The sequence below is a fragment of the Oncorhynchus tshawytscha genome, linkage group LG21 (genome assembly GCF_018296145.1).
Source record: "Oncorhynchus tshawytscha isolate Ot180627B linkage group LG21, Otsh_v2.0, whole genome shotgun sequence".
Lineage (NCBI taxonomy): Eukaryota > Metazoa > Chordata > Actinopteri > Salmoniformes > Salmonidae > Oncorhynchus > Oncorhynchus tshawytscha.
This window is the reverse complement of record NC_056449.1, coordinates 10,792,389-10,936,567: the sequence shown is the minus strand read 5'-3', so window position 1 is coordinate 10,936,567 and position 144,179 is coordinate 10,792,389. Positions and strand designations below refer to the sequence as shown.

General features: G+C 41.4%; 7 protein-coding genes and 2 pseudogenes across 14 annotated transcripts; 7 read left to right on the top strand and 2 right to left on the bottom strand.

Annotated features, from left to right (window-relative positions):
- Positions 1–4,349, bottom strand: part of LOC112220922 — a 25,397-nt pseudogene extending 21,048 nt beyond the window's left edge.
- A 34,681-nt stretch (positions 4,350–39,030) lies between these two features.
- On the top strand, positions 39,031–42,840 carry rap2c (RAP2C, member of RAS oncogene family). Of its 2 annotated transcripts, XR_002948950.2 has the most exons (4): positions 39,031–40,231; positions 40,625–40,943; positions 41,425–41,500; positions 41,700–42,840. XR_002948950.2 is itself a non-coding variant. In XM_024382898.2 (3 exons), the coding sequence occupies exons 1-2, from the start codon at positions 39,959–39,961 to the stop codon at positions 40,901–40,903; spliced, it is 552 nt and encodes a 183-aa protein (XP_024238666.1). In that variant the 5' UTR covers positions 39,032–39,958; the 3' UTR covers positions 40,904–40,943; positions 41,700–42,840. The 2 variants fall into 2 exon arrangements, 1 of the variants encoding a protein (XP_024238666.1); XM_024382898.2 differs by lacking the exon at positions 41,425–41,500 and having other exon boundaries at positions 39,032–40,231.
- Positions 42,841–44,730: 1,890 nt separating this feature from the next.
- Positions 44,731–47,505, top strand: LOC112220920 (annotated as a pseudogene).
- Positions 47,099–49,646, top strand: lg21hxorf65 (linkage group 21 CXorf65 homolog). 2 transcript variants are annotated; one of them, XM_024382896.2, is made up of 6 exons: positions 47,725–47,933; positions 48,042–48,128; positions 48,701–48,823; positions 48,955–49,023; positions 49,161–49,273; positions 49,484–49,646. In XM_024382896.2, exons 1-6 carry the CDS (start codon positions 47,828–47,830, stop codon positions 49,571–49,573), a joined length of 588 nt encoding a protein of 195 aa, XP_024238664.1. In that variant the 5' UTR covers positions 47,725–47,827; the 3' UTR covers positions 49,574–49,646. The 2 variants fall into 2 exon arrangements, with proteins under 2 accessions (XP_024238663.1, XP_024238664.1); XM_024382895.2 differs by having other exon boundaries at positions 47,099–48,128.
- Positions 49,647–56,078: 6,432 nt separating this feature from the next.
- Positions 56,079–73,020, top strand: LOC112220918 (sestrin-3). Its single transcript, XM_024382894.2, has 9 exons — positions 56,079–56,262; positions 67,547–67,747; positions 67,995–68,177; positions 68,842–69,087; positions 69,196–69,310; positions 69,651–69,775; positions 69,982–70,148; positions 70,392–70,536; positions 70,736–73,020. Exons 1-9 carry the CDS (start codon positions 56,197–56,199, stop codon positions 70,823–70,825), a joined length of 1,338 nt encoding a protein of 445 aa, XP_024238662.1. The 5' UTR covers positions 56,079–56,196; the 3' UTR covers positions 70,826–73,020.
- Positions 73,021–74,567: 1,547 nt separating this feature from the next.
- Positions 74,568–84,105, bottom strand: LOC112220917 (forkhead box protein O4). Of its 3 annotated transcripts, none has more exons than XM_024382892.2 (4): positions 83,535–84,105; positions 81,671–82,143; positions 79,995–81,445; positions 74,568–79,772 (listed from the first exon to the last, which is right to left on the bottom strand). In XM_024382892.2, exons 2-3 carry the CDS (start codon positions 82,100–82,102, stop codon positions 80,024–80,026), a joined length of 1,854 nt encoding a protein of 617 aa, XP_024238660.1. In that variant the 5' UTR covers positions 82,103–82,143; positions 83,535–84,105; the 3' UTR covers positions 74,568–79,772; positions 79,995–80,023. The 3 variants fall into 3 exon arrangements, with proteins under 3 accessions (XP_024238660.1, XP_024238661.1, XP_024238659.1); XM_024382893.2 differs by having other exon boundaries at positions 83,937–84,105; XM_024382891.2 differs by having other exon boundaries at positions 81,671–84,105.
- A 678-nt stretch (positions 84,106–84,783) lies between these two features.
- On the top strand, positions 84,784–96,135 carry LOC112220916 (sorting nexin-12). Of its 4 annotated transcripts, XM_024382887.2 has the most exons (7): positions 84,784–84,904; positions 85,038–85,319; positions 86,433–86,528; positions 86,656–86,780; positions 86,938–87,036; positions 91,467–91,477; positions 94,147–96,135. In XM_024382887.2, exons 2-6 carry the CDS (start codon positions 85,155–85,157, stop codon positions 91,474–91,476), a joined length of 495 nt encoding a protein of 164 aa, XP_024238655.2. In that variant the 5' UTR covers positions 84,784–84,904; positions 85,038–85,154; the 3' UTR covers position 91,477; positions 94,147–96,135. The 4 variants fall into 4 exon arrangements, with proteins under 4 accessions (XP_024238655.2, XP_024238654.2, XP_024238657.1 ...); XM_024382886.2 differs by having other exon boundaries at positions 84,809–85,319; positions 94,150–96,135; XM_024382889.2 differs by lacking the exon at positions 84,784–84,904 and having other exon boundaries at positions 84,933–85,319; positions 86,938–87,028.
- A 3,845-nt stretch (positions 96,136–99,980) lies between these two features.
- Positions 99,981–115,492, top strand: LOC112220914 (cationic amino acid transporter 3). Its single transcript, XM_024382885.1, has 12 exons — positions 99,981–100,122; positions 111,214–111,632; positions 112,053–112,214; positions 112,430–112,601; positions 112,848–112,966; positions 113,056–113,278; positions 113,616–113,755; positions 113,863–113,965; positions 114,042–114,277; positions 114,528–114,694; positions 114,957–115,065; positions 115,348–115,492. Exons 2-12 carry the CDS (start codon positions 111,266–111,268, stop codon positions 115,488–115,490), a joined length of 1,941 nt encoding a protein of 646 aa, XP_024238653.1. The 5' UTR covers positions 99,981–100,122; positions 111,214–111,265; the 3' UTR covers positions 115,491–115,492.
- Positions 115,493–119,474: 3,982 nt separating this feature from the next.
- Positions 119,475–127,419, top strand: ubl3b (ubiquitin-like 3b). Its single transcript, XM_024382884.2, has 5 exons — positions 119,475–120,358; positions 123,278–123,386; positions 123,736–123,822; positions 124,219–124,296; positions 124,506–127,419. Exons 1-5 carry the CDS (start codon positions 120,332–120,334, stop codon positions 124,556–124,558), a joined length of 354 nt encoding a protein of 117 aa, XP_024238652.1. The 5' UTR covers positions 119,475–120,331; the 3' UTR covers positions 124,559–127,419.
- The last annotated feature ends 16,760 nt before the right edge of the window (positions 127,420–144,179 follow it).

Genomic DNA, 144,179 nt, shown 5'->3' with positions numbered 1-144,179 from the left:
CACAGCTAACATAATCAAAATATTTCATGCATAGAATGTAAGGATTAGTTTCTCTGCCAGGAAAAGATTATGCCTATAGATGGTGTATTATTCATGTATGACACGTCGAGTCGAGAACGGAAGGTTTAAAAAATCCAGATGTAGTCATCTGTGTTCATTCTGTGTTCTTTCACTTTAAACTCAATTAAAGGCCCAGTGCAGTCAAACACGTGATTTTCTGTGTTTTATATATACTGAGTGTACAAAACATTAGGGACACCAAGTGGATTAACAAGGGACATAAATGGATCATAGCTTTCATCTGGATTCACCTGGTCAGTCTATATCATGGAAAGACCAGGTGTTTCTAATGTTTTGTACACTCAGTGTATATTTCCACACTACGAGGTTGGAATAATATTGTGAAATTGTGAAACTGATGATCGAGCCATTTTAGTGTAAGAGCTGTTTGAAAACACCACCTGCAATTCCAGTCTCTTCCAGTGGGATGGAGTTTTGGCATGCCTGGTGACATCAGTTAAGAGAGTTCCAAACCTCTATGCCAATAACAGCTAGTTTTCAGTTTTCCCCTTCCCACTCAGACATCTCCCAGACAGTCCTAGCAAAATTCTCGCTTGAGAAATTGTTCTTTGCTAAGAAGCTATTTATGTTTCTTGTTGACCATTTTAATTGAAGACAATCACAGTAAGGTCTTAGGCGTTACCCCAACAGGATTTGATATTGAGATTTTAAAAAAAGCTGCAATGGACCTTTATTGTATTTAACCTTTATCTCTAGGCAGTGGTTATACAAAGGGTGGGTCTAATCCTGGATGCTGATTGGTTAAAACCACGTTGAATAGGGGGATAATGTTAGCTAGAAACGAAGTTCACAATCTATGTTTGTCTATGCAACTTTACACAGTTTCTAGCTAGCTTGCTGACCTTTTCTAGCTAACTACGTAGGCAAAATCAACCGTCTGCTGCTTGACAGGGTAGTCCACAATGGATGGGAAACGAACCTTATCCACATGCATTTTATATTACTTAAATATTCAATTAATGGTCTCTAACATTGAGAAAGAGGGGAACCTGTGGGGCTTGGCTAGCAACCTCAGAAATAGAATGGATGACCAGATGTGTCGGGACTATATGCTCGTGGAAGGATGAAATAGTATGAATATGTTAATGAAAATAATGTTTTTCACGGAAATATCTAAATCATTATTTTAATGTGTTGGTAACCACTGTATAAAAAGTATAATGCCCTCAAAGCCATGGTTTATAGGATATATTGGTATGGTTTGCAACACTTGTGGCAATATATTCTATAATTCACAGTTTATCTGGTATTGTCACTTAATTATCCACTGGTTGTTAGAAAGGATTTGAGCTATCCAGAGCCTTGTATAGAAATAATTTTGCCAAAAAGCAATATAGCAATGTCATCAAGCTGAACAATCTTCAAACTGTATAGGGCCCTTCATATAAAAAATGTGGCCTATTCATAAAAGTGACTGACTTACATTTCTTCAGGCCAGATTTTAGCCAGTACTCTGCATCATTGTCCACACTGTAGGAAAGAGAAAATGTCATGACAATCATGGTAAGATCTCTGAGACCATAAGAGAAACAAACTCTCCACATATCAAACTGGTATCAAACCTTATCCATGGTGAACACTAAAAAAGTAATTATTTTCCTGCCTTAAACCTGAGTTTTTCCAGTTTGCAGTGTGTATCCTCCAGTTCAGCAGACAACGATTCCACACCTAAGTCTCCTGGGTGATTGTAGCTGAGGTCCAGCTCTACCAGATGTGAAGGGTTTGACCTCAGAGCTGATGCCAGTGAAGCACAACCTTCCTCTGTGACCCCACATGCCCCCGTTTGAAAATATTTCCCACACCCTGTGGGGACTCACCTTAGTGTCTCCAGTTTACAGTGTGGACTCCCCAGTCCAGCAGAGAGCAGCTTCACTCCGGAATCCTGCAGGTCATTGCTACTCAGGTCCAACTCTCTCAGGTGTGAGGAGTTCGAGCTGAGAGCTGAAGCCAATGCATCACAACATCTCTCTGTCAGGTTGCACCCATTTAGCCTAAAATATAATATATGTAAAACATATAAGGAGTTTTGCTCTTCTGTATGTTTTACTGTGGCAACTTATACAAGATCAGAAAACATTTACATTAACAAAACAAAGTTAGTGTCAAGGTTATAGTGACTATAGGCTAATAATAGTATACATTAAGAATAGTTGTAAATGTAAATGTTACTTCTAAATAGCCATATGTATGTTTTGTGTAACTTCCTTATTAATACATATAGCATACTTCAGTGAATATAATTCCTTTTTAAGCTGACATAAATAAAACCATGGCCAATAAAAGTATTTTTTGGTATAAGTCAGTTTTCTGTTTGACAAAAGAGGTAAAATCTTACAGCGCTGTTGTGGAGGCTTTGACCACTGGTAGCAATCTCAGGAGACCTTCCTCTGATCTAGAGTATTTCCTCAGGTCAAACACATCTAACTCCTCTTCTGAGGTCAGCAACACAAAGACCAGAGCTGACCACTGTGCAGATGAGAGTTCTTGTTTGGACATGCTTCCTGAACTCAGGTAAGCTTGGATCTCCTTAACTAGAGATTGATCATTTAGCTCGTTTAGACAGTGGAACAGATTGATGCATCTCTCTGGAGAGGGATTTTCCTTGATCTTCTCTTTAATGTACTCAACTGTTTCTTCATTGGTCTGTGAGCAGCTTCCTGTCTGTGTCAGTAGGCCTCGTAGGAGAGACTGATTGGACTCCATTGAGAGGACAAGAAGGAAGCGGAGGAACAGGTCCAGGTGTCCATTGTCACTCTGTAAGGCCTTGTCCACTGCATTCTTGTGCAGGATGGTTGCAGGTGTATCTGTACATATCTGAGGTTCTTTGGAGGTGGTTTGCTGTTTGTCCATAAGATTAACATTGTTATTGGTGAATGTGAGAAACACATACAATGCTGACAGAAAGTCCTGAATGCTCAGATCTACAAAGCAGTACACCTTCTTTTGGTACAACCCACACTCCTCTCTGAAGATCTGTGTACACACTCCTGAGTACACTGAAGCTTCTGTGACATCAATGCCACACTCTCTTAGGTATTCTTCATAGAAGATCAGATTGCCCTTTTCCAGTTGTTCATAGGCCAGCCTCCCCAGGTTCATAATGATCTCTTCATCAGATGTCTCAGTTTTCTCTGCATCCTTAGAATATTTCAGGTTTTTGATTAGCTTGTTGAAGACCATGAAGTGTGAGTACATTTGGGTCAGTGTCTTGGGCATCTCTCCACTTTGAGATTGACCAAGTATTCTCTCTAGAACAGTGGCTGAACTACAACTGAACACTGGTATGTGGCACATGATATAGAGGCTCCTTGATGACTTAATGTGTGAGATGATTTTGCTGGCCAGGTTCTGATCATTGATTCTCTTCCTGAAGTATTCCTCTTTCTGTGTGTTTTTGAACCCTCGTACCTCTGTCACCCTGTCAACACACTCAGGAGGGATGTTATTGGCAGCTGCAGGTCGGGAGGTTATCCACAGTTGTGCAGATGGGAGCAGATTCCCCTTGATGAGGTTTGTCAGCAACACATCCACTGAGGTTGACTCTGTGACATCACAGCAGTTGTTATTGTTTTGGAAGTCTAGAGGAAGTCGGCACTCATCCAGACCATCAAAAACAAACAGAACGTTGTACTTTTCCTAATCTGTTATTCCGGATTCTTTGGTTTCCATGAAAACGCGATGAAGAAGTTCCATCAAATTCCGTTTTTTCGACTTCATCAAATTTAGCTCCCTGAAAGGCAGTGAGAATATCAACTCGACATCCTGGTGTTCTTTTCCTTCAGCCCAATCTAGAATGAACTTCTGCACAGAGACTGTTTTTCCAATGCCAGCGACTCCCTTTGTCAGCACAGTTCTGATACCTTTTTCTTGTCCAGGTAAGGGTTGAAATATGTCATTACATTTGATTGGTGTCTCTTGTCTTGCTGATCTCCTGTATGCTGTCTCAATCTTTCTCACCTCATGTTCATTATTGATCTCTCCACTTCCACCCTCTGTGATGTAGAGCTCTGTATAGATCCTATTGAGAGGTGTCTGGTTTCCTTGTTTTGCTATTCCCTCAAATACACTCACACTTCTTCTTCAGGTTAGATTTGAGTTTATGTTGACACAGAGCAAGTTCACCCAAAACACCTGAAAATGCAAAATACACAAGTATATATATTAATGTACTGTACCTGGGATAAAATCAGGACTCATCTCTGAAAGAGTGTTGAATTTTGTTGACAATTTCTACTTGTTTTGGGAGCGACTGCAGTTCCTAAAAAGAGACGGCCTGCACCCAAACAGGAGAGGGGCTTGGATGCTGAGTGCTAACATGAAAAAGTAGATAAAAAGTGATGGGGTATCAATCCAATTGTCATACTTGAGCAAAAGTAAAGATACCTTAATAGAAAAGGACTCAAGTAAAAGTCACCCAGTAAAATACTACTTGAGTAAAAGTCTAAAAGTATTTGGTTGTAAATATACTTAAGTATCAAAAGTAAATGTAATTGCTAAAATGTACTTAAGTATCAAAAGTAAAAGTAAAATTATAAATAATTTCAAATTCCTTATATTAAGCAAACCAGACGGCACCATTTAATTATTGTTTACGTTTATGGAGAAAAGCAGGTGTGTTTAATGAGTCCGTCAGATCAAATCAAATCAAATCCAATTTTATTTGTCACATACACATGGTTAGCAGATGTTAATGCGAGTGTAGCGAAATTCTTGTGCTTCTAGTTCCGACAATGCAGTAATAACCAACAAGTAATCTAGCTAACAATTCCAAAACTACTACCTTATAGACACAAGTGTAAGGGGATAAAGAATATGTACATAAAGATATATGAATGAGTGATGGTACAGAGCGGCATAGGCAAGATACAGTAGATGGTATTGAGTACAGTATATACATATGAGATGAGTATGTAAACAAAGTGGCATAGTTAAAGTGGCTAGTGATACATGTATTATATAAAGATGCAGTAGATGATATAGAGTACAGTATATACGTATACATATGAGATGAATAATGTAGGGTATGTATTCAGAGGCAGTAGGGATGACCAGGGACGTTCTGTTGATAAGTGTGTGAATTGGACCATTTTCCTGTGCTGCTACGCATTCAAAATGTAACGAGTACTTTTGGGTGTCAGGGAAAAATGTATGGAGTAAAAAGTATTTTTTTTTTAAGGAATGTAGTGAAGTAAATTAAAAGTTGTCAGAAATATAAATAGTAAAGTAAAGTACCGATACCCCAAAAAACAACTTAAGTAGTACTTTAAAGTATGTTACTTAAGTACTTTACACCACTGCCTACTGAACATAGCATGTTTGTGTTAGAAACTCAGCTGATCTGAAATCCCAGCTGTGGCCTTGGACTGATTCATGTAAATGTCAGAAGTTTGATTTGGAAAATGTATCTTTTTGGAATTCTGGCTTCTCAAATTAAATTATTACTGAGACTTGGTTAAAAAAAGTATGTGCCAGACTCTGATATGTCTCTAACTGGATATAATGTTGATTTATTTGACAGAGACAGCAGAGGTGGGGGTGTCGCCATATTCATAAAGAACAACTTGAATGTTGCTGTGTGTATTACCACCTATGTCCACAAGCAATTGAACTTCTTAGGGGAAGGCCCCTTTTTTTTCTCAATCTCCACCTGAATGACGTGCCCAAAGTAAACTGCCTGTTGCTCAGGCCCTTGAAGCCAGGATATGCATATAATTGGTACCATTGGAAAGTAAACACTTTGAATTTTGTAGAAATGTTAAAATAATGTAGGAGAATATAACACAATAGATATGATAGGAGAAAATCCAAAGAAAAACCAACCAAAATTGTTTTTCTTTGAGAGACCATCCTCTTACAATAGCAAGTATAAGGTCATACTGAGAATTAGCTCCCTGGATGCAATTCCTATTGCTTCCACAGGGTGTCAGCAGTCTATGTTCAAGGTTTCAGGTTTCAAAAACGAATAAGAAATATCACTTTTAGTACAGGGACACAGTCTTGGAAATTTGTAAATAAGAATTTGTTCTTAAATGACTTGCCAGGTTAAACACATTTTTTTTTAAACGATGTTTCAGATAAGCATGCCCCATATAAGAGATTAAGGGTAAAATACAGATCTAACCCATGGTTCACTCATGAATTGTTTGAAATATTTCATGAAAGAAACTTAGCTTGGGCTAAGGCTAGATTTCCTGATTCAACCTCTGACTGGCAGTCCTTCAGACATTTGAGAAACAGATGTCCTTCTCTGGTTAGAAATGCCAAGTTGACATACTTCTTGAATTGTGTATATGAGAGTGGTGGAAATCCAGCTAAATTATGGTAATTGGTTAAATCTTTGGAAAAATAACTCCACCCCCTCATTGCCCCAGCAGGTTATGACAGCCTCTGGTCCCATAACAGACAAACAATACATTTGCGGTGCTTTTAAAAAACATTTTGCCTTAGCTGGCCATCTATTTGAAAGAATGGTTTCTGAAAATACTTCAAGTTCCACTTTAGGGATTCCTTTATTCAACTCTAAACAAATAGCAGAGAATAATGCACTTCCCGGTTCCTACTCTTTTAAAAAATTTGAACCATTTTATACACAAGTATTAAGTGCCTTGCAAAAAGAATATGTAAAAAAAATCCACAGGAGCTGAATCTTTTGTTCCAAAATGTGATTGTTACGCAACAGGACAGTTACCCGCACTGCCCTCAAACCAAGGCACACGGCCTGCTAATTATCAATAGGCTAAGTTTCAAATTCAAATGATTTTCTAACAAGTTTTATTTTCTGACAACAGTTTAAATTGAGGTGTCTTCCGCCTACTCGTTAATTAGCTTAAGAAGTAGCCCATTTCACTCTTGCGGAAAATTTATGTTTGAGGCTTTACTGAGCTACAAACTTCTCTCTTCAATGAGAGCCCAAGCCCTTGCCTAGTGTTTGCCCAGATCAAGTATGAAGAAATTGCGCATCTCTAGTCAGTGCAGACCTTCTGGCTGGCGCCCGCATTTCCTTCATAGGTGTTTGTCTTACAAATTGGACTCTGTACATGTGTGTGTTCCTATCAAAGTAAGTCGCTTATCTTCTGTATATCGTGTTGTCGTTTCTGCTGTAACACACCAAATCTATGTATGGATCATAATGTATTTACTGTTTTATTAACATGTTTTCAAGTACTGGTGACAAATCATGCATTCCGATTCTTGCATAGATTGTACTGGACACATATGATGTGTGTAAAATACTTGAATGTTGTACTGACTGTGATGCGCTAATGCTAAGCAATTTGCCAGCCAAGTGTGGCGCCATGTTTGTTGACATCATAAATTATATTCTGTTTGTCACGTAAGCGTCTGTCAGACCAAAGATGTTATAACAAGGGATAGTTCACTCGACTGACTTGGTGCTTTCAAGACAACTGTGGACTCATGACGTCAATTATATTAAGGACGGAAAGTCCGAGTTTTAGAAAGAGGTTCGAGTTCCCAAGTTGGAATTCCGAGTTGGATGATCGTTCAAAACTATTTTTCCCAGTCGGAGTTAGTTTTTTCCAGAGTTCCCAGTTGTTGTAAACTCCTCATCAGATTGTAACTTTCGTACCTCAGGGTTGCCAGCTCAGTGTATAAACTTCTCTTGTGTTTGCCCCCCATTTATTGATAAATCCCCCACCATAGTAATATTTCCTGCATCATATCCCCCCACAATACCTTCCCCCATTTCTACCCCCACGGACTTGAACCCCCACCCCACAAATGAAATGAACCCCTCACAAACCCCCTAAAATGGTTTCATCGCTGTTCAGCTTTAACATTACGGTTAGACAAGGAAGTAGGCCTGTATTTGATGTCATGATCTGTGAGGTGAAAACATTTGATTTGTTTTGTGATTTTGTCAAAAACGGTAAACGACTTGTCAAGTCATGTGCTCCGGTTCTTGTATACACTGTAACAAGTACATTGATTTGTATTATACTGAAAAGTGGCTAAACTAAGTTCATATTTTTCAGGCAATGAGCGCAGCCATCTTAGACTTTGTTTATTTGCGTCTTATAGTGAATGGCATTCTGGGATTAGAGAGTTTTCGCTTGTCAAATATTAAAAAATGCGGCTGCTATCATAAAGAATTTAGCTGTTGTTAGCTTAGCTGACACGCATTTATTTTCTAAACAACATTATATTAGTCTCTTGTGCTCACCAGAGATGTGGTACATTCTAAACTAATCTAGCTGTTAGGTCGCTTAATTATGTTTGTTTTTTGTCAGCGCAACCTGTTATGTTTAGACCTGAACATAGCACCATATCAGCAGCTACGCTTGTCTTAAATTATATATTAAATTGCTTAGATCATAGTAATCACTGTGCTGCTATATTTATAGACCTATCCAAGGCCTTTGGTACTGTTGACCATCCTCTACTCATTCAGAAGTTTTCTAAAATTGACCTCGACCAGGCTGACAAGGCTATGTTGGAGCTGCAATCTGATTTTGTTGCCTTGCAGAAAGTCCTTGTTGATTTAAAATTGCTACTTAATGCGGGAAAAACTAAATGTTTGCTGTTCTCGAATTCTCATAGAAATATTTCAGAAGGCTTACACATTTTTGGTTCTTTCATTGAGCAGATTCCCACCTATACAGTAAATATCTGCGCTTTTGGATTGATAATAATTTGCAGTTTAAAACCAGTACAGAGCTAGTTAAGGAGCTGGGATTTAAAGTGGGCTTCTTTTATAGAAATAGATCATGCCTCTCCCTGAACAGCATGAGGAAGATTGTACATTCAACTTTCCTGCCAGTTCTTGACTACAGTGACACCGTTTATCGGAGTGCAGTAGCCACTACTCTTAAACCTTTGGATGCCGTCTACCATAGCTCCCTTCACTTATCACAGGTGATAGTTTTAATAAGCATCCCTGTATCCTGTATCAATTCTGGAAATTGCCAAATGGACTAGACCATTTTTTGGTGGGTGGGCTGGTCAAAATTGACACACACAAAAATATATAATTTTTTACATAAAATAAAACAATAAAAATGGTGACATAACCGGCGACCCATGGGCCTGATAAAATTATATATTTTTTATTTTTGCGCAATTTCTCTGTTATACTTATCTATAATGATCCTTTGGCTAATCAGAAGTCAACGGCCACAGTCATCAGTTAGACAGCCAAGATCATGGATCGTACATTTTTTTAAAGGGTGCCTATAAACGTATAAAGAGCACATTCTACATTGTCACCTCAATCAAAACTTCATATGTTTGGACAGCTAAAACCATAATTTCGTCAAACAGTTAAGTGCATTATCCTCATGATTCCTGTAATGAAAGTGTCTGCCCTGTGGGCATAAAAGATTGTAAAGACTATCAGAGAACCCTTACTTTTCTCCACTGTGTCAGCGAGCTCCTGCTGGTCCATGTTCCTCAGAATTTGCAGTGTGATCTTCAGAGCCCCCTCTCTGGCACTGCTGTCCTGCCTCACTTCTTTGGCATCCACTAATTCTTCATCCTCCTGATTCTTAATGCATTCTGGAAGATCTGGACTCAAAATGTTCTTGAATCTCTTCAGTTCTCTCTTCACAAAAGTGATGATGTTGTCTTCAAGCGACTAAAACAAACAATAATTGTTTTATTATAACCAACACTAAGGGTGATATTTTCGCTATGCAAAACAAAACAGTGAGAAAAGTTGCCCAAAATTGCTAGAATGACTAAATAGAAAAGAGAAGACAATAACTGTTTTAAATATTGGGGCATTCCATTTGAATTTGTTAAAAAATATATAATTGTGATGTTTTGGATCTCCCTCAACTGAAATCCATAGAAAGGTCCTTTGGGGAAGGATGTTAGGCATACGTTTGAAATCAGCATCCAAAATTACCCAAAATAATTATCAAGAAAAAAATTCAAAGGACAAATGCTTTTTTCAAAACCAAATCTCTATGTTATAGAAGTGTCCAGATTATTATTTTATTTTTTAAATGAACCCCACCAGCAATATACTTCCTCAGGAGCATTCTGCAGTATGGGGGCATGGATAAAACATGAACGAACCCACTGGGCATAAACTGGCCATATCAACATCATTTGTTGATGTATTGGGACATGAAATCTATGTTCAAAATACATCAGATTTTTTTCAAAGTAATCAACCTGTTTTGAGGGTTATGTCTTCATGGTAACCAATTTTTAACATAGACTAATGTAACATTTGGTGAATTTGTACTGTTGGAACAAAATCAGATCTTCAATGTAATTTTCACTATAAGAAAACAACTCAAGTCTGGGCAGCACCTCCTACTGGAGAGTTGATCTATCTACAGCAATTCCTTTGGTCTCCCATCCAGGGTTTTGAACCAAGCCCCTTTGATATTTGTCACTGACTATAATCAATGTTCTATCCTGAGAATGATTGTTGAAAAATCTTTACTTAATAGATTCACTGTTGTTATCGAAGTCATTCCAAAGGGTAGGTTCAACAGAGCAAATTAAATGTAAACATACGTTAGCAAATATATATATCAGTAAAACTGTACCTATCAATAAATACATGTTTAACAATACACACAATCCAGAAAAATTAAGAAATATCAGCACAAGCAATGTCAGAGACCGGAATATAAATATATACTTTATACATATAATGTATATAAATATATATATACATATAATGGTGTGTAAAGACAGTACAGTGCCCTGCTGAATTATTGGAACCCTAGTTAAATATGAATAAAAAAGGCTGTTGTTTATCAGCTTGATATTACACTCAAAATATCATATGAACCTAAACTTTAATTGAGTCAAATTATTTTATTCAAAAAATGCATGTCACCTTCCAGGTGGTGCAGTGGTCTAAGGCTGTGCCACCAGAGATTCTGGGTTCGAGCCCAGTCTCTGCTGCAGCCGGCCGCGACCAGGAGGTCCATGGGGCGACACACAATTGGCTCAGCGTCGTCCGGGTTAGGGAGGGTTTGGCCGGCAGGGATATCCTTGTCTCATCGCACACTAGCGACTTCTGTGGCGGGCCGGGCGCAGTGCACGCTGACCAGGTCACCAGGTGTACAGTGTATCCTCTGACACATTGGTGCAGCTGGCTTCAGGGTTGAATGTGCGTTGTGTCAAGAAGCAGTGCGGCTAAGTTGGGTTTTGTTTTGGAGGACGCATGGCTCTCAACCTTCGCCTCTCCCGATTCCGTACGGGAGTTGCAGCGATGAGACAAAACTGTAACTACTACCAATTGGATACCACGAAAAGAACATGCATGTCACAATTATTGGCACCTCTGCCTTTAGTACTTTGTGCACCCTCCCTTTGCCAAGATAAAAGCTCTGAGTCGTCTCCTGTTTGATGAGGTGGGAGAATCCATAGGAAGGGATTTGAGACCATTCCTCCATACAGAAACTCTCCAGATCCTTCAGTCCTTGTTCCTCGCTTGTGAACTCTTCAGCTCACCCCACAGGTTTTCAATGGGGTTTAGGTCATAGTCCTGGGATGGACATTGCAAAAGCTTGATTCTATGGTCAGTGAACAATTTTAAGTGTAGATTTGGAGGTATTACTTTGGTACTTTGTCCTGCTGGAAGATCCAACAACGACCCAGTTTTAGCCTCCTTGTAGAGGCAGACAGGTTTTGGCCTAAACTCTCCTGGTTATTGATGGAGTCCATGATGCAATCTATCCTAACGATGTTCCCAAGGCCTTTGGAAGTTAAACAGCTCCACAACATCACAGATCCACCACCATACTTCACAGTGGGGATTAGGTTATTTTCAGCATGACCATGGGTCTTCTTACACCATACCCACCTATTGTTTTTTGCTAAAAAACTATATTTTAGTCCCATCAGACCATAGTACCTAGTTCCAATCCAAGTTCCAATGCCATTTAGCAAACTCCAGGTGCTTACATTTGTGGTTTGGTGACGGCAGAGTCTTTCTTATGGCTACCCTTCCAAATAACATGTTGGCATGGAGTTGGCATCTAATTGTAGTTTTGGAGACTTGGTGACCCCAAGATGTAACCAACTTCTGCAATCCTCCAACTATGATCCTTTGAGATTTTTTTGCCACTTGAACCATCTGTGCGTGGGGGAAAAAAACACTTGCCTCCTCTTCCAGGCAGGTTCTTCACAGCTCCAGTTGTTTACAATTTCTTAATAATTGCCCTAATAGTTGAGATGGGTAGTTACAGGCATGTAGCTATCTTTCTATAGCCATTGCCTGATTTGTGAAGGTCAACAACATTTTGTGTCTGCATTTGTGTGTTCTCTGACCTTTCCCATTTTAATGGATGATTAAGGGACTTTAGCCTGTGTGTCACCTCATAATACCACAGTGAAACAGGAAGTCTTTATAATCCGTGATTCTCTGGAGTCCCATATGTCTCGTGTCTGAGTACTGTCGTTTTGCCTCTTTGATGTCCTTACGGAGGTCGTAGCTGTTTGCACACTTCCAGTCACCTTGCGATGGTTAAATGAGGTGGTTCCAACTATGAGATTTGCATGAATACTGCCATCTATCCACAGTTTTTGGTTTGGATAAGTTCTAATCGTCACAGTGGGAACAACATCCTCTATCCACTTCCTGATGAACCCAGCCACTGAGTCAGTATCTACATCGATACTATTCTCAGAGGGGACCCGGAACATTAAAATGTGATTAAAACAATCTTGAAGCATCCTGTTTAAGTTTCTGCCTATAGGTGGGGAGGAGCAGAATGAAGGTATGATCTGATTTGCCAAAGGGAGGGCGAGGGAGGGCCTTGTAGCCATCCCAGAAGGGAGGGAAGCAATGATCCAGGGTCTGTGTTGTGAGTGTAGCATAGGAGGTATGTTGATAGAATTTCAGTAGTGTTTTCCTCAGATTTCCTTTATTAACACTATTGTTTAAATTCAGCCCAGGATTCAACTAAAAATAGATGATACATATAGGCCTAGGGTTTCAAGCTTTTGTTTATTCCAAATGGAATCTACAAGTTAATAATAAATATGTCAGATTCAAATCTCCATCTCAACCAAAGAATAGGCTTAAATCAAATCAAACTGTATTTATTTATTTTAAAGTTTGATTTGGTTTGATTTAGTCCTGTTCTTTAACTTAGAGTTTTGGTTGAAATGGAGATGTGAATCCAATATATAAATTATTCATTTGTAGACAAACTGGATTAAAAGCAAGACTCAGTGGCACAGATGGAGCTATCCAAGCAGAAGTAACAGCTCCTTCAAATGTTGATATTTGGTTTCGTTGACAACCAAACACAATTTAATATCACTTTTTGCAATACAATAAATTGTCTATTAACTTTTTCACAAATTATCAAATGATATGTTGGATTCACGTCTCCATCTCAACCAAAACAGAAAGTTAAAGAGATAAAAGAAAAGGATTAAGCCAGTGGAAATTGAGATGTGAATCCAACATATCAATTGTTAATTTGTAGACAAACTGGATTTAAAGCAAGACACAGTGCCACAGTTGGAGCTGTCCAAGCAGTAGATACATCTACTTTAAATGTTGATATTTGGTTGCGTTGTCAACCAAACACAATTCAATATAACTTTTGTAAGGCAATATAGAGCTTAATGTTAAGGATATCTTACAAACTAATGTAACAGTATTTATTCAACCTTAAAATTAGTAACACATCCATGTCCAAATTTTGAGGTTACTGTAACAATGAATGTCTTCTTATGTAATCATAGAAAGGGTGCATGTTCAGGGTCGCAGGTCTGTGGAAATCTTCACAATCGCTACAATAATCTGCACAAAATTTCAAACAGCAATGTTCTTTAATGTAATCTGAACAGCAATCCAGGTCATTTGGTTGTGCTATTAGATGAAGCGCAGTGATAATACATTAAGCTGTTGTATAAATAGACAAAATATCTGACGTATTCCTATTTGAACTTCGCTGGGCTTTTAAATGGTTGAAAGTGCAGTGATCACACATTTAGGTGAAAACTAAACTAAAAAACAGACATACATTTTCCATTGGAATTTGGTTGAGCTTTTAGGTGGTTGAAAGAACTGGGAATTCAACAAACTTTTGGCTGTCTTTTTGAGTGGAAAATAGGTTGGAATCTCATTGATCAACATATGTAGGAAATATTTACAAATTCTCCATGTGGAAATGGCATGGTTTGCCCAGTGGGAAGGCTACAAAAACAGTCAAAAACATCCTTTTAGAAACGGCAAACTCTCCGTATGTACGATCTTAATTTGATCACCCTGTAACACATCCGGGTGTGATTGGGAGTCCCATAGGGTGGCGCACAATTGGCCCAGCATTGTCCAAGCTTGGCCGGGGTAGGCCGTCATTGTAAATGAGAATTTGTTCTTAACTGACTTGCCTAGTTAAATAAAGGTTAAATACAAGTTTAAAAAAATATGTTAAACCCTAATTTTGACGTCATAGGAATTTAAAATGACAACATCTGTTCCATTTTTTTAAGGTATGTCTCCCTCCGTCCTCGACCTTTTCTAAATAAGTCCATTTTTAATTTACACACTGACGTTGTTTGCATTTCGATATCATAGAGTTTGTGTTATAAGCAGATTTACGTGGACATGTCATTTTTTTACCCCTGCCTTCACCCGACAGTTGTCTGCCATCTGGCAATGGCACATCAAAACCTAAACTATATCGAAACAAATTTCACACATAGGCCTATAATAGTAGAGACAAAGCCTAAAGACAATGTTACATTAACAATAGTCCGATGTTTGACAATATTATCGATTGTCCTGTGAATGAAGAGACTAATGAACAGTGCAGCATGTGTAATTGCATAGAATGGAACAGAGTTTACCAAAAAGCGACTGTTTCCAGTCCTCCTATAGAGGTTCATTAAGGTCACACGTTTTGATTTATATCACCTGGTGGTGGTCCAAACAGAGGATCCACTTCGGGAAAGTTGTATTCCTGGTCGTAATGTTGGTAAGTTGACGTTGCTCTTATATCCAATAGTTCTTCCTGGCTGTATGTAATAAGACTTAATATTTCCTGGGGTAACAGTGTAAGAAATAATACATTAAAAAAAATAAAAAATACTGCATAGTTTCCTAAGAATGCAAAGTGAGGCGACCATCTCTGTCGGCGCCATGATCTCATGGTGAGACTTTCCAGAGACTTGCATTGAGAGACTTACATCGAACTACTTCCCATAGACGGATCGAGTGGTTTCAACAGAGAGACGACAGAGAAAGACATCTACGCGTAAATGTATGTAGCATTTCTAATGCGAATGAGCAGTTGTTAGGGTGCTAAATATTCCTATTTACAGTAAGTGTTGTTTCCAAATGTACGTATGATAAGTCTTTGTCTCTCTCGCTCTTTATCTTTCCCCACACCTTTCCATTGTGTAACAAGCCATCATATCGGGTTAGTCCACTAGGGACTGTTTTCATCGCATTATGTTAGTAATCAATATCCTATACTGTGTGTGTGTGTGTATGTATTTCTGTGTGATTATTTTGTTAGTTAGTAAATAAACTTGTTTTTAACTTGTTTTTTGAACTAGATTCATCTAGATTAGATTCAGGTTAGGGTTTGTGCAGATTCATGAAGTCAACAACATTCAGAATGAGATTTATATGAGAAAATGATTAATTGATGACTGGTATGAAATCAATATGTTCTTGAGTTAATTCAGGAAAAGGTAACTCATTGAATAAACTCTTCCTGTGGTGCCCCAAATTCCTAATGAGTTCATTGTCACAAGATTAATTTAATAGAGTAATAATTCAATGTAGTAGGTAATTATTCGATGAATAGCATTCATTACATTAATGATAGTCACGTCACAACAACTCCCAACCAAGATTTAATATCAGAGATGACAGGAGTTGGAACCACCACAGTATGTGCAAAGAAAGAAGCCAACTCACCTTAAATATGAAGGACAGATCTGTTTGACTCTGATAACTGGGAATCTCTGACTTTACTCTCTCCTGTTGATATCTGGAAGAAAAACATTACATTCATTTTGACAAACTATGCCGGACACAAAGAGCCTGATACGTGCCAAAGAATTTCAATGAAACTAGGCGCAGGGAGATTGGAGTAAATTGAGCCAAAGGGTTAAGTTGGGCCACCCTTGTTTAAAGGAAACCACACACAAAATGAATAATTTCACCAAATACAGTGAGCTCCAAAAGTATTGGGACAGTGAGGATTTGTCGTTGTTGTTTTGGCTCTGTCCTCCTGCGCTTGGGATTTGAAATGATACAAAGACTATGAGGTTAATGTCCAGGCTGTCATCTTTAATTTGAGGGTGTAGTCATCCATATATGGTGAACCATTTTAAAATTACAGCACTTTTTGTACACAGTCCCACCATTTTAGGGGACCAAAAGTATTGGGCCAAATTCACTTATATGAGTGTTAAAATAGTCCTGAATTAACCTTGGATAATGACGAGTGAGAAAGTTATAGATGCACAAATATCACACCAGACATGCCAACCTCTCACCATTACAGTAACTTTCTCACTCATCATTATTCATGATTCATTAAGCATTATCTGTAATCCTGGTATCATCCACATTAATGTAGAAGTACTTAGAAACATATTCTTATTTACAATAAAATGGACTCCAAAATGACACAGTACATTATTTACCATTCATTTCTATTGGGTCGAAATAATCTCAAACACAACCAAAATAAACCGCAAAAGCATCCAACAAGCTTGTAGTCACAAGCTTGGTATAATCATTTTGTGCTCGGAATATGTGAACAAATACTCAACTTTTGAGTACTTTAATACACAGAAGTGAATTTGACTAAATACTTGTAGTCCCCTAAAATGGGGGGGGGGCTACGTACAGAAAGGGCTGTAATTTCTAAACGGTTCACCCGATATGGATGAAAATACCCTCAAATTAAAGCTGGCGGTCTGACAGAATAAAACACCAAGTCAAATTAATTTATTGTGTTAGAGGTTTCATAATGCTTGTATCCAAACCAGGGTTTCCCGAACTAGGGGTGGCAAGAGAAAATGTGTGGCTGGTTCATAGAACCGGGGTTACGTCAGTAACCTCTGGTTGCTGCTAGATGATGTTGTGATAAACTATAATCCATACTTTCAACCGTACTGATGGTCTGAAAGGCATAGAGTAAAGTAGAACAGGTTAAAGGGGCTTGTACTCTGCTCACACCAGCAAAGACTTAGGCGTCCAGTGTCGTAGCATGTAAAAACCCTATTGTTTTCTCAACGCCCTAGTAAATCTCCTGGGCAATTCCATGCCAGAAAGGCCCAGGCCAATTCTTACATATAAACTTCATTGGGAGGAAGGATGTCTGATAGGCTTTTGACATTTTTATCACAAACCATTTTAGGCCCTTTTTAGACCTATAACATGCCTCCTGTAAGACCCAATGATCCGTGAGCCGTACTTGATGGACAACATCTTGGTATCATTAACCTCCCTATTATGTGCTCTAAAATATGAAGTATGCCTACATTCTGAAATACAAAAATTCACATGAATTTATTCATGAAACAAAGTACCCATTTTGAGTTTGTTAATTTTTAGAGATGTCCTTTTACGACAAGTACATCACATTTCCAGAGTGGGTGCGCTGCTACTACTCAATTTTATGAGCACCACCAACACAGTGAATGGGAAAAGGGATTCAAATGTAACTCCCTGGTGATTGGCTAAGAGTGATTGGTCAATCAGTTGTAGAAAGACCAACCAATAGATTGTGAGTGTATGTTACACTGACCAATGGAGTTTGTAAACACCAAAATAACATAATAGGTTACATGAGTTACGTGGAACTGACCAATTGTTTTTAACTTCCAGACCAATTGATTGTGTGTGTCATGCATATATGCTTCTAATGGTTAAAACAATAGAGAATATTACAACCTGACATTGTAAACAGACAGACACAAAAAATAAATGAGAGAGAGTAACTTTCTAGAGGAAATAGTTGATAATTACTTCCTAATTCATACCATTAGCATAATATCAACAGCAACAATTTGTTCATGTTACGGATACAGGTATCCTGTGTCTGTGTGTGTGTATCCTGTGTACTTTTCTCTCCTTCTCCCCTCACAGGTGAAAATCATCACTCCCCAATCAATCATCAATCAGAAGACACACCTCCTCCTATTTCCTACCCTATCACAGTTCCTTTCCCTTGGTTTAAAAACCCCATCATTTGTTTGCTTTAGAGCTCAATCTCTCTGTAAATGCCATGTCTGTAGGTCTCTGTGTTTCACTCTCGCTTTGTGTCTTAACCTCTCTTTTGTTTGAGCACCTCCATCTCACTTTGTCATCCCCTGTGAGTATTGTTTTGGTTATGGTGTTTGTTTGTTGCTGGTGGGAAAAGGGGGAAACAAGACAAGTCACCCATGGGCATACACTACCCGAAGGTGAACTTTGTTAAACACACTAGTTAGAACTGGGCGGACCACCCACTGTATTTTTGGTTAGTTAGTTAGCTGTTGTTAAAGTAGGCTAGTCTAGCTTAGGGGTGTTTTTGTATATTTATTGTTTCTTTCCTTGGGTCCAGCTCAGCCCCTTTTCCTGCTTCCCCCCCATTACCGTGTGTTTATAAATAAACCTGGAGTTTGACGGTAGATTTCTGTTGTCGTGGTTATTTCATTCACACTTTTACTTTGTCACAATAATAATTTGCATGAGATGTTACGGGTCTCATTACCATCCCCCCCCTAGACTGTCGGGCCAAAAGGGATTCGTAACAGTTCAGATAACAAGTATTCACGTTGTGTGCTTTGTGATTCCATAGACAGTTAGGAGTCATAAATCATTTCCAAAGTTTAGATGTGGGGGGTGGGAAAGATGGAGGGTGGATTATAGGAGCTGTCAGACATTCTTACCTTTGAGCAGTTGGAAAGTCTAAATTGTAATGGAAAATCCATAGAATGATTGCTCTGCATGGACGTACAGGTGAGTCTGTTCTCTCCTGGTGGACTGGGCTTCAACACACATATATAACAGTAACTAAAAATACTTAGTTATTTCTAAACAAATTTGGAACACTACATGCTTGATTAAAAGGGGGGAATGTTACCCTGTTTCTGTCTATTTTCCCTTTCAATTTATTTTGAAAGTGGTTATATGGGGAGATACAGCATAAAAGTCATAGGTGGGGTGAGATTTGATCCCTTACCACTAGTGTTAGGGAGACCGTGAAACTACTGCTGCGCCACACTCATCTAATCTGCCTGGCGACACGACATTACTGCCAATCTCTGAGATTAAATATGATTTCCCTGTCAATCCTGACTGGTTGTATCACTGCCTGGTATGGCAACTGCTCAGCCTCCGACCACAAGGTACTACAGAGGGTAATGCGTACGGTCCAGTACATCACTGGGGCCAAGCTTCCTGCCATCCAGGACCTCTATACAAGGCTGTGTCAGAGGAAGGCCCTAAAAATTGTCAAACACTCCAGCCACCCTAGTCATAGACTGTTCTCTCTACTACCGCACGGCAAGCGGTACCGGAGTGCCAAGTCTAGGTCCAAGAGACTTCTAAACAGCTTCTACCCCCAAGCTATAAGACTCTTACACATCTAATCAAATTGCTACCCAGACCATTTGTCCCCTCCCCCCTCTCTTTTATTCCACTGCTACTCTCTATTATCTAAGCGTAGTCACTTTAATAACTCTACCTACATGTACACTACCGGTAAAAAGTTTTAGGACACCAACTCATTCAAGGGGCTTTCTTTATTTTGACTATGTTCTACATTGTAGAATAATAGTGAAGATATCAAAACTATGAAATAGCACATGGAATCATGTAGTAACCAAAAAGTGTTAAACAAAGCAAAATATATTTTATATTTGAGATTCTCCAAGCCACCCTTTGCTTTAATGTCAGCTTTGCACACTCTTGGCATTCTCTCAACCAGCTTCAACTGGAATGCGTTCTAACATTCTTGAAGGAGTTCCCACATGCTTAGCACTTGTTGGTGGCTTTTCCTTCACTCTGTGGTCCAACTCATCCCGAACCATCTCAAATTGGTTGAGGTCAGGGGATTGTGGAGGCCAGGTCATCTGATGCAGCACTCCATCACTCTCCTTCTTGGTAAATAGCCCTTACACAGCCTGGAGGTGTTTTGGATCATTGCCCTGTTGAAAAACAAATGATAGTACCACTAAGCCCAAACCAGATGGGATGGCGTATCCCTGCAGAATGCTGTGGTAACCATGCTGGTTAAGTGTGCCTTGAATTCTAAATAAATCAGTGTCACCAGCAAAACACCCCCACACCATCACACCTCCTCCTCCATGCTTTACGGTGGGAAATACACATGCAGATATCATCCGTTTACCCACACAAAGACATGGCGGTTGGAAATAAAAGTCTCCAATTGGGACTCCAGACCAAACGATACATTTCCACCGGTCTAATGTCCATTGCTCATGTTTCTTGGCCAAAGCAAGTCTCTTATTATTGGTGTCCATCAGTAGTGTTTTTTGTAGCAATTAGACCGTGAAGACCTGATTCATACAGTCTCCTCTGAACAGTTGATGTTGAGATGTGTCTGTTACTTGAACTCTGTGAAGCATTTATTTGGGCTGCAATTTCTGAGGCTGGTAATTCTAATGAACTTATCCTCTGCAGCAGAGGTAACTCTGGGTCTTCCATTCCTGTGGTGGTCCTCATGAGAGCCAGTTTCATCATAGCGCTTGATGTTTTTTGTGACTGCACTTGAAGAAACTTTCAAAGTTCTTAATTTTCCCTACCTCATGAAGCTGGTTGAGATAATGCCAAGAGTGTGCACATCTGTCATCAAGGCAAAGGCTACACCTTCATGTAAAATACATATGGTTTTATTTTCCTAGGCAAGTCAGTTTAGAACAAATTCTTATTTACAATGATGGGCTAGGAACAGTGGGTTAACTGCCTTCTTCAGGGGCAGAACAACAGATTTTTACCTTGTCAGCTCGGGGATATGATCTAGCACCTGTTCGGTTACTGGCCCAACGCTCTAACTGCTAGGCTTCCTGCTGCCATAATATATTACACCAATGCGATTTTAACGATCCAGGAAATTAATTTGTTTATTCTTTTCAGACACCTAAATAACTCCAAACCTAACAAGCTTAATTTCTATCCACCATGTAAAAATGTAGACACACACACACACACACACTTACTTGTGCTGTGTTTCTTCCCCTTTGTCCTCTGAACTGTCCATCTTGTTCCTCTGATGGGTGTAGAAGAGTGGTTGTTTTTCCAATGTACTAAACAATTCTCTAATTTGACGTAAATCACTGCTCCTAGCATTCTTTGGTTGAACTTGTTTAACCTGTTCAACAAGTGTGTCTGTACATATTAGAGTCAAGCGAGGTCACAACCCTTGTTTACTGGCTGCCTTTACTAGTTGGGGCGGTAAAGTTGAGCTCTGCTTGGCAGAGTTGGAAACTGCACTAGTGTTTCACAGTTTATACTTTGAGGACGGAAATAGAAAATGAGACAGTTAATACCAAATGTTGTAGCGATGCTTTTTATTTACCGCCAGTTAGGATTCCATGGCAAACAACATTTTCAATATGTTTTCATTCATCATGCCATCAGAAATATAAAGGAAATTGCTCACTTGACATTTTCTATCACTGTAAAGATAAATGTATACATCTGATACATCTACAAGAGCCTCACATGGAAGTCAAGGGCATTCCTCACCAATATAAACTCTGAGTTACACTTAAGTGTATGCCAGAGCCTGTCTTTGTGTCTGTGTTGTATTCTACCTGTAACCCCCACTTGTTTAAAAAAGAGAAGCATTTATACATGCTGATGGTCCTAACAACATCTGGTATTCAGCACTCCCCAGCAGTTGTCTTGCACAGGGAAACTGAAGACCCACGATACCACGTCCTAAACCCTGGGTAGATGGGCTCGGTGAATGTGTTGTGGAAAGTATGCAGGTGGGTCAGTGTGCCAGAGGAGACACTGTAGAAGGACAGAGTGCCGGCAGGCCAGTCCAGAAACACTCCTACTCTGTGAGAGCGAGAGGAGGGTGCAGGTACGGTAATGTTCTCCTTGTTGTGCCTGGTGTTGAAGTAGTCATCATAACAACTGAGACTCCAGGACATGTCATTATGTCCAATTCCACACTCATACCCTAATCCTCTCCTGCAGATTCCTTTATATGTCACTCCTATATGAATCTCTTGCCCAGTCCACTCTACCTCCCAGTAACAGCGCCCAGACAGGCCCTCTCTACACAGCACTTGTGACCATTTTTCAAATCTCTCTGGGTGATCAGAATACAACTGTTCCTCTTCCGCTCATCTCACTTTTCTGTTCCCCTCAAACAGAATGAGCTTTCTGTGAGCTGTGTTTGGGTCCAGTGTGAGTTCACAGGCATCTAATGAAGTAGAACAAGACCAGTTAACATTATTATGACAGGTAGCCGTTTAGCACCGCAAATCTCGCAATCAAGACTTACATTTCTTCAGTGTTGACTGTAACCCGCACTCTGCACCATGGTCCACACTGCTGGAAAAGTAGCATTATGAGTAGGATTATCACTGCTAGGGTTGCCAATGACCCCAACCATGCCTGCGTGTCTTCATTTCAGGAGCCATAATCACCTTATATATGTTCAAATTCTATTTTACACTATATAATGAGTGTAAAAATGATATTGTTTGCTTATTTTAAGAATATGAATTTGCATTTTATTTGACAGGGTCTTATAGCTTCCCCATGTGAAGTGTAACCAACTGCTCTTAATTTAAAAAGAAACATTATTTAGCTAGTTCAAAACATGCTCTATGGTAGATGCATTGCTAAATATAATGAAGAACAACTGTTTGAATGAAACAAAAACACCCTAGGTAAGTTTAAAAATTTTTAAAAAGCTTGAACTTGTTAAAAAAAAGTCCCTGTAAATGTTTCTCTTGCCCAATGTCATCTCCTTCATACTGTAGAAACCACATGACTTCTTGTCATTCCTTTTGTATGGTGTCATGTTTCATATCATGTATGCCTATGGTGTTGTGTTGGCATTTCATGATCAGGACATTCCTGATCATGTCAGCTCACTCTTTACTTAAGACATAAGACATACACCTTAAAAATGCATTATGATGTGGTCACAATGCATTAAGACTTCATAAGTATCTATAAAGTTCATATAATGTGTAAGTATTGTAGCAACCCTCGTAAATGTATCGGCCCTGTTTTTATGGACGTTCCATTATGTTGTTGTTGGCCATGCACTTGAGAGGGTTACTCAAGTATCACGGGTGCAGCCTGACTGTCATCTGCCAACTACAGGAATGGCAGAAATGTTTCTGTGTTCTTATGGTTGGTGGAGCTAGTTCAGTTTTATTGCAATGCATTGCTGTTGTTCTCTCTCTTATGTCCTGACGAGTTTGAGATGCTGTGCTGTTGACACTTACATTAAAAAGAGCTGTTTTTTTTGGTGTGGACTACAGTCAAACACTACACTGTGCATAACTAATAAACTGTTTAATTTGAGAATTCTACAAGAGGTTCTGGACCTTCTTTCACTCATGCATTTATGACTTAGTGCTGTCATTACAGTTATACTGAATCAAGGGCAGGCTATTATCAGTTATTTTGAACTGGTAAAAGAATTGCCACACCGAAAGACATGAGTTGACTTAACCTCCAAAGAAAATGACCGAAATGGCCTTAACTGCAGGATTCAGAGATATGGCATGTCTTGCTCTTTTATGCCAGTGGAAAAATGTCTCCACTTTGTGGTGACAAAGGTTTAATAGTCTTATCTTATTCTCCCCATTCCTCTGATCAAATTGATATATGATTCCCTCTCCAAAAAAGTAGCTTCACATCTTTGTGTTGTTGTATGGGATATATGCAATAGAATGTTCGCAGGCTGATTAAGGAATGTTGAGACAAGTTGGAATGTTCACATGCCCATTGAAAATGACTGTATTGGGCCTCCCAAGTGGCGCAGCGGTCTAAGGCATCATAACTAGACCTGGGTTCAATCCCAGGCTGTATCACAACCAGTCGTGATCGGGAGTCCCATAGGGTGGTGCACAATTGGCCCAGCATTGTTCGGGTTAGGGGAGGGTTTGGCCGGGTGGGCTTTACTTGCTCATTGTGCTCTAGCAACTCCCTGTGGTGGGCTAGGCACCTGCAGGCTGACCTTGATTGTCAGTTGAACAGTGTTTCCTCTGACACATTGGTGTGGCTGGCTTCCGGGTTAAGTGGGTGGGTGTTAAAAAGTGCAGTTTGGCGGGTCATGTTTTGTAGGACGCATGACTCAACCTTCGCCTCCTGACTCGTTGGGGAGTTGCAGCAATGAGACAAAATCAAAATTGAGGAGAAAAGGGGATGAAATACAACATACATTTTTAAAAATGACTGTATCAAACAACAATGGAATATTCTATTGGGTGGATCGCATCTTAAAAAACATGATATTTGGTTAATTTTGGCCATCAGATGAAATGATTTACTTAAACTGTCTTATCATTGAAACAACAATGTTAGAAATAACTAAATTATTGGCACCCTTGATAAAGGTCAGCAAACTGTAAAATATATAATACGGACTGTAAAATATATAATACAAATACTAAGCTATATAGTATGCATCAATGGGGTCAAGGGTGGCAGGTAGCCTAGTGTTTAGAGCATTGTGCCAGTAACTTAAGGGTTGCTAGATTGAATCCGCGAGCTGACAAGGTAAAAATCTGTTGTTCTGCCCCTGAACAAGGCAGTTAACCCACTGTTCCTAGGCCATTATTGTAAATAATAATTTGTTCTTAACTGACTTACCTGGTTAAATAAAGGTAAAATAAAAAAGGGGGGTGGGGATCAGCCCATCCTGTCACTGAGTAGCTTACAAGAAACCACCCTCTGTATCCCTATAACTACAGGACTTGCTAACAGACTAGTAGATCAAGTTTCTTTGCGATGTGGTCACGCCAGTTGAACAGAATGATCCACATCCCCTTGGAAACCAAACACCTATTGACGAGACCTATCCTACTCAGACAGGAACAATCATCTCAGAGGTGATCCTGTGGAATGCACTGTTTGCTCATTCAAGACTAACTGACTGAGTTCCCAATCCATCCTGGCAGGGATCAGAGGAAGAATTCACTGCCTGGTAGAGCTCTAATAGACTTTACTTTCCTGGACTGAGAGCTGTGAGCTACTATGGCTTGCTGGCCTATGCACTATTGTAAAGAGAGACAACCAAAATCTTTTTCCTGTGTCCATCCCAGCTCCATCCTAACAGAATCATGGTCATATTTACCTATGAGGACACCGTGATCCGGACCTTAGTAATTTAAAAAAATAATGTGTTGTTGTATATTTGTAGTATTTTTTGGGGTTTATACACTGAACAAAAATATGAACGCGACATGTAAAGTGCTGGTCCCATGTTTCATGAGCCTAAATAAAATATCCCAGAAACATTCCATACTCTCAAAAAGCATATTTCTCAAATAATGTTGTGCACAAATTTGTTCCTATCCCTGTTAGTGAGGTTTTTATCCTTTGTCAAGATAATCCATCCACCTGACAGGTGTGACATATCAAGAAACTGATTAAACAGCATGATCATTACACAGGTGCGCCTTGTGCTGGGGACAATAAAAGGCCACTCTAAAATGGTCAGTTTTGTCAAGCAACACAATGCCACAGATGTCTCAAGTTTTGACGGTGCATGCAGATGGCATGCTGACCAAAAACAGTTGAATGAATAGTGTTTTTGGTACACTTATGGAACAATGATGCTCATATTTTACAAGTAATATATATTTTTTATTTTTTATTTTACCTTTATTTAACCAGGTAGGCTACTTGAGAACAAGTTCTCATTTACAACTGCGACCTGGCCAAGATAAAGCATAGCAGTGTGAACAGACAACACAGAGTTACACATGGAGTAAACAATTAACAAGTCAATAACACAGTAGAAAAAAAAAGAAAAAAAAGAGAGTCTATATACATTGTGTGCAAAAGGCATGAGGAGGTAGGCGAATAATTACAATTTAGCAGATTAACACTGGAGTGATAAATGATCAGATGGTCATGTACAGGTAGAGATACTGGTGTGCAAAAGAGTAGAAAAGTAAATAAATATAAACAGTATGGGGATGAGGTAGGTAAATTGGGTGGGCTATTTACCGATATTGCAAACCTGTCTAAATTGGTTGTGTTCTCTGCATAACTAAACTCAGCAAAAAAAGAAGTGTCCCTTTTTCAGGACCCTGTCTTTCACAGATCATTCATAAAAATCCAAATAACTTCACAGATCTTCATTGTAAAGGGTTTAAACACTGTTTCCCATGCTTGTTCAATGAACCATAAACAATTAATGAACATGCACCTGTGGAACTGTCATTAAGAGACTAACAGCTTACGTATGGTAGGCAATTAAAGTCACAGTTATGAAAACTTAGGACACTAAAGAGGCCTTTAGACTGATTCTGAAAAACACCAAAAGAAAGACGCCCAGGGACCCTGCTCATCTGTGTGAACGTGCCTTAGGCATGCTGCAAGGAGGCATGAGGACTGCAGATGTGGCCAGGGCAATGAATTGCAATGTCTGTACTGTGAGAAGCTTAAGACAGCGCTACAGGGAGACAGGACGCACAGCTGATCACCCTCGCAGTGGCAGACCATGTGTAACAACACCTGCACAGGATCGGTACATCCGAACATCACACCTGCGGGACAGGTACAGAATGGCAACAACTGCCCGAGTTACACCAGAAACGTACAAACCCTCCATCAGTGCTCAGACTGTCCGCAATACCCTGAGAGAGGCTGGACTGAGGGCATGTAGGCATGTTGTAAGGCAGGTCCTCACCAGACATCACCGGCAACAACGTTGCCTATGAGCACAAACCCATTGTCGAAGGACCAGACAGAACTGGCAAAAAGTGCTCTTCACTGACGAGTCGCGGTTTTGTCTCACCATGGGTTATGGTCAGATTCGCATTTATCATCGAAGGAATGAGCGTTACACCGAGGCCTGTACTCTGGAGCGCGATTGATTTGGAGGTGGAGGGTCCGTCATGGTCTGGGGCGGTGTGTCACAGCTCATTGGACTGAGCTCATCGGACTGAGCTTGTTGTCATTGCAGGCAATCTCAACGCTGTGCATTACAGGGAAGACATCCTGCTCCCTCATGTGGTACCCTTCCTGCAGGTTCATCCTGACATAACCCTCCAGCATGACAATGCCACCATACTGCTCGTTCTGTGTGTGATTTCCTGCAAGACAAGAATGTCAGTGTTCTGCCATGGCCAGCGAAGATCCCGGATCTCAATCCCATTGAGTACGTCTGGGACCTGTTGGATCAGAGGGTGAGGGCTAGAGCCATTCCCCCCAGAAATGTCCAGGAACTTGCAGGTGCCTTGGTGGAAGAGTGGGGTAACATCTCAGCAATAACTGGCGAATCTGGTGCAGTCCATGGGAGGAGATACACTGCAGTACTTAATGCAGCTGGTGGCCACACCAGATACTGAATGTTACTTTTGATTTTGACACCCCCTTTGTTCAGGGACACATTCCATTTCTGTTAGTCACATGTCTGTGGAACTTGTTCAGTTTATGTCTCAGTTGTCGAATCTTGTTATGTTCATACAAATATTTACACATGTTAAGTTTGCTGAAAATAAACGCAGTTGACAGTGAGAGGACGTTTATTTTTTTGCTGAGTTCATGATACTTCTTTAGTTATCACTAGGAATATTCCACCTATTATTGAAAGAGTTGTGGCCATGTCAGCCCAATCTAATTTAAACCAATGGAACTGGTTGGCGGCCATATTGGAGAATACAATTTGTGTACCCTATGGTTAAATCAATAATAGTAATGCATTATTGTTTAGACTTCCCTAGCTTTATGAAAGTTTGGTGAACTCATTATGAAAGCATTTTATGAAATTACCTTTACCTCTGGGTGTAATGCATTCCTATGGGATTTCATATAGGGAGCAATGTAGTGGCTCATTTCATGTCACATTTTATAATATGTAGCTCAGTTGGTCGAGCATTGCAGGGTTGTGGGTTTGATTCCCACGGGGAACGAGTACGAAAATGAATGCACTCACTATTGTAAGTCGCTCTGGATAAGTGTCTGCTAAAATGTAAATAATGTTTACACAATTTATAGAATATTGCATATCTATTTTGATCAATAGACATCAGTGAATGCTCCTCAAACATGTAATTGTTTTAATGTAATACATTTGAAACTACTTCAAATGTATTACATTTTACCACTATTCCGGTAATATTTAGCTAAATAGATATAACTGACGTCCCATCATTTTGTGTTTTCCTCATTGTAACACACATTTTATTCCATTATTGGTCTTATTACACCAATTATTTATTCAGTTATGGCCATGCAAAATCAATGCAGTTCCTCCACATTGAAGTTAATGGATGCTAGGAATGAATATAGACAGAATCTATGATGACTCTGTATACTGTAGCAACAAACAAACAGAAACTCCCCCAATGGGTTTCCTAATTCTATGTGACATTTGGTGTAGGTATCATCTAGGGTACCATGAGATAATAGAGCACATCCTAATACTCACCATTCTGGCTCGATGTTCCCCAAAATGCATACATGTATGGCCTTTAACCCCCCCACCCCCCAAGGTGTGCCCATAGAGATGCCATTACCATTCAAATTTTTTCATACCTTCATTTGTGTTAGATTATGAAGTTAATAACATATCAAATTACCTTAGGTTTGAGAAGATTGTTTCCCTGATAATAGTACATTTCATTTCATACCATCAATCCTATTGGCCCAGCTAACAGCATAGGGGTCATAACATATAATGCAGTGATAAGCACATTTAGCTACCTTCAATACATGGATATCATACCAAAATGTAACGCACAGACATGGACCCTAATGACAATCATCATTAGACTTTGCCACCACAAAGTAGACAAATATGTGAAATTTAGACGAAGGACTATATGGAGTGTGGTGCCGTCTGTAGATTATGAAGTGTGTTGCTGTAATAATTCTGTCATGTTTTACTGTACATTGGCTTTGAGTTATCCTGTGTTAACCCCCTGTCCTAAACCTAAACTCTAACCTTAACAACTCAGAATAACATTGATGGTTAAGTTTAGGCATTATTTCAGATATGTTGGTTCAATTTAGGGATTAGGGTTAAATTTAGGCATTAATTGTGAGTGGTTAATGTTAGGGTTGAGGTTTAGGATAGGGTTTAAAACAGGAAAACTCAAATTACAAAACAAGTGCCTAGCCACACACACACAACCTCTCTCTCTCTCTCTCTCTCTCTTACTTGTGCAGTCTTTCACCCTCTCTGTCCTCTTCTAAACTCTCCATATTCTTCCTCTTATGAGTGTGGAACACTGATAAAAATGTGACTGTACGGAACAAATCTTTTATCAATGTGACATACTCTGCCTCCATCACCAAGTTGAACTTCATCCAGTTTGCATGACAATGATGGCTTACTGCAAACTGTGTATGAGTAACTACCTCTGTTTCAAATCAAATCAAATTTTATTGGTCACATGCGCCGAATACAACAGGTGTATAACTTAGCGTGAAATGCTTACTTACAAGCCCTTAACCAACAATGCAGTTCAAGAAATAGAGTTAACAAAGAGGAGGAAGCCCCCCTTGTTTATAAAGTATAAAAACAGGGGGGGGGGGCTTCCTCTGATGTCAGGAAGCTTGGCTCCAATGATGTACTGGGCCGTACGGACTACCTTCTATAAATCCTATTATTTATCCTGATACCAGTCACTTTCTCCTAATCCTTGCCTACATGTACAGATGAAGTCGGAAGTTTACATACACGTAGGTTGGAGTCATTCAAACTCATTTTTCAACCACTCCACAAATTTCTTGTTAACAAACTATAGTTTTCTACTTTGTGCATGACAAGTCATTTTTCCAACAATTGTTTACAGACAGATTATTTCACTAATAATTCACTGTATCACAATTCCAGTGGGTCAGAAGTTTACATACACTAAGTTGACTGTGCCTTTTAAACAGCTTGGACAATTCCAGAAAATTATGTCATGGCTTTAGAAGCTTCTGATAGGATAATTGACATAATTTAAGTCAATTGGAGGTGGACCTGTGGATGTATTTCAAGGCCTACCTTCAAACTCAGTGCCTCTTTGCTTGACATCATGGAAAAATCTAAAGAAATCAGCCAAGACCTCATTAAAAAAATTGTAGACCTCCACAAGTCTGGTATACCCTTGGGAGCAATTTCCAAATGCCTCAAGGTACCATGTTCATCTGTACAAACAATAGTACGCAAGTATAAACAGCACGGGAGCACGCAGCCATCATACCGCTCAGGAAGGAGACGTGTTCTGTCTCCTAGAGATGAACGTACTTTGGTGCAAAAAGTGCAAATCAATCCCAGAACAACAGCAAAGGACCTTGTGAAGATGCTGGAGGAAACAGATACAAAAGTATCTATATCCACAGTAAAACAAGTCCTATATCAACATAACCTGAAAGGCCGCTCAGCAAGGAAGAACCACTGCTCCAAAACCGCCATAAAAAAGCCAGACTACGGTTTGCAACTGCACATGGAGACAAAGATCATACTATTTGGAGAAATGTCCTCTGGTCTGATGAAACAAAAATAGAACTGTTTGGCCATAATGCCAATTGTTATGTTTTGAGGAAAAAGAGTGAGACTTGCAAGCCGAAGAACACCATCCCAACCGTGAAGCAAGGCATCATGTTGTGGGGGTGCTTTGCTGCAGGAGGGACTGGTGCACTTCACAAAATAGATGGCATCATGAGGGAGGAAGATTATGTGGATATACTGAAGCAACAACTCATTACATCAGTCATGAAGTTAAAGCTTGGTTGCAAATGGGTCTTCCAAATGGACAATGACCCCAAGCATTCTTCCAAAGTTGTGGCAAAATGGCTTAAGAACAACAAAGTCAAGGTATCGGAGTGGCCATAACAAAGCCCTGACCTCAATCCCATAGGAAATTTGTGGGCAGAACTGAAAAAGTGTGTGCGAGCAAGGAGGCCTACAAACCTGACTCAGTTACACCAGCTCTGTTAGGAGGAATGGGCCAAAATTCACCCAACTTATTATGGGAAGCTTGTGGAAGGCTACCCGGAACGTTTGACCCAAGTTAAACAATTTAAAGGCAATGCTACCAAATACTTATTGAGTGTATGTAAACTTCTGACCCACTGGGAATGTGATGAAAGAAATAAAAGCATAAATAAATGATTTTCTCTACTATTATTCTGACATTTCACGTTCTTAAAATAAAGTGGTGATCCGAACTGACCTAAGACAGGGAATTTTTACTAGGATAAATGTCAGGAATTGTGAAAAACTGAGTTTAAATGTATTTGGCTAAGGTGTATGTAAATTTCCGACTTCAACTGTAGTATTTTTCCACACTTAGTGATATCACCATTCCTCCAGTATTCAGTATAGACCAGCATAAGTGACACTCTGTGCACTGGAGGTGCTCCTATCAAATTACACTTCACAGGGTAAAACTTTGAGCGACAAATGCATTAACGGTAATCTGTAATTGAAAAGGAATATGAGAAGCGGATTTGACTGCACACATTGGTGCGGCAAAATTATTTTAGAACCCAGACCCCGTGTACGAGAACCTATTCTAATCCAACTCTGGCGAACCCCATTCCCGAACCTACCATTGTCACATCTCAAGTATTATCTCCATACCACGGCAGGTAGCCTAGTGGTTAGAGCATTTGGCCAGTAACTGAAAGGTTGCTGGCTCAAATCCCCGAGCTGACAAGGTCAAAATCTGTCATTCTGCCCCTGAACAAGGCAGTTAACCCACTGTTCCTAGGCTGTCATTGTAAATAAGAATTTTTTCTTAACTGATTTGCCTAGTTAAATAAAGGTGAAATAAAAAATAAATAAATAAATTGTCACATGAGATCCCTTCACTTGACGAGGTCCCAGTAAGACAGGTTATCCGGGAGAGTAGTAAGCCCTATGCCTCGTCAATCATCATAGTGAAAAATAAAAACATTTACAGTGCCTTGCGAAAGTATTCGGCCCCCTTGAACTTTGCGACCTTTTGCCACATTTCAGGCTTCAAACATAAAGATATAAAACTGTATTTTTTTTGTGAAGAATCAACAACAAGTGGGACACAATCATGAAGTGGAACGACATTTATTGGATATTTCAGACTTTTTTAACAAATCAAAAACTGAAAAGTTGGGCGTGCAAAATTATTCAGCCCCTTTACTTTCAGTGCAGCAAACTCTCTCCAGAAGTTCAGTGAGGATTGATCGAATGATCGAATGTTGACCAAAATGACTAATGATGATAAATACAATCCACCTGTGTGCAATCAAGTCTCCGTATAAATGCACCTGCACTGTGATAGTCTCAGAGGTCCGTTAAAAGCGCAGAGAGCATCATGAAGAACAAGGAACACACCAGGCAGGTCCGAGATACTGTTGTGAAGAAGTTTAAAGCCGGATTTGGATACAAAAAGATTTCCCAAGCTTTAAACATCCCAAGGAGCACTGTGCAAGCGATAATATTGAAATGGAAGGAGTATCAGACCACTGCAAATCTACCAAGACCTGGCCGTCCCTCTAAACTTTCAGCTCATACAAGGAGAATACTGATCAAAGATGCAGCCAAGAGGCCCATGATCACTCTGGATGAACTGCAGAGATCTACAACTGAGGTGGGAGACTCTGTCCATAGGACAACAATCAGTCATATATTGCACAAATCTGGCCTTTATGGAAGAGTGGCAAGAAGAAAGCCATTTCTTAAAGATATCCATAAAAAGTGTTGTTTAAAGTTTGCCACAAGCCACCTGGGAGACACACCAAACATGTGGAAGAAGGTGCTCTGGTCAGATGAAACCAAAATTGAACGTTTTGGCAACAATGCAAAACGTTATGTTTGCTGTAAAAGCAACACAGCTCATCACCCTGAACACACCATCCCCACTGTCAAACATGGTGGTGGCAGCATCATGGTTTGGGCCTGCTTTTCTTCAGCAGGGACAGGGAAGATGGTTAAAATTGATGGGAAGATGGATGGAGCCAAATTACAGGACCATTCTGGAAGAAAACCTGATGGAGTCTGCAAAAGACCTGAGACTGGGACGGAGATTTGTCTTCCAACAAGACAATGATCCAAAACATAAAGCAAAATCTACAATGGAATGGTTCAAAAATAAACATATCCAGGTGTTAGAATGGCCAAGTCAAAGTCCAGACCTGAATCCAATCGAGAATCTGTGGAAAGAACTGAAAACTGCTGTTCACAAATGCTCTCCATCCAACCTCACTGAGCTCGAGCTGTTTTGCAAGGAGGAATGGGAAAAAAATTCAGTCTCTCGATGTGCAAAACTGATAAGAGACATACCCCAAGCGACTTACAGCTGTAATCGCAGCAAAAGGTGGCGCTACAAAGTATTAACTTAAGGGGGCTGAATAATTTTGCATGCCCAATTTTTCAGTTTTTGATTTGTTAAAAAAGTTTGAAATATCCAATAAATGTCGTTCACTTCATGATTGTATCCCACTTGTTGTTGATTCTTCACAAAAAAATACAGTTTTATATCTTTATGTTTGAAGTCTGAAATGTGGCACAAGGTTGCAAAGTTCAAGGGGGCCGAATACTTTCGCAAGGCACTGTACCTGCACCTGAACTCGAAAACTAGGAAGAATGCATACTGCTTACCCCACATCGAGGAATTTCTTGATGCCCTCACAGGTGCACAATGTTTTTCCACCATACACTTAGCTATTCGTTATCACCAAGTCCCTATGGCAAAAAAAGTACAAGGCAAAGACCGCCTTCTGAACCTCATTTGGGCTCTTTGAGTTCAATCGTATGCCATTTGGGCTATGTTATGACCCAGGAATGTTTCAGCGCCTAATGGAGCGCATCTTTGGCAATCAGAGCCTACAGTCTGTCCTCCTGTACTTGAATGATGTACAGTGATATGAAAAAGTAGTTGCCCCCTTTCTAATTTTTTCCACTTTTGCATATTTTTGATAATGAATGTTATCAGATCTTCAACCAAAACCAAATATTAGATAAAGGGAACTTGAGTGAATAAATAACACACAAATTACATATTTAATTTATTTCATAAACAAAGTTATGCAACACCCATTGCCCTGTGTGAAAAAGCAACTGCTCCCTTACACTCAATAACTGGTTGTGTCACTGTTCGCTACAATGACTCCAAACAAACACTTCCTCTAGTTGTTGGAAAGTCTCTCACGTCGCTGTGGAGGACTTTTGGCCCACTCTTCCATGCAGAACTGCTTTAACTCAGAGACATTTGTGGGTTTTCAAACATGAACTGCTCGTTTCAAGTCCGGCCACAACATATACAGTGGGGCAAAAAAGTATTTAGTCAGCCACCTATTGTGCAAGTTCTCCCACTTAAAAAGATGAGAGAGGCCTGTAATTTTCATCATAGGTACACTTCAACTATGACAGACAAAATGAGAAAAAAAATCCAGAAAATCACATTGTTTTCACCAAGTTGTTTAGTTTGTCTGGGAGCAAGACATCGTGGTCCGCGACGGAGCGGGTTTTCCTTTTGTAGTCCGTGATTGACTGTAGACCCTGCCACATACCTCTCATGTCTGAGCCGTTGAACTGCGACTCTACTTTGTCTCTATATGAAAATGGTGTCACATATGAGACAAGCCCCTGATATTCTCACCTAACAACATCCAGCTGGAGGAAGGCTGTCACTCACTTATGTAAAAATGGGTGTGTCCTCGCCAGTTGATTCATACACAAATGTGCGTGTGCACACACACACACATTCACACGCACACACACACACATTCCGCTACACTCGCAATAACACCGGCTAACAATGTGGATGTGACAAATACAATTTGATTTGACACATGTATACATAAACACACATATACACACAAACACCAGGGATGGGGGGACCGTCAGAGACATGACATAATACAGTCCCCCAGAGAGAGAGAGAGAGAGAGAGAGAGAGGTGTTCAGGTTGGTTCAGGTTGGTTCTCCCCTAATATGCTTACTGTTGCCCTACTCACTATGGCCCTGTATCAAGACACACATGCACGTGCAAGCACACACGAACACACACACACACCGAGAAATGAAAAAAGAGAGAAAGGGAAGTGAAGTAAAGGAAAGAAGGAGTGAAAGGGTGATGGAGTGGAGAGGGCCAGAGGCTGAGGAGGATATCTCCCACAGTACACAGCTTAGGGTCTCTGTGGTTAATGGCTCCTGTGGGAGAGAGAGGGAATGAGGGAGCAAGGGGGAGAAAGACAGGGAGAACATAGAGAGAGAAACACATTAATGGTATGTTGCTCTTATCAAATACACAGCAATAATAAAGTCTACCTCAGAAGCAGCACTCCCCCAACTTACCTCTGGGGAATTACAGTGTGTGAGTGTGTGTATTTTAGCAAGGAGTAAAATGTTTGTTTAGGAACTGTTACTGCATTGCTGCTAACTGTATGTACGTGTAGGCCACTCAGCAAACTCAGCCGGTCATACCCATACCCCAGAGACAGAGGGGAAGAGAGAGAGAGAGAGAGAGAGAGAGAGAGAGAGAAAGAGAGAGAGAAAGAGAGAGGGGAGGGAAAGAGGGAGAGAGTATAAGAGACTCTGGGAGAGAACCTTCCTTGCCTTCTTAAATACACCTGCAGTGCAGACTGATTGACTATGCAAGCTCAGTCAGAGATGGAAAAACACAACATTTCACTAAGCAAAGTAGATGTGTGTGTGTTTGTGTGTGTGACCCAGCTGCTGTGTCAAGCTGCCCCTGCACTCCCCATGGAAATCTGAGGAGAGACATAGTTCAATTCCATCCATTTCCTTTCAAGTCTATTCAGAGAAATTAGGCAACTGAAATTCAATTAGTGAAGTTAATGTTTTTCATAGAAAATATACTGTATTTCTATTCGTTCCCTAAAGCAATAATATATACGTTTTAAATTAAAATGTCACTGTTAAAATGAGAAACCCACGCAGACTATATTGAATGAGCTGCATGTCCTTTTTACTCCTTACTTGCCACTACTCATCAGTCTCTCCATTTATCCTATCATAGGCAGGTCTCCCCATCTAGTGGTGAAACTGAACAGTAACGCAATACACGAAGGTTTTATAATTGCAAAAGAATACAATGCCAAAACAAGTCAATGGCGAATGGTAAGTAAATCCTAATAAAACACTGCTTTAGCAATATGTCTGAAACTCAAAACAAATGGCAGTACAGAGTAGAAAACACTATTTAGCCAAACATGTTATTAACGGCTACCAGCGCATTGCCTACCGGCATGCCTAAGAGCCTGTTTAAGCTTGATCCTAAAATGTTGTTGGAGGTTCCGTATGGAGGGTGTGACCCATTTGCGAAGCCTCCTGAGCACTGGCGATTTTAGCATGGAAATCCTGGTGGGCAAAAAAAATAAAGGTTGAATGCATGCCAGCAAAGCCAGTACACAACACAACACTAAATAGTATCCACAAACTGTTAGGGCCTACACCAAGCTATCCCAACAGCAGTCCCAACATCTTACCATTTCTACACCTGGTTATCAGTGGAGCCTTGTCTGGCAGCGAAACAGTTCATTCAGCCTCATTTAATGTCTTTAAAAAAAACATAGCTGATATGGCTGAATTGCTTGACAATTGAGATGTACAAACTATGGCATAAGGGATTCAAGGCAATCCGTGATTTTGATTAAGACATTAATGAGTGAGCTACTATTTGTTTAGCACTTTTGAAATGTACAGTGACAGAATTCAGAACATGGGCAGTTGTTACAGTGTTCTCCCTGTACAGCAAGTCAGACCGTAGGATAAATAAAAAGAGCATATAAGCCCTTACAATATTCAATGATTACATTTCTCTAAAACAGGTTATAGGCTACATGTGCACCACCAAGTCAGAACAGTAGGCAAAATTAAGAGGGGTAAATAGAACAAATTATTAGGGTAAGGCACATGTAAGGCACAGCTACATACACTTAGTATTATTTTCTTAGTTACAGTGTGCATATCTCCCTGGCATATAACATAATTTATGCAGCAGCATACAATACATTTTTGGACTCACCTTGTTGTGCTGTGCTCACTTGAACAGGAAGGTGGCATGGCGGGTTTGGTGGGCAAATTTTGTCATCTAAGTCTGGCACTCTCTGGATTTATGGTGCTTTCAAAACGACTGGGAACTAACAAGGTCAAATCATGATGGCGTCATTGATCTTCAGGTCGTAGCTCTAGAAAGAGGCCGGATTTACAATTCCGAGTTGGATGACCGTTCAAAACCTATTTTCCTAGTCAGAGCTTGTTTATTCCCAACTTCCCAGTTGTCTTGAACTCACTGAAGTCAAGTTTTTGCAGTTCCGAGTTAACAGTTGTTTTAAGTGTGGTACAAATCATGCTTCATTGACAGCATGGCCAATGTTGAATGTTTATCATTTTAAACTTGAAAAAGAGCCCCTTTATCCCAGATTTGGGACCACACAGGCACTGTCATTGATTCCTTCCAAACCACTCATTGTTGAATTTGCGATTTCTAACTTGCTGTGTAATGTTAATGTCCAATGGCCGATGAGCACCGATATATTTTATCTATCATTTCTCTTCATTATTTCTCTTCATGTGACAAGGATTAAAAAGGATTTGCCAGTAGATTGTCGACTTGATTCATGATGATGACTGCTAGCTAAGATTTTGGAAGTATGATGTTGACATGATCAGTCCAATCAAAGCTAATGTACATATAACGTAATTTGACGTCATTTTACCTGTGGCCAATAACCTTGGGCCTTCATGGATGGGCATTTCTAATGTAACTCTATGGCAGCATCCAAAGGGTTAGAATTTTCTAGGTCTACCCTTAGACTTGGTGGTGACGTAGTGTCCCCATGAGTGACAGAACACTGAGCAAATCACGGCACAACGCTCCGTATTTTCTGCTGGCTTGCCCCACCACCACATAAAGCACTGAGCTAGGCTGAAACACCTTCCTTTTGGAGCTGTCTTACTCAAGAAAACAAAAAAAGAGACAATTTTCGTATGCGGCTTTATTAACTCAATGTTTGTTTGTTTTTTACATTGTTTGCAAACTAATATGTGACACATATTAATGCCAAAATAACATTTAACTTTCTCTGTAACTTTCTCACTCATCACTATTCATGATTCATTCATGATTTTTCTTAATCATGGCATTATATGGTTTGATTTTGAAATTTTAGAAGCATCTTGTCTACTCACTTAGAAATAGAATTACTCAGGTCATCATTCACCATTCAATTCCTATTGGACAAAATATAACCCAAAATACATCCAAAACAAACTGCAAATACATCCAATGAGTTTTTAAAAGTCACATGCTTGATGTAGTCATTGTGTGCTTGGAACATGGGACCAAATACTACATTTTTGACTACTTCAGTACCCTATAACTATAAATGAAATTTGTCCAAATATGTATTACATCTTCAAATGGGGGGACTATCTCTATGAAGTGCTTTAATTTACAAATGGTAAATCAGATATATATGAACAAAAATTATCCACAAGAATATGAGGTTCAAAAAAGCTGGGGAAAAAACACAAATTCACATCAGTGCTTTTGCTTGGAATCTCCTATTTATCTTGCTATGGAAAAGCTGAAGCACACTTAAAACACACACAAAAATAGGACACATCAGACAAATGATTTCTTGCCTATAACAATCTATAACATAGTTTCTGTAAATAGCTCACTTAATGTTCACACTTCGATTATCAGTCATTATAAAGATGAATGTATTCATTTAATTACCATCCTCAGCTTGCAGCGAACTGAATCCTGTAAATTCCATTCTATGCAGCATATTTCTATGTGCAACGTTCTATACGTTGCGCCCAACTGTCCCGCCTGAAGTTATATTTGAACCAATGGGAATGACAATAAATCTTCAAGGTGACCAATTACATTGCAGATTTTTCACGATGGTCCTTCCTTGACATATGGCCTGCATTTTGGACAACCATGTAGCGATTCAATGTCCCTGCTGAGGACTTAAATATATTAGTATTTGCACCAGCAAATTTGGTGCTCGTCATTTGATTAGATTTTTGAAAGAAAATAAGAGCTGGTTACTTACTAGGTTCCACAGGACATTGCAGCCCAGTGGTGGTCGCGAGGATGAGACAGTACGGATACTAGGGAGAGGCCGTGAGGACGAAATTAAGGAAGGGAGCGGAGGTCTTTCCCTGTCTCGTACTAAACAGCAACCAAGCAGTGTACTGTGGACAGCATTGGAACTCCAACCCGAGGTTCCTAAACGCTATCTGGCTGCTGAAGTGCAGCTTACCCGTGATAAGGCCAGGGACCAGCCGTGGTGGAAGTGGCAGACGCTGGCATTGGGCTTTTGCGACACCGGTATGCTTTATGATGTGGTGTGAGCGAGCCACATTCACATGTAATCCAAAAATGGAGACAATACAAGCCATTATAATATTGTGCATCTTAACTAGCTAGCCAACAACTCCGGTAATGCACAGTTTTGGGGCAGATTACTGATAGAAGCAACAGCCCACATTCATGGCAAGGTAACGTAAGGTTTACTGTCTGAAGGATTTGTCATAAGAAGGCTCCTTATCGAGAGCGAGCATGGAGGGGCGTTGTGGATTTAGCCAACTTTGCTAGTTAGCTCTGCAATACTTCTGCTTTTAACTAGATTTGAAATTGTTTTAACTAAGCGCATACATGTTAACATTTTAACTGTGAGGTTGATTTGTGCGGGTTTACAGAGTTGTGTTGTCAAGGTTTACTTGATTAATGTTTTCACGGGCTATAGCAATCCAGCTAGCTAACGTTAGCTAAGTAACCCGGGTCAAACTCGTGCACCCTAATGAAGGAGTACAAAGTGGTTGTGCTGGGAAGCGGCGGCGTCGGCAAGTCCGCGCTGACTGTCCAGTTTGTCACGGGCACATTCATCGAGAAATATGACCCTACAATTGAGGACTTCTATCGGAAAGAGATCGAAGTGGACTCGTCGCCTTCGGTGCTGGAGATCCTTGACACGGCAGGGACAGAACAGTTCGCTTCCATGAGGGACCTGTACATCAAGAACGGCCAAGGTTTCATACTTGTCTACAGTCTCGTCAATCAACAGTCATTTCAGGTAAAGGGCCTTTATCTGGTGTTACCTGCCAACATGTCAAGGAGCCTGCAACCTCTTGATAGAGTTGTAGCCATGTTTTAAATGGGCCTACTGAGCAATGCCAATTGTATTCATATCATTCAGAGTGCATCATTCCTAAAAACCATTGTTGACAGCCTAATCTCTACAATATAAATCCATAAACCTCTCTTCTACCCCATTTCCATAAGTCTGTCCTCTACACACTGAAAGTTTAAGATCAACAGGTTAGAAGAGTGGCCAAAGGGCTGCTACTTAACCCATTGATATACATTGAAGAGCAAGGCAGCAATAACTGTTGCGCAAACATTTCCCCACAGTTCCTGAGAATATCCTTATATCCATCCCAAAATTCCTCCCCCCTTTGCTCCCCAGGACATCAGGCCGATGCGAGACCAGATTGTGCGGGTCAAGCGCTTTGAGAAGGTGCCACTGATCCTGGTGGGGAACAAGGTGGACCTGGAGTCTGAGAGAGAGGTGGCAGGTGCAGACGGTCGGGCCCTGGCCCAGGAGTGGGGCTGCCCCTTCATCGAGACCTCAGCCAAGAGCAAGACCATGGTGGACGAGCTGTTTGCTGAGATCGTCCGTCAGATGAACTATGCCACGCTGCCAGAGAAACAGGAGCAGTGCTGCACGGCCTGTGTGGTGCAGTGAGGAAGTAGGGGACACTGTCCCCTCTACACCTCTCTCCCAGGTAAGAGACTGAAGCACTACACTTTACCCTCCACACACACATAGTAGGACAAAGAAGTGTAAATGCACAATAGGCTTGTCACTGACAACGGGCAAGAATTCACAGGTTGTGAAAAGATGTATGGACATGGGTGGCAGAAGTGTAGAGTTCATAATGGGTGTACAAAAAATGTACTTGTGGAGGAAGGGAGATGAGAGGATCAGGGGTGGAACAAAATTACAGCTGTTAGATAAAGCAGACAGGGAAGGGGGTTTGCTTCTCAGATTGTTAAAACGGGCTAAACCAATGGTTATCATTAGATCAGATGAAGAATGTGGCGTGAAGAACCCAACTGTCTGAGCAGTGAGCACAAGGGCAGAAAAGAAGAGTAAGAGGCTGACAGTGTAAAGGCAGAGGGACTAGACTTATGAGCCAGAGAGAGGGTAGGTCCCAGACAAAGGAAAACACAGCATCCTGAATATAAATTGATGTTTCAAAACAGGAAGCAGATTTTCTGCACTGTGAGAACTACCCCCCTGCCTTCCCCACACAAACTGCAGACACACATACACATTGAGGTATTGGTCGTTTTTAACTGGGTTTCACAGTTTACATATTGATGAAATGCTAATTTCCTTAACTGTGTAAAGGTCTTAATTACACAAATATGAATGTCTTCATACTGTCTCAACACCTAGTGGTGTCTTTAGTCTTTCCTTTACTCTGTCAGTAAGTAAAATAGTACTTTTTTTGTTCTTCATCATCATTATTTGTCAGGATCTCTCCCAACTAGTTCCTGCTTTGATGACCCAGGAACCACTTCAGCTCGATCACACCTTTTGACCTCTCCAGCTGGCAGTGTTACCTACAGTACCAGAGAGCAGATTCTTGTCTGTCCATAATCCAATTCAAGGGAGTCTTGAGCCTGCCCAACCTTTGATATCTTGACTGTGGAACACATTCACCTGCAGACTCACTGGCCTTCATGGTGACCCGGCCCAGGGAAGACTCACTTTTCAATGTGTAGAGAATGACGGATTGTCTATGGATTTCTATTTTCTCATTTGGGGTTGGGGAGTGCTGGGGCAATGAGCAACGAACTGTTCAGGACCACAGCAAAGCTTTTTGAAGCTGCTCCGTCATTAGTTCCCCTGGTTTTACTTTTTACTTGTATCGATTTATTAAATCTGGTATCTAATTTTAAAGTAATAACGGACATGCAGGTTGAGGACTCGGGTCAGAATTTAATCAAACTGCGGTAAATGTATGATTGCTGTGGTTTTTAGGGCCTAAAACCAACTGTATGGTGGTTATAAAGCAGACCAACCTTCAACTTTCTATTTTTCGATGGGCATGGTCGAGCCAGGTCTCCAAGCATGAGACGTTCACGTTGAGCACTATGCATGTTTGTTTTCTGGTTACCGCTGTGTGGTTTGCTTTAAAGACAGGAGATACAGTTTCCTCTTAGTCATGCAAATGACTAATATGTTACATGGTTTGATCCAATTCTGACCCTAAACAATCTAACTTGCCCTGAACCACATGTCAAACACGATGTACTGAGGGCAGTGTCTGCAGGTTTTTATTCCACTCTTGTACTTTATTGATGAATTAAGGTCAATGATTATTAAGGAACTCCACTCAACTGGTTGCCTTGGTCTTAATTGAAAGGAAAAACCTGCACACACTAGGCCCTCCATGGAAGGAGTTTGACACCCCTGCCCTAAAATGATCTAACTTACATTGTTACTTTTGTTTTTGCTTTTCTCATAACCTATTTATTAAAATATCTAATTGCTTTGTTAGCCAATTATCAACTTTTTTTATATATATACTTGCTTTTGGGTTTGCTTTTGTGACTTTACAGTGTGTTGTTTTTGAAGATGAAAATTAACAGCCTTAAATGATTTCAGTCTTACATTGGTTTCTGTGTGGTTATTGTCTTACTTCCAACTTTTCAATGTAATTACTGCCATCATGTAGTACAAATCTGATACCAAGATTGAAGAACACTGGCCAGAGTGGTATCCTAAGGAGCAAGCTAGATCTACTCAGGGTTTTCTAAAGCTAACCAGCTTCAGTAAGCCTCACATTCCAGCTTCATCTGTACTAAGACAGTGGATATAACTCTAGCAGGCTCGTAACTGCATGTCGCACGTGGTTAGTCGAACGCCAAACTCTTCATTGAGACTGCTGAAACCTCAATGGATTGGGAAGTCTGACACATTTTCATTTGTGCTGAAATCAAAATGAAGGCAAAGTTATCTTGCAAATTCAGCAAGCGTATATGGAGATGACACAATCTTTGCGTCATCTCCTCTTAGTTCTGAAGGATTTGTTGCCGTAGAAATTTACCACGACTAAGGTACATTTGCATGACTGGTTACCTCGCTGAAGGATACCTCTCTGATCAAGTGGTCACACGTTTGGTGTCCTGAATCACTATTGGTAAGGACGTGCTCTTACATTTCTGGTTTAGACTGTTACATTATTACAGATGATGTGATATACTGTAGGACACCTACTCATTCAAGGGTTATTTTTTATTTCCTACGTTGTAGAATAATAGTGAAGACATCAACTGTGGAATCATGTAGTAACCAAAAAGTGTTAAACAAATCAAAAAAAGATTTTAGATTCTTCAACGTAGACACCCTTTGCCTTGACAGCTTTGTACACGCTTGGCATTCTCTCAACCAGCTTCACCTGGAATGCTTTTCCAACAATTATTCTACATTGTTGAAAATAGTAAAAATAAAAAACCCTTGAATGAGTAGGTGTGTCCAAACTTTTGACTGGTACTGTTTTGGGTTTTCAACTGGTACAAGGCTACCTTCAGAAGAGTCTTGTGAGGCTGGTGAGTGTCTTAGAGTAAGTAAGCCGAACTGTTCGGGCGGTACAGACAATTTCTTAAGATTGAATTTTAGGCTGTCTCGTTGTCTGAAAAACGCTGCTTAAACAGACTCATTTTAATTGGGGGATATTTACCATCCCTCCACATTGTAAATATGGCACTGGAATATGGCACTGGAACTGACCTTTTATATAGTATTGTAATGAAACAGGCAGGAAGCAGGCCTCGAACCCTCGACATTCTAGCCCGAAGTCCAGCGCGCCATCGGTGTGTCCCAAGAGCATGCTCAAGCATCAGAGTTGATATCCGTGCTTAAAAACCCAGGGTCGTTACAGTTTGTTATGCTTACTTACAGTACTTTCTCATGTTCTTATTTGTATTGTGTTTTTTGTTCTACGCTATGTTATTTTTAGTATTACTTTGTTCTTGGATTACTACATCGTTGGGTTTAGAGCTTTCAAGAAAGCCATTTCATTGTACTTGTGCACGTGACATTAAAATGTGAAACTTGGTTTAATATTCAGATTAAACCACTCAAGTGGCCTTAAGGTTGGGCCATTTTGGCTGAGACAGGCTACTTACTTTTACTTTGCTCAATATTCGTTTAGAATATGGTGTAGGACAGTTATGATTTTCTATCATGTAGAAAGAATAGTGGCAGCTCTCTATAATATACTGTATTTCTATCTACAATGTTATGTGTGTTACACACAGTAAGGCCAAGTACTGTCACACAATCAGCCACGAGGGGGCAGCGTTATCTTATTTGAAAGCAGATGTTCATCATAGTAGATTCTTCAGCATTTGAGGTGTCTAACCGATTTAAGTATTTTCACATCACTAGCGTAATTTTCTAAATTGTCAGAGGGATACTCCCACTTTTTCTACAGTATTTCAATAATACCACACTTCTTATTCGGCGGACAAAATGTCGAGGCTGCAGGTAAATCTCCAAATCTCCTTTAGGTGGCAGAGTGATGTATTATTGTGAGTAAATAAAAAAATGCGAACGTGACGTCAAGCTACTGACATGTAAACAAACAATCGATATATTTTGGTACAAGACTGTAACATTTGATAACATTAGTTACATGCGTAACCATGAAGAGGGTATTTGTTATTGTAGGAACAACGAGCTTTGATGACCTATTTGAACGTGTTACTTCCCCTGAAGCTGTTCAAGTGAGTATGATCTGTGAAAATGGCTACATAAGCTAGCCAGTTCAAATAGACGGTAAATGTTATTTAAGCAATAAGGCCCGAGGCGGTGTGGTATATGGCCAATATACTACAGCTAAGTGCTTCTCTAACGCACGACGCAACGTGGAGTGCCAGGATACAGCCCATAACCGTGGTATATTGGCCATATATCACAAACCCCTGAGGTGCCTTATTGCTATTATAAACTGGTTACCAAAGTAATTAGAGCAGTAAAAATAAATGTTTTGTCATACCCATGCTATATGGTTTGATATACTACGGCCAAGTACCCAATTGTCATAAATGAGTAAAAGTAAAGATACCTTTATAGAAAATGTGTTAAATATACTTAAATATCAAAAGTAAATGTAATTGCAAAAATATACTTAAGTTGTAAAAGTAGAAATCATTTCAAATTGCTTATATTAAGCAAACCAGATGGCATCATTTTATTTTATTTTATTTACAAATAGCCAGGGGCACACTTTCAGCACTCAGACATCATTTACAAATGAAGCATTTGTGTTTAGTGAGTTCAACCAGATCAGAGGTAGTAGGGATGACCAGGGATGGATGTTCTCTTGATAATTGCATGAATTTGACAATTTTCCTTTCCTGCTAAGCATTCGAAATGTAACAAGTCATTTTGGGTGTCAGGGAAAATGTATGTAGTAAAAAGTACATTATTTTCTTTAGGAATGTAGTGAAGTAAAAGTTGTCCAAAATATAAATAGTCAAGTAAAGTACAGATACCCTAAACAACTACTTAATTAGTGCTTTAAAGTATTTTTACTTAAATACTTTACACCACTGGCTCTAATGCTCTGACTAAACACAAATACACTCTACTCTGCACACGATACAGTTTAGGAAACAATTGTAATTTAACTTTAATATAAGCAGGAAATACTTGTTCAAATACAAAAAATACTTACTGTAAGCAGTTTAGGAAAGTTGCACCCAGTTGTATTTTGAGAAACACAGGAAATGTGGGATGGAATGGTCAGTGGAAATGCGAGTTCAACGTAAAGAGGATGTGTCTTAGCCAAGGTGGCGTGTGAAAACCGCCGGATGCAAGCAAGTGTATCTTTTTGTATTTTTAAAATGATTTCACGCTTATATGAAAGTTAAGCTCCAAAGGTTTGCAAAACTCTATCGCAAATTAGGAGTATTTCTGTTTAGACAGAGCTTTGGGATTAAACATAGCATCAGGTTTGTAGTTCACTTGGGAGCCAGCTGTGATCAGTAACATCCGCTGAGAACCCAAGGGAGGGCCGGTTGTAAACTAGGTATACCCGACTTGGGTTCATGGCCTCGAGCTAGCCAGCTGGCCTCAAAAACTAGACAAGGATAAGTTGTGTAGATGTGCCATACCCTTTCATTGTTCTATTTATAGTAACGTTTCCTTATCTTTCTTGAAGGTGTTGAAAGCCCGCGGCTATCAACATTTGGTCCTGCAGGTTGGACGAAGCTCCATCTTCCCAGATTCAGACAGCTGTCACAAGCTCATGTTAGAGGCCTTTAAATTCACGGATTCCACCGCTGAAGATGTCAAATGTGCCGACCTGGATATCAGCCATGCTGTTGTGTACAATGTCCGAAGAAATAAAAAAGCTAAACTACCAAACAATTTTGCTGGTCTTTTAATGTCGATAATTTATGATAATTTATAATAATGAAATGCCTCTTCTTGTATTCTCAGGGGAAGGTAGTTGTCTGGAGACCCTTGGTGCAGGCAAGCCACTGTTAGTGGTGTTCAATGCAAACTTATGGACATTCACCAGCTAGAGCTGACCAGACAGCTACACCAAGACCTACTGTACTTCACTGCCAGGTCAGTGTAAATCCTCATGTGCAACTTAATCATGAAGACTCACACTTTGTCAATCTAACATATTGTACATTTCTGCTAATGATGTCCCAGAGTTGTCAAACTGATTGAAATTCATTGGGTCAACTTATAAATCTCATTTTGTCTCAAATTTCACAGCAATCTCACTGAGACCTTGAGGACGATGGACCTTTCGGTTCTCTCACCCTTCTTACCTAGACAACCAAATCATTTTGCCAATTTCCTGGACAAGGCCCTTGGTGTTCAATGATTCCAGCGCAGGGAAATATCTGAGGTCGACTCTGTGTTCTTTTATGGTCTCTGGAGATGTTTGCACTCTGAAACTCTCCTCATCTTTGAGATGAACTGGTGGTGGGGTTGGACAGAGGGAAGCCTGGGCCCCATGTGCCCGGCTTCTAGGTTCTCCTATCAGCATGCAGAGCAAACGCCAGAATGCGACGTCAGTCTATGCAAGACTTTAAGATTAAGAGTCTGTTTAAAGGTCTGGCCATGTTCTATTTCATCTAGTTGAAGACAGGCTGATTAGGCATTAGATGCTGACTTTTTAATGGTGGAAGGGGTATGTTTTCAACTTGAAATGATAGGAAAGACACTCACGGATGTAGATACAGTGTATTGTAACTCTCATTTCTATGATTTGTTATGAACAGAACAACTTAAAAATATGTATAATTTGATGTGCTGTTTGGTGTGCTGTTCATATATGCTGTTGTCTCGATTATACTGTTGTTGTTGTCTGAAGTGTAATTAAGCTTCTCCTTCACTCCTCGTGACACTGGTCAGCACACTGTAATAAGGCTGGCATAGACGACAGTGGGGTTGCACTCTGACATGAAAACAAACACCACATCCTGTTCAGATGGAGATTAGCACAGATGGAGCTAGCAGCCTCCAAAATTATAGGATCAAAGTTGTGAAGCCAACAAGAGAAGAGAGCACTCCTGTGAAATCACAATTCATATTATGACTTCATAACCATGTATCCAATGATTCCAATCCATGGAATGTTTCTCAAAAAGCTTTCGTGACTTTAGGCTTCTCATTATCGCAAGGGACTCCGGTTCCTCATCTTCCTGTGTGATGTTCATCTGTATTAAACATGGAGGTAAGGCCAAAGTTATAAAATGCATTCCGCTAGTGTCACATTTGATGTTTGCAGTGTTAGAAACTGTATTTCACACAATTTCTTTATTCTCATCCTATCTCCTCACAGACAATGAGCAGTTTCTGGCCAACACCAACTGCCCTGTGGTTCTCCTGCTGCAGTACTTGAGAGCTAAGATGGGCCTGCCGGAGACAGGTGGGAGTTCAGGGGGGAAGGGTGGGATGGGGGCCTTAATGATGATGACAGCTTCCTGATTGAAATGCTGCTGTGCCGATCGTCTCTTACAGACTAGGGGGGTCTTGATTCTATCCTAAATGTAGTTTCACTGCTGTAACTAAAGCAGGGAATGTGGATGGAGAGCACTGATGTGAGAGTCAGGGATTTGGTTGGGGGGGGGCAGTGGCATGTGAGTGGGGGTTCACCGGTTGGTGTTAAATATTTCACACTGCTCAACTCGAAGGGTGTCTGCTTACACCTGCTGGGTCCTGCCACACTTACCACTGTGTTGCCGCTAAGCCCAGAACAAGCGCCATGCACTAATGAAGCTATCTATCATTATCACTCTCATTAGCACTGAGATTAATGGGGCTTGCTGATGAGTGGGTTTGACTACCGCAAGACTATCAGTAGTAAATCCTGCACTCTGGCTCTGCTCCTCATCAGCCATCTTTATGTTACGCTACATATTCAACCAGTTTTGTCTCTTTCTCTACGTACAGATAGATTTGTCTTAAATGTGTGTGTTTGTGTGTGTGCGCGTGTTTCAGAGCTGGTGGATCTGTGTGATGACCGTGGGGCTCTGAAGCTTCTCTTTCTGTCCCAGCAGCCTCAGGAGTGTGCCAGCCGACTACTTCCTCCCCGCTGCTCCCTCACATTCTGCATTGTTAATCGTGAGTTCTATACATAATAGAAGTAGAACCAATGGAGTGGACAAGGCCTCTATGAAACTATTCCTAGTTACCAAAAATAAGTTTCTATACATGGCTCTTCTTTGTTTTGAAGTTTATGTTTATCTTATCAGGAAACCCAAAGGATGGTGCCTATATTTCCATCACCCCCTTAGTGGCCAACCCAGACCCTGCATTTCTGGGTAACAATAAACTCTGCTTGTTAATTATGTGTGTGCATTCAGATAAAGTATTTCATGTGTGTCTTCTGGAGGATTGATTTGTTTAGCCATTCTCTTAGCGTGTGTACATATGTTGTTCCTGTTTGTATGTGTATCAGAGACTCTGCAGACTCAGACTGACAGCCTGGAGAGGGCTCGTCTCAGACAGCTCCGCTCTCAGGAGGACCGCAGAGCCACGGAGGCGCCCTCTCAGACCCAACCCACACAAACCGTGAGTATGTGTGCTGTGTGTGTGTGTGTGTGTGTGTGTGTGTGTGTGTGTGTGTGTGTGTGTGTGTGTGTGTGTGTGTGTGTGTGTGTGTGTGTGTGTGTGTGTGTGTGTGTGTGTGTGTGTGTGTGTGTGTGTGTGTGTGCACTCCACCAATTATTTGGACAAATAGAAGTATTAGAAGATTGCCAACTTTTGTACTGTGTCCCACAGGCTAAGGGCCGGGGCCGTGCGGTACATATGGACACCCCTGATGATGAACCCTCCAATCGCCGGACTGGAGGCAGGAGGAGCAGGAACTGAAAGAACCTGTCAATTTTACAATAATTGATGTGCATATAAAATTTGAAATGTAATAAAGTGGACACTGAATCTATCTAAGTCTACGCCAGCCAATGGTCATTAGTGTTGAATAATATGGTAGATCAAAATAGAAATATGACTATAGATCTAAATAGAAATCTGTTATACAATTGCTACGCTCCCATGTCTAATACGCTTTATGTTCTGAAAGGAAGAGAGTTTTAACATGGTCCCTTGAAGTTAAGCAATAGATGATGTCACCTTCTGCTTCTGTGATTGGTGGGTATGAATACCTGTTCCTTACCAAGCTTTACCAGTTGGGAAAATTGGATGGAAATGACTGAATTGAGATAAATATATTTAGAAAGGGTGCGAAATCGTGACTGAAGCTCTGACATCAGTGTTTATTTTCCAAGAGTATGAGTTATGTTATGTGTCTTTTAATCTTGCTTTGCTCAACAGGTGTTGAGGTGTTGTTGCAATAATTATGTGTCTTGCAATATGTTCAACATGCACAATTTACTTTTGAAGGCTTTATCAGAATTTAATTTATCTTGAAATGAATTTCCCTTGACCAGTGAGGGATCTTAAATTAGGGGTGGTATGTTGGGGCTATCTGCCAGAGGGACTGAATGAGGGGTGTGACAGTGTGCCATTCTCTTTTCTGAAGGTTTATTTAGCCACCTCTGGTGGGTGGCCTGGCACTTTGAAACAGGAAGTTGTGGGTTAAATGCCAGCAGGTGGTTCCTCCCAGTGTTTGTGGTGTACCATCTTCTAAATTATGTACAAGGCCTGGGTCAGATGGTTTTAATAACAGATAACTTCCCTTCCTAGAATCACTGGATTATTTTCTTAATGTATGTCTGTGGAAGGCCTAATAACGTTTGAGGAACAAAGGCCTTCGGGATTTTGTGATGAAGTTCCATTTGAAGTTTAGTTCTCATTTCATTCAACTGGTTTTTACCCAAACTGAAACAGGTACTGTACTTGTTTGGTCCTTTCCAAAGTGATTACCTCAAGAAAAGGAAGAAGGAGGCATGTTATAAGTATTTGAATAGGGCCACTGTCAGGCCATACAGCTGTGTCTTGCAGATGGCCTAACCACTTGCTAAATACTGTGAAAAAAAATAGGGAAGAAAGAGAAACAGCTGAGCTGTTCTTGTAAAAGGTTACATTGAGAATCTAGACATCATTTAGAAAGTGGAATGCAACATAAAAAATACATTTTCCATGCCATTATCTAATTCAGAATGCTTGCTGTGTGATTCTTCTCTTTGATTGAGAATTGATTTACCTAATCTCTAGAACATCTACACTGTATATAAAAGAACGAGCAGTATACACTGAGTGTAAAAAAACATATTGAGCACCCCCTTTTGCCCTCAGAACAGCCTCAATTCATTACGGCATAGACTTTACAAGATGTTGAAAGTGTTCCACAGGGATGCTGGCCCATGTTGACTCCAATGCTTCCCATAGTTGTGTCAAGTTGGCTGGATGTCCTTTTGGTGGTGGACCATTCTTGATACACACTGGAACTGTTGACTGAAAAACCCAGCCTCTTTGCAGTTGACACACTCAAACCAGTGCGGTTGGCACCTACTACCATACCCCATTCAAAGGCACTATATATTTTGTCTTGCTCATTCACCATCTGAATGGCACACAATACACAATCCATATCTCAAGGCTTAAACATCCTTGTGTAACCTGTCTCCTCCCCTTCATCTACACAGATTTGAAGTGGATTTAATAAGTGACATGGATTCACGTGGATTCACCTGGTCAGTCTGTCATGGAAGAGCAGGTGATCTTAATGTTTTGTACACTCAGTGTATATGCTATTTCACTTTTTATCCAGCAAATATCCATTCAATATTTCCATTAGCCTACCTTCTTGCTATAGTAAATCAGAACATTGTGTATGAAATCATGATTTAGCATGTCATGTAATAGTTACATCACGTCATGAATTTAGGAGATGAGATAATGGGGTTATTAACTATTCCAAGAAGTTTTAAAAGTCTTTGCCCTTTGCTGCAAAACAGCTTGATCAGGTTCCTATCAGATTCGTTGAGACCACATGACAGCTTTATGCAGCCCTTTCACATCACAATCATTTAATATTTAGACTTGACCAATCATGGAATGTTCTAACGTTTAAAAAAATAAAGGAAATTGCCCCTCCGGTTCAATTGTGGAAAGGTTGCGCTTTATTCTGATTATTTAGATTAGAGTTATCTGGTTCAGACTGGTCTTGCATGTCTGCCAAAATGGCGATCACATGATGTTTTTGTGGACATAACTGTGTGTTAATCTAGTATGTATTCAGGAGTTAGATTCTAGCAGCTCAGTTTTTCCCCTCTCGAGTTTCTCCAACAATTACAACTGTTATATCTAGCACATTCAAAGGATATTCAAACTTTTAAAAGTATAGTCATATAAAATATGTCATGGTATTTACATGTGCGAGGTGAAATAAATATTTCAGGCTGGTGCAATTTCAGTAACCAGCAGACCATAGCTCTAAGGGGTGCGCTGACAAGGCTGACTTGTCATTGCTCTGAGCTTGTTTTGTGTTTTTACCAGCTGTAGAATGAGAATGCTTGTACACCAGTCCCCTCTCCCAGTGGAACTGGGGCCACAATGACTGTAAGCTGTCATCATTAATGGGGGTGAATATTGGGTACTGTCTCCCTTGCCATTCACTGGCAGTTGATTGACTCCCTGAACAGATGACTCAGTCCATGGCAATAACTCCTGATATTATATAAGGCCCTAGATCTTAATCAACTCCTTGTTCTAGAAAAACAGGCGGACGCTGATGATATTGATATCGGTTCCCTTATGGGAGAATTAATATAGGCCTTAATGTAACAGCTAATGAACAAATTACAGTTAAACAGAGGTCCAGTGAAATGGGGTGGCCTCATCCTTCCAGAACATAAACCAAACAAAGGGCTAACTACAATTTCTAATGACTGTTGCAGTGACATACCTGGAAAATATTCAGACCTTGGATGTTCCCTTGGAAGTAAATGGTTGCCTTTCACACTCACACTCCCTGTAGGTCTCTCACCTCACCTCTCTACCTCAGCCTTGTTGATTATGACGTATTGCTCCTGAGGGAGGCCAAGAGTGTTAGAAGCTACTTTTGGCAATAGAACAAACCACATATAAAATCTTTAGATGGAATTACATTTACCTAAATCAGAGTTTATTCCTTTTATGCACAGGATACAGCAGGTGTAAAAGGTACAATAAAATGCGACAATGACATACTTGCAAGCTCTCCTTTCAACATTGCAGTAACAGAAAACAAAAACTCAATTGTAGTCTTTTTTTTGTCTCAAAGGCCCACCTTTTTCTTTAAGACTGTGGAAATCTAATAGGAAGAGTATTTTATCAACAGCAAATGTTACAGAAGGTAGTGCATCAGGAGGGCATGTGTATGTCTGACAAATGGGTGTCTTTTGGGAACGAAAACATTGTACATTTTAGCAGGACATGATTGAATGATGGCCAGATTACTGTTTTAGGACAAAAGCACTATTCATTCAAGACCTGTGTGTGGACTGAGTTAGTCCAAGCTGAAAGCAACAGGGGGGCAGAAGGTCAATAAAATAATAATTAAATCAGAACGCAATAGTCATTAGTTGATATCACATGTTTGGGGAGAAAGCAATGATACTTGTTTATTTCCAGACACCAACAACAAGGAACAATGGAATGGCTGTGATTTAACCTGGCATTTACAGATGGGGCTCTCCCACTTCTTGGCCAAGTTGAAGAGGCATGACATATGCCAGAATCTTGGTCCACTCTCTCTCAAATGTGTTTACTTGAACAGGAAATATACATAGATTTTTTTACACAACAACCACTTTATACTAGGCCTCACATTCAGTTAAATGGATTGAGGACCTTGCTGCTGTAGAATCTTGATCTAGTTTGACAAAGATTGGCTCTTTTTAAGGGACTGATATAATTTATTGTCCGACCAAATAGTATAATCCCAGTGATGCTCTGAGATATTGGTTTTCTCCAGGTTGGAGAGCACGTTGGGCTCTGAGACAAACGTACTAAATACAGACAGGAAAGAGCACTCCTTGGCTTGAGTCCCGCCTGGGGCCCTGCTGACAGTGCTATGAAATGGTGAGATTTTATGTAATAATTTATAATAAGAAATAAATGGATTACCCTGTCTATTGTTTTCTCAGCCTGTTTTGTTTCTCCAGGCATTTCCTGGGGGTTTGAATTATGCCAGCCATTATGGAGTTCTGGGCAAGAGTGAACCATTTTATGTTTCAGCTTCTGTACATTGTATACTGTATGTTTCCTCAGATGAAGGCTATTCTACTGTCAGTTAGATGGTTTGTTATTTTTCTATATCGCAAATATATGAAATTGTGTAGGAGGATAAATAATGATCTTCCTGGCGCATTTGTATTGAGTCAGTGTGTATGAGGCAACTTCTACAGACAATATGAGTCTATAAGATTTCCAGCCAAGCAAAAGGGGTTTGGTATCAGATTCCCCACAAGAGTAACATTGTTCCCTGGTCCTTTGCCCAAATAAAATACCACCAATGAACCTATTAGACGTTGAAGCATCAGAATCTTGTAGGTTTCAAGTTACTGTATATCATATTGTCACAAGTGCAATCTCAGATGTGTTTCATTACTGCTTTTTAACCACTTTTGTGTTGCTCATTGTCTGTTTCTGTGACGTGGATTCTACGTGGAAAATAGTTTTGATTTGAAAAAAGTCAACTGTTGTTTTAAGGGTGATATTTCACCCACAGGATTATGTCAGCATGGTAACCAAATTTGAGACAAACCTTGTATAAAATATAAAAAATGTGTACCTTTGAAACAATGTCAGTTCTTCACAGTTATGTACGTCGGGGGTAAAAAATAGTCTAGGCAGCACCTCCTACTGGAGAGTTGATTTATCTACAGCTACCCTTTCGTCTCCCATCAGGGTTTTAACCAAGCCCAGCTTTGATATTTGTCACTGACTATTACCAATGTGCTATCGTGAGAATGATTGTTGAGAGGTCTCCACTTAAAAACCAAATATACACTGTTGCTATCAAAGTCATTTCAAAAGGGTAGGTTTAACAGAGCAAATTAAATGTGACCATACTTTTTATTTAACATATCATTAATGCTAGTCAGGCCTATATAGCATTTGCAACTTAAAATAGGCAATACTATAGGCCTAAGGTTTCAAGCTCTGCATGTATCACGTTTCAGGTATGACCCAGATACAAACAGTGTCCAAGAAACAAAAGTGTATTTCTAAAACAGGGGCAGGCAAATGACAGGTCAAAGGCAAGCAGGGGTCAATAATTCAGAGAGGGTGTAAAGGGTCCAGTACGGCAGGCAGTCGGGTCAATAATCCAGTTAGGTGGGGTAAGGTACAAAAACAGTAGTCAGGCTCAGGGCAGTCAGAAGGTTCAAAACCACAAAGGACTAGGAACAAGAACCATGCAGGGGAACAACATGCTGGTATGTTTCAAAAACAAAACAAACTGGCAACAGACAAACAGAGAACTCAGGTATAAATACACAGGGGATAATAGGAAAGATGGGCGACACCTGGAGGGGGGTGGATACAAGCACAAAGACAGGTGAAACAGATCAGGGTGTGACAGGATGATTTCAAATGTAGTGATATTGAATTGTGTTTGATTGTCAACACAACCAAATATCCACATTTGAAGGACATGTATCTTATGATTGAATAGTTCCATATTAATTTGTAGAAAAACTGGAGTTAAAACCAGATTTAGGCAAGTAAACATGTTACAGATGCAGCGGAGAGCTTGTGTTTATAACTTGGTGACTATAACTTGTTTGCTTTCCTTTTCCTCAGAAGTGTCAGGGAATCGTTCCGTATGACATTATCTGATACATGCATATGTTCCTTTTTTAGTACAATCTTCTGTTCCTCTATTTTGTTTCCTACAGACACTATTTTTTTCTGATGAATTACTAGTAATCAAGTATCAGGATGGACATTTTTCAATTAAGGTATCTTTACTTTTACTCAGGTATGACCATTGGGTACTTTTTTTTACCACTGCACCCACCTACAAACACACCTGCTGATGTCAAGCTTGGCTAAGAATATACCCATACATCACTTGCGTTTCTTTTTTTTTAGGGCCCTATATGAGAACAATGTATTTTGGACCCAGTAGGTACTGGAGTAAGTCCTGTGAGAGGTAATTTTGTTGTATGGCTTTCCTCTCTGTGGACTGTGGGAAAAATAAAGAAAAACACACTGCAAATTGATCTCAACATTGAATGGATCAAATGTTTTTTTCCCCCACCAGACCATAGCTAGCAGTAATTGACTTTCATATCAGCCTTTCAGTGAAAGAGTTGAAGCCTTAAATGCCATCTCTGTAAGTTGATTGGTCTTTAGCATTTGCACCGCCCCTACTCTTTACTCCGCCCCTTTATGATTTGATTGGGCACACTGTTACTGGAGCTGTCAGTCCACTGCGAGTTTTTTTTCACCTCTAGCTAAATGCCCAGACTTGTAGTGGCTCCGCTTTGTCAGGTGGACATCAGGAGAGACAGCGCCGTATCCATGCACTAATTAGTTGGAAAATGCTAATCTTTATGAAAGAAATGGATTACCCTCTCAGAAACCAATGTCAGCGCGTCCAGAACCAGGTATTTGTCTTGACTTAACTACTAAAAAGCCAGTCAACGTTCCAATTTATGATTAACGTTAGCTGGCTACTAATAAAGTTCCATCGACTGTCGTTCATTCATTTTGTCCTGAAAAACTTGTGGCAGGTCTTGTCTCTCAAGAAACTGTTAGCTCCCGAACTACGTTAACTACTTATACTTATATCCCTTGATAATGGTGTTTGTTTTTTTTGTCTCGAGATTTGCTTTAGCTAGCTAACTAATTTAATGTCCGAGCTAGTTTGTCGCCCTCTAATGGCTAGGTAGCTAACGTTAACTGCCTTGGTAACTCATTCAGACAACTGACTTGATAACCAGCTAGCTAACGTTAGATGACAGTTGACAAGGGGCAGGTGAGCAGCTAAGTTAACTACGTTAACTAACAGGTGGCTATTAAGTTAGCTAACAAGCTAGCTTGTTTACTAGCCAAGGCAAGTAACGTTAGCTAGCTAACTAACGATTATTCTGAGCCAACTGGCCAAATAAATGGCCAGCTAACGTTAGCTAACTATTGTTTGTCATCTCTGAAATAGCTAGGTAAATCACGTTAGCTAACTAGCCAAAGCACCAACAAAGCAATGCCAATGGTCATCGATTGTCATTTAATTTATATAGCTAGGGGCTTCTTGAAGGGACGGTAACAAGATTTGATTTGTCAGTCAGTCAATGAATGAACATTTGCTGTTGTTGAAAAATGGTTTAGACATCTATTCAACTAAACTAACGGTGTTGAATGGTAACCTAGTCCTAGAATGTTGCCATAATGGATTGACAACTAGCTAACGTTAACTGGATAGTAAAAATGAATATGTTAATCTGCAAACTAGGCTATACTTTTCTTCGTGATGTATTTGCATTATGATTTTAGCTATATTTGCAGCCTAGGTTTGATGGCCATCAGCCGCCTACTCTTTTCTCTTTTTGTGGGAGAAGGCAATAATGACATCTCTAGCGATTTGCACGTACAGAAAAGGTGTCTGCTAATGCAATGTCATTCCATCATTTTGGCAGTCTCAGTGTGTTCTGACCAGCTGCAAAGAATCTAGTTGGCTTGCTAACGAACAAAGACAGTCGTTGACAATCAGAGTTCAAGGAGCAGTTTTCCTGTTCTGTTTCAATCGGCCTAATGCATTGTCCTCTGTCATAATGTCAAACGTTTGATAAAGATATTTGTTTTGTGTGTATTTTTTTCACTAAGATTTAGACCTTGTGTGCAGTGATGCTGGGTGCACTGCCAATCAAAGTTGTTTTTCTCATTTCTGTGCTGTTTTTCCATGTACAGCCGAGAGGGGGCAGTGCGGATAGGATAACTTGTTTACTGCGATTCAACATTCAGAAAGAAGTAGCTAGAACAATAGAGGAATGTGGTCAGTGACATGCATTCCTTAATATTTGATGGAAAATGATATTTGACTTGTACCTGCACTTGCATATAGGGGTTTAGACCTAGACTTTCTTCAATGCTATGTATGTCAGATGTATCACTTATTGCCTGCACCAAACCTGTCATACATACAAATGTGAATAGCCATCCTTATGAGATTTGCACCAGGCGTTTGCAGATTTGACTAGACAGAAGCATGGGATGTATATTTTTAATTTGAATAAACAAGATCCTTTCTGAGGTTTACAGTTTTGGACATTTGTTGCAGCTCTGGTTAGAAAACAACAGACATATTGTTGCATCATGCTTTTGTGTGTTCTTTGTGCAGAACCCAAAGTAGGGCCCCCTCCTAGACTATTGCTCCCTTACCACTGTATATCCTGTCAATAAAAGTGCCATAGATAAATGTCAGGTGTTTAAAAACTGTCTTATCTGCTGGCATTGATATGAATTAGCAATTCTTACATACACACGTTGTGTGTTTGAGTGTTGCAAAATAAATGTACACAAGTGTTTCAATCATTTCACCCGCACCGCTCGATCACGTCTGCGTAGGACAGCGCTAAAATAGAACTTGGTTCTCTTTGATACACGCAACGCACTGAAAGTCCCTTCCTGTTGTATTCGGCGCATGTGAAAAATAGTTATTTGATTATTGAATATCAGGAAGCTACAAACCCTGGATGCTTGAAAGACAAAGGAGGAGAGATTAAAGAAAGCTAAAAATCTAATTAGCGTAGAAACATACGATATTGTATGACTGGGTCAAAATTCTGCGAAAGAACCAACAAACAAGAGGACCGTGTGCATGATGGGTAAAATAACAACCCAATGTTTATCTCCCAAGACTAACTAGCCATCTGAAAGTCCATGAATGTTTCATTTGTGTTTCGACCTGCCCCCAAATTATTAAAGTTGGTTCACAGTTGGTTTTGATATTTTAACCCGCGTGTCATGATCTCTGGACTGGTGTGTGCGGACAAAATCAACATACGTGCAATCACCGCGATGGCGCATCTGTCTGTGGCTGGTGTAGTCAGCATATTAGGCATGCTTCTAGTTTGAAAAAGAGTCAGAGAGAAGTTTGAAAATGGGGTATTGTGAATGTAACTAACCACGTTACAAAAGATGACTAGATCAAGCAAATAATGTAACCTGAATTCTGAAACACCCTGTGTGCATTAGCACTTGTCTATGCTCAGCTGTCTCAGGTCACCATGGTTCTACCTGCCTGTCATGTTTTTTTGTTGTGTTTGCATGTCTCCATATGTAGCATGGTATGTTTGTTTGTCGTCTATGGCTGCTGTCCTGTCCTGCCAAGCTCCCCACCCCCTACCCCTCCTGTGGGCTGCAGCTGGTTGTTTAGCACACCTCCCTTGCAGAGCCAAAAACAAAGCTTGCGGTTTGTTTCCGATGAAGAGGGACGAGTGTGTTAATGGTACGCAGCCGGGACTCGACACTAGCAGAGCAGCTAATGACAAGGACAGACCCCTTCAGGCTCACATGGAATGCAGATAGAATATCCCTTTATCTCCTCCTTCATCTGCAGCTAACCCCCTCCCTTGCAGCCCCCTGCACTACCTTATCCGCTCCCTCCCTCCCTGTCACATTTACCCTTTGAACCACTACTTGCATCATTTTTCTAGTCTTTGTTCTCCTTTGCTTGGTCATCTCTGCATACTTCCCATTTCTTATTTTATACTCCACAATTTATAGGACATTGTCTATTTAACAATAAAGAGGTTTGTGGTGTATTGCCAAAATACCACGGCTAAGGGCTGTTCTTACGGACGATGCAACGCAGTGTGCCTGGATACAGCCCTTAGCAGTGGAATATTGGCCATATACCACAAACCCACGAGGTGCCTTATTGCTATTATAAACTGGTTACCAATGTAATTGGAGCAGTAAAAATAAATGAGTATGTCATACCCGTGGTATACGGTCTGATATACCACAGCTGTCAGCCAATCAGCATTCAGGGCTGATTTGTTTCTTCTACCCCTCTTTCCCTCCCCTCACCACTGCCACTATCCTTTGCATCTCGTTTTTACCTTGTGATGTTCTCGGATCAATAAACAAATTAGTTTCCCTGTGCAGCAGAGAGGCAGGGACCAGGGTCAGGGTGGATGATGTGGTAAATCAATGGTGCTTTTGCATTTCAAATCATGTTAACCTCTGCAGAGACCCAGGGAGTTACAGGCCTTCGTCAGGACAATACTTTATTGAAAGACTTTCAGCTGATTTACAGCCTCTCAACCTTCCTCACTTAATACAATATAGCAGTCTGCTCTTGGAAACACTCTCAGTAATCCCTGTGCATGTTATAAGTCTCAGCCTTTACACTTTGATATTATATGCTGTTGCAATCAGTATGGCATGTCTCTATATAGGCCTACAGTTGAAGTCTGAAGTTTACATACACCTTAGCCAAATACATTTAAACTCAGTTTTTCTCCATTCCTGACATTTAATCCTAGTAAAAATGTCCTGTTTTAGGTCAGTTAGAATCACCACTTTTATTTTAAGAATGTGAATGATTTATTTCAGCTTTTATTTCTTTCATCACATTCCCAGTGGGTCAGAAGTTTACATACACTCAATTAGTATTTGGTAGCATTGCCTTTAAATTGTTTAACTTGGGTCAAATGTTGTGGGTAGCCTTCCCCAAGCTTCCCACAATAAGTTGGGTGAATTTTGGCCCATTCCTCCTGACAGAGCTGGTGTAACTGAGTCAGGTTTGTAGTCCTTGCTTGCACACGCCTTTTCAGTTCTGCCCACAAATCTTCGATAGGATTGAGGTCGAGGCTTTGTGTGTGCAGCTCCAATACCTTGACTTTGTTGTCCTTAAGCCATTTTGCCACAACTTTGGAAGTATGCTTGGGGTCATTGTCCATTTCGAAGACTCATTTGGTACCAAGCTTTAACTTCCTGACTGATGTATTGAGATGTTGCTTCAGTATATCCACATAATTTTCCATCCTCATGATGCCATCTATTTTGTGAAGTGCACCAGTCCCTCCTGCAGCAAAGCACCCACACAACATGATGCTGCCACCCCCGTGCTTTACGGTTGGGATGGTGTTCTTCGGCTTGCAAGCCTCCCCCTTTTTCCTCAAAACGTAAGTGATCATTATGGCCAAACAGTTCTATTTTTCTTTCATCAGACCAGAGGACATTTCTCCAAAAAGTACGGTCTTTGTCCCCATGTGCAGTTGCAAACCGTAGTCTGGCTTTATTATGGCAGTTTTGGAGCAGTGGCCTCTTCCTTGCTGAGCGGCCTTTCAGGTTATGTCGATATAGGACTCGTTTTACTGTGGATATCGATACTTTTATCTGTTTCCTCCAGCGTCTTCACAGGGTCCTTTGCTGTTCTGGGATTGATTTGCACTTTTCGCACCAAGGTATGTTCATCTCTAGGAGACGTCCTAAGCGGTATGATGGCTGCGTGGTCCCATGGTGTTTATACTTGCGCACTATTGTTTTTACAGATGAACGTGGTACCTTTGGGCATTTGGAAATTGCTCCCAAGGATGTACCAGACTTGTGGAGGTGTACAATTTTCTTTTCTGAGGTCTTGGCTGATTTCTATTGATTTTCTGGGATCTTTTATTTCAACTCATGAAACATGGGACCAGCACTTTACATGTTGCATTTATATATATTTTTAATTTTTATTGTAGTTTGTACATTAGCTATGTATTTTTATTTTGTGCCAACTTGTTAGTTGGGCTATACGTACACAAATACAAATGTGTTAAGAGTCAGCAGAATTAATGTGTGACTCATTGTGTCATTTCCTGCCTGGGACTGATGAAAGGATGTTGGTTCCTGTTTTAGTTTGACTAGACTACTTCTTATAATGGAACATGTTGGAGATGAATTTCCCTATTTGAGCATGTCAAGATGTCTGGGGAAACTAATTGTACCGTATAGAAAATGTATGCCGTTGTGATAGTTTAAAGTGTGTGACATTTTCTTATCTGGTTTGAATTATTAATGAACAATTGCACAATTCCAACAACGGTGAACAGAATGACTAGTTCCATGTCTTCTTAAGCAGGTCACTCACCCTACCTGTACAGGTGCCAGTGACGCCTTCCATACAGGTTCTCTCATACTGTAACTTAAGGGATACTTATGGATTTTTGCAATGAGGCCCTTTTATCATCTTCCCCAGAGTCAGATTAAGTTGTGGATACCATGTTTCTGTCTAGTATGAAGGAAGTAAAGGTGGTTTTGCAAGCCATTGTTAACTAGCGTTATCACAATGACTGGAGGTCTATGCTATCTGCTAGCATGCTTGATTCTGTTGCCCTACAGCGCTATCAGGTAAATGGTGACTGGCCTGTTGAGAGGTGCTGAACACATTTGTATTTTACTGCCACTCTGAGCCTGTTTTCCATCGGGCTTGGTTATCGGGCCCTGATGAACTACTATATATTTACAGGGCGAGTGGGACATGGCCTCTGAGGCTCGTAGCATCCTGGTTGGGAATAGGGTACCATCTGGCTGACTGGTCTGGAGCGTTGGCATTCCAGCTTTAACGCATCGGTCTGACACGTTAATAACACACACTAATAATGTGGTGTCATGGCCACAGCAGGATGTTTATGATACAGCCTTTAAAGCGTGACTGAGCCCTGACTGAAATGTAATCTCGTGTTTAATTTGCTTGTATGGAACTTGATTCCCAGAAAGTATCTCAAAACACCCATGGGGACTTGGTTAGACGGAGTTCCTGGAGAGTGGGACTTTGATTGCTCTCCAACATGGAAAATGTGGGGCCACAAATCAGCAGGCACAGAGTTGTGGGGTCATCCATGTAGGGTTGTGTGAGTGACGTGTGAGTGAGTGTTCCCCTTCTTGACAAAATGTTGGAGGAGATGTGTATTCATTTTAATATTGGAAAGTCTTTATACCTAATGTTGGAGGAAGAGCAGCGCCACCTGCTGGGTAAGGTGTGAAGTGAAGCGTTTTTGAGCCACAGAGAAGCCAGTGAGATATGCTAACATGTGGCTAAATGCCACGGAGCTATTACGTGAGGTGTTAGAGCTACATAACGATCATCGCATATCACCATCGCTGCCACACACCCGCTGATATAGATATACCTTTGGTATTTATTTATTTTTTAAATATTTTTTTACCTTTTATTTAACTAGGCAAGTCGGTTAAGAACAAATTCTTATTTTCAATGACGGCCTATGAGGGGAGCCATAACTAGTGGCTGTGGCAGTCACGAAATTGTCAGCTGGGGATTGTCAAGCAAATAACTCAGTCTCACGGTAATTGACCAAAACACATTTAGGATCTCCTGGCTTCCACATATAGCCTACAAGCCATTTTTTTAAAGTCCATGTAATATAGCCTACACCTTCACAATAAATCCATTATTTATTTTAGACAGGTCTAAAGAAGCATGATATGAAGAAAATGTGGTCTATTTCAGAAGAGAAGAATAGTGTACTCTGAGTTGTCCTGATGTGGTTATGCCAAATGGCTGTGGGTTACACTATTTCATTTAACAGACAAGATTTGCTTATAATTCCGTGACATTATTTTAAAGCATGAAGAATGCAATTTGAACAAGGCTGAATAAAATATAAATATTGTCTCCAAACGATTTGAGGGAGTGTGCACCTGCGGCTATTCTGTTTTGAGCGGTTAACAAAGAAATGGGTACTCCTGTATGCTTAATTAAGAGTGTATGTAACTTTAATTGTTATACAAAAGTTGGCCTATGTGTATATCTTTTTATACATTGTAAGGCTGCATGATTAGATTATAAAGTCATGAGCTCTGCTTTTGTACACACTCCAATAGTCTCTCATTCACAATTTGATAAGCACTTGATAATGCCTTGCATTTCATGGTGGCATCCCCTATGTGGCCGTAATGCACCCTAACAAATCCATGCCTTTTTGCATCCTGGAGTGCTGCGTTGTGCCCTTCTCCCTGAGTGTGCTGTGCCCTCTCACTCACATGACTCTCTGTCCTTATCCAATTCAGAGGTGCATGTTGGAAGAACTGTCCACGTTTACTTTGTCAGCCAACAAGATGAGTAGGCCTAACGAACAGCAAAAGCACTAGCCTATGTCAATCTACTATCCCCCATAGTACATTAGTTGACCTATTCTGTGACTCCAAACATAGTCTAGGACAGTTGTGGGATGTGATAGATCCCAAATGAATACTACCACTAGCATCAAAACATGTTTTATGCAATGTGGCTGATGCAACAAATCAGAATGTTTAGCTTAAAATTGCTATTTCTTCACATAAGCGCAGCAATGCATACATGGTAGTAGGCTACAGTGGGGCAAAAAAGTATTTAGTCAGCCACCAATTGTGCAAGTTCTCCCACTTAAGATGAGAGAGGCCTGTAATTTTCATCATCGGTACACTTCAACTATGACAGACAAAATGTATGATTTTGTATCATTGTATGATTTTTAATGACTTTATTTGCAAATTATGGTGGAAAATAAGTATTCGGTCAATAACAGAAGTTTCTCAATACTTTGTTATATACCCTTTGTTGGCAATGACAGAGGTCAAACGTTTTCTGTAAGTCTTCACAAGGTTTTCACACACTGTTGCTGGTATTTTGGCCCATTCCTCCATGCATATCTCCTCTAGAGCAGTGATGTTTGGTGGCTGTTGCTGGCCAACAGACTTTCAACTCCCTCCAAAGATTTTCTATGGGGTTGAGATCTGGAGACTGGCTAGGCCACTCCAGGACCTTGAAATGCTTCTTACGAAGCCACTCCTTCGTTGCCCGGGCGGTGGGTTTGGGATCATTGTCACGCTGAAAGACCCAGCCACGTTTCATCTTCAATGCCCTTGCTGATGGAAGGAGGTTTTCACTCAAAATCTCACGATACATGGCCCCATTCATTCTTTCCTTTACACGGATCAGTCTTCCTGGTCCCTTTGCAGAAAAACAGCCCCAAAGCATGATGTTTCCACCCCCATGCTTCACAGTACGTATGGTGTTCTTTGGATGCAACTCAGCATTCTTTCTCCTCCAAACACGACGAGTTGAGTTTTTACCAAAAAGTTATATTTTGGTGTCATCTGACCATATGACATTCTCCCAATCTTCTTCTGGATCATCCAAATGCTCTCTAGCAAACTTCAGAGGTGCCTGGACATGTACTGGCTTAAGCAGGGGGACACGTCTGGCACTGCAGGATTTGAGGCCCTGGCGGCGTAGTGTGTTTGTTACTTTGGTCCCAGCTCTCTGCAGGTCATTCACTAGGTCCCCCCGTGTGGTTCTGGGATTTTTGCTCACCGTTCTTGTGATCATTTTGACCCCACGGGGTGAGATCTTGCGTGGAGCCCCAGATCGAGGGAGATTATCAGTGGTCTTGTATGTCTTCCATTTCCTAATAATTGCTCCCACAGTTGATTTCTTCTAACCAAGCTGCTTACCTATTGCAGATTCAGTCTTCCCAGCCTGGTGCAGGTCTACAATTTTGTTTCTGGTGTCCTTTGACAGCTCTTTGGTCTTGGCCATAGTGGAGTTTGGAGTGTGACTGTTTGAGGTTGTGGACAGGTGTCTTTTATACTGATAACAAGTTCAAACAGGTGGCATTAATACAGGTAACGAGTGGAGGACAGAGGAGCCTCTTAAAGAAGTTGTTACAGGTCTGTGAGAGCCAGAAATCTTGCTTGTTTGTAGGTGACCAAATACGTATTTTCCACCATAATTTGCAAATAAATTCATTAAAAATCCTACGATGTGATTTTCTAGATTTTTTTTTTTCTCATTTTGTCTGTCATAGTAGAAGTGCACCTATGATGAAAATTACAGGCCTCTCTCCTCTTTTTAAGTGGGAGAACTTGCACAATTGGTGGCTGACTAAATACTTTTTTGCCCCACTGTATAAATGCAAATGTTCCATTCGTGGAAAACACTATTATCAAGTGACCGCAAATGTAATTATGCATGTATTGCTTTTATTATAAAGGGGCATTTTTTTTTTATGGTGAAAATGATCTTCCCCAAACTTGAAAGTCACGTGCTGCTTATGTATGTCAGTTAGGCTCTACACCCTTTGTAAAGCGGATTAATGTACTTAATTTTAAGAAGTTATTTGGCCACTTTAGTTGTGAAACAAACCTTGTCAAAACATATAGGCCTATGGGCTAGGAGGCTACATGAGGTGTGCGACTTGGATTCCTAAAGGTCACATTGTTTCTTATGCTGGGCATCATTCACAAGGGATAATATATAATTCACAAGTGATAAGCTAATATTGTCACCCATCACACTTTTCTTGATTTAATCTTGTCTTTACATATACTAAATAATGTGACATTTTGTTTTGATTTAGAATGGACCATTATCATGCACCTGTATCGAAAACGGGGGCAGCATGAAAAAATACATCTATGTACTTAATGGCAAATGGAGGACGCTTTCCCCCATGGATTACTTTCATGCCAGCCAGTGAGGCTATACCCCTGTTGTAAAGAAGCAATGTGCTTAATATTAGGAAAGTTGAGAAATAGATCTTGTAGGCCGAGCCTATAGAAAGCTGATGGGATCCTTATATTTTTAATAGAGGCCATCACTCTGTTTTCTCCTGCATTTGCAAAGCCTATAGAAATGTTGCGCAACATGAGTTCATGGGCTCTCGTGAAGGGTCTGATTTAGGTTTTTGAATACATTTGCATTGATATCAGAGTGATTAGAGGGACAATAGAGTGCTGAGTACCAGGCAGTTATCAAGTTTAGTAGGCTACTAATGACCAGCAGCAGCATCAGAGCTTGGAGAAGCCTAATTACCTCGACTTAAATGGTCATGTGGAATTTGACTGGCTTCATCACTCGTGACCGCCGGTGTGGCGGTAATAAGTTCACCGCAACAGCCCTAGCCTTAACTGAGAACACCAGGCTCTGCCAACAGAGGCTGCTTAGCCACTTGGATCCTAGGTAAGCTGCCCTGGCCTCTCACATTTCACACACTGGGGAACTGAGTCAAGACTCGCTCTCTCCAGCCCGGTGCCAACACCTTTTCCTAGAAGCCGTTGAGAGTGAGGTAATAAATCCCTTAAGCCTTTAGAAGACCAGTCTCTCTGAGTCCAAGTTTCTCTTGGCCTGTGGCTCTCCTCTTCCCCAGACAGTTTCTCTCTGAGTCCATGTTTCTCTTGGCCTGTGACTCCTCCTCCCCAGCCAGCCTCTCCCTGTCAGTTTAGACTTTCCTACTTCTTTACTGTGGTTCTTCCCTCAATGAGGCCTCATTCAGGTCCAGCCTCACAATCCCCCATAAACCCAAATTCCTCTACATGTATCTGCTCTACTCATTTTATCATAGTAAAGTGGAGGACTTTGAGCAGTTAATTCAGGGTAGTCTCATTGCATCCTCCTATGACTATTGATCTGTTTTGTCTTTTGGTTGATCCTCTCTGGTACTGTGAATGTGTTGGATGCTGAACTCTTTTCCCTACCAGCAAGTCTCTCTGCCTGAAAAGTGTGCAGAGCGGCCTTGTTTGTGTTTTGCAGGGGAATATTGTGAGGAATGTCTAGTGGTAAAATATCTCTGCTGCGGTTATAAGAAGTCTCCTGTCGACAGTTGGTTCAAAACCCACAGTCCTGACCTGCCTGCAATTCACATACTGATCTCACTGTAGGCTGACACCACAGGGACCATCAAAACTGAGGCTATCTGTCAGCATATCTGCTACCATAAGCAATCCTCACTAAATAAGGCTTGTGGAAAAACTGGCATTTAATTTATTCCCCATTTTGTTATAAAACATTGATTTTCACCTGGGATGAATCATTGCAGAGACCTAGTTGCTGTGTGCATTGTCAGTGACATATTGTCTCTGCCACCTGTCTCACCATCCTCTTCCTCTGGTCCTGTCCAGGTGACGAAGGTGAACGCTGAGAAGGAGCGGGTGTCGCTGCGGTGCATGAAGGCTCTGGCCAATAGGGGGGGTGTGGACGCCGTGTCCCAGCAGATGGCCTCTCACCCCCAGTACCTGGAGAGCTTCCTCCGCACCCAGCACTACATCCTCCACATGGATGGCCCGCTGCCCCTGCAGTACCGCCACTACATTGCCATTATGGTGAGGCCACTGGACACACGTTGCACACACACACTGCATGATGCACAGAATGCGTATTGTATTTGCGCCAATCACCCACTCAGTTGCGTACACTTGCACTGACCCCACTTTCATGTACATAAACATTTACACTGACACACTCGCCACAACCCACCCATGCACATTGACACAAACGTGGTCAACATCCTGGAATCAAGCCTACTTGTATTGAAGTGTGTGTCTCTGTCCCTCTCTCCATCTCTCCCAGGCTGCAGCGCAGCATCACTGTGGCTACCTGGTGTCTCTGCACTCGGCCCAGTTCCTCAGGGTGGGGGGCGACCCGCTGTGGCTACAGGGGCTGGAGGCCGTCCCCCCTCGCCTGCAACACCTTGACCAACTCAACAAGGTTCTGGCCCACCAACCCTGGCTCACCGCCCGCTCACACATACAGGTACCACAAGAACCAGCTCCTTGGAAAAAGTTATGGGCTCTTATAAAAATATCTAATGTGCCAAAAAAAAATGTTTTGATGCCTAAATTTGGATTTAGATTGATTCTTATCTTTGCGGTTTAGAACAGTGGTTCCCCCTTTTTGCAAGGAACTCAGTCTGGATTTCAGCTTACTCTTGAAAGTCGTAATGGTAGAATTGCACAAGGTGCAATTTTGAAATTGGGAAGTGCATCAGTTTTTCTCTTGTCATTTCAGACCTAGAGAGCTATTTATAACTTGCTGACGTTGCAGATCAACTAGCTCATGTCAGCTAATGTTTTTTAGCCCATAGATGTTGTAGTAATATCTCATTAATACACATTAGATATGGCCAAACGTATAGAATTGCAAGAAAATGAGCTTTAAAACGGCAAAATTTTCTCTGCACCCCATGACAAAATGTGTATAATTGCAGGAAATGTACTTTAAACCTGCAAAATGTTCCCTCCACCAACAAGAGGGGGTGTGAACAGCGGGACGTTCCCCAATGTTGGAAGGGGGACCTGAGTGAAAAAAGTTTGGGAACCGCTGGTTTAGAGGGTCATATCCCTGATCAGTAGAGTTCTCCACCCCTGTCTAATCTCCACCATGAGGCCCACTCTCTGCTGTGTCCTTCCCACACCAGGCGTTGCTGAAGACGGGGGAGCAGTGCTGGTCTCTGGCTGAGCTGGTTCAGGCTGTGGTGCTGCTGGCCCACTGCCACTCCCTTTCTAGCTTTGTGTTTGGCTCTGGCACCGACACCGTCCCCGTCCCCCTCCACATAGCCCCCAACGGCACCCCCCCGGGCTACTGCCTCTGTGACGCTGCCAACGGCAATGTCAGCGCGCCTCCGCCTCTCACCACACCCTCGGAGCACACCACACGACGATGGGTAAGGGTTGTGTGCTGTATCAGACTGAATATGACATCGGCGCTATTCCACAACAGATTGTTTCATGTTGTTCAACTTCATGTCTTATCATTTCATCTGTCTTGGCAGTCTCTGGACTCCAGTTGTGAGATGGTGTGTCTGAAAGAGAGGATACAGAAGTCCCAGGAGGAGAAAGAGAGGAAGGGGGAGTGCGTCCTACACACCCAGACACTCCAGCACACAGGTACACACACACACACACACACACACACACAGCTGTCCCCGCTCACATTCACACCTGACATTGTGAAGCTGCGAGGGCTAAACTTATCCTCATGTGTGAACCAGTGGAGGCTGGTGGGAGGAGCTATAGGAGGACAGGCCCTTTGTAATTGCTGGAATGGAATCAATGGAACAGTATAACAAAAATATGTAAACCACATGTTTGACTCTGTTCCATTGATTCTATTCCAGCCTTTACAATGAGCCCGTCCTCCTATAGCTCCTCCCACCAGCCTCCACTGGCGTGAAAGTTGAGTGATGGATTGACTATATTTATTTATCCTCTCACTGTTTCCTCTCAGATGTGGAAGATGAGGAGGAGATGATCTACTCAGCAGACCCCTCTCGTTTCATAACAGACCCTGAGTTCGGCTACCAGGAGTTTGCCCGCAGGGAGGAAGACCACTTTCAAGTATTCCGGGTGCAGGTAAGGACATGGTTTACGTTCATGTTGGATTACGTGACGCCCTCCCTAGGAGATGACCGGAGTCCATGTCAGTAAAGTAATAAATCAGCTTTTGTAGAATGTGAGTAGCATATGCTGCATCGTATGTCTGTGGGCATATAGTTAGCTGAGGTGTTACAGGAACCATGCGAGTATTTCAGGTTTGTTTGTGCGGTCTGTCTGGGCAGGACTACTCCTGGGAGGACCACGGCTTCTCCCTGGTCAACCGGCTGTACTCGGACATCGGGCACCTGCTGGACGACCGTTTCCGCAGCGTCACGGCGCTCCCCTCGTCCCACGGGCCTGACTTGAAGAGAGCCATCTGGAACTACATCCACTGTATGTTGGGAATTAGGTGAGGTCATTCTATTGGTCTGCACACAAACACACACACACGTATACATACACAGGAACCAGCACAAATCGTATGAACACTGGGTACATAGTTTGAGTTATTGTGAAGTGAGATGCTATCGTGATCACATGCATTGCAGCCAGGTTAGTCCTATGATTCAACGCTTGGGATTCGCTGCATAGGCCCCGCTTGGATAACGTTCATGTTTGCATGACATGTGACACTTGTGGTGTGGGTCTGCAGGTACGACGATTATGACTACGGGGAGGTAAACCAGTTGCTGGAGAGGGAGATGAAGCTTTATATCAAGTCTGTGGCCTGCTACCCTGACGCCACCAAGACCCCGCTGTGTCCCCTGCCCTGGGCACCACTCAAACCTTCTGAGAGGGTACGCACCCCACCGCATACCAATACATACTGCAAGCTGAACTATATACTGGAACTAAATCTACTGGAGAATAATAGTTTTGTCCAATTAATGTGGTCAAATGGGATGCAAAGTGGTCATTTGTGTTCTGTTTCCCCCTCAACCCCATTCAATCTCTTGCTCTCATGATATCATCCTCTTTTTTTCTCTCTTCTCTTAGATCCACGTGAACTTGCTTATAATGGAGGCTCGGTTACAGGCTGAGCTTCTGTATGCTTTGAGAGCCATCACCCAGTACATGATAGCTTAGGTCGGTTGGCGGGAGGGAGGCACAAAGTTCATCACCAACGGTACAGAAAGATCAAGCTAGAAGGCCGCAGGGTGGGAACCCCCTTACAGCAGGCAGGGATATGGGGAAGAGACTGGCAATTCTGAGGAGGAAGCGTTGTGCAACTATCTGTCCTATTTCTCCGTTAAAAATGGGACAAAAAATATAATGCAATCATTTAAGATCTAGTGGAAAGCTATTTTCCAAAGTCAAAACACGCAACGCAATTCCTCTCTTCCCTTCACTCTGCCTGCTCATTTTCCACTGTGCAAGGGTGGTCTGTCCACTTCTCATTTAATGTGTTTTCCTCTTACAAAATGTCTCTGCTCTTGATGGTTAATGTGCAATTATATTACTATTATTACAATAGATATGAATTATTTTCATTTTTATTCATGTTTGTTTCAATTCTGGGATGAAAGCAGACGGTTGGTTCTGCATTGTAGCAAAGAGATACGTACCCATGGCCAACACAATAACCCATTTCTTGGTTTGTGATTAGTCTTTAGAACTTTACATTTGTTCTAAACAAATTGTTTATCCTTCTTGGATTGAGTGGATGTTTTGGAGATATTGCCATAATTTGTCTTGTTAGTCCCTGCCAGTGTTGGTGTAGGTAGTTGGTGAGGGTGATTTTGCGTTAGTACTGTAAGGTCAAGAACAAAACCAAGACACTGCAAGACGATATCACACTATAGTTTATTTTAAAAGCACTTTATTTATATATATATATGAAATAAAACAAGGTAGCTCAGTGGCAGAGATGGAGGCCAAAGTTGGTCTGAGTCTTTCCGCTGTATGGCGTCTGATAGAAAGAATCCTTCTTGGGTCTCTCTGTTGTTAGATCAGCTGATCTCCATTCCTACAGTCACTACATAGTCCCAGAGCATTCTTGTGTAGGTGGAGTAGTGCAGGGCTACACAGGGTCCTAACAGAGGCCATGGCCCCAGACCTGAAGGAGATCACAATTCACTTCAGTATCTTAGATAAATCTGAAATTGCTACAACTATTTAAAAACAGATTTTAACTTTAATATACACAGGGGTGGCCAAAGTAATGTTTTGTAGAGTGACGCTCAGCCGTATGACTGTCAGTTGTTATATTGATGTGCTCTGGCATAGATCAAATGAAGGAATCTCCATTTCAAGGAAACCTCAACCATCCCTAAAACTGCATTGGTCAGCAGCACTCTGAACTGGAATATTGCAACAAAAAAAGTCACCAAAAGTGACCTGCACTGGGTTTTGAATTGCTGTTAAACATACTCTACTATGCTACAGAAGATGTAGACTACAGATCAAATGTCATCAGTGGTCTGTGTATGATCTTGTGCATGTGAAAAGTAGGTTTGTCTTTCAATTATTTATTTGGTGAGCTTTATGACCTAAAATAAAGATGCTGATGCATGGTACAATTTGCAGAGCAGAACAATATGGGTACTAAAAACTAGATTTTTACCTTATTGAATATTTTTTTTGGACACTTTTTGTAATCTTTGCATCACAGTACTATGATTGTTGAGCCCTTTGTTCAGTTGCTGGGTTCGCTGCTATATCCTGCCTGTTGTGCTGCACCCTGAATATTTCAGAGGCAGTGAGGTTGACGACTCTTAATTGGGCTCGACCGTTTTAAATGACGGAGGGAAATTAAGAAAGAAGGAAGTGCATATCAATAGATGCAAAAGAAGTGCTTTCTAGTGCAGGTGCCTTTAGGCCAAACTGGACTGGTGCTTGAGTGGACAGGCTAGTCTACTCTGGGTTGAGTGTGGGCCTCATTCGAGCAGACTGTTCCAGAGGAACCAGAGTGGCAGTGTTCTGTGGCCCATCTAGAACTCCCTGTGCCATCGCCGCTGGACACATGGACGGTTACTCTACTTGGAAGTACTACAGTCCTCATTGGCTCCTTGTCAACACCTCTATGACATCGTTATGGCTCCAAATGCAGGAGCAAAAGAGTTTTGTGTTCCTGTCTGTCTGAAGCTTCTGACCACCTGGCCAAGGAACTAAACGATAGAGCCACTGACACAAAGTTGGATGTTACAGTTGTTCAATATTTACCACGTAAATGAATGGACAATATAATAAAATAAAAATGTCAAACGTAAGTGGAAAAAAAGCAAGAAAATATGTTTTTTGGAAATGTAAACTTATTTTTTTCTATAAAGATGTTCTATCAAGTGAGTGTTTCCACTGTTTTTATTTACTGTGGCTGCCTAATAGTGCTTTCACACTTGCCATATGCTGTAGTCAATTCCAAATCAACTTGTCAGTGTGTACAACTAAGGGACTCGACAACAGTTGTCTAGTCCCTTCTCAAGCAAACCAGTTTAGTTGAACCATTCACAGTACTATTGGAATAAGTGCAATTCAGAAACATATTATACACTGAGTATACACCTTTCCAATATTGAGTTGCACCCCCCCCGACCTACAAAACAGCCTCAATTTGTCAGGGCATGGACTCTACGTGGTGTCAAATGTCCCACAGCAATTCTGGCCCAAGCTGTTGTTTTTGGTGGTGGACCATTCTTGATACACAGGAAACTGTTGACTGTGAAAAATCCAACGGTGCTACAGTTCTTGACACAAACCGGCGAGCCGGGCACCTACTACCATATCCCGTGCAAAGGAACTTAAATATTTTGTCTTGCTCATTCACCCTCTGAATGGCACACATACACAGTCCATGTCTCAAGGCTTAAAAATCCTTGAACCTTTCTCCTCCCATTCATCTACACCGATTTGAAGTGGATTTAACAAGTGATGTCAATAAGGGTTCATCGCTTTAACCTGGTCAGTCTATGTCATGGAAATAGCAGATGTTCTTAATATTTTGTATACTCACTATATCATGCTTCAATATTTACAAAAATATGAAATAAAGGGGGGAAAAGGTCCTTGCAGTTAAAAGTAAAAAAGATGGTTGTCTTATGTCATTGAGGCAGAGTAAGGGTGAGGCTAGCCTGGATCCATAACAGCATCTGAGACTGAAGACAGATGGCAGGGTGATTTGAGCATGTCTGCAATCAACTCATCACGGATCCCTGACCGTAGGCCAAGTCCCTCACCCCCGTGATCACTTTACTGAGAAATCCACATTTAACCTATCATGTTGTTGTGCAATATGAAACAAACAAGCAGTTGTGCTCATGCATATTGCTAATAGTTGGCAAAAATACTTTGATTTCATTTAAATTGTCACTAAAATAGAGCACAGTCAGTATGATTTCTTTTAAGGGGCTAACTGATTTCAGCTATGATAAATGACAGCATGAAAGATGAAGGAATTGGGTTCAGCTTTTTTCTTATTCTCCATTCCAGTCCCACCAGTCCTCACTTGCTCCCATTCTCTGATTCTTAGGAACATAGGCCAACAGGTTGCAACAGAGGCCTGAATTAATTCATAAGGTAATGTCCTACATACATCTGTAATTACTTTGAAAGGCCTCCCTCCCTCCTGACATGATTAAAACATGGTAGCTGCTATTGGATAACATATGTTAATCCATTAGTCTCAGAAATGTTGGACTTGCGTCTGAGAATCCTTTTTCTATACACGTACTCCCTCTAGTGGCAGATATTAAGCATTGTGAATCAATGTTAAAACGTTTTAAAAATTACATCCCAATGTTATATTCTTTGATACCATTAAGTTCATGAACAATATACATGTGAATATTAGTGAACCAATGACATGTTGAAATAAAATAATTACTTGGCTAAATGAGTTAAACAGAGTTTAAAGTTTATTTCCACTTTCCAGAACCGTGTTCAACGTTATCTCTGGCTGACTTTACAACATGTAAAGTACGATTGGGAGAGAAATATATGGATGTCTAGAGAGCAGACATATCAATAATGATTTCCCCCCCCCCCTAGTTATGTTGAGATCACAACATATATATCTCATGATCATGACATAACAAAGGTTGTTTTGTCGAGATCACGAGAAACTCTATAAATAGGAGTGGACCTATTAATGATTGACAGTATGGTTGAAGCGGCAGAGCCCACCGTGGATCAGCGCATATGTTTTAAAGGAAAACTACACCCAAAAATGTTTTGCTTGTCAGCAATGAAATTTTCAAGATGTAACTTTCAAAATACAGAAATCATCCTGTATGATGCAAAATGTAATGATTTCTCTATTTTGAAAGTTACATATCTTAAAACGATTTCTGACAAGCAAAACATTTTGGACTATGTCCACAATGGACTAATGAAACAAATACCAAAATATAGTTTTTAGGTGGAATTTTCCTTTAAGTTTTCTTAGGGCATTTAAGCCCTGAACGATGCCTGACAGGCAGCATCGTCTCCCAGGCTGTGCCAACCCCAAGACCACAGCCAATCGGATGCGAGCAACAACGCAGCTAACTTTGCTAGTATTGTGAGCGAGCTAGCTAGCTCGTAAAAAAATTAAAATAATCTATGCTGATTGTTAGCTTGCAAACTGATGTGTATAATTGTAAAGGGACACTTCATGTTTTATGGATAATAAACATTTACAGTGGGTGAGCTCCATTCCTGACAGGCTGATCAGATTTAATTTCAGCCTCAGAGCTTGATCAGATTCAATAGCAGCCTCAGAGTGATAAGTCAGGATGCTGCCTTGTTGGCTGTCTGCAAGGAGCCTTCCTTTGAAACAGCCTACAAGGCAACATCCTGTTTTATCAGCCTCTAAGGCTGCTATTGAATCTAATCAGCCTGCCAGGAATAGAGCTCAGCCCCTGGATCAGATATTAATTTGCCTATAAAGCACCTTGACAGCTAATCTGCCTGCAAGGAGCTTTACCTATGAAAGAGCTTACAAGGCAGCATCCTGATTTATCAGCCTCTGAGGCTGAAATTGCATCTGATCAGCCTGTTAGGAATGGAGCTCACCCACTGTAAATGTGTCCCTTAAAATGATACACATCAGTTATGCATGCTAACAACCTGCATAGATAACAAGCTAGCTAGCTAATAAGACTACTTATCTAGCTCACAAGACTGGCCAAGTTAGCCGTGTTGTTCATTGCATGCGATTGGCTGTGGTCTTGGGGGTGGCGCGCAGCCTGAGAGACAGTGCTGCCTGTCAGACAACGTTCAGGGCTTAAATGCAGCCACAGGGCTCCTCAATGGTGGTTATCGTGCATCTGAACAAAGGAATGGATGATGTGTGGTACTTTTGATTATCTCGTGATCTCGACAAAACAACTTTTGTTATGTAGTGATCATGGGATAAATCATTTGTGATCAACATATGGGATTTTTTAAAACATTTTATTCAAATGTCCTCCTGTAGTGATAAGACCAAAACTAATCCAAATAAATCAACCCATATTGGCTATGCACAACTTATCAACCCCTGACCCCCTTCCCCCCCCTTGAAAAGAAAATACTTACTCAACCCTGTCCACATACTAAAATGCTGTACTATCAAAAAGTGGGGCCATTTTTTTTATTTCAAAATAAGAAAATTACTACTGCTACTTTTATTATAAGAAAATTAGTATTAAAGAAATGTAAGAAACATATTGAGAGGAAATATTACAGGGACTAGAGGATACAAAGTAAAAAGCCCATAAATTGTAGGTGACAGTGGCTGAAACTCCAGCAGATTACTCAAGGCATGACCGAGCAAATAAAGTCTATGAGAAGGATGTCCTCTATACCCTGTGCTTTTACAAACAGCCACCAACACACAAGTTACACTACTGTCCAACACTGACACATTCACTTTCATACAGTCCTATCAAACACACACCCATCCTAAGATGCATAAGCAGAAGACATGTCTCAAAGACCCGGTAATGGTAACAATAGTATGACCCTGTGGAATCCATCACAGCAACCAAGTTGATTTGTTGTACATCAATGGGACCAGTAAATTAATTGCCTATTGCTTACATTTAATACATCATTACTAAAATACCTCAAAATACATGGTATTCACTTTAATTTCAAAACTATTTGTAAGTGACAACGTTTGGGGATCACAATACAGAAAAATAAAAGGTTTGTTTCTTGAAAGATGCACTATGCAGAAATCGCTCCGCCATATCCTGGTTGCTAAAATTCTAATAGCTTGCCTAATTTCAGTTTATGTGACAAAACAATCACGCATAGTGTAGAGAATTACTGTACCATCTAAACCACTGTGAAATATATTTTCCATAACCAAAAATTATATTTTCAGATGGTGTATAAAATCGAAAGTAAAAGACGAAAATTAAACTTAAAAACGGGAAGCATAGAAATAGTGCACATAGAACAGATCTACCGCTTCTTAGACTTGCTTACAATGACGACAATTTTGTCAGGTTGCCCAAAAAGTTACATATTTCAGATTTAACTAATCAGAACCTCACTCAAAATATCCTTGTGCTGCATACAAATGATTCAAGGCCCTGAAATAATCGAAATATGCACCCATTGCATTATGGCCCTCTTAGGGTATGTCATAAATGACAACTAGCACCGGTCAATAGAAAAATCTGTGAGAAAGAGAGTGCTTTATACAAATGAAAAGCTAAAGTATTCACATGGTTACAGTGAAATTATCAATAATGGATGTCAAACTCCATCTAGGATGCATTTCAGATGAAAAACTGGTCAACACAAAACACATTTACAATAAATGAAACCTTTTCTTCTGTCATGATCAAGTATTTAAATACAAACTTCCTCTTAACAAAACTCATCTTCAAAAGGAAAAATAACATGAAAAATGACATGGTGCATCTTGCTATTGAATAACATGCTATAGTGTTCAATATTGGCAGTTTAACAACCTCGAACAAGACTATTGTTATGATATACATGGCTAAAGATCTCTCGTTTATTTCCATCTTAGAAAGTAAAATTAGAATTTATATTTTTAAGTGTTAAATTGAGAGTGGTATGGTTCAAAGACCCTTGTGTCAAGGATGCCTCGCGATCACGAAAATGGCAAAACACGAGGGGCTGTTGGTTTCCAGTCGTGTATTTTAACATATAAATTCACCTAAAATAAATGTAATTCTGATGATTATCTGATTACTCACTTAAGGAAGATGATTCCATTATTATTATTTTTGAATGACCCTGAGATTTGATCGCCGCATCATTTGAGATGTGAATTCAGCATCACTGCTGTAAGCAAAATGTCCTCCATTGTGTAAATAACATGTGCAGGTTTTTACTTGGATTTAAATTTCACAATAATCAAGTCAAATTAACTAAGTGGCAAGTCAATTTGGAAAATCAAGTTATTATTCTTTCTTTCTTTGGCTCCACTTGCGAAGCTTATCTACACTAAAATGTTAGTTTTTTTGTCCCAAGCACCCCCTATCTGCCATGTAATTCTTAGTGTTCTTTTAGTTATGTATAAAATCTACATGCATCTCATCTTTTACAAAAAATAAAAGAATATATAGAAAATGACCGTTCAAAATGATCTGAAATTGTTTTTCTCCATAACGTCCGATTAGTAATAGAAATATATTCATATATGTTAATATTTCACATATAACCTCCATCTAAATTGTATATTAAACTAGTCAAATATTTTACTTCTCACATGTTGTATTAATTTAATGAAAAAAAAGATGTATAACAAAGTTATCAGTGAGAAAATATTTCCACGTGAAGCCCCAGTTTCCCTTACTTTAAGGGATAGAACATTGCAGGAAAACATTAAATGCAAAACCCTTCAAGAGGAGATCTTAACAATTTCCTTCAAGATTTCTTTTGAATTCTCCTGATTGATCTGCATAGCATGACATGTCTATTTACATAGCATGTATACAACCTTGCCTCTTTTCTTTGATGAAATGATTCAACCGAACTTGGTTTAGTCTCTTATTTTGCCATTAGAGTACAGGAGCCACCTGACAAGAATACTCCCAAGTGTCCTTGAAACACAACCCAGTTCTGCAAAACCTTCAAAACGGCCCTTAAAGCAGTGGAGGAAAACTGCTTTCAATGATATAACACTTTGTCAACCAAATAATTTGTTGGCAAATACAATTACCTTTGAATGCCCCCTGTAAAAAGCTCACAAATCACTTTTCTTCACATTGTTAGTGTAACTGCACATCAGGAAAATAAAAAAAACTCCACCAAAGTGTTTTCTACCCTGCTCTTTAGCACACACTGAGCGGATTCATGAATGCCAAGCGGTAAATGCATATCACATACCCTGTACTGTTAAATGACTACTGACAAAACTCGTAGTTACTTTGCAGCTCCGGTCTCGTCAATGAAAAAGAAACAGAAGCACATGTTTCGTACCACCAAGCGACCAAATGACTACGTTCGGTCAACATGCGGAGTCCAATGTGAAATCATATATCTTCAACTTGGTCTCATCCAATGACTTAACATCAGCCTTTGCTCGTGTCATCTTCTCAATATTTGAATTGAGGAAAGTCCAGAGGAGTGTGTTGGAACTTCATTCCCTCCATAGATAAAGATGCAGCAGCGTCATTTCATGTCCAAGTTGGTGGTTGTCGGTAATAGTTAACCACCTACAATTTATATGAAAACTGGCAATTTCTTCCTGTGTGCACTGTCCATTTCACCTTCAATATCAAAGACATCAAGGAAGTGTACCATATCAATCCTAAAACTACTTTGGTATAGTAATAGTCATTGTGATATTAACTTAAGAGTTGTTAGTTGTGCTTCATCTTTTCACTCCAAATAGATTCTGTCATAATTTTCTCAAACACTCATAAAAATACAGCAAAGTCCCCAAAAGTTGCAACTGTTACTAGGGGGAGGGACATGGATGGCCCGTGACATGGATGTCTGAGGTCTGGTTTCATCAAAAGTACAAAGGTTTAAAAAATTGCTTCGGAATTGGATCTTCAGCCAATAGGGAGATGAGGTGTAGGAATGAATGCACCAGGTGTGTTCTTTGTTGTAGGTGTCGTTGAGTTTGTGTGTGATTGGGGATCTTTACCTGCAACAACAAGTAAAAGACAAATGTTCAAATTGTAGTTCATGATGTTCTTGATTAATCTCCAGAACAAAGCAGGGGATACAGGAAGTGAGTGAGGGTGAGAGGGAAACAAGGGTAATCATGAAGAGGATAAAGAAAGCAATGGGTAAAGAAAAGGGTGGTTTAGTTGTGGAGTGCAAAACTACTGAGAGGTTAGAACCTGAAAGTATAATTTCAGCATACCTGGCTAACACTGCAAGGTTGCTGAGAAGTTAGCTGGGTACCCAGTTGTGGGCGGCGCTCTGCGTAGTTGCAGGGCCAGAGTAGCTTTGCCCACCTGGCACTATGGGGTCAAAGTTGAAATCAATGCCCTCTCCATCCATGAGGTCACTGTTGATGATGTAGTCCACGTCACAGTCCAAGTTCTCTGTGAACATCTCAATGTCCAAGTCGGTGGGCAAGCGGTCTTGACTTGGTAGGAAGGAGCTCGGCGTTCCGAACTGGCCCATCCCTGGCAGACCTCCTCCTACATTGGATAGGCCCCCTCCGTGGTGAGGCCCCAAACCTGGCAGCTGTGCATGCTGAGCTTTGAGGGCTGAGAGCTGTGGAGAGTCTTGGGCCATGCCTGACAGGATCATGCCCAGGCCCAGCTGAGAGTGCTGCTGTTGGAGCTGGGACTGCATCCTCATGGATGCCACAGTGTTTGGCTCAAGCCCCTTCCCCAGCAACAGCTGGTTTGGTTTGGACCGCCCTCCCACCACCCCCATGCCCATCATCCCCACTACACCAGGACTGGGCATAAGGGGGTCCACCTGGGTCATCATGAAATCACTGGGAGGCGGGGAGTCCGAGGTGAGCAACGCCTCCAAGCTGGAGGGAACATGAGTGCCATAGAGACCAGTCCCATGGGAGCCAGGGCTGGGCATGGGGTTAAAGAGAGAGTTACCATAGTTTAATGGTTTGGAGTTGTTATTGTTGCCACATTGTGTGCCTGAGGACTGTCCCCCAGTCTGGTTGGGGGCCTGGGAGATGTTGGATGGCTGTAGCTGACGGAAGGAGGGGAACCCAGAGCCCCGGGGAAGCAGTGTTGAGGCAGAGGGCAGAGGGGTGGGGGGAGCCGGTGGGGCTGTGCTGGGACTAGCCCCTCCCTGCTGCTCGGTCATCAGTGTCAGGCCATCGATCAGGTCCAGCTCCTCCATTAGTGTCTCAGTGAGGGTGGGGGGCAGGTTGCCCGTGGAGTAGCCCAGTAGACCTTCCTCAGGCAGGTCATCCTCATCCTCCTGCCCGGGGCCGATGGGGGACAGCCGGCCACTCAGGGTGCTGGCATTGGAGCTGGTGCGTGGACGGAAGCTGGTCCACATGTCAGGTTCGTCTAGGCTACCACGGGATGAGGGGCTGCCGCTGTTTACCCCCCATTTGGGGAACTGCTGGGAGGAGTTGGGACTGTCTGCGCCCCCGTCGCCATCTCCCCCAGTGGTCCCGCCCAGGCCTGCTGCTGCCTTCTTGGTCTGCTTGGCTCGCATCCGGCTTTTCAGCAGTTTGCTGCTGTTGTCCATGGAGGCAGCACGGCGACGGGGGGCTTTCCCAGTCTTGCCCCCCTCTGGGTTGAGCATCCACCAAGAACTCTTGCCTGTGGACTCATTGTGAACTCTCAGGAACTTGTTGTGGAGTGATAAGTTGTGGCGAATTGAATTCTGAGTTAGAAGAAAGGGGGGGGGCAAGAAAAAGGGTTTTAAGATTGGTGCCTTGTTAAATTTTCAGAAAACATTCAACTTGGTTTGACGATAGATTTCAAGCAATAACTTCCATTATTCACTAATTAATGCAGTGTAATAATGTATCATGTGTTCACAGCAAATTGGCTGTATAACATGGTTCTAACAATGTGAATAACAATAATGATGAGCATGTTTTTTTACCTTCCACCCTGCTGAGCTGTTGCTATCTCCTTTATCTTTGAAGTAAGGCACAGTTTTCACCATCCAGTCATATATCTGTGCCAAGGTTAGACGCTTCTCTGGAGAGTTCTCAATAGCCTGACTAATCAGGTCCGCGTAAGACTGGTTCCCCCATGCATTGCGCCGGGATGATCCCTTTCGGGGTGTGGCTCCACCTACTCCGGCTACAACTCCTCCCTCTGTGACCACAACTTTCTCAGGCTCGGATATGATTTGCTGTTGCTCCTGCTTATCGTCGTCGGCGGGCGGGGTTCCCGCAGAAGATTCAGGGCCGTCCGCCCCCTCCGGTTTGACAGCTGAGATGTCGGGTCTGGGGAGCGGCCATGTGCACGACCTAGGTCTGCTTTGCGGCTCAAAATCTGGGTCAATCGTGGGTACCGTCGAACCCTCCATTGTAAAGTTTTGTTTGCTACAACTATCCTAAATGAAGACAACTAAGAGATGATACATAAAATAAATTGTCAAGGTAAATAATAGTGAGACAGATATTGAAACAAAATGTTTTTTTTTAAATCAAAATAACAATATTGTATTTTTGTAGGGTCGCAGGTAGCCTAGTGGTGAAGAGCGTTGGGCAAGTAACTGAAGGCTTGAATCCCTGAGACGACTATGTGAACAATCTGTTGATGTGCCCTTGAGCAAGGCACTTAACCCTAGTTGCTCCTCTAAACCGCTCTGGATAAGTGCATCCGCTAAATGACTAATGTAAAATGTAATCTTGGGACATGTATTTGTAATAGGCACACCAAAATGTAGGCCTATTCTTATCTAAGAAGGGGTCTATGTTCAAAATTAGACTATATTGTCTAATGTAATTATTGTATAACCAAAAGTTCTATATAAACTTCAACTATCTACACAAAAACGCTATGTTCCATTCTCTATTAAGGGGACTAGTAGAAGAGAGAAACAATAATCTGGATACACCAGTATAGCGGTGTTAATCCTGAGATTGAAGATTAGGGGACCCAAATAATCCCTTTAATAGTAACTATCATAAACCTTCCGATTTACATGGAGCAGAGGAGGGCTGGGATGACGGTTCCTTTGTTTGTATAAAAGAACAAAGAGAACTCGGGGAGGAATGCACACCAAAACATCTGGATTGAAATCAGAGACTAATACAATTTATGGCCCACATAACGTGTTACTGTGGGGTATATACTTAAAATATATATAAACGTTTGTCTCGGTGGTTTGTTGTGGAAAATGTAAATATATTCGATGTTTATGAAGGTAAAAGTAACGTTAGCTATAAAATTATTGCTCTCACAACACTATAAATTGAACTGACTTATTTCGCGTTTTGCTTTAACATGATAACATAAAAGTTACCCTCAAACACATATACTTTTCAAATAACCCACAAATGAGGATTACCACAGTGGGTCTCTGTTACAAAAGAGCCGACTAGGTTTGCGGTGCCACCGTCTGCACTTGTAAACAACGTGCTGTCTCGCTCCTTCGCACGTAGAAATAACCTCCCGCTTCAATAGAATACTGGAGTTGATATAATATTAGTTTGAACATTGATCAAAATTCAAAGCAATTTAGTAAACAACAACTTTTTGATTTCAACATACATCTAACTGTCACTGCTCCCGTGAAACAATATTACTTAGAGTGAACACAAAATCTGGATTCATGGAGCTTGCAATAAAATAGTCAAAGTAAAAAAAATCTGCAATATTTGATTATCTAAGCAATGACACGTTTACTTCTGATGTCAAAACAGTAATGTTATGCTGGCTGTCGCTTTTTTGGCTACAGTACTAAGTAATTTTAGTCGACTGACAAAAATAAAATGTTGAGCGCAAAACCTTACTGAACAGTTTGATCATGGTGGTCTGTAAAACAAAATTAGAAGAAACAAATGGATCAGAAAGTCCGTGGTTTTCTGATTCAAGTTTTCACACTCCTCCACATTGCGGGCAAGCGCGTGTCACCATCTGCCATGTTTCTTGACACGCAGCAGCACACGATGCTCGCGCGAGCACAAACCTTCAGTGTGCCTAAAATTGGATCAGTCCGCGTCTTGTGGCCAATTTAAAGCACGGTTCGTAATCCACGGTTTCTTGGAGTTTAGGCTCTCCCACCTCGGCTCGACTCCACACACCAAACGTAGTTTTTAAAATAGCGTGATAGCCACTTAAAGTTAGCTGCTGGCTAACTCCAGTTATTTCGGAGTTTAAAATCCTTTCAAAAGTCGGAAAAAAGGCTTCAGTACCTTCCTTTGGAATTCTCCCCCTTTCATTCGTTAGTTTCGCTTGACTTGTGGCTATTCTGGATGTCCAAATATTCATTCATCGTATATCTTTTTTTGTTTATTTCTGACTCGAGGCGAAGACTCCCTTCTGACGTCTGTTTACCACTGCCAGAAAACGTGTACTGCGCATGCGTGGTGAGGCCTGCTGGGAAATGCAGTCAGTCATGTGACTTCTTAAGCACGAATGTAAACAACGAACGGCTGTCGAGCTAAAATACCCAAATCAGGATTGTGTAACATTTCCTAAAGTGTACACTCACCACCTACACACCTAAACCAAAGCTGGAAAGTTACCCGACAATTGTCAATCATATAATTGCCCAAGTAGCCCAGACTTCTAGGCTACAGATCCATTCAGCTCCAATCTAGTCTTGAAGCACATGCATCCCTCTTTCATTTGACACTCAAACTTTCACCAATAGTCCCAGTCTATCGGTATACTGTCATAAAACAAGTAGGTCGTAGTCAGGTTACTTTAAAATTGCCATTGTTGTACAGTGACATTCAAAAATAATGATTTGTGTCCAGAAAGATCTGTGAAGATGATTCATTTCAGTGTGATATTCTTTTTTTAAGAATATCGGTACCAACCTAGAAAAGCATAGGAATGTTCGATGTGTTCTATGCAACACGTTTCATTAGATTTGTTTAAGATCAGCCTAAATCAGCATGGTACGGTGTGTTTATTTAAACAATAATCTGACAGTGTGCACAAGAACTACAATTCCCAGTGTATTTCAGAGTATAACTTTGTTTGGGGAGTGTTTATCGAATGCAGCGCGTGATGTAAACAGAATAATAATACACAGTAGAGCTAGACCTATGTACAACAAAAATATACATCTGGTCTGATTTAAACTCCTGAAAGTCTTTATTTTGGAAACAATTATTTATTTATTTTACAACAGAATAGGCCGTCCTGTAAATTTGTAAGACTTTAAAATTATAAACAGTCGTTCTCTTCATTGATAATATTTTAATCACATTTTGTCTGTATGATTATTGTTTTACACTCGTTTAATTTTGGCACAATTGTTTCATTCTCTTCTGCAATTGGTCAAGGTTAACGCCGGTAAATACTTGGGGAAAGAGGAATGCGTTTCCTCTGTTTCGATTGGCTGCGGAACAAGAACCTTCGCAATTGTGTGGTCTTGAGATCAGCCGCAGCTGAAGCCGAACATGTCGGATCCCACTGTTGCAGATACTCGCCGATTAAACTCTAAACCACAGGATCTCACAGATGCGTATGGCCCCCCAAGCAATTTTCTTGAAATCGACGTTTATGACCCACAAACAATTGGAGTTGGCCGGAACAGATTCACCACCTATGAAGTGCGAATGCGGGTGAGTGTTCTAGGTTTGTACTAGCTTGCAGTATTGAAATCGGGGCCGGTGATTTTAGCAGGGCCTAGTTTAGGTGACGCTAGTATGATGAGGGAACATGGGTAGGACGGTTTTTCGAGAGACTGGACTTTTTGCTGTTCAAATGCTTAGTCTTTCACTTCTTTGTCATTTGAAATAATCGTTATATACAAATTCCTGATGCAGTCGTTACTAAGATGGCTACCACCAACAACTGTGTTAGTCAGGTAGCAGTGCTTCTGCCAGATAACATAGTGACTAGCATGGGCTATAGCTCTTTTATTAAACTCTGTTGATTTCTGTAGGATGTATAAGCTTTTTCTCCAACCCAGAATAAAAGCCTGCACACCCTTGGAATCCCCAGGACCAAGATTGGAGAATACTGGGCCAGCTAACGCTCTAGTTATGAGATAGGCAACCAGCCACTAGGGTGTTAAACCTTCATGGTATTAGAAAGATCTGTTTGTACATGGGCTAGTCTCTTAAATCCCAGATCTAGGGCATGCTGAACAGAGACTACATGTGCTGAGGGATAGACACAATTTGCACAGTGTGTACTGGGCTCCCGAGTGGCACAGTGGTCTAAGGCACTGCATCTCAGTGCTTGAGGCGTCACTACAGACACCCTGGTTTGAATCCAGGCTGTATCACAGCCGGCCGTGATTGGGAGTCCTGTAGTGCGGCGCACAGTGTCGTCCGGGTTTCGCCGGTGTAGGCCGTCATTGTAAATAACAATTTGTTCATAACTGACTTGCCTAGTAAAATATATAAAAATATCTACTGTATACCCTTACTTACTACTACAAATCTCAACATATTAATGCAACAATCTCTCTGTGTTTTCCTACTCTAAAGATGTGGTTGCATTATAAACCATCCATTATCACTAGACACAGCACCACACACCAGTGTCACAAAACTGAAGTGTTTTTCACAGATTCAGAGACAAGATGCTGATCAAATGATTCATCAGTGAAGGGTTCTGGTGTAAGCACTGATGTCTGACCATGTCACTGTGGATTCTGTACTGGAAATGCCACTCCTGGATTTCTGTCATTTAATGTAGTGATTTAATATACATTTTTTCACATGCAGACAAATCTTCCCATCTTCAAACTTAAGGACTCTGTTGTGCGGAGAAGGTACAGTGATTTTGAGTGGCTGAAGAATGAGCTGGAGAGAGACAGTAAGGTAGTTACACACTGCATAACTAATTGCTTGCATGTCGGACCGGTATAATACTAATCTAAACAGAAATGTTTAATACATTAAAGTTTGTATGTGACTAAGTTAATGATAAGTTGTGTGCTTTCTAAAGATTGTGGTGCCCCCTCTCCCTGGGAAAGCTTTAAAAAGACAGCTGCCCTTCCGAGGAGATGAGGGTATCTTTGAGGAGTCCTTCATTGAGGAGCGGAGGGTAGGCTTGGAGCAGTTCATCAACAGGTGTGTATCGTTTCTGTCTATATTATTTCTCTCTGTATCGCTGTCTCTCCATTTCAGGTCATTATCAAATTAACTCCCAGCCATCTGCCTTTGACTCCACTAATAATCAACTATGATTGCTATTTAACTGAAACCTGCTACTCTCTCCTATCACCAGACTTGCAGGTCATCCACTGGCCCAGAATGAGCGCTGTCTTCACATGTTCCTTCAAGATGAGTCCATTGACCGGAACTATATTCCTGGAAAAGTACGCAAGTAGGATGGGCATGGTTGGGGCTCTGACTGGGTGGGTGTGGTGAAGAGGCTGGTAGCAGTAGGTGGGAGGGACTGGCTGATCCTTAACGGTTTCTATCAATCTCTCCCGGCAAGGGAATAGCATTTTATTTTTTACATTAAGGAATATAAATACTGTGTGTATATGTATGTAAAAAAGTATTCAGACCCCTTGACTTTTTCCAAATTTTGTTACGTTACAGCCTTATTCTAAAATGGATTACATTTTTTTTTAAACCTCATTGATCTTTAGACAATAGCCCATAATGACAAATCGAAAACAGGTTTTTAGACATTTTTGCAGATGTATTAAAAAAAACGTATACCTTATTTACATAGTTATTTATACTCTTTCCTTTGAGACGTGAAATTGAGCTCCGGTGCATCCTCTTTCCATTGATCATCCTTAAGATGTTTCTACAACTTTATTTGAGTCCACCTGTGTTAAATTCAATTGATTGGACATGATTTGGAAAGGCACACATCTGTCTATATAAGGTCCCACAGTTAGCAATGCATGTCAGAGCAAAAAACAAGCCATGAGGTCAAAGGAATTGTCCGTAGAGCTCCGAGACAGGATTGTGTCAAGACACAGATCTGGAGAAGGGTACCAAAAAATGTTGGCAGCATTAAAGGTCCCCAAGAACAGTGGCGTCATTCTTAAATGGAATAAGTTTGGAACCATTAAGACTCTTCGTAGAGCTGGGCACCCAGCCAAACTGAACAATCAGGGGAGAAGGGCCATGGTCAGGGAGGTTACCAAAAACCCGATGGTCACTGACAGAGCTCCAGATTTCCTCTGGAGAAGAACCTTCCAGAAGGACAACCATCTCTGCAGCACTCCACCAATCAGGCCTTCATGGTGGTGAAGCCACTCTTCAGTAAAAGGCACATGACAGCCCGCTTGGAGTTTGCCTAAAGGACTCTGACCATGAGAAACAAGATTCTGTGGTCTGATGAAACCAAGAGTGAACTATTTGGCCTGAATGCCAAGTGTCACGTGAGGAGGAAAACAGGCACCATCCCTATGGTGAAGTATGGTGGTGGCAACATCATGCTGTGGGCATGTTTTTCAGTGGCGGGGACTAGGAGACTAGCTGGGATCGAGGGGAAGATGAACGGAGCAAAGTACAGAGAGATCCTTGATGAAAACCTGCTCAGGAAGGTTCACCTTCCAATAGGACAACGACCCTAAGCACACAGCCAAGACAACGCAGAAGTGTCAATGGGACAAGTCTCAATGTCCTTGAGTGGCCCTGCCAGAGCCTGGACTTGAACCCGATCAAACCTCTGGAGAGGCCTGAAAATAGCTGTGCAGCAACGCTCCCCATCCAACCTGACAGATCTTGAGGATCTGCAGAGAAGAATGGAAGAAACTCCCCAAATACAGGTGTCAAGCTTGTCGTGTCATACCCAAGAAGACTCGAGGCTGCCAAAGGTGTGTCAAAGTACTGAGTAAAAAGTCTGAATACTTAAGTAAATGTGATTTCAGTTTATTTATAATAAATTAGCCAACATATACAACATCTTTTTGCTTTGTCATTATGGGGTATTGTGTGTAGATTGAGGAAGAAGGGAAAAACTATTTAATCAATTATAGAATTAAGCTATGATGTAACAAAATGTGAAACAAGTCAATGGGTCTGAATACTTTCCAAATGCAAAGTATATGTATTTACACTACAGTTCATAAGTTTGGGGCCACTTAGAAATGTCTTAGTTTTTAAAAGAAAAGCAAAAACAATTATCCATTGAAATAACATCAAGTTTGTCGGAGATATTGTGTAGACATTAATGTTGTAAATGACTATTGTAGCTGGAAACGGCTTATTTTTAATGGAACATCTACATAGATGTACAGAGGCCCACTTATCAGCAACCATCACTCCTGTGTTCCAATGGCATGTTGTTAGCTAATCCAAGTTTATCATTTTAAAAGGCTAATTGATCATTAGAAAACCCTTTTGCAATTTTCTTAGGTCAGTTGAAAACTGTTCTCATTAAAGAAGAAATAAAACTGTCCTTCTTTAGACTAGTTGAGTTGCTGGAGCATCAGCATTTGGTTCGATTCCAGACTCAAAATGGCCAGAAACAAGACCTTTCTTCTGAAACACGTCAGTCTATTCTTGTTCTGAGAAATGAAGGCTGTTCCATTTGAGAAATTGCCAAGAAACTGAAGATCTCGTACAACGGCGTGTACTACTCCCTTCACAGAACAGCGCAAACTGGCTCTAACCAGAATAGAAAGGAGTGGGGGGCCCCGGTGCACAACTGAGCAAGAGGACAAGTACATTAGTGTCTAGTTTGAGAAACGAACCCCTCACAAGTCCTGAACTGGCAGCTTCATTAAATAGTACCCGCAAAACAGCAGTCACAATGTCAACCGTCACAATGTCAACCGTCACAATGTCAACCGTCACAATGTCAACCGTCACGATGTCAACCGTCACGATGTCAACCGTCACAATGTCAACCGTCACAATGTCAACCGTCACAATGTCAACCGTCACAATGTCAACCGTCACAATGTCAACTGTAAGGTCTACACCTGTTGTGTTCGGCACATGTGACTTATAAGATTTGATTTAAAAAGGTGACTCCTGGATGCTGGCCTTCTAGGCGGAGTTGCAAAGAAAAAGCCATATCTCAGACTGGCCAATAAAAAGAAAAGATTAAGATGGGCAAAAGAACACAGACACTGGACAGAGGACGATTGGAAAAAAGTGTTATGGACAGACAAATCTAAGTTTGAGGTGTTCAGATCACAAATAAGAACATTTGTGAGACACATAAAAAATTAAAAGATGCTGGAGGAGTGCTGGATGCCATCTGTCAAGCATGGTGGAGGCAATGTGATGGTCTTTGGGTGGTGAAGTGGGAGATTTGTACAGGGTAAAAGGGATCTTGAAGAAGGAAGGCTATCACTCCATTTTGCAATGCCATGCCATACCCTGTGGACGGTGCTTAATTGGAGCCAATTTCCTCCTACAACAGGACAATGACCCAAAGCACAGCTCAACTATGCAATAACTTTTTCGGGAAGAAGCAGTCAGTTGGTATTCTGTATCATGGAGTGGCCAGCACAGTCACCGGATCTCAACCCTATTGAGCTGTTGTGGGAGCAGCTTGACCGTATGGTACGTATGAAGTGCCCATCAAGCCAATCCAACTTGTGGGAGGTGCTTCAGGAAGCATGGGGTGAAATCTCTTCAGATTACCTCCACAAATTGACAACTAGAATGCCAAAGGTCTGCAAGGCTGCAAATTGAGAATTCTTTGACGAAAGCAAAGTTGTTTTTTTTAATGTTTTTTTTAATGTAACTTTATTTAACTAGGCAAGTCAGTTAAGAACAAATTCTTGTTTTCAATGACGGCCTAGGAACAGTGGGTTAACTGCCTGTTCAGGGGCAGAACGACAGATTTGTACCTTGTCAGCTCGGGGGTTTGAACTTGCAACCTTCCGGTTACTAGTCCAACGCTCTAACCACTAGGCTACCCTGCCACAATTATTATTTAAATTAAAAATATAACCATGTCAACATCTTGACTATATTTCCTGTACATTTTGAAACTCATTTCATGTATGTTTTCATGGAGAACAAGGATATTTCTAAGTGACCCCAGACTTTTGAACAGTAGTGTATGTGTGTATATACATATCTATCTATACAAAAGTATGTGGACACCTGCTTGTCGAACATGGGCATTAATATGGAGTCTGTCCCCCCTTTGCTGCTGTAACAGCCTCCACTCTTCTGGGAAGACTTTCCACTAGATTTTTCAACATTGCTGCAGGGACTTGCTTCCATTCAGCCACAAGAGCATGAGTGAGGTCGGGCACTGATGTTGGGTGATTAGGCCAGGCTCGCAGTCAGTGTTCCAATTCATTGCAAAGTTGTTTGATGGTGTTGAGACCAGGGCTCTGCAGGCTAGTCAAATTCTTCTACACTGATCTTGACAAAACATTTCTGTATGGACTTCAGTTTGTGCACGGGGGCATTGTCATGCCGATTTTATACACCTGTCAGCAACGGGTGTGGCTGAAATAGCCAAATCCACTAATTTGAAGAGATGTCCACATACTTTTGTGTGTGTAAATGCAAGTATGACCTCTGCTTTCCAGTCTTGACTTCTATCAATATTTTATAAATGTTGTGCTTACTTGAAGCATAATTGTGTAGAATTATATGATAATTATGCATAACATACATGCATGATATTTCTTGTGTATATGTGTGTGATTTGTTTCATCAATTTTAAATGTAAAAATTTAAGGAATACTGTATTTAGCAGGGGGATGAAAGGGTTGTTCTGAAATGTCAGATTACATTTTTCAGTGGTTTAAGGTACCTGAAATCACTGTTCTTTGTCACACGTTTTTGTGTCTTACAATGTCTTTCCCCTTTTCTTAGGTGTGAATAAGGTAAGGTTGCTTTTTATTTGTACTAATACCATTGTGATAATCTTTCCCCCCCCCCCAAATAAAACAAAAAAACCAACTCAAATTTGGTATAGCGGGTTACCAATGATACATCCATTCATCTACACGCACATACAGTGGGACAAAAAAGTATTTAGTCAGCCACCAATTGTGCAAGTTCTCCCACTTAAAAGGATGAGAGAGGCCTGTAATTTTCATCATAGGTACACTTCAACTATGACAGACAACATTAGAAAAAAAATCCAGAAAATCACATTGTAGGATTTTTAATGAATTTATTTGCAAATTATGGGTGGAAAATAAGTATTTGGTCACCTACAAACAAGCAAGATTTCTGGCTCTCACAAACCTGTAACTTCTTCTTTAAGAGGCTCCTCTGTCCTCCACTCGTTACCTGTATTAATGGCACCTGTTTGAACTTGTTATCAGTATAAAAGACACCTGTCCACAACCTCAAACAGTCACCCTCCAAACTCCACTATGGCCAAGCCAAAAAGCTGTCAAAGGACACCAGAAACAAAATTGTAGACCTGCACCAGGCTGGGAAGACTGAATATGCAATAGGTAAGCAGCTTGGTTTGAAGAAATCAACCGTGGGAGCAATTATTAGGAAATGGAAGACATACAAGACCACTGATAATCTCCCTGGATCTGGGGCTCCATGCAAGATCTCACCCCGTGGGGTCAAAATGATCACAAGAACGGTGAGCAAAAATCCCAGAACCACACGGGGGGACCTAGTGAATGACCTGCAGAGAGCTGGGAACAAAGTAACAAAGCCTACCATCAGTAACACACTACGCCACCAGGGATTCAAATCCTGCAGTGCCAGACGTGTCCCCCTGCTTAAGCCAGTACATGTCCAGGCCCATCTGAAGTTTGCTAGAGAGCAGTTGGATGATCCAGAAGAAGACTGAATGTCATCTGGTCAGATGAAACCAAAATAGAACTTTTTGGTAAAAACTCAACTCGTTGTGTTTGGAGGACAAAGAATGCTGAGTTGCATCCAAAGAACACCATACGTACTGTGAAGCATGGGGGTGGAAACATCATGCTTTGGGGCTGTTTGTCTGCAAAGGGACCAGAATGACTGATCCGTTTAAAGGAAAGAATGAATGGGGCCATGTATCGTGAGATTTTGAGTGAAAACCTCCTTCCATCAGCAAGGGCATTGAAGATGAAACGTGGCTAGGTCTTTCAGCATGACAATGATCCCAAACACACCGCCCGGGCAACGAAGGAGTGGCTTCGTAAGAAGCATTTCAAGGTCCTGGAGTGGCCTAGCCAGTCTCCAGATCTCAACCCCATAGAAAATATTTGGAGGGAGTTGAAAGTCCATGTTGCCCAGCAACAGCCCCAAAACATCACTGCTCTAGAGGAGATCTGCATGGAGGAATGGGCCAAAATACCAGCAACAGTGTGTGAAGACTTACAGAAAACGTTTGACCTCTGTCATTGCCAACAAAGGGTATATAACAAAGTATTGAGAAACTTTTGTTATTGACCCGAATACTTATTTTTCACCATAATTTGCAAATAAATGAATTTAAAGTCCTACAATGTGATTTTTCTGGATTTTTTTTCCTCATTTTGTCTGTCATAGTTGAAGTGTACCTATGATGAAAATTACAGGCCTCTCATATTTTTAAGTGGGAGAACTTGCACAATTGGTGGCTGACTAAATACTTTTTTGCCCCACTGTTTCTGTCTTCGCTTCACCTCTACTTTCTCAATCCGCACCTGTCCAATGTTCTCCTTTGTTAATTTTCTCTGCGTAATTGTTGGCATGATCTGGTTGCATGCATGGGGTGATCTTCACAATTCATCTTTAGTAGAGATCTTCCCCCTTTGACTCAAACCAGTCATGCAGGCTTTCAAGGGGGCACTACGTGAGACCTAGAGGGCGGTATCTAACATACTGTATATCATGCAGACTTTTTCATTGTTTTGCTAACCATGGTTGGTATCTCACCCATAGTTTTTTATTTTTTTATTACAAAATACATTGAAGTAGCAGTGTACATCAACTATTCTCATCTTCAGCACCCTAAAGTCTGCGTCTAATACAGTACACCGATACTGGTAACGCAATTGCTCTATTTTATCTTTAACTAGGCAAGTCGGTTAAGAACAAATTCTTATTCACAATGACGACCTATCCTGGCCAAACCCTAACCCGGACGACGCTGGGCCAATTGTGCGCCGCCCTATGGGACTCCCAATCACGGCCAGTTGTGATACAGCCTATGAATCACTGACTAGTTTTTCAAATGTGATTTTTCTTTTTAAGTATTGATTTCAAACGGCCAATACTTCGTCATTAATGGGTCAAATGGAACATACCCCCAAAATCATATCACTTATTTTTCTTTGATAGATTGTTAACCCAGCCATAGCATTGGAGCCTAAAACTAACCTACACACACCGACCCTACTTTTTCTTTTTTTTTTCTTCTCTCTTCCTAGTAGCTACTATGTTATAGGCTTTACTTGTTGAACAGTAATGTTCTATGTGCCTTTTTTTTGTTTAGACTTTTTAAAGACTTGGTCTACGAAGTGTAGCAAGGCTATAAAGGTAACTGTAGAAATGGCAACTAATGTTCAGATGCTAATGAGGCCATGAATTACCTGTGAATTGTTTTCCTTTATAGCAGACCGGGGATGGAAATGATCTACTCAGCCCAGCCCCCCCGCACCCTACACCCCCTGGCTGTTTGGCTTTATCACTAGAGCTCACGTTGCCTCTTCCAAAGGGGGCCTCCCCTCACATCCTCCTTAACACCTGCATCTGTGTTGGAACGCTCTGTAAATATGATGTACATATATACATATCTTATTTGTAATCTATGTCTGGGGAAGCTGTCAGGATACTTACATACAGAGCATTTAACTTGTAGCTGATGTTTGAGGGTGGAGAAGGTGAATTCATGAAACGAGTGAGTTAGTAAGCTACCTTTTGAAACAAGAACATTTTCTACTTGACTTTAGGCTGAGTCATTAAGGCTAATGATTTTAGTAATAGTTAACACCAAATTAGAGAATACTGCGTTGTTTCAGTAACAGAAGTTTGCTTCCTAACTCATGAATTTTGCTTGGTGAAGTAGCATTTGGTGTAAATTTCTCATGTGAAAATGACAAAGGCTCTGAATACTTATTCCAGAGCCCCTAGTTTTTCTTAGTTATAGAGATTGATCTCTAGATTTTCAAAGGGAAACCTGGCCCACCTGACTTGCCAAACACAAAGAAAACAATTATATTACGTCCCATTAAAATACTCTTTTATTCATGTATATGTACTTGACAATTCATTCATGAATCTTGATTGAGGAATGATTCCACACTAGAATTGTATTTTTGCGAAGAATTATGATTGAGTTTTTGGGGACAAATATTCATACAATCTCAATTGTCATCAAAGATTTCCATGGCACTTGCTGCAATAGCAGGGATGTTAACCCCGATCTTCTTGGGAAAACTCCCAACCTAGCTTCTCACCACCGTGGCCACATAATCGTTCTAAACATCTCTTCTCTACTGCAACACTGTTGTAGGATTTTTTTGTTTGTTTTAACTTGTGAAATAAAGGTTGATCGATGGCAAAAAAGAATGTCCAGCAGGATACATATTTTTACACTTGCTGATCCAGGGTTGTGTCTCAGAAGGAAATGTATGCAGTGTTTTGGTGCAACTGTTCACTCATATCTGTTGAATGTGTGGGGTGAGGCTGATTGTACAAAGATCGGCCCTCTCAGTCTGAATGCCCTGCAGCCCTGACAATCACCCTTCACACCGCTGTTTATCCAACCAATCGGCGCTTTGATGCGAGAAGAAGTAATTATTGCCTAATGTCTATACAGAATTATAGGGGCCTCTAGTGGCCAAAAGTCCGTATTGGCATGGGCAGCTCCATTGAGGGCTTCCATCATTTTAATGTAGTCAATTGGGTGGGACTTCCAACTTCATTTGCTGATTCCTCTTGGTAACTTTGCTGGAGTAATGTCTTACCGGGTCCTCGAGTGATCAGCTGATCGTGAAGAAAATTGACATCTTCAAAATGGAGATCGCCTCAATGGAACTGCCCATGCTGTGACAGAAGACACTAACAGAGACTCCCACAGGAAAACATCTTCCTATCATCCATTGAACCTAACCACACAACCATAAAGAACTATCTCTAATGGAAACAGCTGTGTGTTGGTGACAAGACAAATGCTCAGTATGGGCCTGAACATCTACCCTGACAGCACTATAGTGGGCAAACCAAAACCAATCAGCATTAAATGTACATGCATAGCCAACCGCTCAGAAAAGCTCCAGCCAAACCTTTTTTCATGGTCCTAGTTCTTGCTGGATATAGCGAGCAACAATTTTTTTCACTGATGCAGCCGGACATTTTTGGTAATCAAGCAACAAAGACAGTCCCTGCTGCCCTGTGATTGTACTGTGCCTTCCTCGGACATCCTCGGCCTCACCTCAACAAAACGAATGGCTACTCGCCAAACATTTAATTGGGGTTTTATATGTTCATGTGTATTTTCCCGACATTCAAATACATAAAGGCTGATTTTTGCTTATTGTTTTTTTATTAATGTTATTGGCCACAGTGTAATGTTAGTTTATTAAACGATTATGAAAATATATCAACACTGGTTTTCTCATTTAACAAATATTCTGTTATGGCTAGTCTCGATTACCAATTTAGTGGAAATGACTTTCCCCAATTAGTAGTCTTTCAATTATCAAGACCTACCATTGGTCAAGAAGAGAAAGAAAAGGCAAGGAAGCGACCAGACTGGACGGAAAGAGCCTAGCCCAATATAGCAGAGTTAAGATCTGATGTAATTGGTCAAAATACCAATTAGTGGAAAAGAATCCAGACTTGGGTTTCCTGTGTAAATGCAACCTCTGACATAAATGAATGAGACAAAGTCTAAAGACGTTTGCATACATAGGTTAAGTTTGCTCCTGGCAGATCTAGGCTAGGCGAACGCCTGTGTTTATACTCCCTAAAAACCTTTTAATTTGAAAAACAAGGAAAAAGCGGCAATATTATTGTTTGTTCATCTTGAGCCACCGTAGCAACAACATAGTCAGAAACACTTCTTCGAAATAGTCTGAATTAATCTAAAGTAAATCAAGAAATCTGTCATTCATTTTTACATTTTTGCTGAGGTCTTAGTTGAGCAATTTTACATCTACCTCAGATCTTTGGTGAAGTATTTCTTAAGTGAAATATGCATGAAAACTAGTCGTCTCTCATTGAAGCACTATTTCTCAGTCTTATTAGGAGTAGAATTTATGACCAATCACCAATGAAGGGGTGTAGACTTCCACTACCAAACTCGACTTGCCTCAATAAAAAATATGTGCACCAACAGCGAAGACTAAAATTCTATCCAAATATATGCCAGAACTGTTTAGACTGGGAAGCATATGGTAAACTTAATGCTGCGTTCACATGCTAGTCGGAACTAGGAAACGTATACACGTGCCACATTCAACGAATCAACAAGTTAGACATGTCTGAGTTCCTATTAGCATGTGAATGTGACATGGTCCAATAACAACCTTCTAACAGCATGTGTACCGGGTCCCAAGCTACATTCATAATCAGTAGACTGTTCTGATTGGAGAATCACTGTTTGTGTCGCTGAGCAGTGACCAAGAAACTATTAGCTGTGTTCAAGAGCATCAAAATGGTGATGTATCATGGGAAAATGATGACTGACTGATCTATAAATAATACTGAGTAGTTATTTATGATGCAGGGTGATTTATAGATAAGTCAGTTTTGACTTGTTTTTAAAGTCGGCTGCAATGTTGAACGCGCCCATTAAATCCAGTTTTTAGATGCTACCTCCCCCAATCAAACATGGGTTCCATGTTGTATTCTCACTTTGCACGCACACCTGTTTATCTAGGTAATCAGCCATCCAATGAGGGCACCATGCTGCCCCGGATGGGAAGTAGAAGAAACATGTGCAAATGCTAGAACAAAACATTGCAATCCATATTAAATTTTATTTGGGGAGGGGGTAGCATCTAAAAACTGGATTTAATAGTTGCTTGTTTTCTGCTCAGCGACACAAACTGTGATTATCCAATTGAAACATTGTACTGATTATAGATGTAGCTTCAGATGTGGTGGGACACATGCTGCAAGCAGGTACAGGCATTGTACAATGACTTATCTTGCATGCTGTCACTATGGAATGTCTTTATTCATGAAAAAAATGTATTTAATATTGGGCTAGAAAAGAGACATACCTGGTGTAATAGCATTCAAGATTAATACAATATTTGGAATATTAATATCTATTACTATTACAATGTAGGAGATAAAAAAGACAGATATCCCATTTGTTAAAGATACATTCAAGTAATGTTCACCATGTTTTTTTACGGAATTGAGAGAATCGACTGCACATTATTTGAAATTATACAACGGGTGGGTCTAGTCCTGAATGCTGATTGGTTAAAATCGCATTCCAGCCAGTGTCTATTCCACAAGTTACCACCAGCTAAATCTATGACATTAAAATGCCTATTTACTCTGTTCCATCTCACTGTGCCAATCCACTGTCTCATCAGCCCAGCCAGGCAATTTATAAACTTTATATCCACTATAAAAAGCATCTAGACATTATCTCACATTTCTTTTAGACTAACAATTTGTTTTCAACAGCGCTGATTTGTATAAACCTTACTGTCAGTCTCTGACATTTGCAACGTTGTTTCAATATTCAAATTCAATCTCCAGCTGTCCCATAGTAATGAAGACAGGTAGGCAGCTTTTCTCTGCCAGTCACAATCATGAATCATCTTCATTTTATGGATACATACAAAAACCTATCAATAGAAAACAGGTCAATCGAAACGAAGTGCAGCTAGTTTGCATTCTTTTCAGCTTCAATTTGAAGTGATTGTGTTAGCTGTGTTGTTGGCTAGCTCCTCTGAACAACACAACAGTATCCGGACGATACCAGTACCAGTCAAAAGTTTGGACACACCTACTCATTCAAGGGTTTTTCTTCTTTTTTTAAAAACTATTTTCTTCATTGTAGAATAATAGTGAATACATCAAAACAATGAAATAACACACATGGAATAACCAAAAAAGTGTTAAACAAATAAAATATATATTTCAGATTCTTCAAAGAAGCTACCCTATGCCTTGATGACAGCTTTGCACACTCTTGGTATTCTCTCATCCAGCTTCATGAGGTAGTCACCTGGAATGCATTTTAATTAGCAGGTGTGCCTTGTTAAAAGTTAATTTGTAGAATTTCTTTCCTTCTTAATGCGTTTGAGCCAGTCAGTAGTGTTGTGACAATGTACGGGTGGTATACAAAAGATAGCCCTATTTTGTAAAAGACCAAGTCCATATTATGGCAAGAACAGCTCAAATAAGCTAAGTGAAAGGAAAGTCCATCATTACTTCAAGACATGAAGGTCAGTCAATTTGGAATATTTAAAGAACTTTGAAGGTTTCTTCAAGTACAGTCGCAAAAACCATCAAGTGCTATGATGAAACTGGCTCTCATGAGGACCGCCACAGGAAAGGAAGACCCAGAGTTACCTCTGTTGCAGAGGATAAGTTCATTAGAGTTACCAGCCTCAGAAATGTTCAACCCAAATAAATGGGTTAAAGTAACAGAGTTAAAGTAACAAACACATCTCAACATGAACTGTTCAGAGACTATGCGAATCCTGCAAAGAAACCACTATGAAAGGACATATAATAAGAAGACTTGCTTGGGCCAAGAAACACAAGCAATGGACATTAGACTGGTGGATGAGTCTAAATTTGAGATTTTTTGTTCCAACTGCCGTGTCTTTGTGAGATGCAGAGTAGGTGAACGAATGTTCTCCAGATGTGTGGTTCCCACCGTGAAGCATGGAGGAGGTGTGATGGTGCTTTGCTGGTGGCACTGTTTGTGATTTATTTAGAATACAATGCACACTTAACCAGCATGGCTACCATAGCATTCTGTAGCAATACGCCAACCAATCTGGTTTGCACTTAGTGGGACAATCATTTGTTTTTCAACAGGACTATGACCCAAAACCAACCTCCAGGCTGTGTAAAGGTTATTTGACCAAGCAGGAGAGTGATTGAATGCTGCATCAGATGACCTGGCCTCCACAGTCACCTGACCTCAACCCAATTGAGATGGTTTGGGATGAGTTGGACCGCAGGGTGGAGGAAAATAACAAGTGCTCAGCATATGTGGGAACTCCTTCAAGAATATTGGAAAAGCATTCCAGGTGAAGCTGGTTGAGAGAATGCCAAGTGTGCAAAGCTGTCAAAGGCAAAGGGTGGCTACTTTGAAGAATCTAAAATTATATTTTGATTTGTTTAACACTTTATTTGGTTCAGTGATTCCATATGTGTTATTTCATAGTGTTGATGTCTTCACTATTATTCTACTATGTAGAAAATAGAAAAAATATTGACTCAGTAGGTGTGTCCAAACTTTTGACTGGTACGGTACATTAGCGTGTGTTGTATCAAGTTTTTAGACCGACAAGTCACACCTTTTTTTCGGACTGTAAAGTTCAATCAGAAGACAGATAGTTTTCATCTTGCTGATCGCAATTTATTTTGGGGCCGATCAATTCCTCAGGTATGTAGCTAACTAATGTTTGTTATACTAAAGACATCGAATGAAGATTGTATTTGCTAGCGATGTGTTCCAAGAAAGAGTCTGAACCAAAGCGAGTGCTCATCGATAGGAATTAATTAACTCAACGTAATTCAATGTATGGCGATTTATAGTGAAAAACAACACCTGAATCGAATGTGGCAGTACTAGTTGGTCAGCTGGACAACATTTTCGCGATGCCCAGCATGAATTAACGAGACTCTTTGTAGCTATCTAGCGTAGTCTGGCAGACATGCTGGGGTGTTTGGATCTAGCTAGCTTTTCAGACAATTCAGCTGTCGGTTCTTTGGTTTTAGCAAGTCTCCCTCAACCATAGGGCTTGACTGCTAACGTTAGGTATTTTTACTGGCACGTGAATGGACCGTCTAATGAATCTAGCTGTAAATCAGGTAGCTAGTTTACCAACCTCGCCAAACGTAAACGAGTTTAGTAATAATGTAAACCATGAGCGTGTCGATAATCTAAACCTAATAATGTAAACCTAAATTCCTGTCGAACATTCCTTCTCTATTTGATCTAACGTTGTCAATGTACTCTTGTAATCCGGTTGGTGTTTATTTTTCTTCCTTGTCCAACACGGACTGTTGTGTGCAAGCCTGCAGCTCTCCCTTTTAAATGTATTAATAATTTTAGCTGGCTAGTTAATGCAACCTGGTCTCATAGCATATCGTATTATTCTGTATATACATGTGGTACACATTTAATATAGTATATTGATTTGTGGATGTCAATCATCCATTTTGTATGATATTTTACGAATTCAAATTCGTACCATATGTTATGCACTTGCTAAATCTATCATATGTTGCGAATTCCATTTTGTTGTGGAAAACATTGACGTTAGCCACCTATAGCTAATGCTAGCTAACGTTAGCTAGGCTAGGGGTTACTTTGGGTTAAATGGTTAACATGCTGAACAAAAATACAAGTGCAACATGTAAAGTGTTTGTCCCATGTTTCATGAGCTGAAAAAAAATCCCTGAAATTTTCCATGTGCACAGAAGGCTTATTTCTCTCAAATTTTGTGCACAAATTTGTTTGCATCCCTGTAAGTAAGCATTTCTCCTTTATCAAGAAAATCCATCCACCTGACAGGTGTATCATATCAAAAAGCTCATTAAACAGCATGGTTTTGAAGGAGTGTGCAATTTGCATGCTTGCTGCAGGAATGTCCACCAGAGCTGTTGCCAGTGAATTGAATGGTAATTTCTCTATCATAAGCCCCCAACATCATTTTAGAGAATTTGGCTGTGCGTCCAACTGGCCTCACAACCGCAGACTACGTGTAACTACGCCAGCCCAGGGCCACATCCGGCTTCATCACCTGAGGGATCGTCTGGGGGGGGGGGATTCTGTATGTAATAAAGCCCTTTGGTGCAGAATTTTTTTTTTTCTTCTGATTGGCTAGGCCTGGCTCCCCAGTGGGTGCACCTGTGCCCAGTCATGTGAAATCCATAGATTAGGGCCTAAATAATTTATTTAAATTTACTTATTTCCTTACATGAATTGTAACTCCGTAAACTTAAATTGTTGCATGTTGTTTTTATACACTGCTCAAAAAAATACAGGGAACACTAAAATAACACTTCCTAGATCTGAATGAATTAAATATTCTTATTAAATACTTTTTTCTTTACATAGTTGAATGTGCTGACAACAAAATCACACAAAAATTATCAATGGAATTCAAATTTATCAACCCATGGAGGTCTGGATTTGGAGTCACACTCAAAATTAAAGTGGAAAACCACACTACAGGCTGATCCAACTTTGATGTAATGTCCTTAAAACAAGTCAAAGGGAGGCTCAGTAGTGTGTGTTGCCTCCACGTGCCTGTATGACCTCCCTACAACGCCTGGGCATGCTCCTGATGAAGTGGCGGCTGGTCTCTTGAGAGATCTCTTCCCAGACCTGGACTAAAGCATCCGCCAACTCCTGGACAGTCTGTGGTGCAACGTGGCGTTGGTGGATGGAGTGAGACATGATGTCCCAGGTGTGCTCAATTGGATTCAGGTCTGGGGAACGGGCGGGCCAGTCCATAGCATCAATGCCTTCCTCTTGCAGGAACTGCTGACACACTCCAGCCACATGAGGTCTAGCATTGTCTTGCATTAGGAGGAACCCAGGGCCAAACGCACCAGCATATGGTCTCACAAGGGGTCTGAGGATCTCATCTCGGTACCTAATGGCAATCAGGCTACCTCTGGCGAGCACATGGAGGGCTGTGCGGCCCCCAAAGAAATGCTACCCCACACCATGACTGACCCACCGCCAAACCGGTCATGCTGGAGGATGTTGCAGGCAGCAGAACGTTCTCCACGGCATCTCCAGACTCTGTCACGTCTGTCATGTGCTCAGTGTGAACCTGCTTTCATCTGTGAAGCGCACAGGGCACCAGTGACGAATTTGCCAATCTTGGTGTTCTCTGGCAAATGCCAAACATCCTGCACGGTGTTGGGCTGTAAGCACAACCCCCACCTGTGGACGTCGGGCCCTCATACCACCCTCATGGAGTCTGTTTCTGACCGTTTGCTGGGGATCATTTTGCAGGGCTCTGGCAGTGCTCCTCCTTGCACAACGGCGGAGGTAGCGGTCCTGCTGCTGGGTTGTTGCCCTCCTACGGCCTCCTCCACGTCTCCTGATGTACTGGCCTGTCTCCTGGTAGCGCCTCCATGCTCTGGACACTACGCTGACAGACACCGCAAACCTTCTTGCCACAGCTCGCATTGATGTGTCATCCTGGATGAGCTGCACTACCTGAGCCACTTGTGTGGGTTGTAGACCAAAACATCAGCCAGGAAGCATAGGAACTGAGGTCACCACCTGCAGAACCACTCCTTAATTGGTGGTGTCTTGCTAATTGCCTATAATTTCCACCTGTTGTCTATACCATTTGCATAACAGCATGTGAAATTTATTGTCAATCAGTGTTGCTTCCTATTTTTTTGAGCAGTGTTATTTTAGTTCATTATAGTTGCAAAGTATCTAAAATGCCTAAGTTGTCTGTGATGAGATTCAAACATGCAACCTTTGGGTTGCTAGATGTTCACATAGAGATCTCCACCCCGACCAACCACCCTCCTTTTCCTCTTTTCCTGACATTACCTGTCTTATACCAATTATGTCACCATAGCATATCATACTAATTTGTTTCCCAGATTTATGTTTTCTATGTTACATCTAGTCTATGAGACCAGTCTGAATGTCTCTAACTGATATATTCAATAAAAGAGAGTGCATATTCCATTGCTACTTAATCAGCTAAGTGAGTACTGACACTTTCTATTGTGGAAGGCTTGGGTCTATGTATGTTTGGTGTTGTATAACTATGTTCAAGTACCTGCTGAGGCTTGTCTTTTCCAGGTGTTACACATTTCTGTGGCTTTTTTTTTTCATCCAAAAAACTTAATCAACAATCAAACTACCACACCTAGCTTTTTTTCAGGGTTCCAAGGATCATTTGAGTGTTCAGTAATTTATGGTAACTGGAAAGTTAATAACCCCGCCTGAAGGCGTGTCACCCAAGGAGACAGTCACAGGCTGTGCAAGTGCATTATCTGCTTAAGACCTGTGAGTGCCCCCGGGCTGAGAGAATGGTGGGTGACGAGGCAAACAGCTCTCTTGGAGGACATGCTGTGTAATCAAATATGTCATATACTGTGAGATATAACCTCCAAGTATAGCATGGCATTCCAGTACTCCTTTCAGCCTTTTGGTGAAATTGTATTATTGTGTGGAGACATGGGTGCGGTAGTAGATAGAGGGCTTTATGTTACAAGAGATGGCTGATGCTCTGTCATCTTGGCCCATAATTAGATTGCCCTTAGACAGGGATCTGATGAATAGCAAATGCTGTGTGTGCATCAACTGTCATCATTTCAGAGAAGCCAAAGCAAATTAACCATGGAAACACCCACAAATTGAGCATTATGCCCTGTGTCTCATTCCTTAGCAAAATTTGGCAATGATTCATTCCATTGTCAAATGATATGACAGGTCTTCTGAATGAGGCCTGTTTCCTTGAATTGTTGGAACTGAATCATGAACCTTTTTTAATTTAGCTGTACAGACTAAACCTGAGCACTCACTTTGATGGAGGCCACATTGTTCCCCTTTTGTTGTTTTTCCAAACAATAACAATGAGTGGGAGTAGAACCTTTGTTTTTCTTGAAATTTAGAACTTCTGAGCATGGAACAGCTTGTTCTAGTTGTAGTCATGTTTGGCAAGACAACAGTATTGCGTTGTTGAATTCAGAAATGTCCTGGCACCCAGGTCATATTTCCTGTGTCATAAGTTCTGCTTTACAATAGTTCTTCTATGTTTACAGTCGGGATTTAAATTTTGCAGGTTAGAGGTCTACTATTTCACCTGAAACATTGGCGAGTGGTCAGGGCTCCACAGTGCGAGCATTTCACTCGCATTTGTGAATACGAAGTATGATCACATTAATAGCTAAATCAATTCTGCAGTAGCTGTTTTCAGAGTATTTCTGCCGTGTTGTTTCATAGCTGGTAAACGCACAAAGTCAAAGAACTACGAATTATATACTATAGCCTATCCCACCTCGCGCTGCTGTGTGCACGTGAAGAGCTGAGTGAAGGATTATTTTTTGAAGTGCTGAGCACAGGCATAATGGTCTAATTTAGTCGAAACAAAAGTCTACTGAAGTGAGACTTTGTCACTGTGTTTCTTGGCTATTGACATTGAAAAACAGCTTGTGAACAATGTTTTGAGTTTCAAATGCTAGGGAAAAGAAGACAACACGGCTACTAGTCAGACTCATTCTCACAAGCACAAACATGACTCGAGTCGCCTTACCACTAACAAAGATTTTTATTACCTAACCAAGACAGACCAGAGCTTGTCCTTTTTTCTTTACATTGGAACAAATTAGTCATAGTGGGCGGAACAAGCAAGGAGGTGGGCAGAGCCAAGCACGAGCTAGCGAGATCCTATTGGTGCGTTCTAGCACATATTTGCATATTTCGGTTAGGGAATGCCTACTCTGAAGTGCGCGTGTGCAGTAACTACATTTTGCACTCCATCTAAATATAAAATAAAAAATAAAATAAAAACTTTGAAGTCTACAAAACTTTGTCCACTCAAATGTTTAATTGATGAGAAAATTTGATTTTGGCCGACATTCTGCTGTCTTGTTCCATCTTCTCCGGCCACTGGGCTTTCCACTCATCACTACCAAATGCCAATCCGATGCTTCACATTTATATATCTGTCTCATTGTTCTGTCTGTGACTGTAACCTCCTGTCATTTTTTTGTTTAATTAAAAAAAATATATAACTTTTATTTAACTAGGCAAGTCAGTTAAGAACAAACAAACAAATTTACAATGACGGCCTACACTGGCCAAACCCGGACGACGCTGGACCTATTGTGCGCCGCCCTATGGGACTCCCAATCAAGTCCGGTTGTGATAGTCTTAATTCGAGCCAGGTTGTCTGTAGTGATGCCTCTAGCACTGAGATGTGGTGCCTTAGACCGCTGCGTCACTCAGGAGCATGTTAAAGGGGCAAGTGAAGATTTGTCCCCCAAAAATGTAACGAAATGAAACAATATACCACATTTATTTCTTACTAGTAATGCATGTATTGCTTTAGGAACATTACAAAGCATGCTCATTTGTTTTATTATACAGTGGCTGGTGGACCAAAATGTTAACTTGAGGCCCTCTTTACAGTTAAACATAAAAATACAGCTGCGCCACTCGGGGGCCCAAAACAGTTCTATTCTTTAATACTTCTTAGAAATTACCAGAACATGCTATTTATTTCCCACATCATATTGCAAAGACTTTGTGGTGAAGTTTAGCCCACACATTTCACCATGGTCATGCTAGGCTACACAAACGTAATCATGACAAATTATTTGTTCACCTCTAAGAAGGTTAGCAGGCTTATGTAACACTGTTGATTATCCTCTTAATGGAGGAGAAAGGCCAACTGTGCTTGATATAGTTGTTATTCCAGAGTCTGGATTGTCCCAACTTAGCCTGGCTAGTATGTCGGTCTACTGCGCCGAGTAGATGACAGCATGAAGCCAGGCAGACCTTGCAATCCCATTTTGACTGTATCTCTATCAGCCTAAAGTCAGCGAAATGTTACTGGTCAAATTGTTAGGAAATTGTAAGTGCCGTGGGTGTAGTAACTTGTGACTGAGATGCCTGTTTGTTGAACTCATCGCCTATAGCAGGGCCATTCAACTTATTCTTACGGGGACAGATGTAAAAAGGTTAATTGCATGGGGGCCGGACGTTTTGCACATGCAATTATTCTTCAGAAGAACTGTATTAAAAAAAGCAATGCATTACCACCAATATAGCACTTTGGAGTGTGCTCAACCAACACCAGTTAAGGTGCAACCAAAACAATTAATCATCATTGAAAGGAAAAGGCGCAATGCTCGCTCACCATTATTTTTGTTTTATTTAAACACTCATTAAAAGCTTCTTAATTAAAAGTAACCAATTACAAGCTTAATTAAGCATCACAATAAATAAGACAAAGATATGCCATTCCAGTCTGAGAGAAATGGGTTCAAAGAATTCTTCCTTCAGTCTTCAGATGTTTGTCACACCCTTCTTGCGAGCATCAGATAGTGAAATGGAAGGCACAAGCGTGTTCCTGAGAGTCGTAGCTTTCAGGAATGTGGTCATAGCTTAAACCGTTCAAACGCTAGAGAGAAGTTTGTATGAAGAATTAATAATCAACATGCCACATAGGCGCTAGAAGCCACACTATAGACGACCACCATCGTGCTTGTCTTTTTGGCACTGAATGTCGGATTTGGGCAGGGATTTATTTATTTTTTTTCAGATCTTTTGTTCAGAATTTATCTAAGGGCCGGTATAAATTAATATACAGGCCTGATCTGGCCTGCTGGCCGCCAGTTGAATAGCCCTGGCCTATAGTGTGTACACTAGATTTAAGAACAAGGGCCACAGGGGTATGATATCTGGGTGTAGGAAATGCAGTTGCCTGTGTCCCCTGTAGACATGGTCTCCTGTCAGCCAAACAGAGTTAACATGGACGCTCTCTCCCTCCTGATGAGGTGTGTTGCCCAGACCTGGCCTGATTAAACTTGCATGGCCTCTCCGGTGTGTGTGTGCCAGGATCAACCCTTCGACCTGGACCCATTGCCAGACAGGAGAGCTTTATTATGTCCAACCATGGTGCCCACACAGTGGGCTTGGACAGCAATTTTTTTCCTGTTGAATAGTTCCTTTTTTGGGCACAGTTGGATAGGGCAATTCTAGTTTTCTTACCCAGCTTTGTATTAGGATCATCTGTCTGCTTCTTAAAAATTTAATCGGTCTGGTGTGTCAAGTCAGAGGCCTTTCATCATGTTTTTCCATTCCCCTCTCTCTCCCAAGCTTTATTTGCCAACTATGCTACCATTCCTGCTATTCCCCCCTTTCACCCTGTTCTCTTTTCATTTATTTTCTTCATTCTCCTATTTTTGTTTTTCTGGCTGCACATTAATGGGGTTGTTGACTCCCTCCCTTTCAGTCTTTCAGATTCTATATGGTCTCTGCCAAGGTCAGGGTACTGGTCAGCACTATGCACTACTGCAGGGCTTTCTTTCCTCGAGCGGCTACCAGCCAGTGATCGGGGCCTAAATGGCTGCCTGACATGATTCAGTCAGACTGCCTTTTAGAAGCAGGTAAATTCCATGTAAAAGGACCTACGAGCACCAACATCTGAAGTTCATATGAGCATGTCAAATGAAAGCTAAGAGTCTCTGTTTTTGAGAAATTAAGGCATATATACATTTTTCAACCATTTTCCATCCTAAAAATGTGGAATAAGCAAACGCTATGATTTCTTGTCAAACAGATGGAAAACGGGTCTTAGAAAACATCTACCAGAAAGTCTTAAAAGGTGTTAGAAATATACCAAAAAACAATGTTGAAGTGAAGACCCCTGCCAACTAATATCAACACTTTTTTTAAATATTTAGTTTATAAGAAAAAAAGTCAGCATTCTGTAAGTTCAAGAAATCGTGCCTTGGAATTCCATTACCAAAACCCCACATCATTAGACATGATCCGGACCTTTGGCGACTACTAAGTATTTTTTAAACCTTCCGCTTTAGGCTGGATTTGTCGGTGTATTTCATACATGCATAATCTATGAGCAGAATTACCTACATTGACCACGAAGTCCCTAGTTTGAAATCAACTTGTTTTCTGGAAGCTGTACTGCACCATTTGTCCCCCACATGGGCCAGCCCCCTAGCAATTTGAGTTCTAGCCAATGAGCTTCAACCCCTCGCCATTTCAGTGAAGACTAGCAAGATGCACATGCAATGACGTGGTGTACATATCTGCACATATGTGACAGTAGCAATTTTCGGGGACCACTTTTGGCTTGTGAGCACAACTTTAAGAACTACTGGCAAAGAAAGTATACAAAACTGGACAATCTCTTTGAGATATTTTCTAATATCTCTCCCTCATGAGGAGGAAGGATAATGAATGTTCACAGAACAAGTAAAGGTAGACATCAATTAGTTGTAGTGTTTTACTGATATCAGTTTTGTTTATGAATTAAGTGAATTGGTAACAGAAGTTCTGCAATTGAATTGGCTACAATGGGGAAATCATAGTTGTCACAAACCACAGTTGGGTCCCCTGCTACTGTCCTCCCTTCTGCTGGCATACTGTCATGTTGATCTAATAAGTTTTCTTTCTGTAGTCTGGTGGTCAAAGCAAGAGTGTGAAAAGTCTCTCCAATTAATGTCACCTCTCCCAGCTCTTATTGACACCTACCCATTTTTTTACCTTTATTTAACTAGGCAAGTCAGTTAAGAACAAATTCTTATTTTCAATGACGGCCTAGGAACAGTGGGTTAACTGCCTGTTCAGGGGCAGAACGACGGATTTGTACCTTGTCAGCTCGGGGGTTTGAACTTGCAACCTTCCGGTTACTAGTCCAACGCTCTAACCACTAGGCTATGCTGCCACCCCCCATGAGCCCCTTCTCTTCCCATTTTACTGTAATCAGCATCCTCTCCCACTGAGCACCAACTGACACCGGACGTCCATGAATGATGAAAAGTAGTTGGAATCTGGTCCAGCCTGACCTTGATTTCAACGTCCACAGACGTCTGGTACGGCCTTCATTTGGCCCAAACATAGAAGTCCATGGGCTCCAAGTGGCGCAGTGGTCTAAGGCACTGCATTGGAGTGCTTGAGGTGTCACTACAGACCCGAGTTCGATCCCAGACTGTGTCACAGCCGACTGTGACCGGGAGACCCATTAAGCGGGGCACAGTTGGCCCAGTGTCGTCTGAGAAGGAGGGTTTGACCGGCCGGGATTTCCTTGTCCCATCGTGCTCTAGCGACTCCTTGTGGCGGGCTGGGCGCCTGCAAGCTGATGTCGGTCGCCAACTGGATGGTGTTTCCTCCGACACATTGATGCAGCTGGCTTCTGGGTTAAGATAGCAGTGCGGCTTGGCAGGGTCGTGTCTCGGAAGATGCATGGCGCTCGACCTTCGCCTCTCCCAAGTACGTAGGAGTTGCAGCAATGGGACAATTTAGATATCACGAAATCACTATTTTTTTCTTACATTTTTTATAGACGTCCATAATTGTTTCAGGTTTGGACCGGACCAAATCTGAACCAATCATAGACGTCTATGTTTCACAAGTTTGGAAAGCACAGTACAGTATAGGAGAGTGCTGTACACGAGTTTAGTACGCTAATGTACTGAACTATACTTGACTGAACTCTACTGTTCTGTGCAGTACTGTACTCTACTGTGCTGTACTTTAATATCCAAAATTGTGAAACATAGACAAATACGATTGCTTCAGGTTTGGTCCGGTCTGGTCCAACCAAGTTTGGTGGTGGAGCTCGTTAAAATAATAGCAAGTGTGTAGAATAATATCCAAATATGCAAATGAGGATATTTATACCTTTGTGTACCACTTTGGGATACATCACCATGAAGAGAATGACATTGATATCCATAATTATGCATTTTTGTGTAATACAGATCAGGCACCCATGATGGAATTCCATAATTGCAATTATGTCACCGGGTGTAAATCCACTTCACTTACTGTAGTTCCAAAATATATTTTTTTCAGAGTCAAGATGCCTTGTGACAGCTGACATACCATTCTGTTGGCAGACATCTTTGAATCTTAATTCTTAGCAGATATTTAATAACTGAGTAATATTTTACCGAAATGTTGTTACCAAACTTTGCATCTGCACAGTTCTTCCAGTAAATGTTTCTGGAAACTGTTCTGTGTAAATTGTTAAAAGCAGTCATTGTACATGGAGTTGTATGGTTTGTTTAACTTTGAAATCAATGGTTTTTGTTTGGAATACATTTTAAGTGAAAAATCTGAGTCTCGGCGCAATTCTGTTACTGTGGGATTGCCCAGCACTGTTAACGTAGTGTCAGTGTTAGATCAGCAGAGAGATTGGGGATTGACGAAGGATGCATATCTCTAATGTTGCAATTGGGGATGTTGTGCTTACCTACACTTCAGATGATGTAAAATAGGGTCTACCTTACAATAAAAAATGACAACTTTTTTTTTTTTTTTTTTTAAATGTGTAAACCCAGTTTGTAAGCTTTTTAGTGATCAAACTCAACTGTTTATCTTATCCAGTGATGAAGACATGGGTGTCTTATGGGAGGGTGTGTTATGCAAAATTGGTCAACTTTGAGCACATCTGTCTTCTAAATGTTTTGGCATTCATGTCCACAGTCACTTTTTGACCACTTCTACCATGGGCAAATATGTTTAGAAAGTTTTGTTCAAATCTAAAGGCATGTGGTCAAAAAGTGACTGAATTCAAACAGAATGACCCTTCAGAGAATTATGATACAGTTTTGGCATCTACTCTACATGTGTGAAGAAGCGTTTTTCTGACTGACATTTCACTCCCCATTTGATTATATGATACCTCGCTTCTGAGAAAGTAGTCGATTTACAAAATAATGATTGTGGTGTCTGGACTTGTCCCTCCAAACCACTCTCCGCTCTCATTTGACAGTAGATTGTCCTCTTCCTCAGTTGGCTGTAAGAAGATCCTCCATCTCCTCTTGATTTGGTGACCTGTCCTATCATGGCTGAAAAGCTAGCGTCCTTCGGTAAGATGCTGCTCCGGCGACGGGCGCTGGACTGTAACCAGGAAGAGAGCCACTTCGCCCGCTGCCTGACCACGCTGGACCTTATTGCCCTGGGGGTGGGTGCCACTCTGGGGGCCGGCGTCTATGTGCTGGCTGGAGAGGTGGCCAGGGAGAAGGCCGGACCAGCCATCGTGCTCTGCTTCCTCATCGCAGCGCTCTCCTCCGTCCTTGCTGGTCTGTGTTATGCTGAATTTGGTGCTCGTGTGCCCAAGACTGGTTCAGCCTACATGTACAGCTATGTGACTGTGGGGGAAATCTGGGCCTTCATCACTGGCTGGAATCTCATCCTCTCCTATGTCATAGGTAAGTCAGAAGTGGGTTAGTAAAAACGAGTGATTTTGACATTAAGAACCTAAGTGATTTTAAAAAATGGTCAGGAAATGTTTTTTTTTTTTTGTGTAAAGTTACAAGAAACATGTTTTTAAAGGTAAAAGCAGGATATGAGGTTCAAGGATAACATAAATCTATGTGACTGCACACAACTCCAAGCTGCTTAAACTGCAGTGATATTACTGCTATACCCAGCCAGTCATTTGAGATCATCAGCAATTATGAGTAGCTGAATAATTAGACTGAATGATTAAGATTCTGACGAGGACGTGAGCTGAAGAGGTTTTACAGACAGAGCAAGTGCCTGGTCCTTCAGAAGGATTGCCTCATGACAGAAGTGCCCTTGAATGTATGACTCCACCCTCTCATTGTACGTCTCTCCCCCTCTTTCAGGCACAGCCAGTGTTGCTCGGGCCTGGAGCTCCACCTTTGACAACCTGGTTGAACAGAAGATCTCAGACTTCTTCAGAGCCTCCATGTCCATCAAGGTCCCTGGGAAGATTCTTGCTGAATACCCAGACCTCTTCGCCTTCATCCTGATCTTGCTGCTCACTGGTGTGGCTCACATCTCATTAACATAACTCAGAACACATTTGAAAGCATTATACACCTCAGCAAAACTACAGCTACTAAAGAGAGGTTTCTATGGCTGCCTCTTCATTGCTGCCCTAGAGCAAGGGCAGAGTGCCCATTCAGTGCAGCATTATGATTGGCCGCGCTTGGTCGCTGCCCACATCTGTGGCTCTGACACTTTGCTAACACCCACACAGGCCTGCTGGCGTTTGGCGTTAGCGAGTCGGCCCTGGTGAACAAGATCTTCACGGGGGTCAACCTGGTGGTGCTGGGCTTCGTCATCATCTCAGGCCTGGTGAAGGGAGACCGTACCAACTGGAACCTCACTGTGGAGGACTTTGTCAACACAACCAACATCACTGATCCAGAGTGAGTCACCAAAGACAAGATGGGCAGGGTAGCTCAGAAAGAGTACTTTATTAGGCAGGAATGGTGGTGTTTTAAAATAAGCCCTATGCAGTAATTGAGAGGGTACGAATGTCTGTTTGCAAAAATAGATCAAAGCTTTTGCAGCCATCAGGGGTAGCAGTTCTCTTCTTGAAGACTAAATATGAAACGATTACTCTTTCTCTTGGGCATTTTTTCTGTATTTTCAAGTTCTCTTTCTTTGTCCAGGATAATTAAAGAGAAGTTTGGCACCGGGGGTTTTGCTCCATTTGGCTTCAGTGGAGTCCTGTCTGGGGCAGCAACCTGCTTCTATGCCTTTGTGGGGTTCGACTGCATCGCAACAACAAGTAGGCCATTTCTTCTTGTCTCTTGACACCAGAGTATTTTTTTTCTGTGTTTGATGACTGTCAAATTTAAACCATCTCTATCTACACAGGTGAAGAGGCCAAGAATCCTATGCGTTCCATCCCCATCGGTATCGTGGCTTCTCTGCTCATCTGTTTCTTTGCCTACTTCGGGGTGTCTGCGGCTCTCACCCTTATGATGCCCTACTACCTGCTGAACAGAGAGAGCCCACTGCCAGAGGCCTTCAGTTATGTGCACTGGGACCCTGCCCGCTACATCGTGGCTGTGGGCTCCCTCTGTGCCCTCTCCACCAGGTGACTGGCACAGACAGTTTCCCATAGAGACTTCTCATGGCCTTGTGTGCACTTTTGGCAAAGGTAGAAAGGCACCCAGATGGCAGGCTATTTTTAGTTCATTTATTTTTGTGTCTGAACAGATGTTTCTTATCATATGCTGTTCCTTTTTGTTGTTCGTTATTGCCTGCAAATAACCAATTATGATGTGGAATATATGAACCAAACTTTTTTGGTTTCTTGTGTTAAATGTTGATGGCCAGTCAGTGTTTGTGGACTGTCCAGAGACATGGCTGACCTCTGTGTGATGGTGATGACTTTGCCTGTGTCTGAGTCCCTCTGTCTTTTCTCTGTCCAGTTTACTGGGCTCAATGTTCCCCATGCCCCGTGTAATCTATGCCATGGCTGAGGATGGCCTGCTCTTCCGCTTCCTCTCAAAGATGAACATAAAAACCAAGACCCCCCTGTTAGCCACCATCGTGTCGGGTATTGTAGCAGGTAAGCTTAGCCCTTGCTTTACTGTGCACCAACACTTAGTTTTCTGTCAACTGTTTAGCAGCTACTCTATGTTTCTTAGAATTGAAATGGATTCTTTCTCTCTGCAGCCCTGATGGCATTCCTGTTTGATCTGGCAGCCCTGGTAGACCTGATGTCAATAGGAACTCTCCTGGCATACACACTAGTGGCAGTGTGTGTGCTTATCCTCAGGTTAGTGCAGAGGATCTTGGCTAAAAAGAGTTCTCAGTCAACGTAGGGTTGACTCTTTATGTGTATTTGTTCTCAGGTACCAGCCGGGTACCCTGGGCCTCAGCGGTGCCAGTGAGAAGCTGGTGGAGCTGGTGGGTCTGCGGAGGGCAACCATGGCGGAGGGGGACAGTGGAGACGAGTTTGACCAGGAGGGTGAGGGGGAGACCAGGCCCCTCAGGGAGAGGTTCACCCTCAAGATGCTGCTGGTGCCCAGCTGTGACGTCCCCACCAAGACCTCCGGACTTATCGTGTACATCACTACCGCTGTCATCTGTGAGTCTCCCCCTTTTGTCAGGGTGAAGTGTTGATGATGTTTAAAGCTGTTTTGGGTGTACCAGAATAGCTCCACATATTTAAGTGAAACTTTTTTTGATAAGTTTGGCCTACTGGTTACAAATGGAAGCAGCTGTCTGATAATTTCAATGCATTCTCTCATTTGCATTATGTATGACCAAGAACTGTAAAGTATAATTGAGATTCCACTATACATGCTGAAGTTCACAATCTCTCTTTTTCTCTGTAGCTGTGGTATTCACCCTGCTGTGCGTAGTGCTGGCTGTGTGGGGGGCAGAGGTGGTGAGTGGCCACCCCCTGTGGGTCACCATATGTGCCATACTGGCCTTCTTCGCCTTCCTGTGTGTGGCAATCATCTGGAGACAGCCCCCGAGCAGACAGGCACTCACCTTTAAAGTATGATGGGAGTTGTCAATCACATGACTCAGTTCACGTTTGTTGTTTCATTCATCCTGAGAAACCATTTCCTATTTACTGTAGGTTTCTGCGTTCTCCTAGAAACCACTGTCTGTCTGTACTTGTTTCATTGAATCATCAGCTCTTAGCTTAAAAAAAGCAAATTAACATTAGATGTTGTACATGTTAGTCTTGATTATGTCCAGTGTTTGCTAATTGTGGTTAATGTAGAAACAAAACAAAAAAATGTGAATCCCCTCAGGTACCCCTGCTCCCAGTGCTGCCATTGGTCAGTATCTTTGTCAACATTTACCTCATGATGCAGCTGGATGGGCCAACATGGTGTCGCTTTGCAGTGTGGATGACTATTGGTTAGTGAGATCCCCACCCCTTATTTTTGCTTTGCCTCTTGCTCTTGTGCCGATCTGTATTATTACTCAATGTTGTGTTACTCAAGGAAAGGAAAGGGGGATACATAGTCAGTTGTACAATTGAATGAAAGCATTCAACGGAAATGTGTCTTCCGCATTTAACCCAGCCCCTCTGAATCCGAGAGGTGCGGGGGCACAAGTACAGTGTCTCAGTGAGGTTCACCTTTGACATGCTGCAGTTTCACTGTTTAAATCCATTTTTCTTCCTTCTCTTTCTCCTAGGTTTTCTCATCTACTTTGGTTATGGGATTAAGAACAGCTCAGAGGCCACACCCAACCGTGGTAAATTTGAGACAGTCCTCCGATCAAAGAGTCCCATCTACCTGGCAGAGGATGACAGTGAGGTGGAAGGGATGACACCTTAGAGGAGAATAGTGGTGGAGTAGATGGTGTACGCCCCAACAACATAACACGCAAGACAAACAGGTGCACGGTCTCATCGCGTTAATTTTCAACTGTCGGGGCATTGTGCTACAACCGACTGTCTTCTCCTTTGTTGATATTTGGTCATTCCTATAATGTAGAGAGACCCTCACATGCTAAATGGATTTTGGATATACAGTATCAGTCAAAAGTTTGGACATCTACTCATTCAAGGGTTTTTCTTTATTTGTATTATTTTCTACATAGTAGAATAATAGTGAATACATCACACCAATGGAAAGCACACATGGAATCATGTAGTAAGCAAAAAAGTGTTAAGTCAAAATATATTTTATATTTGAGATTCATCAAAGTCACCACCCTTTGCATTGATGACAGCTTTGCACACCTATGGCATTTTCTCAACTAGCTTCATGAGGTATTCACCTGGAATGCATTTCAATTAACAGGTGTGCCTTGTTAAAAGTTAATTTGTGGAATTTCTTTCCTTCTTAATGTGTTTAAGCCAATCACTTGTGTTATGACAAGGTAGGGGTGGTATACAGAATATAGCCCTATTTAGTTAAAGACCAAGTCCATATTATGTCAAGAACAGCTAAAAGAAGCAAAATGAAACGATGGTCCATCGTTACTTTAAGACATGAAGGTCAGTCAATCCGGAAAATGTCAAGAACTTTGAAAGTTTCTTCAACTGCAGTCGCAAAAAACATCAAGCGCAATGATGAAACTGGCTCTCATGAGGATCGCCACAGGAAAGGAAGACCCAGAGTTACCTCCGGTGCAGAGGATAAGGTCATTAGAGTTACCAGCCTCAGAAACTGCAGCCCAAATAAATGCTTAAGAGTTCAGGTTACAGACACATCTCAACATCAACTGTTCAGAGGATACTGCATGAATCATGCCTTCATGGTTGAATTACTGCAATAACAAAAAACACTACTGAAGGACACTTATAATAAGAAGAGACTTGCTTGGGCTAAGAAAAATGAGTTGTGGAAATCTGTCCTTTTGGTCTGATGAATCAAAATTTGAGAATTTTGATTCCAACCCACGTGTCTTTGTGAGATGCAGAGTAGGTGAGCGGATGATCTCCGCATGTGTGGTTCCCACCGTGAAGCATGGAGGTGTGGGGGTGCTTTGCTGGTGCACTGTCAGTGATTTATTTAGAATTCATGGCACACTTAACCAGCATGGCTACCATACGCCATCTCATCTGGTTTGTGCTTAGTCCCACTATCATTTTTTTTTTCAACAGGACAATGACCCAAAACACACCTCCAGGCTGTGTAAGGGCTATTTGACCAAGAAGGAGAGTGATGGAGTGCTGCATCAGATTACCTGGCCTCCACAATCACCCAACCTAACCCAATTGAGATGGTTTGGGATGAGTTAGACTGCAGTTGAAGGAAAAGCAACCAACAATTGCTCAGCATATGTGGGAACTCCTTCATGACTGTTGGAAAAGCATTCCAGGTGAAGCTGGTTGAGAGTGTGCAAAGCTGTCCTCAAAGCAAAGGCTGGCTACTTTGAAAAATCTCAAATATATAAAATATATTTTGATTTAACACTCCTTTTTTTTGGTTACATGATTCCATGTTATTTCATAGTTTTGATACCTTCACTATTATTCTACAAAGTAAAAAAATAAAGAACCTTGAATGAGTAGGTGTGTTAACTTTTGACTGGTACTGTATGTGCACTGAGATATACTCTGATTGTACAAAACATTCAGAACACCTGTGATTTCCATGACAGTCTGACCTGGTGAAAGCTACAGTCCCTTATTGATGTCACTTGTTAATTACACTGCAATCAGTGTAGATGAAGGGGAGGATACAGGTTAAAGAAGGATTCTTAAGCATTGAGACATTGTCTATGTGTGCCATTCAGAGGGTGAATGGACAAGACAAGATTTATGTGCCTTTTGAACAGGTTATGGTAAGTAGGTAAGAGGCACACTGCTGGGTTTTTCATGCTCAACAGGTTTCTATGTGTAACAAAACCACCCAAAGAACACCTAGCCAACTTGAAACAACTGTGGGAAGCATTAGAGTCAACATGGGCCAGCATCCATGTGGAAGTCTTCCGACACCTTGTAGAGTCCATGCCCTGGTGGCAAAAGGGAGGGGTGCGTGCAACTTAATATTAGGAAGGTGTTCTTAACGTTTTGTACGCTCAGTGTATACTCCATCAACATGAACTTGCCAAATTTCTGCATATCTAACCATTTGAAAGGGTTTTTTGTATTAAATATGTCATTTAGGTGGTACAAATGGCATAACACAGAGTTCCTCCATTTTTAATGTGTTATTCTAGTGCCTGGTTGTTTCTGCCTGAATTCAGCCATTTTCCCCAAAATGGTGTCTGATATCCACTGTCTTTGCCCTGTGAGTTACTGCTGGGTACAGTAAGCACAACAGGGTATGTCGTGTGTCCTCCTGTCCATATAGGTAAATTACTATGGTATTATTTGTGTTCTTTGGGGACAGGCAATACCAAGGAGAGGGTCAAACCACCCCAGAACTCACTGTCTGCACTTTAGAGAGATGCTTGACAATGAAATTTAAATTTTGTAAAACTTGGTCCTTACCCAAAAGATGGTAATATTTCTAATTTTTTAAGAATTTATCATTTAGAATAGAGAATATTTTTTTAAACAATCATTAATTGAATTTTGTTTTCATATTTATACATAGATATGTATGCTATATTTGTTAATTATTGGAAGAGCTGCCCAAATAATTATTAAATTTAAAATTATGCTCTTAACTGTAGAGATTGTGTGATGAGAGAAATAACTGATTTTTGTACCATGATGATCGACAAACTCTACCAAATAGAGAGATGTCTATAGGAAGGTACACTGAAGAAAAATGCGGATATTCCTTGGAGCCCAAAACTGGCACTACTGAAAGGATTACAATACATTAGCCTAGTATGAAAAGGCTTACAGGTTTCATTCCTGTTTTATGGTCTTAATCTCGTGGTACATGTTACTTACATGATTGATTCCATGTATAATTTTGTACATAACTGTTTTGTATATAATTGTGTCATTGATAGATGGGCCTGGGTTTTAATCTCTTAACTCTGAGTGTCTAACTGAATGTATTAATAACATGAACTGAAAACCCCACCAGCCTCAGTCAAATTTTGTTTCTAGACACTTTGCTGTGGTGTTCAAATCAACTTGGCTTTTCTGTTTTAACTATGTGCCTCAATTTATTTGCTCACTTAAAGGGTATGTATGTAACTGTTATTTGTATTCTATGCCTATTTACGAGATGTGGAAATGGTCACATCACAGATAATAAATTCAAATTGGTATCCCTTCATATTATTGTGATTTAAATGACCATTTTAAGATCAAGACTGGCCAGTCTTGTGTAAAAATGGCCTAGAAAACACACTACAAATAGCTGTGAGTTAAAAGTCTACAATATGGTATTTTTATATTTTATTTTTATGCTTCCAGGGGGCTCAAAGCTTGTTACAGAATCATGTTGCAAAGAAAAGTCTTGCACATTACGTCAGTGTCTCATACAAGGTTTTGTGGAGTGAGTTACAATACTAGGATGTTTACAAACTTGGTCATCAGAACAGTATTTGAGAAAATAACAATTGTGTTGTACTAACTGTTTCATGTCCATTTGTACTCCTACTGATTTTAAATCATAGTATAACAGTACATGTACTATCTGTAAATGTGTCAAGAGAAATTACTGTATATAATCAATGTTTGTTTTTTTAAGTAAATTTGAATCCTCCAATAAACTGTCTTTGTGACTTACTGATTATTTTTTTCAGACATTACAAGGTGGCTTGAAACAAATGTCAAATTATCCCAATTTCTGTTGATTTCCTTCGTGTCCGACTTTCATTACTTGTTCAATCAAAATGGAATCTTATGGCAAGACTGCAACTCCCAGAAATACTTTTCGTTTCCTATGTTGACAAACAGCTGATTTCCGGTGTCTTTAAATGTCCTGCCATTATTCTTCGACAATCAGCAGTTAGGTTCGATGTTATTTGACGGAAAGAGACACCCAAACGTGGGATACGTTTAACCATTGGGATGCTTATATATTTAAGTATTTGTTTTATACCATTACGGTCTTTAGAGATGTGAGTTTTTTTTGTGTTAAGATTAACGGTAGTGATATCGCGGGTTGTTTTTTTCTGTGCTCCCACAGTTCCTCTTTTCTGCCGCAGTCAGATATGTTCACTGTAGTTACATTTTAGCAACGTAGCTACCTACCTACATAAGTTAGTTACCTTCCTTTTAAATTAACACCGCTACCTAACGTTTCTTCGGGTGTCATCTCCTTGCTAGCCAACCATGCTACTAGTTAGGAGATCTTGTTAGGCAATACGGATGATTTTGAGTTAATCTGTCGAGGATAAAGCAACGAGTTTATAGCCATCTGTTGTTAACTAAGTAACGTTAGTGTTGGCAAGCTACTGAAGCTAGCTAGCTAACTAGCTAATGTGTAGCCAAATGCTATGTAAGTAAATAGCTTCCGTCTGACAGTGTATGATTGCTAGGCAGTGGTTGGTTGATACATACGCTTGACACCTAGCCACCATCGTTCGCAGATATCACATCAACAGGCGAATCTTGTAACCAATTTTATGTTTCACGTTGGTCAGAGCGCTTGAGTTGGTGCCAGGCTGTGGAAAGCAGAGAAAGGAGGGGGGGTGGGGGGTGAGAGGGTAGTGAAACGCACACAGTGTTCTTTGTGCCAGGGGTTTGGCCCAGTCTCCATCAGCAAAGCGCAACACTAACTGCCCAGTCGGCTCTGTTCAGAGCAGCTTCAGAGCCATGACAACTCAAAGGGATGTCGATATTGTGAGTATTAATTGCAACCCAACATAACCCATCCTTAGTTACTGCATAAGATCCAATGCTGTGCATGTCTAATATTGACGTGGTTACAGTGCGTGTGATGTTTTCCATGTCTGAATGTATTTGGAGGTTAGTTTAGGATCAGGGATTAACAGAATAGCTGCTGTTTCTGTAATCATCTGTCAAACTACATTTTGAGATTGCCCCACATTTTTTGTAGAGGTGAGCCTTAAAGGCCCAGTGCAGTCAAACGTGATCCACCCCCCCTTGTTTTTATAAACATTTCCACACTGAGGTTGGAATAATGCTGTGAAAATTATAATGCACTTTTAGTGTAAGAGCTGTTTGTCAGACTGCCTGAAATGTCAGCCATTTTTGATGGGAGGGAGTTTTGGCCTTCTATGGTGATGTCACCATGTGGTAAATTGGTTAATAGACCAATCGAGTTCCAAACCCCTCTGCCTATAACAGCTAATTTAAACTTCCCTTCCCCACTCAAAACATTCCCAGACAGTCTTCGCTAAATTCTTGCTTGAGAAATTGTCCTTTTTGTTAAGAAACATATATTTTTTAAATAAAAAAATCTTTGTTTTGATTTTGATTTTTTAAAATCTCGCTAAGATACTTAAATGTTATCCAGAAATTATTTGCTATTGAGATATAAACGCCTGCATTGAACCTTTTAACTGATTTGATTCATATCCCCAAATCACAGCTCTACCCTCTTGGATATTGTTAATTTCTTAAACAAACCTGTATGACCAGTGTAACACAAGTGCCACGGACATGGTTTTTAAGGCATGGATGGAGAGGAGATTGTTTTTTTTTTAACTGAGGAGAACCAGTCAAATTGAAATCATAAACAATCTAAAAATCAATGCACAAGCTAGTAGGCTACTCTGGACTGCCTGTACTGTTGTACTGATGCCAGCTTGTGGTGTTCTGGATTCCTCTACTTTTGCTTATTTGGTAGAATCCCTCATTGTCACATTTCTGTTCTCAATGCACGCATGTTGAAGACCTTTTCTCTTAATTCAAATCTGAGTTTTTAAAGTGCATTTTTGTTTGTCTCTTGATTGGATAATCTTAACAGTATATCCTTGATGGATTAAAATAAAGGGCAGCTGGGCAGATTCTAGTTAGTTTTTTGTTTGGTTGTGGATAAGGGGGGGTTAAAGCTTGTTAATGATGACATGGGTATGTAACCCCACACGGAGGGGTTATGCAGTTCATGGGGGGGAGGGGATGGGACGGGACTTCCTCTGCTTAGGGGGGGGTTGGCGTGTTTGTAAACGGATCATTGTAGGACTGTCCTGACGTCACACCTGGTGGCACGCTCTTTGTTCTGGCTTCCCTGATTACCAACAGAAAGTTTAGGATCAAATTAACACATTGTAATATGTGGGGAAAATACCCATCTGGTAACATTGATATTGGTCTCCAAACTATAATAGTATTGGTAGGCCTAATGGTTGGAATGCCATGATTTCCCAGGCATTTTCTGGATTCTGGTGGAATACCAATATCTACTTTGGTGAATGATTTATTTTTTTAATGTGAGGCAGTGGTTGCGTGTGCAGCGTGTTACGATTCGTCAACTAATGCAGAGGAGGGGTGGAGACGGTGTGCCTTCCGTCCATAATGATGCTTCAGAGCATTTTTCCCTATCAGAGGTTCTGACCTGGGGCTGCTGCCACCACAGGAGGGAAGGCTTTGAGCCTGGGTCTCCTCTTGTGCAGGCACTGCTGTGTATGCTTAGGGCTACTTACCGTAGCGGATGTTTCATGAGTTTAGAATTGATGAGTTGATAATAGATGCCATTTACATAGCCTACATGGAGTGTCTGACAGGAAACCTCAGAGTTGCACTACCGCAATCTACTTCATGTGAAATTGTTTCCCTATTGCCCAATGGGATTTCAATTTCATGACTTGTATGTACTATGATTTCTCAGAAATAGTCAGTTGGTTTTATTCATTTGATTCATTATTCTGTGGCATTTGGGATTTGACTCAATGCACTGGACCAACTGCCTTACCTTGTCCTTCTCTTTTGCCGTTTATTCCCAGCAGAACTCTGCAAACAGCATGTGGATGATGTAACCGTTAAACCAAATAACTATTTTAAATCCAAGAATATATATATATATTGTTTTATGTGCCATTACCCAAGTCTCCTAAAAAGTAAACCAGGACCATCCTTTTGGACTCTGTAAATGACTAATACATATGAAATGGTCTCTGTTTGTTTTAGGAGCCTTTTTAAGGCTTTAGGGAAACATGTCATGAGGTGTTAGTACGATTAGGGCAACATGTCAAACACATTTTCATGTGTTTTTTTTTCTTTCGATGCTTTCATTTAGTGGACTGGGTGGGTACAAAGAAGAGCAGGGAAAAGCCCTTTCTAAGACCTTCACGTACACCCCCCCTGGGTTACGCGTTGGCAATATCAATGTAATGTGGCCCAGGCCTGTCTGGGACACCTGGGGTTATCACATTAGGCCGACAGCCCGGAGAGAGGAGCTGTTCCCTGCCTCAAACCACTGAAGGCCCACTGTTCTCCCCCTCCACCCCATCACCCCCCAGTTCCACCCTTATCTATGCCCCGTCTTACTATAGGGGCTCACTACACAACAAGCTCAGTCCGCTCTGAAGGAAGCAGCCCAGTCAAAGGGGCTGAGAGCTGCACCAGAGAAATCTAATTAGACTGGAATGCCAGTTTTGGTGCAGGCTTCCGAAGGTCATCTCATGTCATTCGAGGTGAGAGAAAACGGAAGGATTCCATGTGATTAGGCGACGCTACGTGCCTCTCATTGCTCGATGGGGTGGAAATGTGGACTTTTATTATACTGTAATCTTGTTTCTGTGGATTTCTGTGGAGCATGTGTAGGATTATTCAGATGTTTTGTTTGGGCCATTCCAGGTGAACCTTCGTCTTATCCTGGTCAGTGGGAAGACACAAGACTTCATCTTCTCCCCCAACGACTCGGCCATGGACATCGCCAAGCATGTCTTTGATAACTGGCCCTTGGGTGAGTTTTTTGCATGTTGGGAGGTGGACCAAGAAACTACCACTTCACTGTCTTGTTTTCTATTGAGTTGTATTGCGGAATTAATCAGGTCACTTCAACTGTCTGATTTAGTGTACTGGGCATACTTCTATTTCTTGTTGTGAAAGCCCACTTTGAAGTCCGTTACTGTTATAGGAACAGCTGTTGGACCATGCCTTGTGTCGTAACACTTTATTCCATCTCCACACCCCTGATGATGGTACTAATGTTTGTGTGGGTTCAACCACTGCAGGAAGTGTCTGAGTGTTTCTGGCGCTGATAAAAACAATTCTCCCCTGAGCTTCTGTGTGTTGTCTCATCGCGCCATCAGGATGGGAGGAGGAGCAGGTGAGCAGCGCCAGCATCCTACGCCTCATCTTCCAGGGACGCTTCCTGCATGGCAACGTCACCCTGGGAGGTATTTGATGGACCCTCCTACACACACACACACACACACACACATTCATCCTACATGTCTGAAATTTACTAGTGAATACTGTGATTGAATGACCTGTGTCGTTTGAAATTAAGTTTGACCCTAGAGTCGGTGTCCGCTCCCCCGCAAACATCTAATTAGCATAATAAAAACATCAACTGTTGAGTAAGAGAGATTTCATTTTTTTTTTTTTTTTTTGCATGGGCTGTGTCTCAATCCACCACATCCGCCGATGGTGGCCTTAGACTCTAGAGGGTTACCCTTGCCACACTTAAGGATGGAGAATGGGCATTCGGAACATGTTTAGTAATACCATAATTAGAGAGGATTTATATATTCTGCATATTAATTGTTCATTGTCCTTTTTTGTTTTCTAAGCTTTAAAGCTGCCCCCTGGCCGAACAACTGTCATGCACTTGGTTGCCAGAGAGACCCTGCCAGAGCCTAACTCCCATGGTGAGAACCCTTCAGTCTCGTTCTGTCTCATCTCAAGGAGGTCAACCCATCCCATCACCTAGCTGTCAGTGACCATGTTGAGCTGTAATTGCTACAGCTTTAGGCCTTATGGTCCCTTTTGAACCGGAAAGTCTGGTGATATTTGCTCTCTAGTTGTCGTGTTTGCAGTTGTCTCACCAAGTTTCTTTCTATCGTCCTCGTCTTTGTAGGTCAGCGTAACCGGGAGAAGACCGCGGAGAGCAACTGCTGTCTGCTCTTGTAAAGACGACAACAAACCACAATCCTCCCCTTAACCCTCCCCCACATTCACCCTTGCTCGGCTTCTGTCTGCCCATCAACCATGGATTTGGAGAGATCACAGGGAGATGGGTCACAGAGCTGTCAGCCTGCTGTCTGGCACATGTTTGTGGCACTCTGGCCCAATCGGTGGCTTTGGAATTATTTGTAGGTTGTTTTTTGTTTTTTTGTACCCATTTATTCAGATCAATTTTCTTTTTTCACCCTTTTGCCAGATTCTGCCTTTTTCTTCTGTGTTGTAAAACCATGTTAAGAATTTGTACATATAATCTCTGTGGTTACCCAGGATGAGATAGCTGGGTGACCATACAGGTTTTGAAGACCTCCCACAGAAACGCTGTCAAACTATGACTTCGGAACATTGACCTGTACTGTGGCGTTGGTCATTTGCATTGACTCCAAGTATCTTTCTGCTAATGAAATGGAAGTTCCCATGGCTCTTGTAGAACGGCGTTAAAACCTCTCATTGCACTTAACTGGGTTGTTTATTAGAAAGTGTTTCTCATAGTTTTTTGTATCGTCTTAATCTCCCCATCTCCCCATTTTACAGATGAAGAGAGAATAATGTCCTACTGTTAGACAAAGTGCCATCCTCCTCACCCGATGTAGACCGTGCACAGTACAGTAGTTGACTCCTACTAGCAGGGTGTGTGTAGTCTGCCATAGCACCAGTGGAGTGGTGTGTATCTGTGACATGGGCCACCCTCGTGTTTGTTCCTGGACTTGGACAACAGAGGAAGAGTTCAAAGTTGTAAAGGGACACCTGTGTGTGTGGCATGGTCACGTGTTTGATCACCTCGACGGTGAATGATGAACTGGTCTAGCTAGAAGAATCTGAACTAACTCCTACACATTCTCCCCCTGGTTGTGAAGCCCTGCTTTTTCCCCCTTTTTTTTTTTTTAAACTGAGTGAAAAGTATTGAAGGATTGCTTCTGAGTGACCATTGTCATTCTGTATGGCTTCCACCTCTGATCAACATGACCATTTAGACTACATCCCGTCCCATGGGACAGCCCCCTCGCCACTCCCCGTCCGACCTCCGTGAGGAATAAGGGAATCGACACCAGGAGCCAGTCAACAGAGAGGTGTTGGTAGTTGGAGGTCTTCATGGCCAACTACAGGACATTAGGACCAGAGGCATGAGGGAGCAAGTCCTTGGAGAGGGTTCCCCTCTGGAAAATAGGAGGAAATGATGATGGTATTTGACCTCCTTTTTGTTTGGATGCTGTCTGTTTTTGTTTGCCTTTTTGATTGTGGAATTATTCAGTAATATCATTAATATTGCAATTGGAAAATGTCAATTTTTATCTTGTATTGATATTGTTTGTCCAGTTGCTGATGTCTGACTCCTGTTAATTGAATGCCTTTTGTCCCAGGGGTTAGTGTGTGTGTGTGGGAATTGCGTATTAATTTTACATGACTGTATGTGTGAGTGGATAGGTTGGGGAAAGGACTGAGTTTATGGAGACAGTTTGTGTATTTGAGTAATGGGTGTGTGTTTGTGAACCTAAAAACGGTGTGTGTGTGAACACTGGAGGTTAGTGATGCAGGTGGTGGAGTAGAACAGATTGGTCTTGGGTGGCTGTGGTTTCCATGGAAACAGTGTGAATCCTTCCTTTTAGTGAGTGTCCTTTGGTTAGTGTCTGTCAACCAATGTCACTGCTATGAAATGTAGCTCAATATGAATAAATGTATAAAAAATTTAAAAAAGAATACTAATGAAATGTGGTCTGCTTAAAGCTTGTATTATAAATTAATAAAACATCTTAAAGAAATGTTCTAAGTTAAGTGTGGAACACTTTGCTTGGACAATATGCATTCTTCATTGTAGAGGTTGTGACTTGTGATATAGGGGACAGATCTATGTTCTTTGTCAGTAGTAGAGGAGATGGATGGCCGCTGGGTGGCAGTGTTGTGTAGCTACTCCATTCTCATCCTAGGCCCTGGGCTATCGCTGTTCAACACCTCCTGGTTGAGTCCCATACTTGTATTTTTTTAATTAACTAGGCAAGTCAGTTAAGAAAATGACGGCCTACCCCAGCCACACCCGGACGACGGTGGGCCGGTTGTGCGCCGCCCTATGGAACTTCCAATCTCGGCCGGATGTGATATAGCCTGGATTCGAACCAGGGACTGTAGTGACACCTCTTGCAGTGAGATGCAGTGCCTGAGACCGGTTTGCCACTCGGGAGCCCCTCTATTGATAAGAATTCCATGTGTGATACTCCAAGGTCAAAATGTACTATTTGATGTTGGCTGTTACAACCTTTTCCTCTGACTGTAATAATGGTTGGCTGACATCTATTATTCAGAGGTTCTTTGCAATGAATTTAGTTAAGTAGTAGACTGATCAATATTTACTCTCCAATATCACAAATTACCTTAACAATGGATAAGAATCAGTGTAGTTTTGATGGATTACCATATGTGGACTTGGATAACTAAAAGGTAGTAATCAGTCACTAGATTAAATAAAAGTTAAATACATTATTTTTTGTAATTAAAAAATGCTATTTTAATACATTCTGATACCAATTTATATAGTTTTGGTGCTGGAAATAAGTTTGGGCGTTTTGGATTCTGTCTGCGATTTAGACCCCATATAAAATGCTATGCATGTTGTAGTGATTCAGTCGTAACAGTTGGTCGAGCTCCTATTCAATATTATTTTCTCCAAAAACCTGGTTATGACGTATAACAGAGCGCTCCAGGTTTCCAGTTGACGTTGGCAATTAAAGTTAGGAAAAGTGCTGTCAAGCTCCCAGATTTATTCTAAAATCTACTGCTGTTCTTAATCTTTTAAATAAACTACTTGTTCTTCCATGCATCTGCTCATGTCTCTGTCTGTTTTTAGCTCTCTGTCTGGCAGTGGATGAAGTAACACAGAGAGGAGAGAGATGGTCATAACAAAGGGGTCTCAACTGTGAGGTGATAACCAGCATCTCTGACCTGGGAGCAGCATCTGTTGAAAGCATCACTGCTCTAAACACAGATACCACTGTTTCAGGATGAATAATTTTGCGGTCTTGCATGAGTTGGCACGTGCGGTCAGTCTGTCCAGTGTGTTAGAGTGGGCCCCAGTCCAGGTTTGGTGACCAAGGGTAACAGAACCACACATGGTTCAGCTGGGCTGTCTCTGTGTACAGTGTGCTATGCTGCTGTGGTGATCAGCAGGGGTGGGGTGGCGTACAGCTGCCATACCCAGCTTCCTCTGGCCTTGGCTGGGGACTCTCCTCTGCAGGGAAGCCGTGATCTGGGAGAGGGCCTGCATGTGGCGGAGCGGAGGCCTGTCTGTAGTGATTTCTGAGGCCCTGGGAGACCCGTCACTCTTTTTCCCTCTGTTCATCTTGGGCTCTGTATCTCACACTCCCTCCTCCAGCTCCCCCTTTCTCTCTCAGAGGCCCTCTGCAGGCACTCTGGGTAATAGGTGTGTGAACATCATAAGAGTATTAGATGTTTGAGGCTCTGCACTTGCAGTGGGTTGTGACTAAGGTTGCAACGTTACCGGTAATTTACCAAAGTTACTGGAATCTTCTGTTTTAATATACAGTGGGGCAAAAAAGTATTTAGTCAGCCACCAATTGTGCAAGTTCTCCCACTTAAAAAGATGAGAGAGGCCTGTAATTTTCATCATAGGTACACTTTAACTATGACAGATGAAATGAGCAAAAAAAATCCAGAAAATCACATTGTAGGATTTTTAATACATTTATTTGCACAAATGTATTTTCTTTTTTTTTTATTGAGGGATAGCCAGGGGCACTCTCCAACACTCAGACATCATTTATACAAGCAAAGCATTTGTGTTTAGTGAGTGTGCCAGATCAGAGGCAGAAAGGATGACCAGGGATGTTCTATTGATAAGTGTGTGAATTGGACCATTTTCCTGTCAACATGTAACGAGTACTTTTAGGTGTCAGGGAAAATGTATGGAGTAAAAACTACATTATTTTCTTTAGGAATGTAGTGAAGTAAAAGTAACAGTTGGAAAAAATATAAATAGAAAAGTAAAGTACAGATATCCCCAAAAATTACTTAAGTAAAAATACTTTAAAGTAGTACTTAAGCACTTTACACCACTAATTATTTTCAATGAACTCTGTCACTTCCTACAATTGACTTTTTCCACAACTGCCACCAGTTTGACGTCAAAACATTGACAGCAAATACATATTGACATACTAAAATAAGGGGGAAGAAATATATATATACACTGCTCAAAAAAATAAAGGTAACACTTAAACAACACAATGTAACTATTGCAAGTCAATCACACTTCTGTGAAATCAAACTGTCCACTTAGGAAGCAACACTGATTGACAATAAATTTCACATGCTGTTGTGCAAATGGAATAGACAATAGGTGTAAATTAAAGGCAATTAGCAAGACACCCCCTATAAAGGAGTGGTTCTGCAGGTGGTGACCACAGACCACTTCCCAGTTCCTATGCTTCCTGGCTGATGTTTTGGTCACTTTTGAATGCTGGTGCTCTCACTCTAGTGGTAGCATGAGACGGAGTCTACAACCCACACAAGTGGCTCAGGTAGTGCAGCTCATCCAGGATGGCACATCAATGTGAGCTATGGCAAGAAGGTTTGCTGTGTCTGTCAGCGTAGTGTCCAGAGCATGGAGGCGCTACCAGGAGACAGGCCAGTACATCAGGAGACGTCGTAGGAGGGCAACAACCCAGCAGCAGGACCACTACCTCCGCCTTTGTGCAAGGAGGAGCAGGAGGAGCACTGCCAGAGCCCTGCAAAATGACCTCCAGCAGGCCACAAATGTGCATGTGTCTGCTCAAACGGTCAGAAACAAACGTCTGTGCAGGACGTTTGGCATTTGCCAGAGAACACCAAGATTGGCAAATTCGCCACTGGTGCCCTGTGCTCTTCACAGATGAAAGCAGGTTCACACTGAGCACATGTGACAGACTTGACAGAGTCTGGAGACGCCATGGACAACGTTCTGCTGCCTGCAACATCCTCCAGCATGACCGGTTTGGCGGTGGGTCAGTCATGGTGTGGGATTTCTTTGGGGGGCCGCACAGCCCTCCATGTGCTCGCCAGAGGTAGTAGCCTGACTGCCATTAGGTACCGAGATGAGATCCTCAGACCCCTTGTGAGACCATATGCTGGTGCGGTTGGCCCTGGGTTCCTCCTAATGCAAGACAAGTTCCTGCAAGAGGAAGGCATTGATGCTATTGACTGGCCCACCCATTCCCCAGACCTGAATCCAATTGAGCACATCTGGGACATCATGTCTCGCTCCATCCACCAACGCCACATTGCACCACAGACTGTCCAGGAGTTGGCGGATGCTTTAGTCCAGGTCTGGGAGGAGATCCCTCAGGAGACCATCCGCCACCTCATCAGGAGCATGCCCAGGCGTTGTAGGGAGGTCATACAGGCACGTGGAGGCCACACACACTACTGAGCCTCATTTTGACTTGTTTTAAGGACATTACATCAAAGTTGGATCAGCCTGTAGTGTGGTTTTCCACTTTAATTCTGAGTGTGTCTGCAAATCCAGACCTCCATGGGTTGATAAATTTGAATTCCATTGATAATTTTTGTGTGATTTTGTTGTCAGCACATTCAACTATGTAAAGAAAAAGGTGTTTAATAAGAATATTTCATTCATTCAGATCTAGGATGTGTTATTTTAGTGTTCAAATCAAATCAAATGTATTTACATAGCCCTTCGTACATCAGCTGATATCTCAAAGTGCTGTACAGAAACCCAGCCTAAAACCCCAAACAGCAAGCAATGCAGGTGTAGAAGCACGGTGGCTAGGAAAAATTCCCTAGAAAGGCCAAAACCTAGGAAGAAACCTAGAGAGGAACCAGGCTATGTGGGGTGGCCAGTCCTCTTCTGGCTGTGCCGGGTGGAGATTATAACAGAACATGGCCAAGATGTTCAAATATTCATAAATGACCAGCATGGTCGTATAATAATAAGGCAGAACAGTTGAAACTGGAGCAGCAGCACGGTCAGGTGGACTGGGGACAGCAAGGAGTCATCATGTCAGGTAGTCCTGGGGCATGGTCCTAGGGCTCAGGTCCTCCGAGAGAGAGAGAAAGAGAGAATTAGAGAATGCACACTTAGATTCACACAGGACACCGAATAGGTCAGGAGAGGTACTCCAGATATAACAAACTGACCCCAACCCCCCCGACACATAAACTACTGCAGCATAAATACTGGAGGCTGAGACAGGAGGGGTCAGGAGACACTGTGGCCCCATCCGAGGACACCCCCGGACAGGGCCAAACAGGAAGGATATAACCCCACCCACTTTGTCAAAGCACAGCCCCCACACCACTAGTGTTCCCTTTATTTTTTTGAGCAGTGTATATATATATATATATATATATATATATATATATATATATATATATATATAAAGGATATTTCATGCTGAAATCCTCATATTAAACACCGATGGTATTCACTAAGCTTATGGTTTATATTTAGGATCATGTTTTACAGGTTTGTCATTCAATAAAAAAAATGTATTTAATTATTTCATATTTTACCTGTGATAAGGCCAGATAAAGGTTCAGAGATAATTAGACACCATTAATAATCTGAAGTACCCAAAAGGGCCACTAGATGTCTAGTGATAGATTACATAAAATCCTTGAAAGATACCAAATTCCGGTACTTTACTGGTAAACTTTGAACGTTTCCAAACCTTGTTGTGACATTTTTTAATTCCTCTGTTTTTTAAGCCTACCAGAATCCATTTCCCCCTTCCTGCTTCTGGCTGGTGCAGATACATCTTGCCTTGTCAGTCCCACTTATATTAAAACCAGCTGTGAGTGCACACACGCACACACACACACACACACACACACAGTTGAGCACATAGACTGAGGACAAGCTACTGATACCACAGAGTCTGAGCTTGTCATTCTAAGTCAGTCAACCTTTCTGTACAGCCTGGTTAGACAGTAGTGTGGGAGAAAGCCAGACAGGATGCGTGAGAAAGTTGTTTCGGTGTGTGTCGCTGTCTGTCTGTGTGAAAGTGTGTACGTACACTTGTGCCTATTTTTTACAGCGTGTGCATTCCTCCATCTCATTTTTTTTAATGCACGAGAACCCTACTCATGGTGGAGTTATAAGAGTTCAGTAGGCCAATATGAAAACACACACACATCCACCACACACATGCTCTCATGGCTTAAACTCACACAGCTGGGTGTGAATGAGTGTTCACACACTGACTGAAGCAGTCTTTTCCTTCTCTTCACTCCCTTCTCCAGCCATCCCCTCTTCTCCTAATTGGAAAAATGACACCAGTTCATGTGACTCCATTCGTTCCACATGAAAGGACCCACACTAGACAGAAGTCAAGGACGCAACGTGGACTTTGCCTTGGCATGTGGAGAGGGAAAGGGGTTTCAATCAACATAGTCCTACTGTTTTCACAGCCAAGAAGTAGCGGCACCAATGTAGAACTGTGGAGGGAGCCACTCAGTCAACCATCGGGCATCGTTTTGCGACATACATTTTTTATTTGTCAGTGGATTTTACCAGATGGTCCCCTGTCCCTTCATAAAATTCCACTGTAAAAGGGGGGCTTGGCAACAATATACAGTTGAAGTCTGAAGTTTACATACACCTTAGCCAAATACATTTAAACTCGGTTTTTCACAATTCCTGACATTTAATCCTAGTAAAAATTCCCTGTCTTAGGTCAGTTAGGATCACCACTTTATTTTAAGAATGTGAAATGTCAGAATAGTAGTAGAGATAATTATTGTTTCAGCTTTTACTTCTTTCATCACATTCCCAGTGGGTCAGAAGTTTACATACACTCAATTAGTATTTGGTAGCATTGCCTTTAAATTGTTTAACTTGGGTCAAACGTTTCAGGTAGCATTCCACAAGCTTCCCACAATAAGTTGGGTGAATTTTGTCCCATTCCTCCCGATAGAGCTGGTGTAACTGAGTCAGGTTTGTAGGCCTCCTTGCTTGCTTTTCCTCCAAACATAACAATGGTCTTTATGGCCAAACAGTTCTACTTTTGTTTCATCAGACCAGAGGACATTTCTCCAAAACGTACGATCTTTGTCCCCATGTGCAGTTAGTAGTCTGTCTTTTTTATGGTGGTTTTGGAGCAGTGGCTTCTTCCTTGCTGAGTGGCCTTTCAGGTTATGTCGATATAGGATTCATTTTACTGTGGATATAGATACATTTGTACCTGTTTCCTCCAGCATTTTCACAATGTCCTTCACTTTTCGCACCAAAGTACGTTCATCTCTAGGAGACAGAACGTGTCTCTTTACTGAGTGGTATGACATCTGCGTGTTCCCACGGTGTTTATACTTACATACTATTGTTTGTACAGATGAACGTGGTACCTTCAGGCGTTTGGAAATTGCCCCCAATTCAAGCCTCTTTGGATGAGTTGATCTGCTGAGGATAATAGGTTAGCCCTGGTGTTGACTTTTAGCAGTGGTATTAGTGATCATATTAGATGGAATAGTAATAGCAGAGTCCTCTAGTGGCTGCAGATCATAATACAAATAGCTCAAAGATGATGTGTGAATATAGGGCCAGTTGATGTTTTTCTACAGTAACCTTTTGCAATAGATTTGTTTGGATTATTTGGCTTGGCTTGGTTTGGCTCTGTGTGTGCTCATTGTTAGAGCAGGGCGACTGGTCACTTTATGGGACTGGTTTCTATCCAAACTCTTAGTGAAATAAAATGAGAAAAAATAAGCTAGGAAGAAAAACATACAAAAGAAATTATACAAAGAAAAGCTGTACCAGAACTTGGTAACTACATGCCCTTCAGAATGGTTCAGAATCAGCTACTTCTCAGCCATCAAACAGGTCATGTAAAGTGATTAAATGTTGTTATCTTTGTGTTTGATTACACTTTAGTCATGCACATTGAGTTATTTTGGTTTATCAAAACAGTTTATCAGTTTCAATAAACCACATATTGTAAATCTATCTGATTTGTCTGCTCTGTGCCACCAAACAGATGATCTTTAAATATAGTGACAAGGATATAGATTCAGTATAGATATCCTGACAGCTGTTTACATAAATATTATCCAGACAGCTGTTGTCATTGGTTTACATAAATATTATCCAGACAGCTGTTGTCATTGGTTTACATAAATGTTATCACAAAAAAAACATTGTTTACTTCTGACAAATGATTAATCATATTTCTCTCAGGCTTTGATCAGATGACATGCGTTACATCTCTGCGGTCATGAATATGTATCTTTAATGACTTCCATTTGGTTCATGTTTGCATTCTCTCATCTCTCTGTTTTTCTTCCATGATGGTGATGATGATGGGGATGATGATGATTTATGAATGGGTGGCTCTGGTTTCTGCATCTCCTCAGTGGCTCAGACAGTCGACTCCCTAGGCACCAGAAAGATAAGTATTAGTAAGGAGTTGTTTGTTTGAAGTTTAGTGTCTGTGTCTATTTGTGTTTTGGATCACTGGACCAGAAGGGGAGGAGAGGTGACCTAATCTGGACGTGTGCCCATTCCTGTAACACATTTCGTCATTCACTGACCCACACAGTGGTGCCGTGAGATTTAACTGGACCATATGAAACTGGAATCAAACCGCCTGGCCAAAGTGCTCTGTGACATCATTCAAACCAACTAATCCCAGTTTGCGTGAGTATTTCAGAGCGTTTCCAATTGAAAATGTGAGCCTGTGCTGTGTGTGTGAGAAAGTACGTAATGAAATGCTTGTCTTTATACGTTTATACGTGTTTCCACAGTATCTGCAAACATCGGTGCTGTATTTCATTGATTGCCTTCATTGAGCTTCTTGTTGCTGTATACCCACATGAAAAAATACTACAGTTTACTATATAATACGAGAGTACTTACTATAGAATTCTATAGTGAAATGTAGTATACTATACTTTACTGTACACTGTTGTATCCCTTGATCACGTGTGGTACCTACTATAGAATGTTGTTGTATACTGTAGAATACTATAGTAAATACTACAGTAAATAGTACAGTATTCGCTGTAGTGTTTGTACCAAATAAAGTCTGCAAAAACACTACAGTGAATACTATAGTATTTATACCATACTATACTATTGTATGTTTTAATGTGGGTGTGGCTCATTAAGGCATTTAGCAGCACATTGCAGTGCATTACAGTAGGTGGTGAGAGATCATAAGAAGTTCACTGTCAGCTGGGGGTATGATCCGGAGGCCTGCCCATTGCCCAACCCTGCCATTCTACACTAAATTACTGCTCTTATCCCCACTAATGGGCTCTCTTGGTAGGATTCCCAATGGTGATGGTGATTTAAATACCTGGCCCCTCGCCCACCATAGCTCTGCATGGCTACAGCTGGGCTGCATGGTCTGCTGTAGGCATTATGATACTATTGATTATGTTGTATCACCGAACTCCAAACTACGATGAGAGTACCGGTGAGCCAAACTCCACCTGTTCGTTTTATATGGGATTCCCATCCAACATACAATGTATGGGGATCGACTTGAGTCCACTGAAGAACCCTTACGGATCCACAATGGATTGGTCTGTACCGGATCAGTCCGGTTCCATGAGGCCAGCACTGCCAGCAGGTTGTGTGTGATCTGACTTTGCACTGACTGAGCGTATTGATTGCATAGGGTTAACACCGAGTGAAGACGTGGGCCTGCCTAACCTTGGCCTAGCTGAATCTGACACCTCAGCACCTCCATCAGAGGGAATCAAATGAGGGAGTGTAGGGAGCCTGAGGGTAAAAGGACAAGGTTAGACGTTACTTAAATCCACCCGCATTCACTAAAGTCCTGTGTTGCATTGTTGGATGTCCTCTGCAGTTTCCTTGTGTTACAGCCAAATAAAAGGGGGAAAAAACACCACTTGGAGGAAGAATAAAGAAAGTGAAAGGGTAGAGGATGGAAAGTGTCCCAAAAGAGAACAGAGTGAGAAAAAGAGAGTTGGAGAGGTGAGGATCAGGGGAGGGAAAGTGATAGAGAGAGAACAGTGCTGAGAGCATGCTGCATCTCATTGCCCGAGTAAAGGGAGAAGACACTGTGCAGGATCCCTGAGGGTTTGGTCTCTATTCTTCATCTGTGTGCTATGCTGATTCCCTGTGCCTGGGTCTGGGTTGAAGAAGGATGATTCAGGGACTTGGGTCCATGGCTCAGCATGTGGCCCATATGTCTGTCACGAGAAGTCTGGGCGACTCATGAATAGAAACAGCAACAACAAAGAATTCAGCCATTCCTCCTTCCAGCACCACAACATAACACTCCCTCTTGCTTGTTGCTTGTCCCATGTACTGTTTACTCCAGAGCTATTTGTTTTTCCGTTTGATGCTCTCTCTCCAACCAGTCTCTTCGTTTACATCCTTCTACTTTGTTTTATTTACGACATCAACAGATGGATTTGATGAAGCCTTTTTGTTCGAGTACTTCAATTTGAACTATATTATATTCTGTGACGCCGTAGCTATTCACCTCCATGTGAACTAGCAGTGAGTGTTCATACCTCTGGTATCTGTCAGTCTGTCTGAGGGTTCTGTCCAGCTGGGCCTCAGAGACTGGGAAGCCAGCAGTGGCAGCGGGTGCAGGGAATCAGGATCTGGTGGTGCTGAGAGCAGCAACAAATAAAGGTCACGTAGACTCTATTGTTCTGCAGAGCTGCAGAGTCTATTATTTATGGTCAGCGGTTTTATATCCTGTTTTATTTTTTCTTCCGACATCTCAGTTTATGGAGCCTGAGAGAGAGAGAGAGAGAGAGAGGGAGGACACGGATCCATGACCGTTTTGTGTGCTCTCCGAGTGTTTGTTGTGTGTGAGAGGGCATCTGTGAATCCCTGGGGAGTAAAACTCTTGAGTGAAACGTTGTCTGAGACATGGTGGAGCTGGTGAACCAATGCTCTTTAAAGCAGACAGTCACTCTACTTGCTGCCAAGCCTCGGGCACATAGACTACATTAAAAAAGTCTGTGGACACCTGCTCGTTGAACATCTCATTCCAAAAGCATGGCCATTAATATGGAGTTGGTTCCCCCTTTGCTGCTATAACAGCCTCCTCTCTTCTGGGAAGGCTTTCCACCAGATGTTGCAATATTGCTGCGGGGACTTGCTTCCATTCAGCCACAAGAGCATTAGTGAGATCAGGCACTGATGTTGGGATTAGGCCTGGCTCGCAGTTGGCGTTCCAATTCATCCCAAAGGTGTTTGATGGAGTTGAGGTCAAGGAATTTTACAGGCCAATCAAGTTCTTCCACACTGATATCAACAAACCATTTTTGTATGGACCTCGCTTTGTGCACGGGGGCATTGTAGCCTTCCCCAAACTGTTGCCACAAAGTTTGAAGCACAGAATCGTCTAGAATGTCATTGTATGCTGTAGCGTTAAGATTACCCTCACTGAAACTAAGGACCAAGAAACTAGTGACCAAGAACCCGATGCTCACTGACAGAGCTCCAGAGCTCCTCTGTGGAGATGGGAGAACCTTTCAGAAGGTTTACCATCTCTGCAGCCCTCCACTAATCAGGCCTTTATGGTAGAGTGGCCAGACTGAAGCCACTCCTCAGTAAAAGGCACATGACAGCCCGCTTGGAGTTTGCCAAGAGGCATCGAAAGGATTCTCTGGTCTGATGAAATCAAGATTGAGCTCTTTGGCCTGAATGTCGTCACGTCTGGAGGAAAACTGCCACCATCCCTACGGTGAATCATGGTGGTGGCATCATCATGCTGTGGGGATGTTTTTCACTGGCAGGGACTGGGAGACTGGTCAGGATTTAGATAAAGATGAACGGAGCAAAGTACAGAGAGATCATTGATGAAAACCTGCTCCAGAGCGCTCAGGTCCTCAGACTGGGGTGAAGGTTCACCTTCCAACAAGACAATGACCCTAAGCACACAGCCAAGACAATGCAGGAGTGGCTTCGGGACAAGTCTCTGAATGTCCTTGATTGACCCAGCCAGGGCCTGGACTAGAACTTGATCGAACATCTCTGGAGAGACCTGAAAGTAGCTTTGCAGCAACGCTCCCCGTCCAACCTGACAGAGCTTGAGAGAATCTGCAGAGAAGAATGGGAGAAACTCCCCAAGTACAGGTGTGCCAAGCTTGTTGCGTCACACCCAAGAAGAATCGAGGCTGTAATCGCTGCCAAAGGTACTTCAACAAAGTACTGAGTAAAGGGTCTGAATATGTATGTAAACATGATATTTCCATATTTTTTAAGTAAAATAACTCACTCACACCTCATACCTACATGTGCATAGGAAAATAGAAATTATGCACATCTGCATGGGAGCTGGGTTCTCAAGGAAAGTTGAAGAAGTGATTCAGGTCAGCCTGAAACTGAATTGATTGTTGTGGGTCACTTATAGGAACTGTTGCATATTATATGGCAGCTGGTTCAGATTTGGCCTCTGGCTGCAGGTTAAGCAGACTGAGTCCTGGAGGAGGTCTGTGGCTGCAGTCTGCAGACCTCTGTCATGCTGCCTGGGACCCTGCAGGCCAATGTGATTCAACGCCCTCTTATACACATGATTTATCCTCTCCATCTGTCCCCAAGGTGCCGGACGGACCTGTTTCACAAATGCTATTAAAACTCACAAATGCCTTGCTATTAACATTGTGTGAGTGTGTGTGTGTGTGAGAGAGAGAGAGAGAGAGAGAGAGAGAGAGCATGCTTAAATTGGCGCGTTTGTTAGTGTGGATAATCCAAGTGAATTCCCATCCAAGTGTCAGTGAGCCCAGATCTCTGTTGAATAAGAGCATATTTTATGTGGAAGAGCCAAGCGAATGGAGGGCTGAATGGAGGTTGAACTTCAACACAGAGACACACAGCTGCAGCCCGCCTGTCTTGGTCCTTGGCCTGGCCTTGGGCCTGCAGCTCTGTTCACCAGTCCCTCTCATAGTAATAATCACAGACGAGTGTTACCGCTCGGATCTTCTGCTCGCCGTCTGCAGCCCTGCCAGCAGTCTGTGCAGCTTCACATAGCCTACACTAAAGCAGGAATAGTGTGTAGATGGGAGACATTTATTGTAAACACTGCTTGTTTTACTGCTTTGGAGACAACATTTCCCAGATCTAAGTTTAGAAAGATGAAGGTTTTACTTCACAGGAGCCCTGTTTTCAAAATGTAATGGTTTGTTGGTCAGTCATGGTTGATAGATTTCTTGCTAGGTAAAGCACTCAGACTTAATGGTGAGGAAGTGACCAAAAAGCAGAGATGGACGTGGTTGTTTGTAAAGTTGACGATGACAGATAGTGCTTTCAGAAAGTATTCATACCTCTTGACTTAATCCACATTTTGTTGTGTTACAGCCTGAATTCAAAATGGATTTAATAATTATTTTCTCTCACCTATTTACACACAATACCCCATAATGACAGTGAAAACATGTTTGGATTGTACAATATCTGCACATTATTCTTTACAAAATGATTCAAGCTCTGTCAAGTTGGTTGTTGATCATTGCTAGACAGACATTTTCAAGTCTTGCCATGGATTTCCAAACCGATTTAAGTCAAAACTGTAACTAAGCCACTCAGGAACATTCAATGTCATCTTGGTAAGCAACTCCAGTGTATAGTTAGACTTGTATTTAGGTTATTTCACTGCTGAAAGGTTCATTTGTCTCCCAGTGTCTGTTGGAAAGCTAGGAAAACCTGGTTCAACTGGTTTAGCTATATTCTGTTCATTTTTATCCCCAAAAAACTCCCTGGTCCTTGCCGATGACAGGTATACCCATAACATGACGCAGCCACCACAATACTTGAAAATATGAAGAGTGGTACTCAGTGATATTTTGTGTCGGATGTCAAATCAAATCAAATTTTATTTGTCACATACACATGGTTAGCAGATGTTAATGCGAGTGTAGCGAAATGCTTGTGCTTCTAGTTCCGACAATGCAGTAATAACGAGCAAGTAATCTAACTAACAATTCCAAAAAAAACTACTGTCATACACAGTGTAAGGGGATAAAGAATATGTACATAAGGATATATGAATGAGTGATGGTACAGAGCAGCATAGGCAAGATACAGTAGATGATATCGAGTACAGTATATACATATGAGATAAGTATGTAAACCAAGTGGCATAGTTAAAGTGGCTAGTGATACATGTATTACATAAGGATGCAGTCGATGATATAGAGTACAGTATCAACGTATGCATATGAGATGAACAATGTAGGGTAAGTAACATTATATAAGGTAGCATTGTTTAAAGTGGCTAGTGATATATTTACATCATTTCCCATCGATTCCCATGATTAAAGTGGCTGGAGTAGAGTCAGTGTCATTGACAGTGTGTTGGCAGTAGCCACTCAATGTTAGTGGTGGCTGTTTAACAGTCTGATGGCCTTGAGATAGAAGCTGTTTTTCAGTCTCTCGGTCCCAGCTTTGATGCACCTGTACTGACCTCGCCTTCTGGATGGCAGCGGGGTGAACAGGCAGTGGCTCGGGTGGTTGATGTCCTTGATGATCTTTATGGCCTTCCTGTAGCATCGGGTGGTGTAGGTGTCCTGGAGGGCAGGTAGTTTGCCCCCGGTGATGCGTTGTGCAGACCTCACTACCCTCTGGAGAGCCTTACGGTTGAGGGCGGTGCAGTTGCCATACCAGGCGGTGATACAGCCCGCCAGGATGCTCTCGATTGTGCATCTGTAGAAGTTTGTGAGTGCTTTTGGTGACAAGCCGAATTTCTTCAGCCTCCTGAGGTTGAAGAGGCGCTGCTGCGCCTTCCTCACGATGCTGTCTGTGTGAGTGGACCAATTCAGTTTGTCTGTGATGTGTATGCCGAGGAACTTAAAACTTGCTACCCTCTCCACTACTGTTCCATCGATGTGGATGGGGGTGTTCCCTCTGCTGTTTCCTGAAGTCCACAATCATCTCCTTAGTTTTGTTGACGTTGAGTGTGAGGTTATTTTCCTGACACCACACTCCGAGGGCCCTCACCTCCTCCCTGTAGGCCGTCTCGTCGTTGTTGGTAATCAAGCCTACCACTGTTGTGTCGTCCGCAAACTTGATGATTGAGTTGGAGGCGTGCATGGCCACGCAGTCGTGGGTGAACAGGGAGTACAGGAGAGGGCTCAGAACGCACCCTTGTGGGGCCCCAGTGTTGAGGATCAGCGGGGAGGAGATGTTGTTGCCTACCCTCACCACCTGGGGAGTTTGGATGTGCCTCAAACATAACACATTGTATTATTGTAAGTTAATTTCTTAGCCACATTTTTTGCTGTTTTACTTTAGTGCCTTATTGCAAACAGGATGCATGTTTTGGAATATTTTTATTCAGTACAGACTTCCTTCTTTTCACTCTGTCATTTAGGTAAGTTATTTAGGTAAGTTACATTATTATTGCACACAGAGTGAGTCCATGCAACTTAATGTGGCTTGTTAAGCAAATTTGTACTTTTGAATTTATTTAGGCTTGCCTGTAACGGTATTCTTCGTCTGAAGAAGAGGAATCATCGGACCAAAGCGCAGCGTGGTAAGTGTTCATGCTTTTTATTGGAACGGAACACTATAACAAAGAGCATAACCGAAACAGTCCTGTAAGGTACTAAACAGAAATTAACTACCCATAAAAACCATGTGGGAAAAAGCTACCTAAGTATGGTTCCCAATCAGAGACAACGATAGTCAGCTGTCCCTGATTGAGAACCATACCCGGCCAAAACAAAGAAATACAAGAACATAGAAAAAAGAACGTAGAATGCCCACCCAAATCACACCTTGATCAAACCAAAATAGAGACATAAAAAGCTCTAAGGTCAGGGCGTGACATTGCCATAACAAAGGGGTTGAATATTTTTTGACTCAAGACATTTCAGCTTTACATTTTTTATTACATTTGTACAAATTTCTAAAAACATAATTCCACTTTGACATTATGGGGTATTGTGTGTAGGCCAGTGACACACAATCTCAATTTAATCCATTTTCAATTCAGGATGTAACACAACAAAATGTGGAAAAAGTCAAGTGTGTGAGTACTTGAATAGCTTAAGGCTCTGTATGGCTCTGAATGTAGCTGTGTGGTGGTCACATCCAGTACACTGTCTAACTCCTCTCCCATTTTCATTTCTCTCTCTCATCCGCTCCCTCTCTACTTTCTTCTTCTCCCCCTGTTGGGACTATTTGAAAGGCAGCAGCCTCCGGATGTGATGGAAATGGGACCGCTGTATTTAGAGAATAAGCTGTCTTTAAATCCATCACTTTTAAGTGTATAGATACCCAAAAACACAACCCCCTACACACACACTGCAATTGTTTCATAGTTGCACAGATTGAGACATGTATATGGTGTGTTTCTTTTGTTGCTGGTACAGAATCACTATCACTAACCCCAACAGCCTTGAAAATTATTGCCTTTTGATTTTTTTAAGCTTCTCCCAAATAGATTCCTGCTGTCGGAGATGAGGCTGATGTTTTTCTACGTTTTCCTTAGCACTGTATGTGGTGTTTAAAAAAAATCTTATTATAAACAGACAGGCATTAGCACCGCTTTCGTGATCAGCCCATTCTTGCCGGCGCTGATCCTCTTGGGAGGTCTGTCAGTTGGCTATCGATACCACCAGGTAAGTTTGCAATTAAACAATTGTCGTTGCAGTGTTTTTTTCACAGGGATGATGTGTGGCTGATTGAGATATTTGGAACTGTATATATCCGAGCCACCTCCCATCGGTTGGATTTATAGACCTCAATCAGCGATGGATTCAAATCTGGTCACAGCAATAGCTTCAATAAAGTAATGGATCAGAGATGAGGCCTGCTGGAATCCCATTAGGCCTGCTGTTGCCTCATCTCCCTCCAGGGAACAAAAACACAGGTCAGGCCCATGGCGGAGCAGCAGTGAGAGTATTATGCTCCTCTGAAATTAGTTCCATGGCATTCTCTGCCACACGGTAAGTGGCTTAGATCGGAGGCCTGTTTCTGACACTGGGAGTGAGGGAGTGCTTTGTTTCCATCCGATACGTGGTGTTTAAAGGATTAAGCGTGGGCTTCGGAGAGGCTCGCCTTTCTTTGAGGTCTCTGATTACTTTAAAGCCCCATCCGTCTACACATCCACTGTTTTAGGGCCCGGGGACCAGAACAGGCTGCCTAGTCCTTCCCAAGTCAAGAGGAAATAAAGTTAATATAAAAGTCTGCCTGCCAAAACCTCAGTGAATTCCTGATGAGGGAAAGAATGCTGCAGGAAAAGAAGCCACATTCCCGTTCTTTCTATTTTTTCCCTCACTCCTTCCCTTTTTTGATAAACATGAATACTTCCCTGTGCCGTCCCTCCCTCCTCTTCACTCAGCTCCTCATTCACTTGCACAGTTCTGTCAGAGACTAGGAGAACCATGAAATCCCTCAAGTCCAGATCTCTGGCAGAGAGAGATGTTGAAAAAGAAATAATTCCATTTGCATTTGAGATCTCAGTAATAGTTAAACACAAGCGTTCATCCACTGATAGTTTGTTTATCCATTGTTGGAAAGTTTAATCTGTCTTACTGAAGTCAGAAGAGAAATGTAACTGGGTAAGTAGGATAGGGTGTGTCGAGGGCTTGTGCAGAGTGATTGACTGAAACTGGTTTAGAGTGTTGCAGAGGAAATGTCTTGTTAAGGAGCTTCAGAGATGTTAAGCTGACTGCTGGTTGTTTTCCCTCGTGTGATTAATGTCAGTTGATTATCTCTGGTTGGGGGCTGCGGAGCAGAGCTGATTAGATCTACAGCTGATTAGATCTACAGCTGCAGATAGGACCGAATGGTCTGGCAGCAATCGTCTTATCTCTGTTTGCCAGATTTGGGTTTGGAGTGTCTCCATTGAACACACACACACACAGAGAGAGAGTGTGTAATATTGTGAGTGTAGTATTTGTGTGTGTCACCTTTTATTGTTTATTTCACTTTTGTTTATCCATTTCACTTGCTTTTGCAACATGTGTTTTCCATGCTAATAAAGCCCCTTGAGTTGAATTGAGATAGAGGGGGTTTCTGCATGACTTGTATATCTTCCTAAAGTCTTCCCTCACTGTATTGTGGAACTAATTGGGAGTGAAAGGTGAGTTGAAGTACACACACATATTTCCCCTCTCACCCCACATGAGTTCCAGTGTGTGGTCACTAGATGATCTGCCTGTCATCGAGACTGTTTGGTTACCTGGCAACCTCCATTGTTCCAGTGGGAGTGCCTCCAGAGAGGGGAGAGCAGAGGGGGGGGGGGCTGATAACATTCCAGGACATTCCATTGAGGACTCAGGTGCCACCCTCTGCCAGGCTCATAGCTCTGTAGTGTGTATGTGCTGAAAGACAGGTGTGCTGGTACGCTGTGCTCTCCGAGCCTTGAAGGAAAAAACACACACCACATCCATTGAGGCATGTCTGCCTGAACTTCTTACTCATAGGGACATGTGCAGGTTTGAAGATGAAGACAACGGGGCTAAGCTTCTCAATAACACTCAGCAATATACAGTGCCTTGGGAAAGTATTCGCACCTCTGGACTTTTTACACATTTTGTTGTGTTACATCCTGAATTTAAAATGGATTTAATCATGTTCACTGGCCTCCACACAATACCCCATAATGTGAAAGTGGAATTATGTTTTTAGAAATGT

Coding starts and splice junctions, on each gene's coding strand:
- rap2c (XM_024382898.2), top strand. CDS start 39,959: ATGAAGGAGTACAAAGTGGTTGTGCTGGGAAGCGGCGGCGTCGGCAAG. Junction 40,232..40,624: donor TCAATCAACAGTCATTTCAG/GTAAAGGGCCTT, acceptor TTTGCTCCCCAG/GACATCAGGCCGATGCGAGA.
- lg21hxorf65 (XM_024382895.2), top strand. CDS start 47,828: ATGGAATGTTTCTCAAAAAGCTTTCGTGACTTTAGGCTTCTCATTATC. Junction 48,129..48,700: donor GATGGGCCTGCCGGAGACAG/GTGGGAGTTCAG, acceptor CGCGTGTTTCAG/AGCTGGTGGATCTGTGTGAT. Junction 48,824..48,954: donor CACATTCTGCATTGTTAATC/GTGAGTTCTATA, acceptor TTATCTTATCAG/GAAACCCAAAGGATGGTGCC.
- LOC112220918 (XM_024382894.2), top strand. CDS start 56,197: ATGCTAATCTTTATGAAAGAAATGGATTACCCTCTCAGAAACCAATGT. Junction 69,088..69,195: donor AGCACACCACACGACGATGG/GTAAGGGTTGTG, acceptor CTGTCTTGGCAG/TCTCTGGACTCCAGTTGTGA. Junction 69,311..69,650: donor CCAGACACTCCAGCACACAG/GTACACACACAC, acceptor GTTTCCTCTCAG/ATGTGGAAGATGAGGAGGAG.
- LOC112220917 (XM_024382891.2), bottom strand. CDS start 82,102: ATGGAGGGTTCGACGGTACCCACGATTGACCCAGATTTTGAGCCGCAA. Junction 81,446..81,670: donor ACAGCTCAGCAGGGTGGAAG/GTAAAAAAACAT, acceptor CTTCTAACTCAG/AATTCAATTCGCCACAACTT.
- LOC112220916 (XM_024382887.2), top strand. CDS start 85,155: ATGTCGGATCCCACTGTTGCAGATACTCGCCGATTAAACTCTAAACCA. Junction 86,529..86,655: donor AGCTGGAGAGAGACAGTAAG/GTAGTTACACAC, acceptor TGCTTTCTAAAG/ATTGTGGTGCCCCCTCTCCC. Junction 86,781..86,937: donor TTGGAGCAGTTCATCAACAG/GTGTGTATCGTT, acceptor TCCTATCACCAG/ACTTGCAGGTCATCCACTGG.
- LOC112220914 (XM_024382885.1), top strand. CDS start 111,266: ATGGCTGAAAAGCTAGCGTCCTTCGGTAAGATGCTGCTCCGGCGACGG. Junction 113,966..114,041: donor GTGTGTGTGCTTATCCTCAG/GTTAGTGCAGAG, acceptor ATTTGTTCTCAG/GTACCAGCCGGGTACCCTGG. Junction 114,278..114,527: donor CATCACTACCGCTGTCATCT/GTGAGTCTCCCC, acceptor TTTTCTCTGTAG/CTGTGGTATTCACCCTGCTG.
- ubl3b (XM_024382884.2), top strand. CDS start 120,332: ATGACAACTCAAAGGGATGTCGATATT. Junction 123,387..123,735: donor CTTTGATAACTGGCCCTTGG/GTGAGTTTTTTG, acceptor TCGCGCCATCAG/GATGGGAGGAGGAGCAGGTG. Junction 124,297..124,505: donor GCCAGAGCCTAACTCCCATG/GTGAGAACCCTT, acceptor TCGTCTTTGTAG/GTCAGCGTAACCGGGAGAAG.